At 42.2% G+C, this 144,179-nt stretch overlaps 2 protein-coding genes across 4 annotated transcripts; both read right to left on the bottom strand.

Annotated features, from left to right (window-relative positions):
* Positions 1 to 322: 322 nt before the first annotated feature.
* Positions 323 to 63,300, bottom strand: VOPP1 (VOPP1 WW domain binding protein). The gene is made up of 5 exons (XM_063158047.1): positions 62,866 to 63,300; positions 18,287 to 18,345; positions 5,060 to 5,137; positions 2,932 to 3,068; positions 323 to 672 (listed from the first exon to the last, which is right to left on the bottom strand). The coding sequence occupies exons 1-5, from the start codon at positions 62,914 to 62,916 to the stop codon at positions 491 to 493; spliced, it is 507 nt and encodes a 168-aa protein (XP_063014117.1). The 5' UTR covers positions 62,917 to 63,300; the 3' UTR covers positions 323 to 490.
* Positions 63,301 to 112,960: 49,660 nt separating this feature from the next.
* Positions 112,961 to 142,203, bottom strand: BLVRA (biliverdin reductase A). Of its 3 annotated transcripts, none has more exons than XM_063158061.1 (7): positions 142,066 to 142,203; positions 125,511 to 125,638; positions 123,805 to 123,924; positions 123,082 to 123,179; positions 121,549 to 121,656; positions 120,974 to 121,145; positions 112,961 to 116,159 (listed from the first exon to the last, which is right to left on the bottom strand). In XM_063158061.1, exons 2-7 carry the CDS (start codon positions 125,627 to 125,629, stop codon positions 115,886 to 115,888), a joined length of 891 nt encoding a protein of 296 aa, XP_063014131.1. In that variant the 5' UTR covers positions 125,630 to 125,638; positions 142,066 to 142,203; the 3' UTR covers positions 112,961 to 115,885. The 3 variants fall into 3 exon arrangements, with proteins under 3 accessions (XP_063014131.1, XP_063014139.1, XP_063014126.1); XM_063158069.1 differs by lacking the exon at positions 142,066 to 142,203 and adding an exon at positions 130,762 to 130,845 and having other exon boundaries at positions 125,511 to 125,639; XM_063158056.1 differs by lacking the exon at positions 142,066 to 142,203 and adding an exon at positions 127,752 to 127,885.
* Between the last annotated feature and the right edge of the window lie 1,976 nt (positions 142,204 to 144,179).

The raw sequence follows: 144,179 nt of genomic DNA on the forward strand, positions 1-144,179 counted from the left end.
TGGTAGGCACAATTTCTGGTAAAATCATTGCCCTGCTGCTTCTACTTTTATCTTCTTTGTCTGTCATTTCCCTTAGCTGAGGACATTTCTGCTGTGGGGTCTTAGGAGGCTGCACATCACTATGGGGTCACAAGAATTGCTATCGGTAACCTGCCACGACGCAATTAAAACCTTGATTGAAACAAACAATAAATAAAGAGAAAGACATACAGGTTTTAAATATAGGTTTCCATTAAAAGCATTACAAAGACAACTTCTCTCATTTTGAAGAAAAAGAAAAAATCCACTTCTACTTAAAAAAAAAAAAAAAGAAGAAAAAAAATTTAAAAATCACCCTTTTGCAAGTAACTTTAATGAGGAAAGGTGTAGGGAAGGGAAGGAGAGAGGACTTGGAGAATCAGCAAGTGTTCAAAAGGGCAGGTGCCCTCCATCTTGGTCATTTTGCAATTGCACCTTCTTCTCACACAGTCAGGTCAGAGAGCCAGAGTCCTCATGTGGAGGATTTCACCACCTGCTCATATGGGGGAGGTGGTGTGTTGCAGTAGGAAGGTGGGGGTGGGTAAACCGGGTTTCCTTGTGGGGAGTTGGGCTGGACGTGGAAAGCCATGGCCATGGGATTCATCCCAGGTCCGCCTGGGTCTGTGTAATACGGCACTCCAGGTTGTTGTGACCCTGAAAGAAAGGAAAGGAGAGAAAAGGTATCAGCAACAGCACAGGCATCAGCCTGTGCTCCCCCAGGGCCTGTGCTCTGCATACTCAGACAAGGTTTTCCAAAGTGTTCATCAGAGCAAAGACAAGGAGTCTTTCTCCCTTCCAGGAAAAAAACAGGCTGGCAGGACTGCATTCACCTTTTCAGATACTACCAAAAAGTTTCAGTTTTGATCCAATGGAAATCACTTAGTGAAGCAAAGGGCACCACTGCCCCCAAGCAACTAGCATTTCAAAGGGAAAACAGTGAGCCCTGTTCAATTGCTGTGACAGAAAAGCTTTTTGTCTGCAGAGAGGATAGGTGTGGGATCCCAGATGGACAAAGGAGTCTCTACTGTGGCCCTGACCCAGGTGTCAAGTCTTACAAAAGGACTTCAGAGATTATTTTGTGGTGTCCTGGATCTGCTGATAAGCCAGAGTGAAGCTCAGAGGGATAATTTCCCTCCCACAGTTTAGAGGTGAACCTTTGTATAAAGCAAAGAGCCAAGCTGCAGCCAGTCACTGCTGGCTAACACAATGGGACAAGATTGCTTTGCATAGATTCAATTTAGGAAATGATGTTGGAGCCTGCAGGGACAAGGAAAGGAAATATATGGCCACACACAAAATTCCTTGGCTATGACACATAAGGAGTAACAGAGATTGCTTCCATAATAACAAAGCTGGTGTGCAACCCTCCTCAGATATCACAGTGGGGGGTGGAAGATGACTTAATGCAACTGAAGTCACAGAATATCTCAAGATCTAAGTTAGCTTTTTTTTTTTTTTTTTTTTTTTTTTTCTTTCTCTCTGTCTGTTTAAATAAAGATGGACTGGGAAAAAAGTCATGGCTGAGCAACAGGTTTTCTTCTTTTGGTGCCAGTCTGTGTTTCCTATAATGACACAGCTTCTAAGAGATCTTCCCCTTCCATTCTCCCAGTCAGGCTCCCAGAAGAGCACTCCCAGCAGCTGCTGCTGGAATGGCAGAAGATGCTGCTGCTATCTCTGCAGGGAAGGAAGGACACAGGCAATGAGCCACATTTTGAGGGCTCCACCTCAACAGTGAATTGGCTACTGGTACCAAACCCAGAAGAGTAATTACTGGAAAATGGGAACTTGCTTGACTACTAATTCTCATTGCTTTTGCTGTTAAATATTTCTAGAACAGTGGAAAAAACTAAAAATAAAAAATAAAATAAATGTGGGGTTAGCTCAGAGCCCAAAGCTTTAAAATAACAGTAGTAACAGTCTGGAAGCAGGTGCCATAATCAGGTCATCAAAGAGCTTGTGCTTATTTTATATTTGCCCACAATTAATGTTCCATGAAGTGCCATGAAAGAGTAAAACTGTGCTCTAAATTTAAATCTGGTGTTTATCAGTTCAGCCAAAGACATTCCCTGTTCACATAAACTTCAGACTATTTTTCAGGCTTAAAAATATTAGTCTAGTTGGACTGGCTCTCCCCCAGCTGCAAAATACTCTCTGTTCAGTTAAGGAGAAAAATAGATGTGGAATGGGAGCCCTAAAACCCCTTAGAATTTAAACAAAGAAGTGTCAGTTTGTCTCTGTAACATCTTTTTAACCATTTAGGCCTAGGAGTGTTCCCAACCAGAACTAGCTACCAGAAAGGAAGAAATTACAATCTTAGAAAGCAATTTTGGCAGAGAAGCCCTCACTAGGGTAGGTCCTCCTGATGCTCACAGCAATTATTTACTGGAGAGACAGCAAGAAGACTAACAAGGGGAAAAAGACCACTTTGGCACAGAAAGACTCCAGCACAGAACACTGAAGGTAAATAAAAAAAACCTGCAAGATGGCCAGATTGTGGAAGAAAATGCTAAGCTTCCTTCAGCTCTGCCAGATATTGTCAATTGTATTTAAAACTCTTTATTCCTGTGACTGTTGAATTTGGACACCTATCATTTTGTCTACACTCTAAAGGGAGAGCTTGCTAGCCTCCTTCCATGCATGGACACACACCTGCAAAGGTATTAGGAACTGAAAGAGAGCTGAAAGTTCTCTCATCCCATGTGTTTCAAAACCCCTTCTGTACACTGCAGCTGAATTATGCTGTTGGAAATGCTGAAGACATCACTCACTCAGGAGATGGATGCATGTCTGAGTGCAGTGCAATCCCTTGTACAAATCACACAGTGTCCAAAAACCAGTGAAACAACAGCTCAAAACCCACCCTTTTTTAGTGCCTTGGCCAAAGTAAGAAACTTGTTATGAGCAGTGTCTGACCTGATGCAGTGTTGACTGGTTGTCTGGTGTAAGACACATTAAAAGTAGGTTCTTCTACTAATGGAGGAGGGTACATCCGCCTTCGGATAAAGAAACCAGCTCCACAACAGAACAAAACTCCCATCATCAAAAGGAACCTAGGCAAAAAGAAGAAGGAAGTCAAAACCTGTATATTTAGGCAGCATTTAAATCCAGATTTTTCACTGAGAATACATCAGCCTACAACTTTTAACAGGATTTCTTGAGAGCAGGTCTGTCATTTGGGATAGCACTCATGGATGTATTCTGGACATCTTCAGTGATCAGTACTGCTGTCAGTGTTCTCTGGCATGTAACCCAAAAGTAAAACACACTTGCACGTTTTTCAAAAGTTCAGGTTCACACATGACCTAGGCTGCTGGGATGCTAAACTGAAATTCCAGGTTTGTAGTGCAGTTTCAAACTGCACCTCTTGGATGCAGGCCCCAGGCTCACAGCATCTAGGCTGCTCAGGATGTTCGTGGAGTACAGAGAGGAATACTGTTCTGCATTTGCCATTTAAAGAAGAATCTTAGATATTCTTAAATTAACTCAACATTTTAATTTCAACTCCCATGGGAAATACAGTAGCTGGCACTTAAGCTCAAGCCAGAAGACTGAAGCATTCAGTAGTGAAGGCGACAGATTTTGCTTTGTGCTTCCTACATGGGATATTACATTCTCCATGAAAAAAGACATTATTTAGCCACAATTCTCCTTCTCTCAGCATCCTTTCCATCCTAATTAAACTGTCCTCACCATTTCCTTGCCCTGGTGTGGCAGAAACAGGAACATGCAGCAAGGGCACACAGATTTTGCTCTTTAGACAGCGGCTTTCACTGTGTTTTCCTTGATCAGTTACCAGACACTCCAGTGACTCATAAAAGCTCTTGTAAATTGGAATGGTTCTTCTGTCTGTAATTGCCATCTTGTTTCATGGCCTTTTACTGGAAGACAATGACAACTGTGCTTTTTTGGAAGGCAAGGAAGTTGGCCAGAGGCAAGCCTACACACCACGCTTATCTCTAGAAAATTCCCAGGTGGCTGAGAGGAAGATTGTGGCACAGAATGGCAGCAAGAGCTGCTTCATGCAAAGGCTCAAACTCTGTTCTTGTTTCTACATTAGAAACGAGAGCAGAAGGAGGTTCTTTTTCCCTGACCAATATTTATACATTCCCCTTTGGCAGTGTTCCTGCAAAGGATTTTTTTCTGAGCAGAAAAACAGAGATTTATGACGTCACCCCAGGGATTGAGATAGAGAGCTCTTCACTTATATCAGTAAGGATTGTACACTGAAATCCCACAGTCAGCTTTGGGAAATCTCTGTATTATAGTATACATCAGGCTTCTGTTTCTCACTGTTTATTTGTTTCAGTTTTGAAGGCTTTTTTAAAAATCAATCTTCAAATTCCACATTAAATGCCTGAAAAAAGGTTTTCTAGGGAGCCTTTCCTATCTCTCAACTGTAATGAGAAGGTTTTATTCAGGTGCTTTCTTAATTTCCACTCCAAAAGGAATTTACCTTATTTTTTCATTATGCATATAACAGTGATTAGTTTAAGCTTTATCCAGATTACTGCTGCTGGTTTCACAAGCTCAGTCCTTCTGCCTTCTTTTCCTTTGCTGTCATCTCCAGTGAAATCCTCATAGCCATAAATGTACCTCTCTTCCTTTTTAATTGAAGGCTCAATTCAGCTGGCAGGAATATATTAAATCCTGCCTAAAAGCACAAGCCTGCTTACAGGATCCATTTTTAAAACCGAGTGCCCAAAAAACCCAGGAAGAATGCTGCTGTTTGGTAGTAGCTGGGACAGGCAGAAAGAATTCAGCAATTGTGGATAAAAGTGGAACTGCTGCTTGTATAAAGCCGCAGGATGCAGAAGCAGGAAAGGTCAGCCTGACATGACTAACCTCCTTTTTCAGTGTTTTCTTACCACATCAGGAGAATTTAATAAGAGAGAAACAAAATCAGTGCATTTCTATGTACACACATACCTTCCTACATACTTGCACCTTCTGTACTTTAAAATACCAGGGCTGGCAATATCCTGATTTAAGTCTGACCAACAAGACGAGGACAAACACAAAATTCCAAGTGCCCTGCACCTACCAAAAATACCATAGTCGCTGGATAGAGAGAGCTCTTACACAGCATCTTGAGCCACAGCAATCCTCATAGGAGCGACATCTGGGGAGAAATAAAGACACAGGGATGTTGAGTGGCTGTCAGATTGAAATGGCATCCCCAACCCTGACACCACTCACACCCCCAACCAAAGCATTATTTTAAGAACAGACTACCCTTGGCTGGATAAAGCTGTCAATCATTTGCATGGCACAGCTCTATCCCTATTCAGGAACTTTTCTTATGTTATTGAAACTAACTACCTATATACTTAATCTCAAACCACCTCTAAAAGACCAAACATGGTGTTCAATTCTATATAAAAAAAGGACAAGTTATAAAGAAAAGCAGTATCATTGTGTTTTCTTTAACATTAAATGAATACTGCAGACCCCCAACAGAAGTTTGGAGTTTTATTCACAGAACAGACAAGAACTGCCAGAATGAAACTGCCAGATCACCCTTTCTTTGAAATCAGCTCCTTCCAAGCAGAGAAACCACTGAGTGCAGAGAAAATTCCAATTGTACCATCATTTGCAAATTTTATGCCCTTTTTTCTGCTCAGAAGTTGCACTGGACTACAACTGCCAGCAAGTCCCATTATTAAAGCAGCCTTCTCTCTAAAAAACCTGCACACTTCAAATTAATATTTTGTATGCACAGAACATTTTCAAAGGTATTACATCCTCAGTCATTGTGGGCACGAGGTACCACTGCACGAAAAGCAGGCACACGCATTAAGGGCAACCTCTGAACAATTCCAATGGTAACTCCTACTCCCACACCAGTGAAACTTAGTAGGGAAAAGGACCAAGTTAACAGAGAATCTGTGGTATGTTACAGACTTGAATAAAAATAAGCATATAGCAATAAGATTACCATATCCACACACAAAACGAAAAGAGGAGGTGACCACAACTGGATTGATCTTTTTAAGGGTGTTCACATCTGTGTGCAGAATGCAAATATTTATTTAAGCATCTGATCTTGGACAGTTTGCTCAACTGCATGACTGTGCTCCCATATTTGTATGCAAACTAAAACCATGTCAACTGAATAATTGTACAGACAATTACACATTTACATGCTCAATTAACAAGGCTTCACTCAGAAAATACATTGTCACATAGGCTTCAGCCTCTAACTGGGGCCAGAGGAGAATGCTCTATGGATACATAATCAGTTGTTTTGCAAGTGAAAACAGTTACATGCTCTTCTGATGACAAATAAGTAGGATTTATTGAGGCAAGCCGGAGGATCTGACATGATCATCACGGCAAAGTTCATTAAGACACTCAGGCACCCAGTTTGAGACTCAGGCCAAGGAAGCTGCTCATGCCAAAAGAGAAAACACCCACTTTGCTGCCATTGAACATGAAAGTGACCCATCTGCAATTTTCCTTCTTTAAAGCTTCCCAAGACCCTGACAACTGCTCATACTCAAAACTACCAAACCTCACATAACTACCAACAAGACTTAGCAAGTCAGCATTAACTTCAGTCCTCTTGGGACCAAGAAATTAAGTATTCTTCCATGTTTCCACAGTGGCTCAGCCCAACAGGAGCTGTCAAGACATATGTTGAAGTCAAGGACAGAGTCAGGTTCCTTACAAAATGGGCTGGGAGCTGCTGACTTCTGTTACACCAGTGCTCATGGCACCCACTTGCTCTTCAACATGCTTTGGTTGGAGCACTTAATCCATGGTGATGGGTACTTGCCCCCTTGGCTGATGCTGCACGGCAAGGATTTTGTTGGGCCAGAAAAGCAGAGAAGAAACTGAGCCCATAAACCTAGAAACCCTTCTTGAGTCCATCAGGATAAAAATAAAAAGAAGGATTTTAGGAATGTAAGCAGTCCTTATCTCTACCTCTACACACTGGCTCTGTCAGCCCAGACACCTACATCTGACCACACACAGGATGGGGAGTGGAGGCACCAATTCCCAGAGCCCCAAGAGCTTCACCTGTAATAAAACTTAGAGAGGTCACAGAGACTGCACACACACCTCCCCCATGGCCACCCTTGCCTTGCTTATTTTGCACCTGTTTTCTCCAGAGCCAGAAAATACGGGAAATAGCTATTTTAAAATACATAATTATGGGCACTCAAACCACCAAAATGAAAGGAGCATCTGTAGAGGAATGCAGTACCTCAATCTGTTTTTTATCGTTAAGTTATACAGGTTAAAAGTCAGCACCATTCTTAAAGTCTCAAAGGCTTAACTTTTATTCCTGCAAAGGAAGGCTAAAGCACCAGCTGGAAGGCAGAAAGGCTACACTGCTGAGTATTTATGAAGCTCCTGAGACCACTGACCGACAAACAAACAGGCCATCAAGAGAAGTTTCAGGTGACTGAACTTTCAAATGGTTGAAAACAGTGATGCAAAGGATGGAAGAGTCTCTCATGGCGGCTCCAATTCCTGGCAGTCAGTAAGCCAGTGAGCTCAGCCAGCTCATCCCAGGCTGACCACTGCATTTGCTGGGTGGATCTGCAAAAGGATACCAGTGCCACAACCCTCACAACCCTCTGAGATCTGACACTGGTAACCTTGTCACTTTTTACCCATAAAACCAAGCAAGTGCTTTATTCTGTGTGCCTGTGAGAGTGGACACATGTACCCATATGTAGGAGCATGGAATCAAGGCTGGAATCAAGGATGATGCCAACCTGCTGTCTGTACTCCCCACCACTTGACAGCAGCACCAAGAAGGACTGGAAAAGTGAATATTCCATTTGCTGATACTGCCATCAGGCTACAGCACAAGCTCTGCTGATCTCTTGTTCTTGATTCTATGCACTGTGGAAAAACAACACAAATCCTGACAATATTCATCCCAATTACAAGACAATTAACTTACTTACAAAAGCCATATTTATTAGCCTGCAAAAGTCAACAACAAAATCAGCTTATTAACGGAGTAACATGCAAGCTTAAGTATAATCAGTCTTTGATGTACTATCTCTCACTGCCTGATGGCAAATCACAGCAGAACTAAGACCCTAGTTCATTAAAAAAACATAATTAAGCACATGCACATATATTTATTGAATGGCATGCATTTTCTTTAAATTGAACCCATACTCTGGCTTTGCTTTACAAGGAAGGACCAGTGTGCCTAATGCCAGTTGAAGCAGAATGACCCTTACTAACAATCAGAACTGGACTGAATCCATCTCCAGAAGGCTTTTCTAAAGTCAATTTCCCTTTTTCACAGATCAGAGATGATCCCAAGAACTGCATTTCCCTGGGGCAATGTTCATTTCATTGATCTAAAGTTAACCTACGACACAGGAGAAGACATAATTAGTTGCTTTGCTAATCTGCAACTTCACCAAGAATACAATCTCTCTTTCAAAAACTGTGTGCAATGGGATTTATTATTTAGAAGGTACATATTTTCATTCATAATTCAGTGGAATAAAAGGACTGTATGTGCATGTCCAACATGTTGAACTGCTGGCACACCAAGGAAGGGCTGTGTCACAGATCAAAGTTACACACTGTGTCAGGTCACAGGGACATGGTTTTTCTCTGGGTTCACACTTAAATCATGGCACTGAACTTCCTTCCTTTAAGGACAAGCAAAGCATAGTTTCTCATAAAGGAATATGGTATGACCCAAACCTTACAAACTCTTTACTTGCATGTGTTCTGTGGATAATAGCTGCTCAATGATATGGTCCAATAGCTCTTCTCCAATATACCTGCATCTACACAGCTGAACAATTCCCTTCCTAGTAGAGCTGCTGCAGCAAAGAGCTGCATTCCCTACCACCACCACATCTTGGAATGGAAGCTGTAATATTCTTAGGTTTTTTCTCTACATGTTTTGCATCACATGGGCCAAAACCTGATTTAGCATTTAAGATGTTTGATTAGTAATGTATTTTGGAAGAGTGAAGAAACCATAAATTGTCAATCCACATGTAGTGGCAGAAACCTTACTGCAGACACAAAGACAGAGGATGAGTGGGTGAAATAAAACCACAGCTCCACATCAACAACCAAATACAGTGAACTGCATCATCTCTAACCTCATCTTGTTCTGAAGACAAGCCTGACATGAATTCCAAAAAAAGGTTGCATACCAGTCAAAGGTTAAATGATTGCTGCACATATCTGTAAATTCTATGATACAAATTGGGACCCACTGAAACACAAGAAGCACTGGCAGTTTTGGAGCAGGGGGCAAGAAAACTGAAGGGAGTCAGGGAATGGTGTAAATGAAAATACAGCAGTGGAGCAAAGCTAAGAACACAAAGGAAACATTTTGGGGGTTGGTAGTGGCATTAGATGAAGCTAAGGAAGTGCCAGATGTGGCCCTAATATTGGCACAGGCAAAAGACCAGAAGGATTCTTCATAAGGGCTGCAAGGGATGAACTGCTGAGGCTGGGTCATCTCCAGGCAGATTCAATGTTGAGCCCTGAAGTCAGAAGGTTCAGGTCTGCTCCTACAGAAAAGATGACAGCAGACATCTGAAGTGAACAACATTTACTTGTTCTAGGACATAGGAAGTTTTAAAAATAAAATTATCTAATCTGCTTGCAACTCAGCTGCCAGGAACAGAGAAAAAGCAAATAAGGCTTGAGACAAAAAGAAAAAGCAGGCAATCACCACAAAGTGACTATCAGAAACAATTCTGATGAAGTTCTGAGTCATGGCTGTGCTATCTGTGAGGAGTGATGTCACTGAGGTACACTGCCACAAGATTTAGACCTGACAGACAGAAAATGGGGAAGATAACTGAAGGTGCACCATGTAATTGAGAAAGAGTTCTTTTTCTACCAAGTTTACTGAAACTTTTATTCATTTCAGACATTTCGTAAGTGCATTGCCATCTTCCCATAAGAAGCAGACTTCAAAGCAAACCCATTGCCTGCACTGCTGTCTAAGGAAGGACACAGACTGTTGGCTGCAGACATGGGGAAAACCATCACACAATGGAGGGGTTATCCCAAGGAATCTGTTTTGCTACAGGAGCCCACAGAACATGGAAATAGAAACAGAGAGTCCAACTCTGCACTCAGGAGTCACACCTAAGCAACTATTTCTGAGTCCCAAAGTGTTTTAGTCTCTCTCCAGAAAGATGCTGCAACAAAAGGCCACATCCTTCCATAGCATTGACTCAAGTGCTTGAGGAGCAGTAAGACAGGCAAGGTCTTTGGCTTGTAGGGAACATCTGCATTCCAGCCTTGGTCTTAGGGTCATTTGTGTCTCCTTGGCCTAATTTTCAGCAGACACCTGCAGTTACAGGTTCTCAGCACCCAAAAGCATTTATCTTCTTATAAATAGCAAAGGCAATCTCTCAGCATATGCAATAACAGTGCCTTGTCAAACAGAGGTCTGATATGTATGAATAGATAAGTTTATTATAAAAAATACAGCTGCTTCATAGATTAATAGAGCTGTGACCTCAGTGCATATCTGTACTTAAGAGCAAAATCACTGCTACTGGTACTAAAGAGAGCACTAGAGAGGATAACTAGAGAGATAATTACCCAGGTACTTGGTAAATCACACAGCCCTTGAGAAGAAAATGTAAGCCAAAAACAAAGGAAAAGGGCTGTCAGGTGATTTTTTTTCTACAGAGTAGAAACAACTGAGACAGAACAGTATTTGCTCAGATTAGAGTCCTGTCTGCTTTGACACAACTAAAATCTCCTATAAGACAAGATACTTGGCTCCTGTCCTTCACACAAACATGAAAAACAAGAGCAGGCAACAGCTGAAAAAGAGCTCATCTCTCAATTACTCTTTAGGTGAAGAACCTATAAATACCATCTCTGTGCAAAAACTCAGCAGAATAAGTAAATCCTCCCCCACTTTTGATGGTATGAGAAGTATTTGCACAGGTGCTCCTATCAAACCAATCCTTCTCACGATCTTCTGCTACCCAAAGGTTTACCATAACCCCAGCCTCTCTTTCCAGATCCCAAGAAGAAAGCCACCCTGCAGAGAAACTCTCTTTGTTGTCTGTAAAGTACCTGTACATGGCTTTCTGGCCAGCACATATCCATCTAGAAATTTTCTCTGCTTCCCTTGTGGCAGAACCTAGCAAGAATTGCAGTGTCTTGGGCTTTGGCAGTGTATGGAGCCTTAAAGAGCTATTTTTCAACAGAGGCTGCAGGCTTTTCTTTCACAGAACAAAGCAGAGAAACAGGATTGCTTAAGGCTCTGACAAAAGTAAGCCACAGATAATGTATATGACAAGTCTGAATTTTCTGGAGGTGGAATTGTAAATTTCTTGGATCAACAGGAATGAGGAATCCTAGTTAACCATCAAGCCCCTTATAAAACAGTTTAGTTCTACGTATCTCAAGCTGCTCCCAGTGGGCAGGCAGTCCTACTGCATCTCATCCCTGCTTTGGGAAAGCGTAAGTCTGCTGGCAGGGGGCGATGGGTATCCAGGAATTTGCTGCCTGCCTCAATTTAAAATACTCAAGCATTGTAAACCTTTTTTTCCTGCACCAAGCCACTGCATGATCAAATGCAGAGAAGGACTGGGTAGTAATGGCCAGCTGTTAAGTGCCATCAAGTCTTTCAAAGCTTTAATTTGGGGTCTCCCTACTTAGAAAGGGTTAGAACTTCAAGATCACTTAGGCATCAGATGCACTCTGACACTGTCCACTGAAGCTCAAACCAGGTACAACCTTTTCCACTGACAGGAAGCCAGAAGAAACTGATTCTCAGTCTCTCATTAGGGTTCTTGCCTGGGACATGGAAGAATTAAGACCTGATGAGTATTTCAAGTGAAACATCTTCCATAGGAAAAAGTGAGGCTCACTCACAGTAAGTCACAGCTGTGGTTATCACACCCTCTGGAAATGAGAAGGGGATGGGTTCTCTGCTCCACCTCAGCCAGGGGAAGGTCTGGTCTCAGAGGAGTACCCCACTAGAAGGAGTATCCCTCTTTTCTTCTTTCCTCACTTCTCAGAATTAGCTGCCTACACCTGGTCAGCCTCCAACTCCAAAATCATCCTTTAAATCTGAAATTAGGTCCATCACCTGTCTGATGGCTTGTGAAGGTTGATATACTAAACCCCTCTCCAGGACCTGCTCCTAGCAAGTTGAGCTGGGTGTTAATTTGGCAGCCTAATTCACCCCAGATTGCTTTAGATAATTGATCCACTGAAGGAAATTCCAGTTTGTGGCAAGGCACCTACCTGCTGGGTAACCCTTATTTGGAGCAAGGAGTAAGCCCCTTCAAGGGCACTGACTTTTGAAGCTTTGACTTTTTGCATCACTATTGTTTAAGGCTGCAGAGGACTGAGCACTGGCGGTGGGATTCTGTTGCCTTTTCTACAGGTGGTCTGGTGATTACTGCTGTCTTTGTTGTCGACACAAACCATGTCCTTACATTCTTGCAATGAACCACATCCGCAATCAGGCCCTTCCTGGGGCTGCTCACTGCAAAAGTGAGCCCTGGAGGGAATCCAGGTCCCTGTGTCTGTACAGTGCCAGCCATTCAAGGCGCCTGCAAGCATGCAAAACTATTACATTGCCTCCCCTCTCCCTCCTCCCTGGTGGCTTCAAAGCAAATGGAAGGATAAATCAGCAGCTATATTACCTCCCTAAGCACACACCTGCTGACACTTCATGCAGCTGTAATTGCAGTGGAAAGCTAAGTGTACCATCAGAAAGCCAACTTAATTAACAGCAGTAAACACAACAGAATGTGGAGCACAGACAATAGCTACCATCATGCAACACTCCCAGTGGATTGGGGTGGTTTTCCAGCCTCTTGGACATACATTGATGGAAGAAGTGCCCTCTGAGCTATCTGAGCAACAGCAAGAGAAAAACACTTTTTAATGTTTTCACCTGGGACATTTTGCAGGTTCTTGATAATGCACAGAATTATTAGGGACTGATCACAAAGAATAAAAGGACTCACATTCAAAACCAGCCAGATGAGTATGGCTGTGTGACAAATACAACAAAACTTAACAACAGCAAAGTAAGAGAGGCATGTGAAAATGCACAACAAAATTACTTCAAAATCCCTGAAAAACCACAAATTTAATATATTCCTCATTCTTCTCTACAATAAGAAAAAAAAATTACTCTTCCCATGCAGGGTAGGAACATGTCTTAAACATGAAGAATAATACCTAACATTCATTTAGGTGTCTGTTAGTGTTCTTATACTAATTCTAAATGAAAAATTAAACAGATTTCATCAACACAAATGTGTACATGTGCAGTTGTCTGCTGTATGCAGTAAACTGGTTTTTATGGCCAAAATACACTGCCCTAAAAACATAGCACTTCCACCTGCTTTCAACTTTAATTCAGGTCCTGCTTTGGATAAGAAATAGAAGGTAATAAGAGATACCTGTCCTTTCTGTTCTGTTCTTCACATAATTACCAACAGCAATGGTTAACACTTCCTTCCAGAGAAAATGTTCATGTTTCTTTCCGGAGGTCTTTCACCTAGTAGCATACCTTTGAGAAGTGAAGAACTACCTAAGACAAGGAACCCAGGGCAGAACTCAGATGCAAAAACTCAGTATTTAGGAGGTAGATGATGATACAGGCTACCAAGGAGACATTTAGAAATCTTCACATACACAAGTAGGTGTGATGTTAGAAAAGCCAAATCTCACCTACACCTATTAGTTGGAAGGGACACCAAGTGCAGCAAGAAGAGCTTCCACTGCTACACTGGCAGTGGAAGCCATCTGTGGATAAACCAGAGAGTGGGAGATGTCCTTTACCCCAGCTTCAGCATGGCTTCCACACTGTCTCCCTCACCATTCTCATAACCAAGTGCACACCTTACAGCCTGGACAGGAAGGCAGCTAAATGTGTTTAAAAAAAACCCAAAAAACAAACAAACAGAAACACCACGGTGAGGCTCAGAGGGCAGGGGATAATGGGGGCCCCTCCCTGTGGGTGAGTCCTTCACTGACCCAGTGGCACCAGCCATGGCATATCTATTGCTGCGGACACATGCCTACTGCTCACACTCAAAAACATTCCTGCTGTTTTATAAATATGCCATGCAGCCTGGCAAGGAGAGGATTAGAAACATGCATCTGGAATTTATCACCTCATTAAAAGCCCCAGTATGATGGTAGCTAACAACTGAAGGAAAAATAAACGGAAAAGACCTACGGGACTGATCAGTCATACCAGGAAATACACTTGACTCTGCAGTGAGGGAGACATCCACAATCATTCCAATCAAACTACTACTCATCAGCAAAACATAAGGCAGCCTTCCCTCTCCTATTCATGCCCAACTTAGAAATGGAAAAACAACTGGAGTATCTTAAGTGCTGCTGGCATCTGCCTACAGGGAAGGTGGTTTTGCACTCTAATGCATTCTCTCTGTTACTATTCACATCATTGCCATGGAAGGAAAGTACCTTGACTGTTTCTTCTGCCAACCATCAGCACATCTGAGATAAGGCTGAGTTGGCTTACTTAAGTGAGAGTGGGATGAGGATGCTTGTAGAGCATCAGTCGAGTCTCTTGAGACAGCTTTAAATTCTGAATCATTTTCTGTGCATCCACACAAGGAGATGTATGATCTAATTCTTTAAGCAAACTCAGGAACAACTTGGCTCCCTGCTTTTCCAAAGGATAAGAATGAGACTCCATTGACTAATTCCTTTCTCTGCTTTATATTTGCTTACTTATTTTTCTAAGTCATATTAAAAAAAAACATGTTGCTGAAGTAGTAGAAAAGTATCTAACTGACAACAGTCTCTGGTGACTCAGGTAACAAGGACATGGAGAAATGGTTGGATGGGTTAAGGAAATAAGTTAAGAGCAGTCTTTGAAATTGTCTGTATTAAGGACAGAAGACCAGCATATGTCTCTCAAATTCTTGGTAAACTTTCCATGTTCACTACTGGTCTGAAATACGCTGTACCTTACTCCCATAGGAGAGGGAAAAGATTTTGGAAAATTATCAACTTCTCAGTCTAGCCTTAAGAAATGGAATTACATTTGGAAGAAACATGCTTGAATTAAACTAAAGCTTATTGATGATATATGAAGGATGGAGTAAGTATTTTTATTGGAAAAAAATTATTTTAAAAAAATACTAATACCATTAAATAATTGGACAGAAAGATGTATCATTAGTTCTGGAACTGTGATCTTCAACCTTTGCCCTAGCTGTTAAGATGGAAAGCATAAAAGACAAGTTTTAAGAAAGTTTTGAACAATATTGCTAAAAGATTTTTCTTTTTAAAATTATTATGCTGGAAGGCAGATTGAATAAAAAAACCACTGCAAAACATTAAGCTCCAAAAGAGAAACTGTCATATTACTGCAAGTTTTAGCCACCCAAATCTAGCTGAATTTCCAGAACACTTCTTTTGGCACACTGTTCCTCTGGCTTAGCAGACACATTCTTATCTGTCTTTGGATGGCTGAAGTAGAGCTTTTACAGGAAAGATTAACTCAGCTATCTTGCCTTTAAACTTCTGAGAAAAGCAAACCACCAAGTTATATGACAGTCCACCAGACTTCTATTGCTCTGGGTAATTAAAAGAGAGGCAGGCACCTTCCAGGAGGATGTGCCTACCCAGAAGTGATAAGGCTGTAGATAGGCCAGTTCAGGGATACCTCGGTCCCAGCATGCCACACTGCATTTGTGAAAAGACACAGCACTTGGCATTTCTGAGCTGACATGCCAACCTTTTCATTATAATACCAACTGTCTCTGTTGGAGATGTGACATAGTGCCAGCATGGGACTGAAATCACAGGAAAATCATTAAAAAGGATTGCATTGCTGGCTTTCGTAAGTCTCCAAAGATAGTCTCGAGACGAAAGGAGAGACTACATATATTAACTGGGGAGAAAAAAGTCTGTTCACAAAATCAGTGATAGAAACAAGTGGAATCTATGGCAACCTCCTTTAAATATAAATCTAAATATATCTGCTTGGTATGGACTGTTGCCACAGAAATGGTAAGATAAAATAAAACCCGTTTCACTAGAGCACATCCCAGATCTAGATTCGCACAGAGGAGGCACTCTCAGGACAAAGTTATGCATGATGCCTTTAGGTAATTTAAATGTAACCATATGCTGATGGAGACGATGCTATTCATGCCTCCTCCCCCACAATATGCAGAATACTCCCTTCCTCCCATTTCACCGGTGTTTGCCAAAAACTATACCAAGCTGATTCAACACCGACTCGAATGTGCTAAAATGAACAACTTTCTGTGGGATTAGCAAATTGAATTAATTCAGTGAAGGGTCAAACAAGTGCTGAAGCAATGGGACTTTGCCCTAAGATATTGAGATTGGAGTTGTGCCTCTGCTCCACCACAGAGGTGTGAAAAGACAGCACAGGTAGGAAGCAGCTGGGGACCCTGAACAACAGAAACTGACATTGCAGAAGCAACAAAGTAGAACAGCCCAGGCACCGCAGACATGCACGACCTTCCTACTGCTTTGATGCATCCCCCCTTTAACCCTGCTGGGCTGTGCACTCAAATACCCTCTCCCTGCTCCTTCACTTGTCACACATAGTATCTGTGCTCTGAGCTTTACCATCCCCAAATCCTTATCGTCTTTCCCCAGTGTTTCTTCTTGCCCACTTAAACTCATAATCACAACAACAACATTAGCATTAACAGGACACTCATCACCCCTGGGACAATTGCTGAGCACACACATCCTGCCCCTTTCCCCTTCCTTTTTCCATTGACTTCCACTATTCAGGAGAGTGCCAACCATGACACTTCCATGCCATGACTTGGATAACATGGTGCTGTAGTAACTACCACAAAACACACGATGACAAGTGACAGTCTTCTGATTGACTTGACAGTGTCAATATAGAACAGGATTTTTTTTTTTAGCCCTTTTTTTTTTGGAGGAATCTGTATGTACACAAAGGGTCTGAACCCAATCTCTGGATACCCAATCTCCAAGTAGCCACCCCTTTGTATTGCCCAGGGAGACAAACACTATCTGTAAAATCACGTGGGCAGAAACCTAAGCAAAACACCAAGGTGATGATGAATAACACACTCCTGAATGTCAAGGTACAGTGGGATTTTTGTAATTTTGTGACATCCCAGCTTCTTTCCCACACTGCAGAAAAGCAAACCAAAATGTAGGGGGAACCAAAGTCCCATTGTTATTAGCATGCAAAGAAAATGAACTTATTTAAATTCCCCCATCTGCTTTGGCCAACCATTTATGAGTAATTCTCCACATTTCAGTCACCTGAAAAAAGGACAGTTCTAGGCGCAAACACTTCCTAAGCAGTTAATATCCAGGATCACAGATGATTAAATCATGGTGTTTCATTCTTTCTGTGGGCTTTCTTTTGCAAGTGGCTTCCTGGCTGCTTTTTGTCTCTTCCATTTCGCTCCTGCTTCTGGCAGATGAAGTGGAGGTGGAAAAGAAAAGGGAGGGAAGTTCTTGGGTAGCATAAGGATTACAATAATTTCCAATCCTTCAGCAAGAAAGAGCTTGCTCAGGGAACAGATAACCTAATGCTTTTCCACCCTGCTTTTTTTTTTTTCTAACTTATGTTTACAGTTGTTTGCAATTATAAAGTTATACAACCAGGTAGAAAGTTTACTACATTTATCTCCTTTCTGCCCCCAAACCCACACTGAATGTACCTCCCATCCACATATTTCCTCCACTTTTTTTGCCATTGCTGTGGGCAATATGAAACAGAAAACTGCAATTAGAGAGATCCTCAGTCACATACCTACAGGTCACTGACATTTGGTTCATACCCAAGTGAATGCAGATGCCACTCATCAAAAGGACAGTTATGCCATGGATAACAAATGATCTCAACTCCCTAAATTAAACAACAGTACTAGCACAGGGACAAAGTTACTTTCAAAGCATTCAAGGTATTCTGTCTGATTACCTGTCCTTGTTCAAAACAAAGGGAGAACTGTCTTCACATTGGTCTACTTATGTTTCCTTTCAGTGCTCTGAAATAAGAGCTGTTCAAGTACTTGAGTTTTGTTTTCAGTTGGAAAGGTCATCTGGGGTGTGTGGCAAAATGAATCTGTACACTTTTTTCAATAAGGAAAAAAGGAGAGAGATGGGTTTACAGGGAAGGAGGGAAATGAAAGTTTACTGCATCTTCATTTTTGAATTTGCAAAAGTCTCAGATGAGTTATAGAAAAAGTATAATTAGTAAAAGAGCAACAGTCTAAGACTACAGAATCTAATTCTCTTTTGCAAAAGAAAAGCAATGACTACTTACATATAATATGTAGGATATAATCCTTCAAAGTACCAGCAATGCTTTTTGGCCTCTGTACACTGCAAAGAAAGAAAAATATGCTATTAATATTTACATAGGATGATTAATAGCTATAAACACAAGCTCAGAGTATTTATTTATAAATACTGTGACTCTGAGCAGTTAGGAGAGGTTTATATTCCCAAAGATTTCCCAATCCAGATACGCACAGCAAGCGGGAAGTCAGTTCACGTAAATGGCAGCGTGTCCTGCCAGGATTCAGATGCCTCACACAGGGCTTTGTCTGCGGGGCCCCACCAGCTTCCCACAGCTCCCAAACAAGTCAGTACATTTGGCACAGACCCAGGATCCAGCTGCATGTGTTCCCTGGCAGAGCTGCTGCCTTAAAACCACGGACAACTTTAGAGTCCATGGCAGTCATAGCCCCTTACGTGACATCCAAGGCACAAGCAATGTGATGATACCACATGTATGACTGCACAGTAAATTCAAGTTACAGGGAATTATTCATCTTTCGGGATGTGTGTGGCATGCAGAGCCAGGCTCAGGAAGGAGCAGAATGGAGAACTATCTACCCCATCTCCTCTTCCTAGAGCTTGGAAATGCCTCAAGTGTTCATTAAAGTAGTGGGGAACTGCTTTCTGCAGCTCAGGGGTATTGTTCTCTTTTGCAGACTGCCGTGTATCCCTGTGAAAGGCCTGGACAGGCATTTCCTCAGCACGTGTGTGCCAGCAACGTGAGAAGCGCTCATCCTTACGGGCACTGCCCGAGCACAGGCGGCAGCTCAGAACAATAGCGGCCCCAGTAAAGAAAACCAGATGTCAAGCTCCAACTCTGCACAATGCACCAAATATTTCTGTGTATCCCACTGACATCACTAGCACAAAATGCCATCTCCACTGCAGACACGGCTCCAGCAACTCCCCTGCAAGCTGGATCATCCCATCAGTCATGGGCAGGGCATTGTGGGACACCCACTGCAGAGCTGTGAGGAATATCTGGGGTTTTAGCCACAATTCCCTCTGCTGCTCACACCTGACACCTGACCACAGAGAGCCATTGGCACACTGCCAGCGTTTGGATCATTCTTCATGTTCACTTGGCAGCTCACCTTTAAATAATAACTCGTTTAAGTTTATTAGCCTTCCCAAATCCCAGAATACTAAATGAATCCAGTTAAGACAAAGACAAAGTGGTTTTAGATCCTTGAGTCTCACTCTTCATGAATAAAAAAAGGCTGCAAACTCTTTAATGAGTGTCTGATGAGCTAAATCACAGACAGATCAATTACAGCCTGTGAAGACAAACTGCTATGGATTAAATTGTTAAGAGTGGTACACGAGGTTGGGGGAGGAGGAGGAGGAGAAGATGCTTTTGAAGCATGTGTTGAGGCCTTTTTCCAGTAACACAACAGGCTCACACCAGTCTTTGAGAAGCACAAGCTTTAGCTTATGCTGGAAGGACCAGTCCTCTTTCCCTGGGATAAACAGCAGAAACCTTGTTCCCCTCTCAAACTGATGCCACGGCCCAGGCAGTATATTCAGGAGGACTCTTTAGCTTCTGCTGAGGCAAGTGGTGTTCAAAGATCCATCTCTACATTCACTCTATTCCCTCTTTGTCCTCCTTCAATGTTTCCAACTTTTTAACCCTTCCTTCCAAACATTTTCACCACCTAGCTGTTTCCTCTGACTCTAAAATTAGAAATATGTCAAGTTTCTCTCCATAACACCATGCAAACCTACATGCATCGAAAAACCCAGGAGGCATGCTGCCAAATTCACTGAAAAATACTTTGGCTCTTCACCTTTGATGGCTGTAGATCAGCAGACATTGGCTAAAATCCAGTGTCTGCAGGTCAGCCCCCTGGGAAGCCTCATTTCAGAGTACAGCTTGGGGTGGCGCAGCCATTAAATGTGTTTCCTTCCTGCTTCTCAGCCAGTATGAGTCACCATTTACCTCAACAGCCTGGAAGCCTTTTGTCAGTCTCAAACATTTTAATTGATGCTTTCCCAGAAATGTTTCTGAGCACGTGGAGCCTGCACACCCTTTTGTAAGTGTAAAGCAGACATTTATATTCAGCACTCTCCCCCCATATTTTAATCTGCTTTACAAGTTCTAAAATTAATTGGGAAGATTCCACCTTCCAACACCTCCCTAACTGTAGGATTTCTGTTTTTGCCTCTAAATAATTCTCTTTTTAGACAGCCAATATGCTTACTGCTGTCACAAGAAAGGCTCCAGCCTGGGAAAGTTCCTTCCATCTTACAGGGCTTAGATACCTGCTCTAAACATCCTTTGGTGTCCAGATTTAGTTTTAAATTGGCCCTGGAAGAGCAGGCACCAATCCCAGTCCTGCCTTTTTTTAATATCACAGCGCTATGAATACTGCATGGCAGTTATTCAGCTCTCCTACAAGGGAATCGGGCAAGAAAATCCAGTGGACCTCAAATGTGAGCAGCAGAGCCAAATGTGATGCACATGACATGTCAGACAGATTTACACGCACAAGGGCAAAGCGCCGAGCTCCCTGCTCCGCTAAACTCCCACCCATCTCCATGGCAACTCCACTCCAGGAAAGCCTGACACAAAGCAGGCGGCTACTAACCACCCTCTCCCCTGCTGGTTAGCAGACTTTGCAGAACTGCTGCTGAGAGCAAGTGGAGAATGTCACAGCTGCTGAGGATTTGAGTGCCTGTAGCACTCAGGCCCAGAGAGATGAACGGGGGTCAGCGCACAGATTAGCTTTTCCCACCCCATATCCATCCTCTGGAGAAGGCTATGATAATCTGCCGCTTGCCAAGGCCCAATTTATTCTTCTGAGTGGTATTGGCCTCAAGAGCTAAGCTGGTGGAGAGCCACACAAGAGTAAGAGGAGACATGTGCCATCAGCATCAGGCTCTCATGTCCTTGTAGCTGCTGGAGACGATTAAATCCTCAAGAAGGCACAGCTGGCAGGAACTCGCTGCAGCCCACAAACCAGAGGCAAAGGGAGGATTAGTCATATTGCTGCCATACAATAGGACCTCACACATCAGGAGGGGTGCCCACTCTGCCAGCTCCCATATGAAGACAGGCTGTATCTCAGGCTTTCTAACAAGCATTCATTCATGTATTTAAAAAGCCATTTACCCATTCACTAGTAGCCAAAACAGTGTGTCTACGGTTTTGTAACTAAGATTAGGTACAGCCCTACTGATACTTCCAGCTTTTCTAGGGAAAGGACTACTGCACATTTCTCTTATAAAATTTTCCCTTCTATGCCCTTTAAGGATTTGGCACAGCTATAAAATATAAATATGAGAGTACATTCATTTTTAAAACAAATTATGCAGGTCTAATTAGGTGTGCATATGTAATCTTTAGAGAATTAATGGTATGTGAATTAGCCAGATGCTTGAATACATTCCTTAAGTTTGCAAAGAAAATGAGAGAAAGAAAAAACACAAGACTTGTTTTTTTGTTTGTCTGATTTTAAATAAATCAGCATCTGTCTTGTAGCCTGTTTTCTCTGCAGGACTGTTGCAATGTGAATTGCAAGCTGTCCTTTTCTGTGGCCTCTAAATTATTTCAGATTTCCTTTTAAAAAGGACACCTGCTTCCTGCCACAGACTGATATTGCAAACGTTACGGCTGCTAGTAAGAACAATGAGAAATAGGAGTTACTAAAACATTATCCAAAGACTGATTTCGATCACACCATAAAATACAGAACACAAAATACATATGTATGCACATGCTGTGGGGGATGCTAGAGCAGGCAGCCTGCTCACTGAATGTCAGGTAGTACTCCACTGATAGGATTTGCAGAAATACTATCTCTAGCAGGAACATCCCTCACATTGCACAGCATTATCTCTCAGCCCACAGGACAACAAAAAGAAAATAGATCTGATCAATTAATTACTCTGTAACCAAGGGATTCACAGCCTGGGCCTTCAGTGGAGGTTTGGAAATTAGTAAAAAAAAAGTAAAAGCAAATAAAGCCCCATGTGCATATTCCAGCATGAATACAATACAGTCCAGCACGAGTAAAGTCCATTTCTGCTATGGGTACCAATGGAAAAAGCAGCCTGCTGTGGACAGCCATGCCTGTGGAGGGCAGATGGAGGGTGACTGCTATCTGTATGCTGAAGGGACATGCAGAGAGAACTGGTGACATCTGCTCAAAGCCAGATTCTGCAGGCGGCTGTTATCTGCCACAAGGCCAATGAAAACCTATAGGTTACCAGCAACTGAGGGTGAGCCTTTCTCTTCCATTATGTGTTACACTTACAAGGATCCAAGGTAGATTCAGAAGAACAAAACCAGGTATTTAACAGTGACCTGGTATTCTGGGGTGACCTGCTTAGTGGCTGTAACCTGCCACTGAGCTGGGTACATGTCATACCTTATTAGGGTTCAAAATGATCCACCCACATGCCAGTCCTGTGGCTGCAGCCTCTGAGGCTCTGCTCGGATTAATACACAGATGAACAGGAAGAAAGAGCTAGAAGTATCTTTGACAAGTATAATGTTAGAAGTATCTTATTGTTTCTGAGCATCACACAATCTTATTCCAACAGCCAGAACTCTGTCTTCCATACTGCTGGATCAAACTAAAATCTGAGAAAATGGGAAGGAAAACACCTTTCTCACCATAGGCCCTCACAGCATCTGAGAAACAACTATCTATTCCTGCTGCCTCTCTCTTACAGAAGGCCAATTGCAAAATTCAGCTCTTCCCTGGTTTTATTGGTCACTGCATGCAGCAAATACTTGATGAAGCCCAGACAAAATGAAGATAAAGTCCACGGTGCAACTCCAGACTAAATAAGCAGTTTCAGAAGGCACATTATTGGCTACGAATCACAATGTTTTATGGGATCTGACCTTTAAAACTGCATCAGTTTTCAGAACACTATCCCTTTCAGTGCCTAGACAAGAGCTGGAAGCATTATGAGATATAAGCTGGGCTGTATCAGAAGAAACTTGTGTGCTGAAAGTTTGAAAGACTGTTTGTGCAGACACAAGAATACGAGGCATCCTGTTCTTCTATTGCCAAGAAAAGGGCTATCCAAAAAAACTATCCATTAAAGTACGAGACAGCATATCCTGAATCTGGAAAGTGCAGCCTAAGGGTGAAAACAGTTTGCTAGAGAAAACACATTTTGTTTTAGCCTTGCTTGAATCCATCAAAATTCATCCCTACTTCTTCCCTGGTGATGCTAACAGCTGAGGGTGAAAGTTGTCCATCTGAAAAACTATTCCAAGACACTGAGCTAGCAAGCCATGCTACCAGTGATTTCAACATATACCCTTGTTGTGAAAGACAGGAGCAAATTTTACTAAAACTCAGGATTATGTTAAGGTATTCTTATTTAATGAAGTAATGAGAACACATCAGGAAGCTCTTGTATAAAAGGATGCCAATCCTTTATCAAGCTTACCCTCCCATTTAACAGTAAACAGAACAAATACTATTTCAGCTATACATCTCTTTCACCAACGCCAAAATTACAAAGTCATATAACTCAAAGTATAAATAATGATTTTCATATATTTCATAAGGAAATTAAATGGCTTTGGTTAAAACAACTGCTTTTAGTTAGACTTTTTGTCTGTTCTCTAAGAAAGAAGAGAATATTTCTGATAATAGGATTCATAAAAGAAACAACTTTTCCACCTTGAATTAATCAGTGTGTGTTTTGCAACAGCAAAAAATTTCAGCACAAGCACCTAATTCTTACTACTTCTTGTGCTGTTCAGAGCACACGTATTAATTATCATATTTTTTTTTAGAATTAATGTGAATTTAGCATTAGATAGCTTCCCATCACAAAGCATTATTTTACATTTAGATCTATTAACCTTTCCCAGAGAGGAAATACAAATATCCCTTGTGTTCCATTCTACCATTTCATTTCAGAAACCTGACTCATTTATTTGTTTAATTTCCTTTTTTTTTTTTTTTTTTGGCCATTATGCAGCAAATTGCAGATGCGCTTCAGTCCCAGAACAATGCAGTTTCAGTCGAATATAATTCCTCCATCCATATACCAGGGAAAAAGGAAGACATAACAGGCAGAGCAAGGCACCCGTGTTGATATTTTTCAGAGCGCACGCAGGGAGGGCGCGGGGCGGGCGCTCAGCACCGCGGACAGCGCCCTCCCTCCCTCCCGCAGCGCCCTCCCGCAGCCCGGCCGGGCAAGGATCGCCTGAATGATCAATCACCGGTACCACCCTCACCCACACACGCCGCCTCTCACAGCTCTCAGCTCCGTCCTCACCTACACCTGCTTAGCAGCAGCCACACCTACCAATTATCTCTTGGCACGTGGGAGCACTTCTATGAGAAATTAATAAGCACAATACCATAGAATCACGGAACATCGCAGCTTGGAAGGGCCCCGTGAAAATCATTCAGTCCAGGTCCCTGTTCCTCACAGGAATATCTGACATTACACCATATGGCTGAGAGCATCATGCAGATGCTCCTTGAACTCTGACAGGCTTGGTGCCACAACCACTTCCCTGGATAGGCTGTTCCAGCAATCTTCCCAGCGAGGAACCTTTTCCTAACGTCCAGTCTGAACTCCTGCCAATGCAACTTCATTCTATCCCCTCACATCTTACTGCTGGTCACCAGAGAGACATTAGTACCTCCCACTCACTACCCCTCCTGAGGAAGTTACAGACTTCCATAAGATCACCCCTCAGCCTTCTTTTCTCCACGCTCCACCAAACCAGTGATCCCAGTTGCTTCTCATTATGTCTTGCCCTCAAGGTCTTTCACCACCTCAGGCACCTCCTCTTGATGCTCTCCAATAATTTTATGTTCTTCTAATATTGTGGCACCCAGAACTGCACACAGGACTCCGGGTGGAGCCACCACACCTTTCAATGCAGTGTAGAGCAGGATATTGGACCAGCCAGCAATGCTGTGCTTGATGCATCCAGGACACAGCTGGCTCTTTTGGCTTCCAGGGCATACTGCTGCTGACTCATATCCAACTTCACATCTCAGCCCAAACCACCATCAGATTGCCTTGGATGGAACAGCTGTACTCAGTCTTTTTCAGACTGTTTGGAAAGCATAGTTATGACAGTTGTCATAGTTGTGTGAAATAGCCAGCTGAGTTCTACATCAGAATATCAAAATACATCAGATGCTTACAAAAGTGCAAAGAGAGCCTTAATATCAGAGAAGTTTAGGACTTGCTTTACCCTCTTCCTTTCATTTCTACACTCATGAATGCAGCAATAATTGCACAAACATAAAAGGTGGGAAGTGGGAGCATTTAAACCTTCCTGGTGGAACTGACCTTGCACTGAAAGTTCTAATGTTAGATCTGCAAGGAAGCGTGAGCCATTCCACATACTGAACATTTTCACCCAAGGAAAGCAAAACAGACTCAGCATTCCACTGGAGTCTCTGCAGCTTCCAGGGGGTAGTGGCAGACTTTTTTGTTGCAACTGCAAGTAAACAGATGTAACATTTTCCCAACTCCACTTGCAGAGGTTGATCCATTCCAAATGGTACTGGACAGGTTCCACAGCTCCAAAATTGAATTTAGCTTCTGCAATTATTCTTTTTCCTTTTATACATGCATGAGAAATAAAACCAAGGGTACTATTATTTGCATTCTTTAACTACAGAACAAGTCACATCATAAAACAACCCACAAAGTAGGGTGCGTGGAAGGAAGGGATCGTTTGTCAGGAACTGAAAGGAAGACCATGCCAAGAGTGAGGACATCACTATTTCCACCCTCGTCTCTTTAAAAATTATACAAACCTAAATTAATTTTTTCATGTAAAATGATTTGGTGATACAATGTTTTTTACTTTTATGCCTCTAATGAGCACCATGAACACAGAAACCAAGCCAGCTTTCCTTTGCCTAAGAACTGGAAGCTTGGTTCATCTCCAGCCTCAACACTGAATGGGCACTTCCTGCTGGAGGGAACTGATGCTATTTAGGGCACTACTAAGAGAAAAGTCTAGTTTTAGGTTTCCCCAGTTTTTATCTAAAACGATGCCAGTCCATGCTGAACTGGCAAATTTGCCTGTTTCCTACATGCATTTCGTTCTCACACTTTACCACCCCAAGAATGAAAACATCCTAAATTACCTAGTACTTAAATCCTCAGGGGTTGTCTTTCATCTACCAAACTAATACAATAAAAGCAAAGAAACACTGAGCAAAAGAAGATGAATTCAGACTCAATTTTCTTAGTCATCTGCAGTGCAGACAAGATCTAGGCACTTAAAAGCACTGCACTACAGATGCTGGTTAGCTAAGTTATGACAGCCCTTCAAAGGATGCAGGAAAATGGATTTCTTGGATGGTCCCTAGGACACAGGACAGCTGCTTTGGGAGCTCCCAGGCTCTGTTCTGTTGATGTTATGCAGCTCCCACGTGCTCATTTGTCCCACAGAGAGAGACAGCATGAGCTGAGAGGACAGAGTGCAGCTGCATAATCAAGGCAACTCTTGCTCCCCACCCTAATACCCTTATTTTTCATTCTTGATATTTAATCCGGGGATGCACACCTTCCTCAGATCCTTCTTATGAGGAGTTATTGGAAAACAAAACTTTTTTTTTTTATTCAACTAAGACTCTTTTCTTTTCAGTTTTCTGAGGTATTTATTCCAAAACTGCAAATACTGGATCAAGAAATGCTTTGTGCTTAGAAGTCCTGAAAACATCTGTAACACTGAAGACATCAAATCCCCAGCCTCAAAAAAAAAAAGAAAAAAAAAGATGCAGAGTCCATGAGCAATCACACACCCAGTGGTGCAGAGAACAAAAGAAATCAATAATAATGAAATAATGAAATATTAGCTAAGTACTGTTCCCATAACCTGGAAGGTAAGAAATGCCAAGGCAAGTTCTCACCTTGAAGAGGTTATTCTAGAACCTCATAATGTTTAGTGTTGGATTGTTTTTAGGAGCATCTGTTAATTTTAAATCAGATTACACACGTCATGTGTATATTAAATTAGTAAGCATTTGAACACAGTGAAGATTAAAGAGGTTACCTTGGAAACACTCTGATATTTGAACAGCAGTTTCTAAAAAACCCTGGCAAGTGAGAATCCAGGTACTTCTTTAAGAAGAAGCATCTACTTGAATGCTTTGTTGGGGGAAGCTTCATACTGGGGCAACTCCCACCAGCTTAGCAGTGAAGTCTATTACCTACACACTTACAAGAATAGCCATCATTACTGCGTCCTTCACGTCCTCACAAGGCCACTCAGTCTCTCAAGGGGAAAGCAACGATGTATAATTGATTGTACAGGTCCAATCTGGTTTGATGACCATACTGGGACTGGAGAAACAGTTCTAAAGGAAACTTTAGTTCATTTGTTCCAGCTACATTAGACTAACCACCTTGCAGTAAATGCTGATACTCAGATAGCAACACAGCAAAGGCAGCCATGGTCTGGTCTGCAAGGCTGGCTCACCAAACAGGGCTGTCATACAATCATCTCCCTGTCACAGTCCAGAAACACATTTGCTCTGGAACACTGGAGGAGTTACTGGAACACTGGGAGGAGTTTATGGGCTTGGGTTCATCCAGGCTAATAATCATATTTTTCTATTCTTGCACACAGTCTCTTAAAGTTCCTACTGATCAGCAGCAAACACATCTGTCTCAAGGCAAAACCCTCCTCACAGGAAGAAACAGCAGAAGAGTTAACTCAATGTAATTTGTACTTGTTTAACAAGTCAATTCAAGCTTTTTGGGAGATGCTGACTTGTGGCTTTTAGGCAGACACTCACCAGGTAGACTGAAACATCAATGCCTTTTAATTTAAAAAAAGAACCTAAATGGACTCCTATTCAGACAGTCCAATATACACTACCATAGCAATAGCATATGATTACTAAACTCCAGTGAGACAAATCTAACAGCTGTACCCCAGAACTACTTATTTGAGCAGGAAGAAACACTAAGCATTTGTCCTTGAACTATTTCCTGTTAAAGGACTAAAATAGCAAATAAAGAGATAATCCTTTCAGGCAAGTAACAATGACTACTGATGGTAAAGCATTCTTTCAAATGAAGTAACTTCCTACATAAGACCTCAATATTTGCTTTTCTTTTATTAGGAGCCTGAATGTACCTAAACAAAAATCTACAATGTCCCAGACTGTCCAATCTCAACATAAACCACTAAGAATGTGACAAAGCTCTTCATTTAAACCAAAAGTACACAAGCTTCGGCATTCTTCTAAATGGATCATTTCCTTGCTTTGAGTTTTCACCCGAGTTTTATCAGACTCAAAATAGCTTCCTGGAAGAAGAAAAAATATATATATATTCTTAAGATGACTATTTAGAAAGAGATACTGGATATACATAACCAGACAAATTTGCACAACCTCTTTGGTTAGGTATAGAAGCCACAACTTGGCTCACCCTTCCTTTCACCCCTCAAGCCACTCCCTTCACAACCTGATGAAGGACATGCAGGATGTGGGTAGCTTGTTGCACGCCTCCTCTCACTGGTAATCAGAGCATGCCCCTCCTTCAAACATCTGTCCATACACACCGGGTTTTTCTGGGACACCATCAGGCTTGCAGCTTCCATTAATAACAGTTAAAATGCAAATGCCCTAGTTAGCACTGCTGGACGTCTTGCTACCACCCTTGTGGTCTGTGGTCTCACCTTGTGTGATGCTTTTCTTTTTTCCAGCTTGCAGATGATAGATCATATTTGTGTGTTGGGAAGTTACTTGAAAATACATAATAAAATTTGGGATGCTGCAGTGAACTCTGCTCTTTCCTTTGACACAGACAACACAGACATCAAAAATCTTCTTACTAAGGTTATTTCCTCCCAAGAAATATCTGAGGTTACCTCAGGGATGTTCTGCAACTGAGAAGTGCAAGAGTAAGATGAGACATAAATGAAACATTCGCCCTTCTTTAACACATGGCCTGCACTCCAAAAAAGCTCAAGATCCTTGCCTGGAGGTATTGCTATGGATGGATAATAGCATGAGATGGCCATAAATGTTTAATTTATAAACCTAGCAGCTAGAAAATTATTCAACTAGACTGAAAGTGCTGAGGATTTTAATAGTGCCTGCCCACACTAAGAGATGGAAATAGCACCAAGAGCTCAGAGATGAGCACAGACACACTTGCATATTTTGGTTAGTGTTGATAATGTTGCATAAACTGAACTTTCGGAGAAAATTTAATCCCTGTGCATGTAGTGGGCAATTCCAGAGATTTCAAGGGCATTGCTTCTGCTTTCACAGGATATGGCTTGGCTTGCTGCCCTTCTCTTCACAGGCCTGCCAGCTGCTTTTCCAAGTGCTGGGTTCATCTCAGTGGGGAAACAGCACTGCAGTACAAAGGCATTAATGCTCCCACATTTCTCCAGGGCAATTCTGCTCAGGCAAAGGAGCCTTTATACTGTAGCTACAAATGCAAGCTCGTGGATGAGAGAGAGAAAGAAAGAATGGAGCAGCAGGGCAGAGAAGCAAGGAAGACAATGACGTGCCCATGAAAACCAGAAAAATATGAAGTGGAATAAAACCTAGGGCTAACTGGAATAAATGGCACTGACTGAGCCACAGCCAAGCCTTCTTCCCAGCATGTTTCCCAACAGGCTTCGGAGGACGGAAACCAACAGGGTGGTAGCCAAAGAAATCACAGAGGTAGTCCCTGAATTACTGGCTGCTATATAGGAATGACAGCATCTTGCAAAGGTACTGATGAAGGGACAACTCCACTGGCTTTGTCATTTTTATACTACAGACAGATACCTGTCTCCTCCATGCAAGGCAGCAGTTCCAATTTTTCACCTACAACCAAGTTTTGTGCCTTAAGCCCTTTCCAACACAAAAGCATGACACCATGAATTAGCTACAGCTCCCCGTGCAAGCCCAGGGCAGAAATCTTTTTATGATCTTCCCACAGTGCAAGGCAAAAAAAAAAAAATCTGTTTTTGTGTAGTGTGCTTAGTCTCTAATTTGGGAAAGGAAAAGCCTAGCACCTCACCGTTGAGAGGTTGCTTGCCTTTGGCTCATGCTTGCCGTTGTTTTTTTTCAATGAGAAGATGAAAACTTCTAATAGCTTAGATGCAAGGGCACTAACCCATGTCAATAAAGCCACTTTCATCTAAAACAGCAGAAATTTTCACCAGTTTAGAGACTCCCAAATCAGACCCCAGATACTGAATAAAGGCTGAGGCTAAATATGTCAATAGGGCTCCATATACAAAGAAGACTTCTCTTACTATTCACAGTGGACCCATGCAGGGGAAACAGGTTTAGCTCTCCCCTAAAATTTTAAATTACTGAATATGAGCAGCACACCATCACCTTTCTTAATTTCCACTCAAATCCAGAAATATACCAACCCATATTCAACACTTTCAAAGGAATGCCTAGGATCCCCATAGTGGTATGCAGTTTTCTAAAATGATGTCCAGCCCAATGAAAAGATCTCTGGCCATGAGTTAGGTCACATAACCAGAGCAAAGAACTGGACCACCTCTCTCTTCAGTTAAAGGGAAAAAATACATTCTTGCTAAATTGCTTTTCAAATAAAGAAACAATGCACTCATGCCTGGTTCCTACAGTTGCTCTAAGGAGCATTTTCTTGAACTTTTAGAAAGGCTAAGGCTCTGCCTTGTCATTTCTGACACATGATCATGAGACTTATGGGAAGAAATTCAAGCCACTGGACTCTTAAAGGATACTTAAGAAATCCTGTTTAACAATCATTCTCTAAAGCTTTCCTAGCTTGACTTCAGGGCCTCATCCAAGACCACCAAATGGAGTGGCTTTTGGGGACTGAGGCTTATATCTCTGACTAGGAGCACAAAACATAAATTAAATGGAAAATTGCTGGCAGCGATCTTTTCTAAAGCCTAAGACAGATGCTATTAGTAGCAGGACTTCTAAAGCAGAGAGCTGACTGTGGAAAGTGCCAATTACCTCACCAGGCACTAAGGTGCCACTAAAGTCCTCAGAAATTCATACCAGCAACCCCACTAAGGGGCCCACAGAACACTGAGAAAACTGCTAGGCAACCCTTGGTACTATTTGTTTTATGGATGCTTTTGTTAAGCACTGCCCTTTTTTTAATTAAAAACAAAAAATCAGCCTCTTGGGGGATCTATTTTCCTTTCCTCTTCTGACTTCAGCACAAACACACTAGAAAAATTAGAGCCACAGTACAAATAAAAATAGCTGAAGAACTTGCAGCTGTTGTTAATTTCCAAAGTATTCAACATTGCCTGTTTAATGATGGAACAATATGCTCCAGTTTCAGTCCTGGCACAAGGCTATCTGAGCAGCAGGCAGATATTTTAGCTGATGTGAATGCCAAAGGCAAGTCAACGACTACAGCAAGTAGAGAAATGGAAGGAGGACCCAATGTAAACCACTGCATGTCCACACCAAACATTTTCTCCAGCTTTTTGTTTCTCGTTTAATGCTATTAGTTGACTCCCCAGATGGATAGACCAGGCTTGCAGACTTACTAGCATGCTTAGCGGGAAAAAAATGTGCCTAATAAAAATTCATGAAGTGGAGAACATTTTTACAGCTGAAGAGCTGATTTTTCTATTTTAAGTATAGGGTGTTTCTGGTGTGAAATGATTTACACAGGGAAGCTTTGCTCACTTATCTCCCTGAATAAACCAACTTGTGTATGGTCTGGATGAGTGGATTTCCCGAATTTCATACAGAACAAAGCAATAAAGCACTTGGTATTTGTAGAAGAAAAGAAATTAAACAAAACATGCCTCTTAAGCTTGGCAAGGAGAATCTAAATACTAAAACCACTGAAGTCAGATGCAGCAGAAATGCTTTCTTAGTTACACCTCTTGAAGCTCTGCCTTCAGTTGCTAAGCATCTTCTCATGCATACCCACTCACAAAGCAGGCTGAGCAGAGTTAGCAAAGAGACAATGCCTATAAATTCACACACAACAGCAATCAAGTGCAAAAGAAAAATTAAGACTTTATGTACAGGATTAACATTCAAAGGCTCAGAAGTGACAAGGAAATTGGGAAACAGCTGATTATTTCTGGAAATACAGAGCTTCCATCTTGTTGGGCTTCATTTGCCTCATTCCCATGCCAAAAGGCACAGTTAGAGGTCACAAAGCCAGAGCATTTAGGAGTTAATATCTAGTGGAAAAAAAGAAATTATTCCCCTCTTATTAAGGGCTCACTGACAGAGAAAAATTTAAAACGTGGTAAGTTACAGTTTTAAAAGAGGGGGAAAATAGAAATTTTAAGTAAGTCAAAGCTTGTAACATTGCCAAGAGCCCTCTATTATGCTCAGATATGGTTTTAATTTACTCAAGGGAGGGAATAAAAAGGCTCAAACAATTCACCCTTGGCCCAACAATTGTGAAAGCAAAGGCTCAATCCAATACTCAACAGAGCAGAGAATTGGGTTCAGGTACTTCTATATAAATAAACTGCCCAGCGAATGTGAAGGAAGTGGGGAAGAAAATGGCCTGGTTGGGTTGAAAAGCAGACATAAACAATAGTTTCACACATAGCCCCATGCCTTCCTGCAGGTAAAGAATGGGAGTAGCTTAAATCCCATTTAAAAAGGCAATTGACAGTGCTGATGTGGCAAAGACATCATTGCTGAGCACTGTGGTGGTTTGCAGGGGTCCCAGGATGAGGGAAGAGATGAGAATCTGACTCCATGTTTTAGAAGGCTGATCTATTATTTTATGATATATATTATATTAAAACTATACTAAAAGAATAGAAGAAAGGATTTCATCAGAAGGCTAGCAAGGAAAGAAGTGGAATCAAAACAAAAGCTTGTGACTCTCAGAGAGTCTGAGACAGCTAGACTGTGATTGGCCATTAATTAGAAACAACCAACATGGGCCAATCACAGATCCACCTGTTGCATTCCACAGCAGCAGACAATCACTGTTTACATTTTGTTCCTGAGGCTTCTCAGGAGAAAAAGCCCAACAAAAGGATTTTTCATAAAAGATGCCTGTGACAGAGCAGCTGAAGGCAGGCGGAGCAGCACCCAGGGCCAGCAGCACTGTGCTCCCGCCCTCAGCCCAGGGGGCAGAGGAGCAAGCAGCTGGACTTGGTGCAGTCTTCTGCAAAGGGACAAAGCAATGGTGAGAGCTACGGAGAACCTGTTGGAGAGAGCTTGGTGTCAGCTGTTCCCCAGGCTTCTGAGCTCTCCCTGACTCCATCCTGCACATAGAAAGTGTCCTTCCTGCTCCCCTCCTCCTGCTGTTTAACAGAGCAAAGCCACATCCCTGTGGTGCCCACAGAGACAGCAGTGACACGGCTGAACTCGTTATTCATGTTTGATACTTGCTCTGGCTGTCCACAGCTCAGTCCCTGCACGTATGGCTGCTCCCATGACAGATGATATTTGCACATAATAGGTCACATCACAGGACAGTAAATGCATCAAGGCATACAGGCACCTATTCAGCCAGGTACAGACCTGCCAGGATATAGTCCCCAGCCATAAAAAACAGAGCCTTCATTGTTTGAAGTGGGAGTGGCTGCTACTCAGAGGTCCCTGATAGGGATCATTCACTGTATATTCTCTGAGAAGGTATCAGCTTCCTAACATATTTCATTTTCTCTATAAAGAAAGAAACTAGATCACAGAAGTGATTTTATTCAGCTTTTAAATCTAGTCTTAAAGCTACCAGCAGAGTGAGCAACTACCTGGCCACAGAGAAATTGCAAAACTAGATAAAATTAGGGAAACAGGAAATCTCCAGAAACAGAGAATCACACACCTGGCACCGCAGCAACGCTCATGCACACACTGCAACATGAAGGTGATGTGTGGAATGGGTGAAACAAGACCCTGTTCATCACTGACAAACCACTTAAAACAGAGGGTTTGGAAGTAGAACTTAGCTGGCATTACACCAATATGAACATGCACAAGTAGTGCTTGTATGACAGCTTGGAAACCTAGGGACCACAGCATGTGCTTCACACTTCAAGCCTCGTCCAGCCAGAAGCTTCCAGTGAGATTTCAGGGCTTGCCATTACATCACCAGGTAACTACTAAAGGGCTAACTGTGTTTTCTTTTGATTAGCAGGAGAAGTGGTAGGGAAAAAAACAGGAAAGAAAACAAGCCTCACTGCAGGGGAAAAGCCAAAATGAAACCCTACATCCAGAATGACTAGATCTGTGAGATGATTCGATGACTTATTCCAGGCACATCCATATGGACTGCTCTTAGAACAGTACAATGTCCATTTAAACAAGAAGAAAAGAAAGAAAACATCATCAGTTGAAATCTTTCACTTTCAAACTGAAATCAGCAGGGCTTTGCAGTGATATACTGTTGAAATCCTTTACATGTTTTTGTGTTGACTTTCCATAACTCTCTTCAAAGAGAATGAAATATCAAGCTTTTTCATCTGTACCCATGAGACTACAAAGCTCCCTGCTCATTTGTTAGAGCAATCATAACCCCTTGACTCTAGCAGCTGATCTTGGCAGTGGAAAGGAATATCACCAATGTGAGACTGACAAATAAATGGCAAAGATTACTAAAAATAACAAACCCACAATGCACCAAGACACTAAAAATGATCATTTGGAAATTCTTGTTCTATTTCAGATTAGCTCTTCAAATTTAAGTCCAGCTATCACAGTAAAGGCATTCTTAATGGGTTAGAAACATCTGCTTTAAACCAGAACCGATATCAGGAGACTGGAAACAACAAGACAAACATTCTTCAGAGTATAACAGAAGAAATACAAAGATCCATCAAAGGAAGCAAGAAGAGAAGCACACGATGTCAGGACACCAGACTGTGAACTCTAAGATTGCCGCCAATGACACTGATGAACACAAATGAATCAAAGCATAATTAAATTTTAAAAATATATACATACAACCACGTCCATCTAGATGACTGGGAGATGGCTACAGGGATAATGAAACAAATCCTAAGAGAGAAATAATATCTGGACAAGCAAGAAAGGTGATGATGCTGTGCTGTTCACCCACTTCTGCAAAAGCAGAGGGATGGAAAGGAAAAGTCCATATGAACTTAATAAGTGCTCCTCTGGCTTACAGGGGCAGAGAAAGAAGCCTCAGTTCCTTTATTAGACTTAATGCACAACTACCAGAAGACAGCACGTAACAGAGAGAGATTAATCTTTTCTGAGCTCTGTTGTAGGAAAATTTAATCCTCTCTCCTGTCCTTTTACTGTCCCTGAGGTCATCTACATCCCTCTTCCAGCATCTGTCTTGTTCTAGCTGGTACTACATAACATGTAGCATTGTTTCAGTTGACCAGAGGATGTGGGGAGCACCCATACTCAGTGTACATCTTAGAAAAGTTTGAAGTGCTGAGAGTTCCTCCTGGAAAAGAATGATCATGACATCTTTAGATTCAGCAAGTAAAATTAAAACGGCAGAATTTTTGTTTTCAGCTTTAAAGAAGGAAAACAAAGGAAGATACTGCAAAGAAGAGACCAAAGCTCTCAGAATCTTGTACTCCTTTCGCAGAGATCTCAGGCAAAGCCCAAACACAAAGCACCCAGAAAAAGTGTGTCAGCAGAGCAGAGGTCTTCTGACCTGCCCATCTGTGAGGTTTACCACTCAATGCAAAGTGCCAGGGTGCAGCCACCCTCACAGGCAGCTGTGTCTGAAACCAGACCACAGTCTGCCCATTCAGGTACCCAAACCTGTGAGCAGTGAGCAGTGCTTTTGTTTATCTGGCACAGCAAAACACCAGAGGATAATATATAAGCAGATGGTACTAGTTTCTATCTGTAGAGGGTTGGTAGGTAGTTTTACAGATTCTGTATACCTTGAAATACACAGTATAACCAGTGCATAGGCATCCTTCAAGGCTGTCAATAGAAGGCTTACAGGATTTTTGCTGTTGATGCTGTTGCTCAGTACCAAAAGCTCCATGTGTTGGGTCCCATGAGATGCTCCTTTTCCCAACTCTCACAACCAGTGAGATAATCAGAGAGGCATTCTAGCAGAGACATCCTGAGGCTCCTTTGGGCCTGTGGAGAAGACTCCTGCTTTTCAAAGCCAACATACCATACCTGGCATATGAGGCATAGTGCTGCAAACACATAGTCTGCTAACATTGCAGGGAGAGAGCTTAGGAGGCGGCCAGATGAGCCAGTCTCATGCATAAAATGCAAAACTCATCAGAACTCTGTGCTTGCAAGCTAACTGGGAAAGCTCCTCTGGTGCCTAGGCAGCTGCCAGCATTGCTGGAAACACTGCAAAGGATATTTACAGAAGACAAAGCCAGAATGTAAAACAAATTATGAGAAAGTGCCGACTCCTCAACCTCAAACAAAGAGCTCACAGCAGCCAGTGTGCATATGAGTGGCTCTCTGGATCCACTGGCACTTGGTTGACTTCTTTTCAGAGCAAATTCTTGGATTTGTCACTGCCGTTTTCTTTTGTCAAGAGCCAGTAATACTGTTTTGCTAATGGTTTATGCAGGAGTACTGGAGCCAGCAGCTTGCACACTGGTTGCTTTTATTGGTCTATTAAAATGAAATGAAGCTGATACTAAAGCTTTTATAATCATTTAGGTTACTTCATTATGAGTTCAGGGCAGAAAGCAACCAATGGTGTGTTACACAACTGAGCAGGCAAAGTACATCTGCCCCTCACTCTAAAGGAGAAATCCATATGGACTGAAGGAAAAATCAGCAGTGGGAAAGTTGGTTCTCCAGAGTTTCTGCTGGTAGACAGCTGCTTGCTGTACTTAGCACCACAGAAAAAAAAATTGAAGGGAAATAAATTCACCAGAAGTAGAGTTTGACAGAAAGTATGCCAGGATGATTGCTAGTGCACACTTACATTGGCTGCATCCAGAAGCCCACATCAGGAACCAGGACATGGCTGCACAATCACTACACAGAAAAGGAATAGGGACTATCAAAGTGTAAAACAAAAGACATAACAGAAAGCAAGATGCAAAGAGAGGGTAAAAGCAAACAATGAAGCAATATTTCTTGTCCTGACAGCGACTGGTCTCGATACAGCCCCTTAACTGCTGCCATGTTTTGCATTCATGGCAGGGAGTCCATGGCAGGAGCTGCAGATAAACAAGGGAGGAAACTGCAGGTGTTTACTGAAAGCCTCCCCCAGTGTTTGGGAAAAAGGCAGGATGAAGGAGGCTTATCAAGAATTTCACAGATTTATTTGAAGGCTAAGTTGGATTTAGGAAGAAAACACTAGGAACAGGACGATAGTACAGGAATGCAAAAAGTCTTATTCTGACCATCTATTTATGTTTTCATCCCAGCAGGAGCAAAGCAAGACCATCTTGCAACATCATGAACATCAAGGAAACCATCAGATGTATCAAGGAATCTCACACCAGTTTCTTTTGCCAACAACCAAACTAAACACTACTATTCACGTTCCTGTGTTTCTGCAAGTCTTCCTTGAACTGTAGAGTCAAGAAATACTATGTACCCACAGTAATCACATTAGCCTTGCAAGCCTACAAATATTTTTATTTGGGATTTCATTCTCAACAAGTCACTGCTCATATTCCTACAAGAATAGCAAATTATATTTTTTAATTTTTTATTTTTTTACATTCCATCTACACTGAAAGGTTTGCAACTTGATTTTTTGGCCCCACACAAACAGAACATTATTTTAGCATCAGGCTGTCACATAATAGTTTCTCCTCATCTTTTTTTTAAGCTCTATTAAGTGACATTCCTGAATTTGTAGAACAATTTTGAAGAAACCTAGGAACTAAGAAGAGAGTTAGTGGTATAATACTATTTTCCATTCATAGCAAAACAAAAAGAGTACGTGTACCAATGGTTCAAATTCTCAGAAGAATTTAGAGCTGTAACTGAACCAAGATTACTGTGCTTGAATTTCATATGCCATTCATTCAACTAGCTCAGGTCTAAGGAACAGCATTAGGCCACTCTTCATTGATATGACATCGAAAGTACAGATCACCAACTCCAAGTATCAGATGTGCTTAAAACTGCCCTTCTCAAAAAAAATTACTAGTCATACATCAGCAAAATATAGTAACACTAAAATGTACAAAGACCTATGTGAACCAGGCTGCATGCATTCGAATTAAAAAAGAAAGGGCAAATCAGAGAAGCAACATGTTTCTGAGAAAGCAGCACCCAAAGTCCTTGTGGTTTTCCATGAGGAACATTAATATCATGTGCATATGATTTATCAAAAAACCTCTGTGCTGATAAACAAACTTACAGTTACTACAGGCCCACACCTGGAGCTAAAAAAAAAAGCAACTAGGTAAGATCCACAGCAGCTGAACTTTGACTTGCAGTATTTAATGTAAAACACACTCTAGCATCAGCTGTTAACAGCCCAACTGTGTAATCTCATTGCTACAACACAGAACAAAGCATACAATCCAGTTCCTTCACCAGCAGTTTGAGTCCAGACAAGCAAATTAATGTTCAAAAGGATCAGTGAATTTTCTTTATTTACAGCCATACTAGAATGGATGAAAATGACCAGGATATGAATGTTAAGAACCTGCAGAATTTTCAGTTCCCCCTGCATCTCACCACTCTGACCACAGTGGCACTACTGGGATGACAGGGTTAGATAAGGAAGGCAAAATGCAGAGTAGAATGTGTTTTGAGGATCTTCCATTAATCTCTGACTCTCAATACACATCCCCAAGTGGTCAAATTTGCCTACCATCTCAAGGGCAGAGCACAATTAAGAGACACCAACAGCTTGGAGGTCCCAACTTCACCTCGTGGCCTATGTCTTGGCATGGGTGCCTTTGCCATCTTTCAGTCCAGCTGTGGCACTAACAGATGGTTGTGATATACCATAAAGGCACCAGTGGCTCCAAAAATCCAACAGGCACCAAGCATCAAATTGTACTCCTTCAAGAACACAGGCTAAAAGCTAGAAAAGATGACCAACACCTCATCCTGAGTCCCCCCCAAACTCCCACACTCACTCCCCACCTCAAACATAACAAAACAAGTACAACTTTCTCTCCTTTGTCTACAAAAAAGTTTCATAGGATACAAAACAGCCTCTTTTATGAAAAACTACTCAGCTCACTGGAAGAGGACGCAGAACAGATATTGGCAATGCTGTTTGTTACACAAGAAGACACCACCACAGCAATGGCAGGACAGCTATATGGAATAAAATTTAATCCTAAATAGTATCTACAAACCACATAATAAAACTTCCATTATGTAACACAGCTCTAAAGAGCCAGCTGTGATGATGAGCAGCCTTTATGCCCGTGCTGCAGAAGGGAGCTGAGCGTTGGCTGCAGAAGCAGGACGTGTATTCCAACTGGCTTCTGACAGCTGCACTTACCCACACTCCTTCAGGCTAAAATCTGTCCATCTCCTCCTACAGGTACACTCCAGCAAGCCTCTGAGCACTGACTTTTGAAAATGCAACTAGACTAGTTTCTCTCAGAGGAGGTGGGCACATGATAATTTCCCCCTCAGCCAGCCCCATCAAAAGCAGTGAGGCTCCAGGAGGCACGAGTCAATTCGTGCTTTTCTGGTGGGTTTCGTGCTCTTTGGCTCTCTGTGATGAAAAGTCCTTTACTCCACTAATAACTCCTTGCAGAATAAGGGCAACCAAAAGTCAGTAACACTACTGAAATCCAACTCAAACCAATGAGTAACTTTATTACAGTTGTTTAAAAGCTTAGAAATTAAAATCAGCTGTATTTTAAAGATCAGTTTGATCTCTTTTTCCATACAGGAGATGAATCCCAAATTTTCAGAAGATCCTAGTCACCAATTTCTCCCCTATTTTCAAGTGCATCACTTAGTTCTTATTTTTGCTTTCCAAGAAGTGCTTGTAGCTAGAAATCAGACGAACAGGGAGGGAAAACTACAATGAATAATCAAATGGAGCAGCTGCCTTTCCAGAAGGGTTTAAAAGGTTTGGGAGCCTTCAACTTGGAACACAGATGCCTGGGTGATGAGGAAAAGCAAGGTTGAATGCACAGCTAAATGAGGCCAAGTACAGAACTATTATTTGCCAAGCCCTGTAACAATAGTTTCAATGAGTGTCCCTTTTCCTAGCAGGAAATTCATTTAAAAAGTACTTTTTTACACAGCACACAGACAAAATCTGAAATCTGCTGCTGCAGGAAACTGCAGAAGATGACAGATTCAAAAGGAACTAGACAAATACAAGGAAGGCAGATCCAAACCAGTAATTAAACCCAATAAAATGGGAGCTCCACCCTAATGTCTCTGATCCAAGTGGTCCATATGTTGGGGAGGCATGAGAGGAATGCACCTCAGACAGTGGGCAGTCTTGTGGCCCTTCCTGGCACAGCACCTGCCACCATCCAAGACAGAGTACAGACACAGACAGACACCTGTCTCACCCATCTGATTACTTTCAGTCTTGCAGACACTTGCATTTCTCACTATACAATTAACAAGAGCTCAATTAATAAATGGTGTGAACAGAACAATATTTTGGTCTGTAACTGAAGGTGAACAAGGCAAAATCTTTTATAAAGGTGCAAGAAGAAATATCCTTACAAAGGAGGACAACAGAATCCATTTCTCAAATAAATTCAGGACACCAATGAGATTTTCAATCTTGCTAATCTTGACAAAGGTTTTTGAAATAAAACCAGCATGGCAGCAATATAACTTTTTTCCTATTTCATATTAAATAAATGAAATATTCATCATTCTGTATAATCACCACTTAATTGAGTTTTAACCACTACCACATATCTGGAGGCAAGCATGAAATATTAATTACCTCAAACCTACACAAGATCTATAAAACATTTCAGACACATGATCTCTGACCCTACAGAGTTTAAGCAGCAAACCAATCAATCCATCAAAACACCTCCTCCAAGTTCATACATGGAAAAGTTATGCAGCATTCAACACTCCATTAAATATTCAGACTTCCTCTGTATAGCTGCAGCCAAAGAATGCAAACTCCATGATTCTGCAGATTTATAAACCATAAACAACCACTAAGATCATCTTATGCCTCCAAGACACAGACCATGCAATCAAACACAAAACCATGGCAAGTAGGAAGAGCATCTCCTCTCACCCCTGCAAATGTCCCACTTTATGGCCTGAGAGCTGGCTACATGAGGATTCAGGAAGGTGCTCCATTTTGACCAACACCTCCCAAAGAGCAACATAACACATGGATGGGTCTGTATGGTAGTTTACTGAGGGTGCTTTCCCTGAAAGCATCATCAAAAAATGTGCTGAGTTTGGATGGGGTAGAGTTAATTTTCTTCACAGTAGCTAGTTTGGATTTGTGTTGGAAACAGTGTTGATACCATAGGGATGTTTTTAGTTATTGCTGAGCTGTGCTTACACTGCCTCAAAAGGCCTTTTCTGCTTCTTGTACCACCATGCCCGTGAAGAAGGCTGGGGGTGCACAAAAAGTTGGGAAGATACAGTCAGGACTGTCTAAAGGGATATTCCATGTCATACAGAGTCATGATGAGCATACAAAGCTGGGGGAAGGAGGAGAGGGGGGTGTTCAGAGTGATGACTGTTATCTCCCCACGTAAACACTCTGTGTGATGGAGCCCTGACTGCCTGGGGATGGCTGAACACCTGCCAGCCCACAGGAAGCCGTGCATGTACTCCTCATTTTGATCTGTTTGTGTGCACAACCTTTGGTTCAACAGCTTTTACCTCAACCCATGCTTTTTTCTGACTCCTACCACTGATTCCTTCCCCATTCTGCTGGGTGAGAGTGAGGAAGAGACTGTGTGATGCCTTGCTGCTGGCTGGAGTTAAACCACAGCCAGTTTTGGTGGGCAGCCTGGGGTTTGAACATTTGGAGACAGCAACAGGTTAGACTGAAAGGCGCTAGATGGAATTCTAGATAAAATTATTGCTGTTTGGCCATTAATCAGCAGGCCCCTGTGCCTGCACGGCTTGCTTGCCTTACTGTATGCCAGGGTCTGGTGCTCATTACTGGCTGCTCCTTGCTCTCACTGCTTCCTGTACTGCTGTGCTCTTATCATCTCACCCTGCTGTGCCTGGAACATCCTGATAACAGCCTGGGCTGGCCGATGACCAGAGCGTCGCTGCTGTGCTGGACAGGCTGGAATCCCAGTGTGACCCCAGTCACAGGGATTGTCACCTGTGGATGAGTCCACACCAGAGCAGAACTCTCCAGAGCGCCTGTGGTTGCAGATAAGCCCATGCCAGAGCAGGTACTGGGCTGTGCTTATGTCTGGGCTGCAGCAGGTGTACCTCCACAGGGATTGTGGCCAATGGATAAAAGGCCATGCTGGGACAGGCACAGCTCAAAGCAACTCTGCCCATGTCCCTGCCACAGCAGGCACACCCTGGCTCGTGGATAAGGCTCCACCTGGAGCAAGTACAACCCTAAGGAATTGCAGTTTGTGGATAAATCCAAGCTGTAGCAGGGTCAAGTTCATTGCACTTTTAAACCCAAGGTCTGGCCCAAAAGGACCAGAATTATGTTTATGGGAATTACAACAGCAGAAGCCCCCTGAACCAACAGAGGGCAAACCTTACATGAACCAGTGCAAATGCAGCAGTGACCTGAGCTGGTTGTGGTGCCCAGTAATTCCATGCAAGCAACTCCACACCATCTCTCCAGTCCTGAGTGCTCCCTATAAGAGACGGAACCCCTTAGCCATGGACTAAATGAACCCAAAGTTCACTGACTAAGGGAATGATATCTACATATTATACCAAAGGATGTGAGGGAAGGGTGGTGGGGGTTAATGAGGATGTATTGGATAGTGTGGGACCTAAGCATGATGTAAATGGGATGGAATCAGCAGTACAGAATGTGCTGGTTTTGGCTGGGGTACTGTTATTTGAGTCACAGTAGCTACTATGGGGCTGTGTTTGGGATTTGGGCTGAAAACACTGTTGATAACACAGGAATATTTCAGTTACTGCTGAGCAGTGCTTGCATGGAGCCAAGGCCTTTTCTGTGCCTCACACTGCCTCAGCAAGGAGCACACTGGGGATGCACAGGAAGCTGGGAGAGGACAGAGCCAGAACAAGTGTCTTCAAGTGACCAAAGACATATTCCATACTATATTGTGTCATGCTCAGAATATCAGGTGTGGGAAGAAGGATGAAGGGAAGATATTCAGAGTGATGGCATTTGTCTTCCCAAGTAACTGTTATGTGTGATGGAGCCAGGGAATGGCTAAACACCTGCCTTGTCTAGGGGAAGCAGTGAATAAATTCCTCACTTTGCTTTCCCCACAAAGCTGTCTTTATCCCAACCAGGAGTTTACCAGCTTTGACCTTTCTGATTCTCTTCCCCATCCCACCAGGACAGGGTGAGCAAGTAGCTGTGTGGTTAGCTGCCAGCTAGGGCTGAACCATGGCATCAAACACAAAACACTTTTTGTGCTTTTAGACAAATAAAAACCGCTGGAAGATATTTCTCCTTTATAACATTTTCTGACAAACTTAGGCAAACATCTGGAGAACCATGATGAATCCATAATTTCTAGACAACATTGTGATAACATTTCTAGGTAACTTTGCTTGGAGTTACAATTCATTTGAAGAGAAATCTCAGATCAAAACTGCATGGATTTAAATAGAACTTACTTACTCATTGCAAAATTGTGTACCCAGGTTCCAGAATCAAGGTGCAGGAGGAACAGGATAGCCCAGCTCTGGCAAATAATGGATGAAAGTTTAACAGTACACAATGGCAATGTCTGTGGCTCCTTAAGGTACAATGCCAACTGTATCACAAGTCAAGCACTGCCCAAGGCTTTTCAGGCCAAGAGGAACGTAGATGCAATCAAGGCCATTAAACAAAGCAGAAAAAAGAATCCCAGAGGTTAACCTTTCTCAATAGAGGGAGTGAAACTGATACCCAGATCTTTTTCTACTTTTTTAAAAACAAGGTTTTAATAAAGGCCTTAAGTTCACTAGCTAAAAAAACCCTCCTGACTATGAAACAGTACAGACTGAAAGAGGGCCCCCAGCCAATAGTCAGAGTAAGCATTGCTTGATGTGAAACAACATGTTGATGAGAAACAACATGTTATCTGGCAAGAGATAATTCTGTGGTACTTGGTTATGACCCTTAGTACTCAGTAAAAGGATACCAGGGATCTCTCTTCCTCATCTCTGTGAACAGTAGGATCTGCCCAATTCAATCTACTGAAACCTATCTGTCTTTCCTATGGCTTTTAATCCATGGCTTTATTCCACAGCTTCCAAGACTAGCTATGAATAGAAGTTATAATTCCTTAAACTAAAAGAAGAATATGGGACAAAAATCACAAAGAAATGTGCCCATGCCTGTCAGCAGATCCAACAGCAGAACCCCACTTTCCTAAGTGACACTGCCTTTAGCCACGAGGCCATACTTTTAAACTGCATCCTACAGAGTAAAGTAGATCACAAAAACACACTGGATGGAAAAATATCTTCAAATACATCAAGCCACGAATGAGGAAACTGAGTATTTCTAACATAAGACAAACTCTAAAGAAGTAAGGGTTTTTTTTCTAACAACACTTAAAACTGGGTTCTTCTGCATCAAACACAGAAAGTCATCCTCATCACCAGGATTCATAATCAACTTTGCCAACAGCCTTATCTGAGGGGCAGAGCTCTGAGGAGGTGGGGAGCTTGGGCTGTGCATCCACCCACAGATGTATTCCCTCCAGGTCAGGTTTGAGGCTTATTTGCAAGGCACACATGTAGGCAGCTTGTTTTGAGACTGCCTGGTAGCAGAACAGAGAATTCTTGTGGGACACTAAAATCCAGCACTATTTATGCACATAAAATTGTGATCAGAGGCTCAAGATGCAGGGTTTCCTCCAAGCTTAAATCCACAGTGTGCAACAAGAAACACAGAGTGCCAATTCCACACACTGGTACAAAGAACTGCAGGACTGATGCTGCTGATATGCATGCTTTTATTTGAAAACTCTTCACCTTTTTTCTTTTTTCACTGCACAGATCACTTGGATGGTCTCTCTTGCCAAAAGAGGTGGCAAGTGTTAAATCAATCCTGATTTACCAGCCCTGTCACCAGCCACAGAAATACAAAATTGGAAAATTGGACTATGCAGAAAAAATTATAAATCATTGGATTATTTAAAAATATTCAGGGGAAAAAAACCAAGCAAATAAAGCCAATTAGAGCAGCAGACCCAAGACAGACTTAGGAATGTATAAACTCACCACTTAATGTAGCACACATCCAGTTCCACGGACATTTCATCAGTTCACATAAATAAAATTTGAAATAAGTACCTAAGACTGCTTTAAGATGTTCACTAAAGGAAAAGGACAGCAGCAAAACCAGCCTCAGCATGAATTCCCTGACCTAGTCCCTATCAGCCAGGAAGCAGCTGAGGAAGGTACCATGAACTGGCACAGCAATGGCAGGAATACAACAACCCTGCAAAAAATCTTGTGCTTATAAAAGATACTACCAATACTCTCAGCCTAAATATTGTGTGGCTCTGTTTTAGAACAGTCTGCAAGGCTGGAAAAGCTTTACCAGGCATTGCCCTCTCTGTATTCTCCACTGTACCACCTGCCCATCTCCCTAGCCACTGGAGAGGAATGGTGATTATTTGTAATATATCTCTCCAGTATTGCCACAGTCCTTGCCTGGGTGTTCAACATTCAGGACATTGCCATGAGGTGCTCTCAATACAAAAAGGAGGGAAGACAGATTTTTATAAGCTGTTTATTAAATATAAATATTTCATGTCACCATATGAATTACATATGTAGCAGCAGGTAAACTACAGATAGTGCCAGCTTAATATGAAACTTTTAGAGAAATCTTTGGAGAACCCTCTCATATTTGGGGGCTGGCCACATAACTGTATTTTTCAGATCCTGCAACTGTGCTTCCTGCATTCCTAAAGCAAAAACAAAACAAAAATGTTCCTTTGGGGTTTTTTGCATCTGTTAGGTGTCCAAAGGGACAGATCTCCAGACCAGAAAGGTATAAGGGGAAGGGCGCAGTAGCAATTGCAGTCCAGATCCACCCAGCCCAGCTAATGTGTTCTGCCAGGATATGCAAGTCTGTTTTCTAATCTCCCACCCATAAGGACTCAAGCCTCTCTTGCTCTCCTGGAAGTGAACAAAATTGAACTTCAGGCAATTGGAGGAGACAGAACCTCAAACTTTCATGCTGGCAGCGTTTCTTTTCAACACTGAAACAGAGTGCATATATTTATGCACTCTCTGCATTTGCATGAAATGCATAAATATAGGTACAAAGACCTATTTTCACCAGCATCCTATCTCTATCAAGAGATAGCAGCAAAATTTTTGGGATACTGTGTAAAAAAGCAGCAAGGACAGAATTATCTCTTTCTCCAACACACACAAGCAGATGCCTCAAATTCCCCATGTAAGCACTCCCCAAAACAAGGCCACGCTGTGTTACTGCAACCAACAGACCTAATGTCTCACCCTTTTCTGTCTTCCAGTTTCTACGTTCAGTCTCTGAAGGGGTGTAATCAGAATAAATGCTGCAAACACAGGTGTCTCTCTTCAAAGAGTGTCTAAACCACTGAGCAATGGTGAAGCTTCCCACCTAGCTTAGCACATATTTCCTTTGTAAGTGGAAAAGAGAGATAATGTCAACAACTGACATATAGCGATTCTAGTACACCCCATCTAGGGTAGGAACTCTTTCAAGGACTCATCCAGAGGACACAAGGGAGACAAAACTGGCCTCCCACACCCTGGGTGAATGCCAAGCTTTTCTGAGAAGTTCCACTCTCATCACACATTGCAAACCTGGACTTTCAATTCCCTAGGTTTTGGAAGTGCTTAAACAAAAACAGCCTTTGGAAGTTTGATACTGTTTTGATGTGTTTTTATTTCTATTTTAACCTAATCTACTCAGCAGCATTGACCCAAGTTTGTAAAATATTAGAGTGTCTTAGGACTGCATTGTCAATGAACGGTTAAAAAGAAAAAAAAAGTGAAAACAAAGAACCCCACACAAGCTTTAGTTTCTGTGGTATTTCAGAGTGCAGCACTATGAAGACAACAATAAGTTAAACAGATTTAGTCAGCTATCCAAAGAGGTGAGATGCAGGCGGACACTTCCATTAATTCATTTTCTACACAAATAAATACTGGCATCACTAACAGGCTGAGGTTAATTAGATCATCAGAAAGTCATTAAGTCTGGAAGACAATCCCAATACAAGTACAGCTGAGTGGTAAATGTGCAAATGCATAAAACAAAAGACTAAGGGTAAGAATCTGGAGCTATCTATTGATCTCAGATTCACTACTAACAGGACACACTGAATAAAAACAATGGTTGCAATTTGTTAATTCCTCATGGAGAAGAGTCTAATCCAGGAACTTTTCCTCCAGACCACTCACATGCCTGTAGAGATTCATGCCATTGACAAGATGCCTTGCTTGGAACTTCCAAAAAAATTCCCATGTCTATAACTTCATGAAAAAGAAGGGCATGTTGCAAAGTCTTTATAGTAAAGTCAAACCAGTTGTCTTATACTGAACTGGGTTGGGAAACCAGGAATCAGAAACCTTAAGTTTCTAATTCTGCTACAAACACCCTGCACAACATTTTCAATACTTTCTGCCCACTTACTTATCTGTACAAAGCTACACATCTGGACTGGAGGTGACTGGAACATGCTATGACAAATTTAATATTGCTTAAGTACTATGAAATCCTTTTGTGAGAGATGGTAGACAAGCACATTTTTGCCATTACAATCAACTGCAAAATTCTGTCTTCCCATAAAAATCTAACTACTGGCAAGGACTTCTGAAGCATAACAGCATGAATTGTTCTTTATTTGATTACTCGTGTTTGAATAAAGCATGAAGAAATACCATAAATGTACAAATAGATTTAATCTAATTTGGAAGACGGATAGCTGAAGAAGCTGTTACCATGAATACAGAACATATATGAGTATAGGACATCATTAAGAAAGAATTTCTCCTCCAGAACAACACAAAGAGAAAAGAATAGTGATTTTTTTTCAGCAGCTGAAGAGCCAGGTATTAAAGTCAGGCACACAATGCAGTTTTGCCACCTTCAGCCCATGTTCTAGGAATGAGCATCTGAGTGTGAACACCTCTGTCCCTGCAGGTGCAGGCAGAGCAGGCAGGAGCTGCACCCAGCCCAGCAGAAGGATGCCAGCCCTGCCAGTTGCCACCAGCACACCAGTGCCACAGGCACAAAGGTGGTACATCCCTGCCATCAAATGGCTGCAAAAACATCTGTCAGGCTGAGGGAGAGTCAGATCTGGACACATCTGGCACAGACATGAGATCAATTCCCTTGGAATAGTCATTTGTTCCTGCAGATGGCTTCAGAGCCAGACCTCAGTCCTTCCTCAAGATCAGGGTGTTCATAACCCTCATACAGGAGGAGGCAGTCGCCTTCAGAGAGATGTCCAGGGAGTCACCAGCAGGGCTAGAGTAACACTTGCAAATACTGACACTGAGATTACAAGTGTATTCCCAAGTGTATCCCTACCACAGGAAAAAGGCTGCCAAGCTTTCTCTAGGGAGTACCAGGAAACCCAGTACTAATTGTCCCTTCATAACCTTGCTTCATGTCATGTCAAAATGTTCTTGCTTGAAGGAAAGACCTTTTACAAAGGGTTCCTGCTTTCAAGCCTCTCTAGAGCTTTTTAAAAGCTTGCTGCAGGAACATTTCAAAGGGGAACTTCTTAAAAGTTATTAATTTGTCTCCATCAGGCACTTCCTGACAGCGGGATATTTGCAGACACTACTCATTTTTTTTCCTCCATTGGACTTGCTTTTGGAAATATCTTAACTGAAGCTATTTAACTGAACTCAAACCTCCATAAGAAATTTAGTATCTTCACAGTCTATTTTCTTCAAAGGGAACAGATGACCAATTAGGATTGGAGTTCAAACTCCAAATCATGGAGCCCATTCTGCTCCTTCCTACCAGTGAGAGTTCTGCCTTCACACCCAGTACAACTGGTATGCCCCAGAGGAACCCCAGGGGTCTGTCACACACTAACAACCCACATGGTGAAAACCTGCACCTGGGGGTTCCAGAACGAGGAAGGTAACATTACTACTAAAGTCAATCAGATTATACATGCTGCATGTGACACTGGCAAAGCAGACAAAAGTAAAGCAAAATCTTGTATGGTGTCTCTGCACCAAATGTAAAAACTGCCTTCATATCTTTTTATACAATATTTACACACCTTGAACTGTCTTATCCACGTGAAACTAAGAATTAATGGTTTTCTTTGATCCTAGGCAGGAGTTTACATACATACCTTTTATCAAAATTGATGCAAATGTGATTCCATTTCAGTTTCACTGGTTTTAAAAAGTTAAGGAAACCAAAATTCATGTACTGTGTTATCTTTTCACTACTTCACACTTGCCTATCAGTCCAGATAGCATTATTCTTAATGTATCTGTACAGTTACAAATTAAACACTTCTCACTTTACAAAAGCTCCTGTAACAGCTCTAACACATCCTTACATGCTTTTGCACAAAACCACTCAACTCTAGTCAAATCTTTTTCCAGATGTGTGATTTGAGACTGAAAAATTAAGTCCATTAAGCATCCATGGCATAAATAATTTCATATTATCCATAGTCTGTGCCTGCCCCTTGTCCCCTACAGTTCACAGGATGCTGCACAGAGTCTCCTCTGCCTACTTTCCATCTACACTAAGCAACAGCCATATGTTTATTAAGAATATTCCCCTAACACTCTTTTGTCCTGACAACAACAGCAGCATATTCCAGGGCTGATACTCTGCTAAAAGGAGAAGGCATAAACACCAAGGAGAAGGGTTCTGTACAAGACAGCCAACTGCAACGAGGAATCACCCACTCCACGAAGGGAATTCTGGGGTGAAGCTGCAAACTGAACTCTCAAATCTCCAGCCTAAAATGAGAAAAAACATGCCAGGAAACAGATATTCAGGCAAAAGGGACAGGATGGAAATCTGTATTTCTTTCAAGGGAAAAGGAATTTTTTTTTTTAAATCTGCATCCAACACCTGACTGCAATATGTGGGAAATGGATTTATAAGGCACTTTTAAGGGCAGATGGTACAGCCTTTCCTTCTGCAAGTAGGGAAAAGTAAAGAAATGACAGGAGAGGCAAAACCCATGTGGGAAGTGGTTGTGCCAGGGCTGAATCATAGATGGAACTAAAGAAAGCCTAGAAAAGAAATAAAAAAGGAAAGCACAGAAAAAAAAAATTTAAAACAGGAATGCAGCAGCCAGGGAACTGGAAACTATTGCAAATCATGAAATCAATAACACAGAAAAGAGAGAGGAAAGCCATCCTAAGCCAAGAAGGGTGGAACAGCAGTCCAGAGCAAGGATGGGAAGAGGAGGAAACCAGGTCAGAGCTGTAGGTGGAGAGAAGATTATGTGGCAGCTTGAAGATAAGGTTAAAGAGCTTGAGCTTCAGGCAGCAAGAGATGAGGAGCTGAAAAAGCAATTCAAGGTAGAGAAGACATAGCTGTAGCAATGAGAAAAGGTGGCAAACTGTACCTTCAGGACAGTGAATGGGAAGGCAAATTGAAACCACACGTAAGAAAACTTAAAAATAACCCCAACCCACAACAAAAAGGCAGCAGCCACCCAGACTCCAGACGCTGATCTGAAAACTGCAGAACATTTTTGGAGCCAGGACTAGTGTTCCCAAATGAACCACTGGTGCTCAGAGAGTTTCTTTTGCTCACTTCATCCCCTGCCACAGCCTTTCATCCAGCTTCCTGCCTTCTCCCGAGCTCACCCGTGCACAGCCTTCTCATGACTAAGAGACCACAAGGAACAGCACCCATCTCCTTCACAGTTTCTCCCTTGACTGCAATTAGCATCAGAGAGCTCTCGCTGGTTTGGCACCATCTGATAATTTTTTCTTTTTTTATGAGTCACCTTCCTTTCTGCAAGAAAGGAATAAACCCATGAACAGAGATGCAAGTAAGAGTGGGGCTGAAGCACACATGTTCTTCTCAGTTGTCTCAAAGCAGGCAATGAGCCTTCTTGCTCCTCACCAGGATCCTGGAAATTGTCCAGCACCTCCCAGACACTTCTCAGGGTGGGGTGGGGGGAAGAGGTACTGGCAACTTCAGCATGAAAACCAGACAGCTCTGGGAAGCAAGAGAAAGCAAAAATGGCCCCAATCCATGGAGAAGCAACATGTGTTCCTTCCTCCATCATCTGTTCTGTCTATGCACTGCAGAGTCTTGTACAGATGCCACAGGCAGGTGGCACAGCCTTATCAAAAGCAGTTGGACACCTTCACCGCACCTGTGGAGCAGGTCACACCACAGTGTGGAGTAGGGGGACCTGCAGCTGCTGCGTCTCACCACAGCAGCACAGGAGCAACAGAGCTGCAAAGTCTCTGCAAACACACACAGCAGGCACAAGTGTTTCCCCCTGTGCCACTGCCCAGCACCCACCTTTCCCAGCCCTCCATCACTGTGGATGGCTATCACAGAAATAAATGCATATTCACAAGCTATTCTTAGCGTTCACCAGAGAGGCGATTACCAAATTACCCAGTTACATAATCTCTTTTATATAATCGCTACGATGCTCTCCTCCTTACGCAACGTGGACAGGGGCCGTGGCTGGCTGAAGCAGCTGCTGCTCCCCCAAGGAGAGCTACGGCGGCAGCTCCAGGGTGGGCACAGTGCTGCACGCTGCAGGTGCACAGAGGAGTGACACCAAGGGCTGCTTCAAGGCAAGCAAACTTGCCAGTGTGTGTGCCTTCAGCCCGGGGCAGACACCACCATCCCTGCCCACAGGGCTCCACAAGCTGCACAGAGCAAAGGTCACCTGCACCTCAGGCTGCTTCAGACAGCAAATCCTCCAGGCAGCCCGTCCCAGCACTCACTGGAAGCAAGTGGGAAGTCTCCATTGACTTTTAATGGCCTTTGGACAGAGCCCAGGATTAGGGCTTTAATAAAAATAGGAAGTCAAGATTACTACAGAATTAAAACAAGCTTAATCCAAATCCCCCTGGCTTTGTGCCACATGGTGTGCCCATGGTTTTTGTCCGCAAGGAAAACCAGGTGAAGCTGCAACCTAAATGTGTTCCCACAGGATGCCTTGTGACAGGTATACATGCACACAGAGCTGGCAGTGTGGGTCAGCACAGCCACGCCAGGAAGTTTCACCAGCCAGGTTTTGGGCATATTTGAATGTGTCTCTTACAACATTTTCAGGATCCCATGTAATGCCTTCTAGGAACACTGAGATACCTGTTCAAATGATTGCCACATACATGGTATAGGGAGACCCAACTTGCTAATATCCACCCTGGGCTTTAAGGAGTCAGAGTCAGAAGTATTACCTACAGCACATGAAAAAACAAATCTAAGACCTGGATTTCAGAAAACAGAAGCCTCAAGATCTACAGATCACCTACAGATTCTGAAACACTTTTCTATCACCATACTGCAAGTTCAGCACTAAGTTCAGCTGGTTGCATGGTGCTGGCATTATGCGAAAGCCCCAAACTGCCTGAGGTTTTCCTCAACATTATGCAACTTGTAGTAGCTCGCTATTATTAGGCACTTATGCCTCTCCTGCTCCCCAGCTTCCCTAGAAATACAGGTCATGCTAAGAAATATGCAGGCAAACACATGCAGCCTTAGAGTAGCACTGTAACATACTTTATGCAGGGACACATGCTACGCAAGTTTAGGAACAGAGACCGCTATAGTTTCAGCTACAGAAAAAAAAATAAAAATGAAGCAGCCTAACGTCTAGCGTTATCTTATGCTATCTCAAAATGCAGGATGACCCAGTTCTGAAGAGTTTAAACCTAATCCCATATGCTATTAGTATTTCTGTATCACAGCCAAGAGATGTGAATTGCTTTAGTCAAGAAGCAGATGAGAGCAGAACTGGGGCCCCTGATGCAAAACCCCACTGCACACGGTGCAGCCCATCATGGCAGTAGGCATAATTTGGGATCAGCAGGCATCCTCTGCACCACTGCTGCTCAAAACACTGAAAATCACGCTTATCTTTACTGATAAATGTTTAGATAGGCAAGACAGCACTCAAGATAGTACCATCTTATGTCAGCCTGAAAAAGAAAAGCAGACCTCGAAAAAGTAGATTTAAAACTTCCCACACACCCATCCTCCCCCACTTTTTTTTTAGGTTAGACAATTGTCTGACCATTTGAAAGCAGCATGTTCAGAGATCATGTGTTCTCTCTTTTGGACTGAGATTCTGCCAAACTTAATAGCACTTGAACAACAGAAGGTGGACTTTTACACCCATTACCCTTCCTGCAATAGGTTAAACCCCTGGCTCCAATTGCAGCAGGGAAATAAGGCCCTGAGCTGGGAACTCACACTGTAAGAGGGCCAGCAGCAAATTCCTGGATCTCACTCACACCAGTATTGAGGGAATTATCTGTAGCAATGAGCAATGTATTTTTCCCCCCAAGGAGCAGAAATGAAAGAAAACACGCTTGACTCATCCTTGCCTGGCTTTTGCATCAAAAGCTGAAGCACTTACAGTCACCCACCAACCAGACTGAGAAACACCACATTTACAGACATAATTTACATTTACAGATATAATGAGGAAATCAGAAAAGAATTCACTAAGTTAACAGGTTTTCTATCCACTTTAGTGAAGAGATTTAACAAAACTGGGAGAAACAAAACACTGAGCAACACCTGAGCAATTCCCCAGGTACAGACCCTTACACTGTCTGTTGTTGCATCACCATGTCTAAACAGTGCTGCACAGTTGGATATCAATCTCTTGTGTTGACACTGAAGGGACTGTGCAAAAACCAGCAAGGTATAAACACCTGGTTATAAACACCTAGTTAGACAAGGATCTCCTGTCCAGAAAGGGAGAAAAACTGACTCAGACCAGGATACACAGAAGAATTTTGTTGGTGTACCTACAACCATCAGACATGCATGTAGCAAGACACAACAGTGCCAGCCAAAATACCCAAAGTCTGCAGCCATTCAAAAGAAGCCCATCTTTGCTACTACACTCATTGATTTTATTTTTCTTTGCTAGTATATGTTCCCTGACAGAGCTCCTAATTTATTTGCAACCAAGCCCTCTGGATCACAGGCACACGACCTGCTCTTAACCCCGCAGCAGCACAAGCCTGTCACTATAAGCACACTGCTGGCAACACCAAGCTAAGCAGAGTAGGCCTACAAGAGCATCATGCTCCCTTGGGTGCCAGTGCCACTGGCTGAGGCCCAAAAAGATGAACATGCACAAGAAAATGCTCCTCTCACATCAAGTATAACATGTGCTACTCATCACCTTGAGCCTGCTATCTGTGAGATCCCTAACACCTTCCCAACATGCTCATGTTCCTCTCATACTAATTTCATTTCAGGGTTCTCCACTTCTTCATACTCCCAGGGAAGATCCAGACTGGAATGCATGTAACTAGAAAGGCATAAGAAAACATAAAATGTAATTACCTTAGAAGGACAAGTCTTGAGAGGTATTGGCTACATTCCTGGAGTCCGCAGCCCTCACATCTTATTCCAGCAGCAAGACCTTGGAAGGAAGGATCCATCCCCAATACTATTGCCAGCTCTTTAGCTGCCTGATGCCTATCAATGTCAGAGGTGGGAGACCAGGCCAGCTGGCACAGCATCTTTCCTACTCCAGCTGGAAACAGTGAGCTGCTTCCAGAGGGCTCGTGTGCAGCCAGGACTGGAGTCTAGGTATGCTCCCATCACCCTGCTTCATCACCCTTCACAAATGGCCACTTTCCACTCCTTTGGAAACTTCCTCTGAACTTGGAAACTAAGGCCCAGATCACTTCACAGTCACTTTCAATGAAAGGCCAAGGCTTTGGGGGTTTTTTTTAGACCTCCAAATGAGAGAGGTGGTGTCCGGAGTTTAGTTCAAGCATGGCTTAAAGAAAAAGGCCATGAAGCCATGCAATTGAGAGAACAATAAAAGGTAGTTGCAAAGCAGTTCCAAAGCAGTTCCCAGCCTGACTTCTATAAACAATTAGACTCTCTCAGGCATCATTGTATAAACAATAAGGTTCTCAGGCAGTCTTCCCATAACAAGTGTAACACCCTCTCTGGGAACAGATGACACCCTGAGAACAGATGTGGAAGTTTTGGGAACCGTTCATATCACAGTGGGAACACTGGTTTTATTTTGTGTAAACAATCAACGGTGTAGTAAAACAAAAGGTGTGGTTAGAGTTTTCTCTGTTAGCCTATCATAAACCTGGATTTTGGGATATGCACGAAGTTCGTTAACACTATTATTTAAGCTGGCTGATCGATCAATAAATGGAGTTCGATGCATCAAAGGATTGGTCGTTCTCCCCTCACTTCAACAAGGTGGAGTGAAGGGCGCAGCAGAGGAGTGCTGTGTTTGTAATTACCCTCGGCTGGACTTGAGGACAACAGTCCCTCCCATATTGCAAATGATGCTGGAGCTTCCCCAGAAGTAGTGTCCATACATGACCCTCTCCTGGCTCACAGAGGGAGAAGACTGGGGAGGCCATCAGCTCCTGGTTGAGCACTTCTGCTCTAAGAGACATGTGGCAGGTGATTTGGGAAAATGATAAGACTAACTTTTCCAGAATAGTATCTAATGGCATCTTTCAGGCAAAGATAAAAAAAAAAAAAAAAAACAAAAAAACACACTCTGCTAGTTTTCCCTTCTAGCAGAGCACAGAAAAGGTTTCCATGATTGCCTTCCACTCCAGTAGAAATGCAGCATCATCTAGGGACACAGTTTATCAGTGGATGTGGCTGTGTTAAGTTTACCATTGGACTCAATGACCTTAAAGGTCTTTTCCAACCAAAAGGATTTTATGATTCCCATTAGGAGATACCTAATGTTTTGAAACAAGAAGTGTGCTACCAAAATGAGCAGTCCTGCTCCAAGCCATACATTCTGTCTCCTCCCTTGCAGCAAGTTCCATGATGCTATACCAAGGCACAAACCTCTGCTGAGCCAATGGAAAACGATTCCCTCTCACTTTTCTCCCCCAGACCCTTTTTTTGTGGCTTAGTCATTCACAGCATCAGTGGGCTGATATGATCCTTTAGTGGTCCCAGGGTCACTACAGCTGCAGGAGCTGCCAAAAGCAGGGATTAGAGACCACCAGCAACAACTCACACCTCTACTGCATGAGATACAGATGAGAAACCTCTTCTTGCTAGTTCCTGTCCTTTAAAAAATTTACCAGACTGAAAGCTGAGTCATTGAGAAAGAAGGAAGAGATTTTTAGTTGAGCTATTTAAAATACAGGTGTAGCTAACACCCATTTAGCATGAAGCTGAAGACACACTTCTGAAGAAAGACATTTTTAACACAGCAGCGATAACTCTTCCATTTAATATGTGAGAAACCTGTCAAGATATATTGTTCTCAAAAAGGAAAAAAGCATTCAAAAAACCCAGATTGTCCTCTCATGGCCTTCTGAAATATTAGGCACAGCATTTCATCTCATATCTTACTGTTCTGGTATCAGGAAAGTGATAATATCCACCATTTAAGACCTTAGCTTTCTTATCTTTAAACGCTATTTAATGCCCAAGATCCCAGGCTGTGTCCCCAGACTTCAGACAGACCTAAGATTCATTTCCCAAAAAACACTATTCAAGCAAATTTTAAAAAAAAGCTTTTAGAAAGGCTTTGCCTCTTGCTAGTCCAAAGAGAGTTTATATTTGCCATAACAAACTCTAACAGGATTTCAACAAAACCTTCAGCAAAACAAACTCAGCTGCATTGCTGAGCATACAAAGCAACACAGTGCTGTCAAAAATTAGACAAAAAAAGTAAAATATGCTAGCTTTATGTAGTGGTTTTTCATATGGATTTTACTTTTTATATCACAACAAATTTGAAGTAAATTTGTAGCCATCTTGCCCCAGTAAGATATATTTTTAAAATTTTTTTATTTATTTCTTTTAAATTCTGTAGCATAAGCTTAAGCACTAATCTCTTTCTGTCTGTAATTCAGCGTACACTGATGACCAGAGCAAGCCTCTATATGGGCATACTCATTGCAGTTTTTCTAAGCCTCTTCTTACTGGAGAAAACCAAAATGAATTTATATTAAACCAAAGAGTTTCAACTGACCCCCTTTTTTTTTACTGATTTTAGTTAAATCCATTTTAAAAGAGCACCTGAAGTCTAAGGGCTTGCTTTGGCCAAGTTTAACCTTCCAGCCACCTGCATTAGCTGAGTGGAAAGTGGGAAGAGGAAAAAGAGTCAGACAACTTCCCTTTTATGAAGAAAGCACAACAGAAAGTGCTAAATATTTTCGACTGCCATAAGAAAATATAAACAGGTTTTACAGATGCTTCTTCTAATTTAAACAAAAAAACCCCACACCAACCAAGCCCAAAAGACCCCACTTGCAGCTACTCTTAGAGGATGCAAATGGCAGTCGGCCGCCCATTCCCTACCCACCACCAACACGAATCTGTCTCCTCCTCAGCAGGAGCAAAGTGAGAAAAGTGTGTGAGCTCAGTCCTGCCGCCTGGAAATCACAGCCCATCTCGCTGCTGTCAAGAGGCAGCAGAGCCTTGCCAGCACCACTTGGATCTCCAAGCTATAAATCCTAAGAAAGCTCTTTCCTGCCTTCGCTCTGCAATGCAATAGCTGCTTTGCAACCAGCTGCAGGAGGGTAAGGGAAAAAAACCCACCAGAAATTGTTTAAGCTGTTAAACCTGTTATGTAACCAAAACCAAAAAGGAGGAGAGGGTTAGTGGCCACATCTGCACTAGCAACTCTGTAGCAGAATTTTTGGGATAGATTTTTCCCTTTATTCCCCCCAGCCCCCACGGTGTGGTATTTGCTGGGGTCCCTAGGACAAAGGAGGAATTCATGAATCTGACTCCATGTTCTTAGAAGGCTAATTGATTATTTTATGATACTATTATTATATTAAAGAAATGCTATACTAAAACTATACTAAAGAATACAGTTAGATCTCACAGAAGGGGTAACAAGAATAATGAAAACTCATGACTGCTTCCAGAGTGCCAACACAGCTGGATGTGATTGGTCATTAAGTTAAAACAATTCACATGAAACCAATCAAACAATGACCAGGTGGTAAACAACCTCCAGACCACATTCCAAAGCAGCAAACACAGGAGAAGCAACCAGATAATTATTGTTTTCATTTCTCTCTGAGGCTTCTCAGCTTGCCAGGAGAAGAAATCCCGGTGAAGGGATTTTTCAGAAAACATGACAGTGACATCACTGAAAGAACATGAGTTAAAACATCAACAGGGCAGCATCCACAGTATTCCACAGAGAGGGACAGCTCAGAGACAGGAACACTGGTGTGCATGCACATTTGCACTTTCAAGGGTACATACACTCTTACAGTCCTTTATATAAAGGAAAACCTGACCAACTAATGGATAGAAAAAAATATCTGAAACAGGGAGGAAGGGAGGATGTAGTGATCCCCATAATCCTCACAAATTCTTGAACTCCACCTGTGCCTACCATGATTAAAATGTGTAGGTTTTTTCTTTAAGACTGGTGGCTTTCCTCATACTAATGTTCTTGTTCCTACAAGGATTAAAAAAAACAAACCCCAAAAAAAAAACCAAAAAAAAAAAACCAAAAAAAAAAAACAAAAACAAAAACAAAACAAAACAAAAAAATCAAAACACAAACAATCAAACTAAAACTAGAAAAAAACCTCTTCAGGAAGGACAGAAATTTTTGGTTTCTCTGATTTGATAAAATCTCTCCTGTTGAAGCCCACTTACAAAAAAGAATACTAAAAAGCTCAACCCAGCAGATAACCAACTGAGGAGCACCAGCCAACTTTGCTTTTACTTAAACAAATCCTGTATGACAGACTGTCGGGAGTATTTGAATTTTCTTTCAAGATAACACATTTTGCTGTTCCTATGACACGTCCATTTTCTTGTTCTTTTTAATAAAGGCACTTGACTCTTGCATAGTATCTTCCATCTGACAAATTAACAAGAAGACTGTACTGATCACTAGATTCTCCTGGATACAATATAGTGGCCAATCAGAGGTTTAGGCATCTAAAATTACTCGACAGTTTTGAAAGTTGAGGCTGCCCAGCAAGCTTCTCTGCAGCAGCAACAATAAAACACCATTATTACCACTGCAGCACAGACAGGGTCCTCTGTCAGCCTGCAACAGCTCTGTTCAGCTTCCCCATCCTTGAGCTGAGCTTCAGCTACCGAGCTCTCCTCCATCCAGCACTTCTACAGCTTGTGAGAGAAAGCAAGCACTCAGTCTGAGAAGTAAGCCCCACAGAGACACTGGTGCCCTCATTCAGGCTGAAAATAAGCTTGCTTCATCAGGGGGTGGGGGGACTGCCTGTTCAGTTTTATTTTTTCCCCATTCCAAAGACATCACTATTCATTAAAGTCACATTTAAGCTCAGACAACCAAAGCCCTTGGGATCACCGATAAAAGAGAAGCAGAAAATCTTGATATACATGCTCCAAACAGTCATCACTTCAAGGACCTCTTCAAATCTTTTTGCAAAACTGAGAGCCAAAACTGAGACGAAATACAGTCCTGTTGTCAGAACCACGAGCCAAGCCAGCAAGCAAGACTCGTGGTTATTTGTGAGTGCAGAAATCATACAGCCCAGCACTGTGGGTATCCCAGTCATCCAGGCTCCTGGTGAAAAGGGGCACTTCAAGCAACTGCAGTTAATGACACACTGCTAGCTCCAAGTGGCCAAATTAATTTGAAAAAGACAGATAACGATTCAACAGTCTTCACTTCTTCCTACGAGAACCAAAATTACCTGTCAAATTGTCCACCTCATTTTACCTTACTTGCTGAACTGCTCAACTGCAATTAAGTCATGAGCAAAACACATGACATCTTTAGCTTTTCTCCCCCAGTAATGTCTTCTCAGAGCAGAGCTTTCTGGGTCCTGGGCTTGGAGATTTTTCTTCCACCATGGTCTTTGTGGTTGCAGTGAAAAAACCCTCGTCACACAAGAAAACTCAAAATTAACTCCCCTCTCCCACCATCACAATGTTTCTGTAATTAGCACATCTCAAGCTTGTCTAGAACAAGGAGAGGCATTTCACCACCAAGAGACAGCAACTTCTTATGTGTAAATCCTGCTTTGGTGGTGATGCCTTTTGTCACCTTGGTCATGAAACCAGCGACCAGCACATGGAAACTCCTTCCCCTGGCCCCTCAAGCCCCTCTTCTGCATCTTCTGCCTCTACATCAGGAACAGCAGACCCTCACCTGCTCGTGGGAGACTGCCAGAGCCAGCTACTGACGAGGCTCCAGCCTGAAAGCCACCAACACACACAGTGCCCACACCCAAACTCACACCCACCACAAACCTGATGTATACTTAACTGTGAAGGAGTTCATGCCTTTCATCAACATAACCAGAAATAGTGGTTTTGCAATACACAAACATTTTACAACAAGTATTTTGGGTCATCTACCCAAGGAAAACCCAGCTAGAACCAGCAAACCACTGCACAGTGCTCTGACAGACTAAATGGGTTCCTCCCCACAGCACCTGGGTAATAGTCAGAGCCTTTTGCAAAATGATGAATGAAAACCACACTTCTCAGCTCATGCTCTGTCCAATAATAACTAAGACCATGTTGAAGCTGCAAACAGATTTAAAACAACTGCAACAATGTTATTTCAGATAATAACCAGCACAGAACTTTGTGGAGAAGACAGCGAAAGTTTCATGCACCAAAAACCTTCAAAACAACCAGATGTCTCCAATTAAGTTATTTAAACACCCAGCATTCTGTTTCTGGGCATGTAGAATACAGCCTTATTTACAAAGCCATCTCATTTTAATAGGCAACCTAAGAGCTTCCAAGACAGAAAAAAAAAAAATCCACAAAACCAGATGGCAAAACAAGCATTCAAGATTAAAGGAAAAGGGGGTGGGGGGAACCCCACAATTAAAACTAGTAGAAAAGCTTAAATAACAGCACCACTGGCTAGATCCAATGAGGATTTATGCAAATTACTTTTTTCGGGCACGAATGATCTTTTTCAGCAGAATACACGTTAGGAGAGCAGACACATCTAATCAAAGAGATCCTGGAGGGGTGAAACCTTTCAGCGTCTCAGATGAACACAATCCCTCAGGGAAATGGTGGTGTTTGTTTCATTTAATCGACATTCTGCTATTCCTGCTTTCTGAAGAGCTGCTGTGGAGTCAAGAGCAGTTGAGGGCTAGAACCAAGGCCAGGTTTACAGCCAGGGAAAAGAGATGCAAATCAATTAGCCTGTAAAGAGTTACACTTATTTACATTAAGCAATGATTTTGATCTGAGTGTTTTAATGGCATGATGCTGGATGGCACAGTGGGCAACACACCAGAAACCATTCATCTACGTAGGTGGCATAAACATGTAGTAAACATCATTTGCATGAATTACATCCATTACCAAAAGCAGTAACTACACAGCCAGCACTCCGGTTTCCATGTATGGGTTTGGTGGTATGCCGTTTAAAAAAAAAAAATAAATTAATTTCCTGTCTAAACTGCTCTATCACAGAGGCAGCACAGCCCTTTCACCTCTCTGACACTTTCAGCCACGCTGCCTCTGGGCTTTAAGAGCGCGGAGATGTACCTAAGACAAGCCCAGGTGTTTCCGAAGCCAGCCCGGCACGGTGCCGGCGGTGACCCCGCACGGGAGCGGCACACGGCAGCACGGCTCTGTCCCGGGGGACACTGCTGTCCCCTGCCCGCCCCCAGTCCCGAGGGTAAACCACACACCGACACCCAACTCGCCCCACAAAACATCTGCCCATCCGCCCGCTGGAATAAAGAGCTGCTTCCCCAGCCCCCGATCCAGTGTCATCCCAGCCCACCGGAGGGAGGTTTAAACTAGGCGATCTTTAAGGCGTCTTCCAACCCAAACTATTCTAGAACTGCGTGGCACAAATCCCCCCTCCAATTAATGAAAGCTCCTAATTCACTGTTTGTTTGGTTGTTTTAAGTACGAAAGCTGCGCTATCCAGGTTTTCCCAGAAGTTTAAGCACCCTGCACGGTGCCGCCACGGCTCCCCGTAAGCTGATGCCGCCGCACCGACCTCGCAATGGACACTTTGCTCAGGAAATGAAAATAAGAGGATAATGAAAATAAGAGATGAGCCTTCCGTCTAACCCTTACTGACAGGCTTTACGTCCCCTGGACAATCTGCCAGTGTGCCGGGAATGGGCAGCTCCCAGCAGCTCGTGCCCCTGCGTACAGGTCCCGTGTTACTCTGCTCCATCACACCGCGGATAATCCTGCTGTGCTCCAGCAGCGTGACCCCGGACCCCCGGCGAGCGCGGCCGCCGCGACCGCCCGTGAGCACCGCGCCCGCAGCCGCGCCGCGTCTCGCCCGGCCCGGCCCGGCCCGCAGCTCCCCCGCACCCCTGACCGCGCACCGCCTGTGGAGCCGAGCCCATAGGCAAAGGCATTAACCCCGAAACAGATCACCCCGGCCGGTGCGGGCTGCAGCTCCCCTCGCCAGCCGCGCAGCTCCAGGTCGCGACCGAGGGCGGAACCCCGCGGGTGAACCCGGGGCTGCCGCAGACGCCGCTGGGCAGGGCAGGGCAGCGCTCCCCTCACGGCCCACCTCACCTCCCACAGCAGCGAGAGCAGCAGCGCGACCCCAGGGTGGAAGCGCTTCATCTCTCCTCCTCCTCCTCCTCCTGTTCCTCCTCCTCCCGCGGCGGCGGCGGGCTCGCCCCTTCGCCTCAGGCGCGCACGGGCGCTGCCAGCCGCGCCATCCCCGACGGCGGGGAGGGAGCTCCGGCGGCAGCGCGCACGGCGGGCTCGCAGCAGCCGGGGGAGGCGGCCGCGAGTAGCCGGCACCGGGGGCAGAGGGACGAGGCGGGGTAGAGCGGCGGCGGGGCGGGGAGGGAGGCGGGGAAGCCCCGCAGCAGGGCGAGGGCGGGCTGACCCGCCGATCCCCTCAGCGACAGCGGCGGCGGCCGGAGCCCAGCGAAGCAGGGTCGGGGTGAGGCGAGGCGGAGACCAGGGGCGCTGGGGCAGGCGGCACAAAGAGGCCGAACGCCGCCGCCACCGCCACTGAGGGCGGGCAGAGGAGCGGCCCGCCCAGACCCCGGCCCCGCCCCGCGGCCCTGCCCGGCCGGGAGGGGGCGGTGGTGGCGGATCCGTGACCCCGCGTTTGCCCCCGCGTTTGCCCCCGCATCTCCCCCTGCCCCTGTCACCGCCCCCGCACCTGCCCCCGGCCCCAGGGGACAGTACCGGGTTCTTCCCTGGTGCCGCGCGGGTCGCCCGTCAGCACGACACCCCTTCCCGAAAGAGCGATCTTCTGGATTGAATCCAGAGGAGGCAACAAAGATGCCCAGAGGGCTGGAGAATCTCTCCTACGAACATCAAAAGAGTTGGAGCTCTTCAGCCCGGAGAAGAGAAGGTTCTGGGGACACTTTAAAGCAGCCATTTATAAACCTAACTAAAGAGGGGTTATAAGAAAGATAAGGAAGGATTTTTTACCTGTAGCAATAGACCAATGGCAATGATTTGAAACTGAAGGAGAGTCGATTTACGTTGGACATGGGAGAAATTTTTTGCCATGAGTTTGGTGAGACACTGGAACCAGGTTGCCCAGGAAGTTGTAGATGCCCTGTCTCTGGAAATGCTCAAAGCTGGGTTGGATGAGGCTTTGAGTAACCTGATCTTGTGGAAGGTGTCCCTCCCCATGGAATAATCTTTGAGAGTCCTTTCCAACTCACATAATTCTGTGGTTCTGTGATTCTATAAGGTGCTCCCTCTGCCAGCCTGGTGAGTGGGAACATGAGCTGTGTGCCCATGCGGTAACCTTTGGCATTTCAGAGAAGAGTTCTGGTCCTTCATTTCCTCAGCACACTTGGTAACAGCCCTGGGATATCTACCTGTTAAGGTCTCATGACAAATCCTAAACTGGAGTGGAGGTACTCTCCAACTCCAGCACTGATCTCTCCAGCTGCAGGTGCCCGGTGTAGTCATGCCTTGGGTGTTTCCTTCACCATGACCAACTTGTCCTGGTGCTTTGAGCCTCCTTTTCCAAGCCCTATGCACCCTTACCACAGCTGGACACTGTGTACAGTTGGAGGAAGGCACAGATCTTCTCTGAGTTTAGGAGGATTTGAGGTCTCTCGCTCTTTATTTGTAGGCAAGCTAGCAACTTACTCCTCAGGGGAAAATCAAAATAGATAAAGGGGAGAACTGCCCCATTTCCCTTTGAATGGCAGACCTTTCCCAGTAGCATTTCTGAAGGATATACACCTCCCACTGTCCTTTTGTGGGTTACCTATTAAAAAACTACTAGCACATCCTCACAACTCACAACTCACAACTTTATTCACCACTTCCCTGTCATCGTAGTATTCAAGCAGGAAACTTGCCCTCTCCATTGCAGCAAAACATCATCAGCTGGTTGTTTTTTCCATACAGTGAACTTTGGGTGAGTTTACAAGTGTCTTCCAGCTGGCATCATTAATCATACGTGCTCTCAGGCCTGGGTCATGTGCTGTAAGTAAGGAGTAACTGTGTACAGGTTCCTGCACACTGTATGACATTGTGTACTCACAGGCAGCCTGCACAAGAGGCCACTCATTTTGATACTTATTTTTGTCTCTGTTGGATGCCAACCAATCAGAAGCTGTGAGATGGCTTTTTCAGATGAATGCTTACGTCTCTAGTTCAATTTGCTGGAAGGTCCCTAAGGAAATGTCATGACCATCGCTTTGTCCAACAGTGAAGTCTGAATAAGGCAATTATACACACAGGTGTCTATATAATCTCAGTTGAAAAGTTACACTTTCTTACATCTGGCATATTGAGAAAGACACATTCTACACTGGGTATTGCCTCAGAGGGATCAGCTTATATTGTCTCAACATAACCATTCAAAGTCAGGCATCACTTCAAAAAGGCTGCAATGTATAGAAGTTTGAAAAGGATGGCTTTCAGAGCTCTGTGCTGATGTGTGGCTAACCCTAAACTCCCTTCCCATTCCTAATTTCTGTGTTGCATGACCTAGGAGACAGTGTTTTGGAGACATTCAATGACTATTCATAGAAAAGATGAAGAGAGCATAAAGATGTTTAGGGACATCAAATGAATCTGAATGTCAGTGCTGAGCATGAGTGCTCTGTGCTGCTGTTGTGTGTCCAAAGGTGCTCTGGCAGCCTGCAGACAGGCAGAAATCCTGACAGCACAAATTCTGGGAGAGCTGAGAAAGTACTAAGGCATACATAAAACTTAGGAAAGAAGTCTGGAGTCTTGCAGCCTAAGGCACTACTACCCTTGAAGGCTGACCCTGCCAAAATTTTCAGCTGATGGCCCACTATCAAATGTGCCCAGGGAAGAGCAAGCTCTAAAATGCATTTCAGTTAATTATTAATACACAGATAACTACTGACTTTAGTTTGAGAACTAATAAAGGGTTAGAATTTTTTTTTTTTTAAAGATTTCAGCTAAGGCAAGAAAGGCTGAAATCAATAGACAGATTAGCAAGAGTGAGATTGAAGAAGCAGTGGGCTGGAGGAAGAGGAAGCTGCCCAGTGTGGAAGCATGTGCCTCCCAGTGCATAGTTTATTATCCAGCCTAGATAAAGGTATGGATGTTCCATGCTATAAAATTCTTTCCAGGCCAACATAAGCTGAAAAAGGAAAAACATCTCCTGACCTCAAAATAAACAGTTTCGTGTTCTGTTTCAGCTCCCCTTCGTGATGTCTTCTTTCATTTTTATACCTAGCTTCAAGAAGCCATCTTCATCCCCAGGGAAAGCCCATTAGCTTCAGTGGAGTCCAAATACAAATGAGCTCGGCTCAGCATGTGGCATTTTCTCAGCAGAAGTGTGAGCTGCAGCAGAGCCCCTTGGAGCTTGTCTAGGCGAGAAATGAACACTTTCCCTCCACCCTGCTGCAGCTTGATGGCGAAGCAGCTTGACACAACAGAGAAACAAGATAAGGCTTTTGTGGGAGGCAAGGTGCCTAGCTAAAAAAACAGCCCTTTCTTTCACATCCTGATTCTAGTGTCTCTTCTGTTACTGTGTTCAAAAAGCTTAAAACTCCAGAGCTTCAAGAATCTCTGTATAGAAACAAATATATATACTTTAAAACGAAATAAAACCATTTCAGGAGCAGTAACAGTAACAAAGCTTTATTTTACCTGATTGAAGCTTGTAGTGCAGCTGAAATATTCATAATATACTGCTTCTCTGTAGAATCTTAGGTGTTCCTCAATAATATTGCCTGAATTCTCTCACCAGCGGTTGCCAATATTAACATATTTCTTTTACACAGCTACCTCTCTTTCCTGAAATGTAAGACCATACGTTACTTTTTGAGACTGCCACTCTTTTGTCAATTTTTCTTTTTCAAACTGAGTAACAGGTATAAAAATTCCTAGGGGGCACTCATAGTGCACATGGATGTGTGTATTTTGTAGACCTTATTTATTTTGAACATTTGAATATTTTTAAATAAGTAAAAAATAAACTGGTTATATTGAACACTTCCTTGTTTCTGTTGAAACAGTTGTGTTGTTTCTAATACTATTGAGAAATACTCATTTCCACAAGGGCTGTGTGTGAAGCAGGTAACCACTTTATTATGAACAAACAAATACCTTATTTTCATTTGCTTCCCTGCATGAACTGTAAATAATTATGTACCACCACAATTTTGTATTTAAAATATTTCACTACCTTCTTCACAGGTGCTGTTAAAAATTAGCCAAACCCTTAATTGCTTTCCAAACTCTCTATTCTAAGTGTAAGATCACCTTAAATATATTTTGAGAGTTTGGAGATTTTTTTTATGATTATGTAAATGGCAATAGCCTTTATCAGTAAGTTAAAGAAATCCCTTTTAAAGTGCATAAAATATTCAGTAAATGTCTAAAGCCTTTGAAAATCATCACTGGTATCTTTTAAGAACCTACACTAGCATTATTCATTTTAAAAAAAGGTAGGAAAAATATTCATGAACGCAGCAATAGCCTGCCAAGACAAACACAGCATTATATTTCTGCAGTTTCCGTATCTTGTTCAAAGCAATTTGTTTATCCAGGGTGTGTTTAAAGAAAAAAAAAAAAAGCCAAAAACACCATTGTTTTCTAACTATCAAGCAGCTTACACAAAGGTGTAGTTTCTTGGCTGAATAATAGTTAAATTATAGTCCAATTTCCCAGAATAAAGGCTAGGGTTTTTTTTTTCATCACTTGCACCAGTAATTAATCATTGTGATTGACTTTAAATGAAACTTTAAAGGGAATATGACTCAGGACTTGTTGAAGTTTCAACAACCTACTCCAAATGCAGTAGCATATTGATACCAGTGCCTCTATCTTCAATAATTATATTTCAGTAAGAGTTTGTGGAGCTTTAGAGAGATGGTCCAGATGTAATAGCCCTCTTACCAGTGCTAATGTAAGAGTTTATACCTCCTACAACTTATTTTTTGTGTGGATGGCTATTGCTGAGCTGTACGGCACTGATTAAAAAAAATGTGCCTGATTCATATTTTAGGATTCTATTACACCCATTGATCTTCATTAGTATCTGAAAACTGCATGTAGAAGTCACTTTTCCATAACTAATGACATTAAGTACACTCACTGAACTGAAACAGAATGGCTGCTTACTGGATTATGCTTTGAGACCTCCAAATAGCCATATTTGGAGGTCTCAAAGTCCACGATAGCCATAGTCTCTACTCCACTGGAAGTCTATGTCCACTTGAAAGAAAATATAACACATTTAACAGATATGCTGAGAAATGAAGGTGGAGTGGTTCTCTGTAAGCTGTTCTACCTGGGCTCCCAAAGAGCAGCCCCACTGTCACACACTGTGACTTTCAGGCTTTCTTGATGGAGTCGGATATTTGTCCATCATATTAAAAAAATAATTCTATAGCAAACAGTATTTTGAGAAGCAGCAACTACAAGATAAACATGAGTACTCTGAAGGGCAAAGTTTATTGATTAAACATACTACCAATTCAACCAGAATAGCTGTGTCAATCAGATAAAATGCGTTTTTGTTCAGTTTTCTCAATAAAGAATGGAATTTTATCCCCTCAGCAAAGATACTAATGCTTGTGTTAGAGAACTCAGGAGCCGAGAGGGATTATGTTTTTCCTGGAAGATGGATCATTTGTAAATGCAAACTGTTTGCAGTCCATGGTGAGATGACAAATATGCTTGCTGGAAGGATTAAGGAAGGTTAAGTTCATTCAGAGTATCATTACAGCACCAAAGCCCATTGCCAATGAAACATTTAGGCCTTGAATTCCTATTTGGGCTCCTGTTATTGATTTCAGTGGATAGTTGGAAGTCTGAACACATGCTGTTGAATCTGGGTGTAGTGTGCACTGCCTCAGACCTGAGCATGGTGAGTACCAAACACTGTTAAATTAGAGCAGTAGCTTTCCAACCTGCCTGCAGTTTGTAACAAGACTGAAGAAAAAGATCTGGGCAGGTGATCAGACCAGCCAGGAGGGGAGGACAGGGCTGAACTGCACGTATAGGAGACGGGGAGATCAGATGAAGAAACCTGCCTTTGGCCAGGCAGAATCAGAGACAGAAAACAAGTAAAATTTTGTCAGGAGGATCTGAAAGCTGTGAGAGGATGAGACAGAGCAGGGTGGGACTGTGAAGCGGAATACATGGCACAAGAGAGCACAGTGAACATAAGCAGGGTGGTGGTGCACAAGGATGGAAAAGGACTGAGACAGAGATTCCAAGTGGTAATATGTGCACCACTGAGGGCCTCTAAGCCCTGGAGAAACAGTGGTGTGGAGCAGATAAATGCACTTTATCTTCCCTTGGGAATGTGAGAGCCTGCTCTGGAGGCAGAGCAGGGGAAGAGCAGGTAGTGCTTTCCCATTATGGGCAAGGGCAGAGCCAAGAGCCACTGCCTGCCATCACTGAGGTGGAATAGCTAGCTATAATTTATATGAAAATATGTAATATACCAAGCTGCTTTTTGTTCCAGAGTGTTTATCAGGCTGCACAGTAAACTGCAAATGGAAAAAAGGATGGCCTGGCTGAATGTCTGTATGTCCCCATCATTGCTTGCTGGCTTCCTGCATTGCTCACCACTTATTTCTTCTGCAGAGAAGCCACTTGATTTAAAAACATGGTTATTCTCCCTGAATGTTAAAATAAAAGGGATGAGGAGAGGAAAGGGATGTTGGCAGAGACTAAGAGCAAGAAGTGATCACTGTCAGGAGTATGTTGTGCATCTGGACTCTGGCAGTGAGTTCTTTTAGCACTCTGGAGAAAATGCCTGGGAAATGCAGTTCCAAGAATGTGGTGGCTTAATGGAAATGTAAAGCCATCCCCTGTGGCCCATGAGGACAAGACCCCTTGAATGAGATAGTCTGAAGCACTTTATTTTTGCTTTGTCTTATCTTCCTGTCTATGCAACAAACAACCTCTCAACTCTTACAGCATCCCTCTAGCTAGAAAATTAAAAGCTCTACGAGGTCATTGGTTACAGTCTGGAATAGTGAAACCTCAGCAATCCAATTTTTCTCACACCAGTGTAAATTAGTATTAATTCCACTGAAGTCAATGAGACAAATATAAAACTAGTGCAAGTGAAGAATCAGGTTTTAGATTTCAGCTTTAAGTCAAACAAGAGATGAAGTTGCCTAATAAGGATTTTCTTTCTTTATTTAAAATAATAACCATTTCTGGATGGATTTTTTTCCCTTCAGTGTGAAATTTATCTGTAGCATTTCTTCACTGCTAGAGCCTGGATATTTTAATGTGAAAACAAGCATCCCATTAAATAAAGATGGAAAAATGCATCAACGGTCTGGGAATTACAGGCAACGGGTTTATTAACTAATGTCCTCCAAGCAATCTCAATTTTCTCATATAGTAATGAGATAGCAAGAGGATTAAGCTGTTGCTGTACCGAAAAAAAAAAAAAAAATGAACACTAAATATATTCTAGAAATCACAAGGGATAAAATGCAGTTGATGTCAGAATGACAAGAAATCCTAATACTAATAGGGCATCTGACCTGTAAAACAAATAATTTTCAGTGATGGAAAATACAAGGGTTGTTAAAAGAACTGTGCAATGATGTTGTTCACCTAGTCTGGTGTAGTAACTGTAGAGAGCCTCACGAGGACCATTATTAAAAGAAAGATTATTTAACCTTTCATCAGCCTTCTTGGAGATGTGCTGTCTCCATGTACAGTCCCCCACACACACACACTTACCATGGCAAGGCAGGAAATACTTGTCTTACTGGTACCCCAGTGCCATCTCCATGCCCATATGCTCCCATGTTTTACTACTTCTATCAGCTCCACTACACTACCACAGTTGCATACAAATCCAAATGAGGAGATCAGGCATATCTCCTGTCCTCCTGAAAATTCCTCAGGGACTAAAATAGAAGACAGAAAGTTGCTGGTGGTAGGTGAGTAACCTTTCCTTCTCACTTGAGTGATGGTCTGCAAGTGTGCCCATGGGGTGACCCTGAGCCCTTCAATAACACAAAATCTAACTACCAACCAAAGTTGTAAAGCAGTCTTGATGGCATAGCTTAAATAAAAATTTAGGGCAGACAGATCTGCAAAGCTGGCTGACATAGACAGCATGAGGTACAGCAGAGTCATGACTCATGTTCTTTAAACTCTGTACAGGGTTATCCACCATATGCTTGTGTGAGGTAATAAACTGACAGGCAAGGAAATTTTCAGGAGAGACGATGAGTCAAGGAAGGCAAATGTGGAATGCAGGAGGTTGAATGTAGGCTTTGTCCCCTGGGCAGAGTTTTCAAGTGCTTGTCTCAGAGTGAAGTTTCATAGTGCTAAACCATTCAAGCACAAAATGCAGTACTGATATGAGTGCTGGCATTAGTCTCACTGTCTAAATGGATCCTGAGAGGCTGTGGACAAGAAGGTTTTGGGTTTTCTGGAATCTGAACAGTGAGGTGATTTCTGTGTCAAGAGGGAAGAAAGAAGCCCTAAGGATTATAGATTCAGTAAGTGTAAGATCTCTTCAGTGGAAATACTAGATTGTACGATTTTTTCACCCTTAAAAGGAATAAATAACTCCAACCCATCTGTTATAACTTCTTCAAGAAACTTGAGGACCAGAGCCAAGAATTCCTCCCTGGCAAAAGTGCAAAAGGGAGCATGTGTGCAGGCACTGAACCTTGTAAGGCCCTGCATGAGGAAACTACCTTGGTTTTCTTTAGGAGTGCATACTGCTTATCACATAAATCAAGATAATTCCTTCAGCTGAGGAGCACCAGCTCACTAACTCAAGATGCACTCTGGCAGTCTGGTTCACTGTGTAAATCTAAATGTAAGGACTTAGTAAACAGTAAAGTCTGTTGAAGTCAGTGATTTATTTTTTGCTTGGCCTTAACAAGCTGCTAATGCTATTCAGCACGGACAAACATCTCACACCTACCTAAACTCCACTACAGCATTTATTATCTCAGACACTCCTTCCTGGCTGTTCTGAACCGCTGCAGTGTGCTCTGCATTGTTAAATAACTTTCAAGCTGTTCTATTTTCACCTATGTTAGATTTTTCAACTGCACAACTTGCCTTGTGCTAGCACACATTTGCCTGACCCTCAGTCACTTTCAAGTCCTCTCATTGAAATCTGTATTTGTGCTCCCATACTCATCTCTTGTAATGCTTCCTTTCCCAGCTAGCCCAGCTTGAGAAACCCCTCTGTGAGCATGCTTCAGGGTATCTTTATGTTTTAGGGAAGAAAACTTGGATTTTCTAGGCTTGCTGTATTGAAGAAGAGGAAATTTGTGTTCATCTCTAGAAACCAGGCTCTGGAGCATAGGGGACAGAACATGGTGAGGATAAATAGCACTGCTAGGATAGGGGCTAGATGAAAACAAAATGGTCCTTCCAAAAGCCAAGGGAAGCTGATAATCTTACCAGGCACTCGGTAGCAACCGCTCTTACACAATGCCAGATGCTAAGAGGGATGAGTAGCTCATTAGTGCTTTTCTCTGATAGAAAGAACTACATGGCATTCACACAGAGATCACCCAGGAGCACAAATTCATGGAACATTGAGGCAGAAACTAAAGATGATACATACATAATGCACAGAGAAGCAGGAACTTTCTTCTGCAGCCATATAGAAATGGTACAAACACAAGATTGGTTGCTTTAAAACTTCAAAAGAAAAAGCAAGAAAAACTACTTCCCTGTTCATTGTCACAAGACTTTCCATCCTCACTTATCCCATCCCTTTCTCCCTACTCTCTTTTCAAAAGAGCAGCTGACCATACACCAGGAAGGAACAAAATAACAGATCTGAAGTGTCCCAATACACCTTTAAGATGCAGCCATAGCCCCCAAAATAACAAAACCATCCCACAATCAATGCAAAAACCATTCTGAGGTGCATTTTTGAGCAATAGATTGAATTCTTAGCAACAAAGAGCAAAGCATGCAAAAGAGCAGAAAATAGGTTTAAAACAATAGCAGTTTACACATTGAAAAATAGATCCAAAGAGTCTCTTCAGGCTGCAGCTGTGTAAAAAATTGACTTGATAAGAAAGAGTTATGGTCTGATACGGAGTTGTGGGGAATTGCTCCCACATATCAGAGGAGTGTTGGCATTCTGAGCTCAGCACAACAATCACTACACACCCATCCATTAGATATTGGAGTGACAGACAGCTGGATAGCAACAGGCCAAAGAGCAATGCAGCTTTTACCAGAGGAGCCAACCATTCAGCTGCCATACACACAGCAAAGCCATGCACAGCATCAAATGGCAATGTCAACATCAATTATTTACTAATTATTACCTATGCATTATTGTTAATAGTACTGGCTTTGACATTTGCAGGGATTCTGCCTGCAGAGTGATGCAGCTCCCAGGGTGAAGTGCTTCTGGGCTCCATTCAGGGTGAATATCCATTATCCTCTTGTCCTTTTTTTAGTAGTGATGAGAGGTATTTACAGGAACAATAGGACTGACAGGAGACAATATCCTTCTTAGGGAGACATTAGTCTGCTTTTCACTGTACAAGAAATTCCCCACAGGTCTAAGGGCAAGCATAAGAAGTCTGAGCCAGATGGTATTCCAGAAGCAGCTCAGCATCAAAGTCTTTGCACTGTGCCTAGAAAGAGTCAGACTTAAGATGTTTTTGGGAGATGAGGCTGGTAACATTAATCACTCTTTGATGTCTGCTGTATTCACAGCACATTGACAGAGACCTTGGGCCTGTGCTAAGATATGGTGAGCAAGTTATCCACTTCTTGCTATCTCCAAAGCTTGGGATAAGATTTTTTTTTATCTTAGGCTTGAGTGTTTCCAGTATAAAAAGTCATAAGAAGGTAGAAATATTCTTGCTGCCAGTAAGCAATATTACTTTACAACTAGATTCTAACTAGTTTACTAACAATATTACTTTACTAACTAGATTCATACGCATTTCAAATGAAATGTGAAATCTGATAGCTAAAAATAAAACCAAATTATTATATTTCTAGTTGAAATAGCTGATAATTTGGTCTTGTTACATCCTAGTAAGATATCATCAGACTTGCAATTTTAGCAGTGTAAACCAAGCACCTCTAATAACTCTTTTCAGCCAGCTATTCTTTCTGATGGAAATGAAGACAAGCACAACATGTTACAGCACTTTTTCCGACCGCTAGACCATCCTAATCTAATTTATGCTGGCAACCTTTAATTTTAACTAGGTCAGTTCACTCTCTGAAACCATAAAGTATCCTGACAATATAAAATTATTAAGCATTGGAAGCAATAATAATCTGAACTTGTAAGTAAGAGAAGAGCAGTGTTTGAATAAAGCTAGCCACAATGGAAATATTGTGCGAAGCTACCACAGGAGAAAGAAACTCACTTTAGAAAGAAAAAGGGAATTACTTGCATTGGGTGAGATCCAGCAAGCTATTGAACTCAGCGGGGGATCTTTGTCTTGGTTTCAGCAGGCTTGGCTTGGAGCGGCTGTTTCTCGCAGTTCGGAGAATCAGTTTGGTTCTTTGACTCCTGAGGCTGAATTGAACAAGTAAAACTTACTCTGATAATCTGGAAAGCCTGCTTGACTGACTCAAGGATGCTTAGAAAAACTGTGTGCAGCCCACCTCTAATGGTGGCTTCACTGATCTTTACTGAGTTGGGCTCCCCAAGAACTCCTGGCTCCTTCTTCTACTCCCTGCTCTCTGAGAAGCTCATGGAAGGTACCTGATGCTGCTTCTTCCCGAGACTCTCTGGAGCTAATACTTATTGCAATATTCCTAACTTTCAGATTTTAATTAAATCAAATGTCAGTGGAATCATATTATTTTTGGATGGTTAGATTTTAATGATGTTTTAAGCTGATCCTTCACTTTAATGAAATAATTATATAATGTAGAGATGTGTGGTGCTATTCATCTGAATTAATAACATGATCACTTTTTGTGCTGTCATTTGTTGCTGAGGAGGGAGAATATCAAGCAGCTTTCTCAGTCTGCAGATAGATGAGGCAAAATTCTCCCTGTTTGTGTTTACTGAAATGCCCTCTCCCTTACAGACCGTGTCTTACTGTGGCTATTCTTCACACTTCTTACACCCAAAACTCATGGAGCCTGTTTTGTTTCTGGCTGAAGATGCCAATTTAGCATTGTCAGGGCAGGTGATCATTGCCTGACTGCTTGAAGCAATACAAGCAGAGTACAGAAAGCTTACTTAGTTATAAGGAATGAAACATTAAAGCTTTCTGCTGCAGACAGTCAACAAAAATGAATTTCAAGAAGCTTTGTGAATTATGAGAGAAAAAAGCTGTTTAAAGGAAGTGGGCATTTAATGCTGAGATGAAAGGACAGGTCAACAGGAAAAGGAGATGGCAGCAGTGTTTTACCTGGTGGCATTTTTTCAAATGCCTCTGTACTTCATTTAGGCTTTCATTCTTCTTTTCAATAATTATTGTGTATGCAGTGAAGTAATTAGAAAGATGTTTGGTGCTCTGCTGAGGCTTCATAAGGTATTCAGCTCCTGCAATTTGTCTCTGTGAGAGACACACTCTCCCAAGAAATTATCTGGAAACCACACAAGGGGCACCACAGGGAAAATTTCTCCTTGTCCTGGCAGCCACACACAGTATGTATCACACTTTTTAGATATTCATCTCTAACAAAGAAACAGAGTCATCAAAAAAGATATAGTTTTGTAGTCTGGGTACACATGGAAAGCACTTTTGCCTCATTTCACCTGAACGTGGTTAACCCCTCCATATGGGTGTCATGGGGATGTACCTGAAGGAACAGATTTATATCTGGCAGAACTATTCTCAATCTAGTCTTATTGCAACCCAGCTAGCAGAGATTGCTTCCCAGAGCAAAGCAAAGTTGCCTCCTCTAGTGTGCCTGCTCTCACAACTGATTATCACTCCATCAGTGCTGAGACCAAGAAATTCTCCCTGCTCCCTCTCGAGGTCACACCTTCCTTGCCCTTTGTTCTCCATCACACTCACCTGCACCCAGCCATCCTCAGCCCCAGGCAGCTTTGGTCAGGCCAGCTCTGAGCCGGTATTCTCCCAGCCCCTGCTGTTTTTACTGTGCAAAGGGATTTGTTTAGCCTGAAAGAGCAACAATTTGGCCTCTGGATCTAAGGTCTCCATTGCCACCTCTACATACAGCACCCCACATTAGCCCCAGATGAGGCAAAGAAGCTGCAGCTCTTACACTTTAAACGTCAGCAGACCCACTGTCCACCCTTCAGGTCTTCAGGGTGCATCATCCACCCAAACGAAGGAGCTCTCAAGACAACTCACGGTCAGGTTTAGCATGGCTCCATACAGAAGTCATTTATCTATTTAAATGCCATGGTTTACCGATATGTATGGGCTACAACCATTAATCTAAAAGGGATCTCCTGAGTCACCAAACCTAATTTCTTGCTTTTTCAAGACTCTCACTCAGTTCAACCATAAATTTAGCAAAATACGTCTTTCCTCTAATCAAATTATGTTGAAAAACAGGGAAGAAATTTAATTTAAAAACCTTGTACAAACTCATCACTTGATGTTTGTCTGTTAGGAAAGCTACCTCAAATCTTGATAATCTTTCAAAACTAATATCCTGCAACTTTTTGCTATTTTACCAACCTGTGTTTCAGCCAAGGTGGGGATAAGTGGGCTGTAGTCCACAGTCCAGAACATACCTGTGTTTGCAGTACCCAGTAGGTTACAGCAGTTATATGTAACCTTGCTTCAGATAACCGAGAGGAGATGCCTTTCGGGGTTCTTAATCCACATCCACTATTTTCAGGGTTTCTTTCAAGATTTCTTTCAGGATTCACTGAAAGAATTCCTTATTATCATACACTTCCAATCTGAGCTGCCATCATTGCGTTATCAGTTTTCATTTTCAGGAAGTCGAAATATTTTCCATTTTCTGGAAATGTTTGAGGTCTTGCACTGAGATTTCCTACAGTCTGTTAAGTTTTTTTTTCTAGAATCTTCACCCAGTAGTCTTCACTGTGGGTAAGTTAAAATAAAAACTTTCTCAAGAGGCTTTTTTTCACTGTGGTAAATTCGAGGTTCCCCTTTTTTTGTAACCCGTTACAATGTTCTTTGTAATGCTGGCAAAGGTCTTGTGATAGGATGTGAGCCCTGTGTGTATATGCTGTGAGTGTCTGGGGAGTTGGTGAAATTCATGCATTTTTGCATTTTTTTCTAGTGGTGGAAAGTCTCTCTTTACTGATCATGGATGACATGCAATATTTACTGTCCCAGCTCTCACATGTCTTATCTCATTTTCAGAAGAACTCTATTACTTTTTTCATCACCATTTGTAAATATATCTATTCCTACTCCCAACCATAGCATGAGCTAGGATATAGGTAGAAAGAAAGCACTTTGATTCTGCTGTGGAGCTGTTGGCAACGTCCCCTTAAGGACCATTCTTGTATTTTTAGCAGCATCTCCAAGTGTTGAGTTTGGAAGGAAGGACAAAAAGCTTTTCAGGATGCTGGAAAGAAGCAGAGACCCAAGTGCAGTGGTAAAGCATGGGTGAATCAGGATATGGCAGAGGGAAGTGGAGGAACTTGCAAAAGTTTCCTAGGAGGATGGAGAAAAGTGGTTGAGCAATGAAGCAGGAGGAGGCCATGTTCCAGAGAGCCAAGAGCAGCCCTTGTAAGTGTACTTTCAATGTACTTATTTTGTGGTTCCAGGTGCCTATAACCATCAAACTCTTGGAGTAGAGGAAAGTAATTACCAAGAATCCTCATTATCTTTATTTCAACTCCTTATTTCACACTGAGAATCATTTACTGTCTACTTCTCAGTTGTTCTCTCTCCCACATTTTTCCAGCAATGGTGTAAAAGGAGCACAATCAGCCTAAGCCATTTTTATGAACTGACTTGTTCCGTCATTTTCCTTTGGCTAACCAACAAGAAATACTTGCAAATCCATCTGGTAAGAGTCTGCAACTGAATTGCATGACACCTGGGTGGGAAGCTTAGAGGCTTAATAAAGTACTTTGCAATTGCATAAATTTCGAGAAGTTCTAACATCAGTCAAAGTCTCTAAAATTAAATCCCATTCTTCCTCTTTCAGTTCCTGATGGCCAAAACTTGTGAGTAGCTACACAGATAATCCAGACATCTTTCTGACACACTTTTGACTGAGCAGCGTTTTTGTTAGTTTAGCAAGTTTATGCTCTTAGATTTGAGAAAAGGAGAAAGAGAGGAAAAAGCATGACTTTAATGATTCACTAAGAACCAGTGATAGAACTGGTATGATACATTTCTGTCCTTAGCTGAGCATTTTGAAGTTCCACTCCAATTTATATTCTGCAGTTAGACTAAAATGGCCTCTTGATGGTGGCTTTCCCCCTTTTAAATGCTGCAGTATTCTCCTTCCTCCTAATGCCCTGCCTCTGGTTGCATGAAGACAGAAATTCATCATGCGGACAACTGGATACTATATCCCCTGTGGTATTAAAAATTAATAGTTTGAGGGTGCTAGGGGGCTTGGCTCTGCTTGATTAATTTTTGGAGTGACCCCACAAGTTAGTTCTTAAGCAATTAAATGCCATTGTCCATCATACCTGGGAAATAATCCATAGCTGATCTGGACAGAGGAGCAAAGGAGAAAGATCAAGAGTCGCCTGTCCATGTCAAAATCATATCGTAACAACTTTCTTGTGTTTGAATTCATAGCAAATTTCAGCTATAATTCATCTGAGACACCTGCAACATACTTTGGTCTTCTATTGCTGTTGGAGAAGATGATTAATGAATCTCCGCTTGTTATGTAAAAGTGAATAAAGCATTTGTTTCCTGATTTGTGTAAGGATCAGGGGAGCTATCATAACTTGCCACAAACCATATGGTTCTCAAGTGCATTTCTATCTTGTACATTTTTCACTTTTAATGAAGTCCAGATCGACTGTTTGTCTGTCAAGTGTTCTTTCTGACTTGACTCAGCCCTACAGTCCTAGCTCAATTTCCTTTTTCTAAGCAGACTCGAAATCCCCACTCACTCTTTCCCCTTGCAGATAAATAGGTTGTTTGTTTCTAGTTCTCCTAGTATTGTCACAACAATCTATGTGTATAAAACTCCAAAACTCCTGTGCATTTCATGGCTCCAAGTTTTAGCTGGGTTGCTATCAAGTTTGTTAGCTGCTTCAGCTTAAGCAAGACCTTACTTTCTGTCTCTGTCCCATTTTCCACATTATTTTGAAGGACTTTTCCCTAATTGCTTGGGATGCTTATTCCAGGATTACTTTATATTTCAAGCAATCCTCCTGACTGGCTAATTTTGTCACAGTAGAAGCATTTATCTCAATTTCTTATTACTGCTTTTTCTGAGTGCCAGCTTCCTGGTTTTAACCAATTTTAACACTTCTTTCTAGCCTCCTCAGGCACCATAAAACAAACGAGAATCCCTCTTTTCCACCCAGCTTGGCACAGCCCTGTGCTTACAGCATTGACTGTAATAGGGTCGCATACTCCGTACTTTTACAGGAGTTTCCTCTCCTCTTGCCAGTGAAAATACTGTGATGAATATCCCAGGCTTCTAAAACCAAACTTGTCACGACTCCCACACTGAGCTTCACAGCCTGTCCCCAGCTACATTTGCCTGTGAAACTGCATGCAATCCCTCTGTCACTGCCTAGGCTGGTCTGAACCTGCCCCACTCATCCCTGTACAGTAAGAACCAGCCATGTCCCACTGTAAGATGGACTTCTAAAGGCACAGCCAAAGACTCAAACAGGTCTCCTCAGAGGCCAAGTCCCCAGGGAATCCCTCCCTGACTGTGTACTTGGTGCTGCTGGACACATGCACTGCTGTTCAATGAAGCCTTGTAAACAGTGCAAAACACCAAACCTGAGCTGACTCCTCATGGATCAGAAAAACATGCTGCTGATGCTCAAATCCATCTGAGCACTTCTCAGCTGGCCCAGTCTGAGATGCCCAGTATGGACAATGTGTATTTAGGGGCACATGAAGGGTGCAGGACTGCTCACACCTGCTGCTGTTACCAGGGGGTCACTTCTCTCTGCTCTTCTGCTCTAGCACACTGAAGTTGCTCAGCATTGCAGGGACATAACCAGCCTACCCATCTTTGATGTTCAGCCTGAACAGATGCAAATAAGCAAACCTTTTCAAAGAGTGAAAAGGAAGTGGCTTTGATTTTCTAATCGAGCTTCGATTGCCTAATGTCACTAACATTGAATACGAGGGTGCTTTTTCAGCCTTAGAGTGTTCTTTCATTTTTCAAGCAGGCAGCTCTAGTCAAAAGATGAACAAACAAGCAATGACAAGTTTTTGCCAGGAACAAAATAAAAGACCGTATCATGCATAGTCTGCTAAAAACTACGTTAATTTTTCCTCCATGAGTGGGAATTCTACTTGAAAAATATTTCAGAATTTACGTCTGTATGAATTAGAATTGACTTATTTACCCACAGAGCCCTTTCCACACGGGGTCAAATAACTAGCAACATAATTTGTCTTTTCTTTGATCAAAGTTTAATCAAACAGTAACCATGGGGATGTGAGGATGTAAAGGCAGAAAAATCAAACACCGTGAATAATACCTCTTAATAGAGGTTCAGCAAGCATAAAGAAATAAATAGACTGTCACTGTTTCTAAGTTCCTTGATCCAAACAGAAGAAAACACAAGATTTTACTTGCATTGCTAATGCCACAGGATTGCAACTAGAGGAATACCTGGACATGTGACGTTCTATAGGAATTATTATTTTTGTCTAATTGCTGTGTTTTTCTGGAAGAGTGAAAGGTGATTTCCATTTTTTTATTTCCTGCCCAAGGTCTGTCAAAAATAAATACAATCCTGTATTAGAGATGGAGAGGTTTGAGTTACACACTCAAAGGCCAAACCCTGCAGTTCTTATTCAAAGGAAAATATTTCCTTATTGCATTGGGAGAAGAATCTAATAAGCTGGTCTCACTTTTGCCACACACACACGTGTAGAAACACAGAAATCCTCAAGCTTTGTCCTGAAAACAGAACCGCAGACTCAGCAAACAAACAGCACATAATTATTTGCTCAATTACTCTCGGAACACAACATCCCATTACCCTTGAGCTGGCAGGGGAAGGACAGCACTCAGTTCTGATTTTTTAAAATGCTTTTTTCCATAGTTTTTTTTAATATTTTTTCCATATTGCCATATTTGGCAGATCACCATAGGACAGGAAATATTACCTTCCCACTTCAACACATTTTAAAATTTTAAATTTTAGCATGGACAAAAGAATGCATGTTCCCCAGGTAATGCCTCAAAAAAAAAAAAAAAGGACAAAAACCCCATAAACCACAATGTCTTGGAAATATTCCAAACCTACTTGGTTTGAGCCAAGTATCTGGTGTGGAAAATTACAATCCAAATGGTTAAGAATTGCTAGAAGCAATTGCAAACAGATTTTCCCAAAGGAAAATGTTGGGCAACCTTACTGATAAGCGACCTTAAAAGTTCTGCATAAAATAATAATAAAAAAAGGAATACCAAGTAAATAATGCTTCTGTTTACATTGGTCCTGTCTCCTCCTGAAATGATGAGTGTTAACTGTTTAATGCCTTGCTACAGTCAGTCAAGTAATAAATAAGAACTGATGGCTTTCCCTTAGAGTCAGTTGTGAGATTTTGAGATTTTTGTTTTCCATGTGGATGCACCCCCCTCTCTCACTTCACCCTCCTCCAGCACAGCAGAGGGGACACTGTGCAGCTCTGTCTCATTAGCAGCCACGTCCTGGCAGCAATTTGTACCCTGGCTTTTTGAGGCAGGGGGGAGGATGAGAGAGCCAGGCAATTTAGTTTAATTGCAGCAGGCAGGCAGAGGAGCTGCACCCTCCTGCCCCGCTGCAGAAAGGGACCGCTCTGCCCTGTGCCACCCCTGCCAGCTCTTTGCCTGTACTTCTGCAAAAATCAGTTCCTAAGTCTGTTTATTAACTGATACCTGCAGATAATTCCAATCTACTCTGGCCTCATTATGAGAAGGCAGACTCTCAGCTCAGTAATCTCACAGGGATAAAAGAAAACAAGGAAAGAAGAGGAGAAAGTAATTTATGTACTTTAGGAGCTGCGGAAAGGCTTGAGAAACAGGGACTGCTTTCTCAGCTCCTACAAAAAGACATCCATGGGCAGGAGGATGACTGGCCTTGGTCAGGATGTGCCTCAGCCTGCCTTGGTTAGTGCCTTTGTGGTAGCAAATCCATCGTTTTCATTGTTTCCTTCCAAGCTGGGCACTTGGTCATCCCACTGCTACAAGGAGTTGGTGTAGCACAATGGTGACACCCTAAGTTATAAAGAAACGTGGTAATTATTGATTTTAAAGGCAGGATTTTACTTTTGCATGATCTTTCTGCTGTTCATCCTATAAGCCTTGAGCCCAGCCTACCCCAGGCAGCTGTGAGAGGGTCAGAATGCAGAAAGCCATTACCTTCTACTCCTACAAGGGAAGGGAAGGGAAGGGAAGGGAAGGGAAGGGAAGGGAAGGGAAGGGAAGGGAAGGGAAGGGAAGGGAAGGGAAGGGAAGGGAAGGGAAGGGAAGGGAAGGGAAGGGAAGGGAAGGGAAGGGAAGGGAAGGGAAGGGAAGGGAAGGGAAGGGAAGGGAAGGGAAGGGAAGGGAAGGGAAGGGAAGGGAAGGGAAGGGAAGGGAAGGGAAGGGAAGGGAAGGGAAGGGAAGGGAAGGGAAGGGAAGGGAAGGGAAGGGAAGGGAAGGGAAGGGAAGAATTTTTCTTAAAAAAAAAAGAGGCAGTACTTTTCCTGGGAAAGCAGCAGCTTTAAACAGTTGCCTTTTCCAGTTCAAATCCAGAACAATGAGTTGTAAAACCAAAAGCCCTGGAGCAGAGTGAAGCCTGCCCTGTTTGCAGAGGCTGAGCTCCCAGCAGAGGCTGAATCCCAGAGCCCCACCTGGAGCAGCTGAGGCCATGCCCTGCTCTGCAGTGTGCTTCCTGCCTGCATGTGCCTTCCTGACTTGGTAAAGCTCTCCTGTTAAGCATGAATAATGAACCGATTTGGGTTAAAAATAACTTTCTTTTCCCCCTCAGCTATTTTTTTTTTAAACCAGATCATCCTCACAAATCCAGTCCACAAAGCTGCTCTGCAAATCATTCATCTAGCAGAAAGGCTGCTGCCAAAATGCAAGGGCATAGCAAGCACTCTAGGGCTTAACACAGCATTTGCTGGTGATCATCTCTCAAGAAAACATTACTGTCTGCAAAACCCCACAGGTTAGCTGTACAGAACTACTGTGGGGCACTTGGTCAGAGGAGAAACTGCTCTTTCAACTGCTTATTATTGCTTTTTTATTGAGGCCACCACTTTCAAGTATCGTTCTCTTCATCTAGTTCTGCATCTAAAATGAAAAATATACTCGCAAGGTCTGCATTCAAGTCCTCCTTGCATCCATATGATGTGAAAAGACCTGCAGCTTTTGGGGAATGCCAGGCCCCACAGCCACCCTTAGGAAGGACCCAAGCTCATCCCTTTCTGCATGGCACTGGCTGGCTGAGGAGCTGGCCATATTTCCCCTTTCAAGACACACATCCACATCCACCTGCTCTTCCATACACTGTAGGGCCTTCTCTGGGAAGGCAGAGGGGATGTATTCCCAACCCAAGCCCTGCCTGCCCAGTGTGCCTGTGCTAAGCACAGAAATCTGTGGAGATGTGCTGGGAGAGGTGATAAGCATGAGGCTGCTTTCCCTGGCTCCCACGATGATTGCAAACATGCCTTCTCATCTCTTCATGCTTATTACTTCCCAGGGACACATCCTTGTTCCCTCTTGCAGCTTATGAAAGCTGTGACCATTTTTCAATAATGTCAGTGTGCATATTCCGTAACTATCCTCTGGTTTTATCTGCAGGCAGTTATTAAACTGCCTCTTTCTTATCTCTCCTTTCCTACATTTCTAAATATGTCACCCATCCCAGTATCTGCTCTGCCATACTGGCTTACTACCTCTCTCTCCCTCCTTTCAGTCATGTATCAGCACTATCTCCTCTATGCAGCAAAACGAGGTCCAGACTATGAGTGAGACTTTTTTTTTCCTTCTTTTCCATTTGCCATTTTCACCTTGAATTCTTTGCTAAGTCTACTTGAGGGAAATCAAACCCTTTCCCACTGTATAAGCATCTCTTTGCTGGAATAGTCTCTGGGACTGATGGATTCCTATTGCCTTTGTATAATGCCCTTCTCAGAGCATGTACAAAGTACTTTGTTATCCAACATGAGGCCAATTTCAATATCCCATGCTGTATAAATATCTGTCACACTTCAAAGGTGTTTTGTAGACCTTCAAGCAAAAGCAACTGTGCTGGCAACTAATAACTGATACTGCTTCAGCTAATTTTACAGGAAAACTTCCTTTAGAATATGTGCCATTTCTGGCCAGAAAGAATATCCAACATCCATCACCTGGTACAATTGCTTATTCTTCCCTGGAACAGCACTTCTTCTTCAAGAATTGTATTTCCCTTTTCTATCCACACACACTTAATATTTTCCTGAGGTGAGGCAAAATGCAGGACTTCCATCTCAATTTTATAAAAGCCAGACTCCTTTACTCCCGTGCCATAAAACCAGGCATGTTATACTGGAAGTCCTGAATCCATTACTCTTAGATATGAGGAAATGCACTGACTGTGCTATAGGGTAATTGCTCACACTGAAATAGTCTCTCATGTACATTCACTCTTAGAAATGTATTCAGTCCTAGTTCCAGTTCTCACTCTGAAGGCACACAAAGTGAGCACAGTTTAGTAAGCTCAGCCCAGCCACCAGGTTCTGCAAATGAATGGATTTAGGAAGAAGATATTGATCCATTTCAGCTGGGATTTACAGTGGTTTTATTGCATCCACAGCACATGAAGCTGCCATCTCTCTTTGGAGTGCATGCAATCAGTGCAGCCCTTTTCATAAATGCCACAGATGCAATTATGCTCCCCTTTTACAATTTATCCAAATACTTTTTGCCAGACATTTGCGGCACATATACCTCAAACTCAGATTTGAGGAATTCAAAAATTAGTTTATCTGTATGTGGCTGCACTAAATACAGCTCAACATTTTCCTTTTCAGTGTTCCTCATGCCCAGCATATTTGTTTGAATCCAATTTCTATCTCATTACCTTTACCTGTAAATACCCTTGGATAAGTTACCCTAACAGAAAGGCTGCTTAAGCTTTGCTTTTTGCTCTGGTGCTGAAAATTATTATTAAAGTAAATTATCATTTACTTTAAGCTTGACCTAGGGCTTTTATCCACTCCCTTCTGGATCCTTAAAAGCCAAGAGCTTTGCTGCTCCTGCATCTGCCTCCATTTTGAGCACCATACTGTGAATCCTCATGTTTATGACACACAGGCATATAGTAATGCTGCATCTCCTTAGCCAACAAACATTCTTCTGCCCAGCATCTCTGCTTTCATGCCTTGGCTGAGCAATAAACAGGGTCAATCCCAAACTTGAGCTAACTGCTCTACACTGCAGCTTTTCCTGAAAGTGCTTTCAAAGCTCTTCAGTGCAAAGCTCCGACTCCTAAACAGCATGGTTTCTTCCATTCTTCTGGAGCTGTTAGAATATCTTGACCCATATCCTAACCAACTATTTTTTTGTGTTTGAAATCCTCTTTCAGAGCCCTTCATGAAGCCTGTGACATTCCAGTGTTGAAGCCTTCTGTGTGCAGCCTCAGCCAGAGCTCTCTCCCCACCTTCTGCCAGTGACAGCTTCCTTTTCTATACAGGACACTTAATGGTCTCGCAATTCCAAGTATTTTTGTCCAAACTCCAAATGTCATCATAGTGAAAAAAAACCCAATTAAATAATTTTTAAAAATCCCACCTGGCTGCTGGCAGGCAGTTTGGTAAGCTTGTCAGAGCTAATTCAAATTTTATGTTGTTTGAGACATTAATCTTGGGCTGCTATGCAAAAACCTGTAGCAGGCACATCAAATATTATACTTCATTATTATACTTTGTTCCACTCCAAACTCACTGTTGTTGACAAAAACATGTCTGTAGCTTGAGAAACCTACATTTTCCAGTCCAAATAACAGCTCTTTCTTTGTCTGCATCTTTCATAAGAAGGTTTTCCTCCATATGCATGCCAGATCCCTACTCACAGCTTTTAATCAATCAGTTATAATCACACCACATTCAATCAATAGATATCTGCCTGTCTCTAACCCCAAATACAAAATATTCCCATCTCACCTCCTATTCTTCCAGCTTCTCCCACTGTGAAACAAGCCCTACCTATATTGCATATATATTTTATCCTCTTTATTCTCCTTGTCTTCTTATTGAAAATTTCATGAGTGTTTGTATAAGATGCTAAAAGAATTTGACAGGTGTTTTGCTTGCATTAAAAGAGAAAGTATTTCTGGTAACCAATCCTATTATTACATTATGCCTAGTGGGATAATAATATAAGCATTTCAACCTTTTAAGCAATTTTTTTCATATTTTTTTCTTTTAATCATCTTTTTTACTCAATAAAAGCAGGTGGAGTAAAACCCTCTCTTTCTATAGTAACAATATGTGAAGACAGATGGACTTTCCAAAACTCTGCTCTCTCCCCATCCTGCCAGATTTAACTTCAAAAGGATCAATGCCAATCAATCCAAATGCTTGGAAGATCTCTTCTGTAGGACTTCTACCTACAGTGTCTAATACAAAATGTTGTGTTTTCTTTTAGGAACCATAAGGAACAAACAACTTTAGATAAATAATTTCATAAATGGTGACACAAAATTCCATATTTATTATGTTAGCAGTTTCTCAGGTAAGATCTCCATTTACAACTAACATCATTCCTTTGGCTGCAAGCATAACAAATGCACTCTGCAATCTGAGAGGAGCCTGACTCTTGGCAATTCTTTTGTCAATAAGATAAAAATGTAGCAGATCAGTCTCTGCTTCCAAATGAACTTGTGCATGAGGGAGCTTACTTTCATCCTGCAGTTGGCTGTTAATTAGGTATGTTATACTAAGGAGACCATAAGGCTGAAAGGAAATCTTACAGAATTTTTGTAATTAATTAAAAAGTATATTTAATTCCACAGCTTGAATTAAAATATACACAAGAGAAGGAAAACCTTTCTTTGATAAATTTCACACTACTAATTTAAGTATTTGAATGATTAAGATCCGGGTTTACATTTGGGAGCATAGATCCACCATTATTGTAACCTTTGGTAGTTTCTAGATGGTTGAAAACCATTTTTGCCACTATTACATAGTGCAATGAGAAGAACCTGAAATTATTTCAAAATAGCATGCTGCTGCCAAGTGAGAATACCATAGAAAATTAAATATCTTCAGAGAACATGGCAAGTATCTCCAGCACAGTAACACAACTTGGTCATGAGCTCTAAACAGTACCTTCCCTGTGGGCTGAGTAGCTTCTCATTGCTGCTTTCTACAGCAGGTCTCAAATGGAAACACTTTGTGAAATATGATTTAGTTTTTTTATCCTCTAAAACAGAGAAAGGGGAATGATACCGGTGAAATCTGTTCTGGAAGTTGTGACGGAAAGTACACTAGAAAGAAGGTGCCTGCAAAGTATGGAGAGGCAAAAATAAAGCAAGAATTAAAGAAAATGGATAAGACAGAGAAGGAAGCAGCACGGGGAATCAAGATCCTTAAAATAAAAAGCATTGATATATTTTTAGCATGCAAATAAGTTCAACTCACAGCCACAATTCAGTTGTAGTTCCATTGTAAAACAGTGGAGCGTTATGGTTTCTGTCAGGGTCTTCATAGTGCAGGCAGGGAGCCCTGCTTGTTTACATGGGCCAGCTGAGCAGATGCAAGCGCAATGTCCTGTATCCCTCCCATGTGAGGCTCCCCACCAGTGAGGTTCCCTCTGCCATTGCTGAGATGCACTCACTGGCTTGAGCGTGCTTGCACAGAGGCACACGTGATGCCACAGCAACAGCAGACCCCACCCCTCCAGCACAAACTTGCCCCTGGTCTGAACCACTATTTTCAAGGTTAGAATAAAATCTTTAAAGCAGGTTATTTTTGAGGAAAAATTCTGATTGGTGTAGCATCTTGGTAGCATACATAGTAGAAAGTAATTTCAATAATCCAAAAGTTTCTATTTGTAAACACGATAGCCCCTCACCAACACAACAAAATACTGTATAGAGTTCAATCTTCAGGATATTGATTACTGCACACATTGTTGCTTTCTTCATGGTGGTCTTCAGAGCACTATTTTCCAGGGTGGCACTGAAGACTTAGCTGGCATGCTTACACAATCTATAACCCCATGGTTTACCTGTCATATGTGTGGCTCAGAGTTAACTGTCCAAGGGAGAGGTTTACCAAAGGTTATTTTCCTCACACAGGGCTCTGATGCTCGGCAGAAGTCAGGCCTGACCTGGTAATTTTCTGTTTGTGAACATTTTACATTGCTCACCCCTTCAAGCACCAGCAAAGCTCAGTTTCCGTGCTTTTCTGTCTGCCTCTGCAGCCTCCTCACCCCTGGCAGCTGCTCCCTCCTGACTGCTGGGAAGATCTGGGATTTATTCCCAGACAGGAAAGCCAAGCTAGTGACTGCAGAATTAAGTATTTCCTTTTATTCTAACTTTAGAAGAAATGTTTGGATTTCTGCATCCTGTAAACCTATCATTTCTATTTGCCTAATATCTCTGCCTGTCTTGTGTTTATCACCTGGTCAATGCACCTCAAACCTCTTCTCAGGTGGCCTCCAACAGAACAAATTGTAGACATTGACCCTCCAAGTCCCAGGAGACTTACAGGCACTCTTGTTCATAAAAGGCACTATCAATCATTTTTAAAAAAATATTTTCTGCTTCAGTCAAATCATATGAAGGCCACCACCTTCTGTCTCAGGCTCTTTAAGCAGAATTTCTCCTCTGGTTTTGAGTGAGTTCGCTGTATATCAGCAGCATATAAGTGATGTGGCCAAATTCCCTTCTCCTTTACTGCAGCTGCTAGGGAAGCCAGGACTGCATCAGGCTGCTGTTTAAAACCTCAGCCCCTGTTCACAGCTGGATCCTGAAGCTCAGCCTGAAGCAGCTGAGCACCACAGGGCCTTTGCTGTGCTGTCAGAGCAATGCAGTCCCTTCCTCCCGCTCCAAAATCTGCAGGTGTTCCTTGTGCCTGAGGCCACGGAAGGACCCAGCAGCTCTGTCACCTACCATGGCACTGGCAGCTGCAGAGTTTCTCCAAGTAACCCTTCAATATTCACAAATAGAAGAAATAAAAGGGCAACTGCTTGTTCTTTCCCAAATGAAGAGCTCCTGGCAAGTCTTCCTAAAAGCATCAAAACCCAGAAAAAGAAATTCAAAACATGTTAATTCTCTCTAACTTGAAAAACCCTAGACCCTAAATTACCCAGGAGATTCATTTTTTCTTCCCATTTTTCTTATATGCAGTCAGCTGGTATTTTTCCCAAATTAACGTATTGTTCATGTTTTTAGACAAATCTAAAACTTGGCTCTTCTTAATACAGAAACTCCCATCTGCTAAAATCATGAGAGCAGCTTTAACACTGCATATACCTTTAATTTTGTATTAGGAAAAAAAAAAAAAAAGTGAATCTGAGTTAACAAGTATGTCATCCTTGCTGATGCGAGAGAAAATTCACATAGTTATGCAGGATATAAATAATTGGCCATCAGGCCAATATCAGGGCACACCCAGCTCTCTGCCTAAGCAGAATGCATCTCAGGTGGTGCCAGGAGAGCACTTTGCACCAACAGTGGTGCTAATTTGATAAGGAACATGCTAGTCTGGGGATGATGTCTGCGGATGAGCCTCTGCCTAGTGCTTCCTGGCAACCCCAATGTTTCAGACATCTTTTCATTCAAATCCTTTCATTAGGATTTTTCCTGCTGAAGCTGAGAAGTTTCAGCAACAAAGTGTAAACAATGGTTATCTGCAACAGGTGGATCCGTGATAGGTCTCCTGGATGTTTGGATTTACTGACCACTCACAGCAGAGCTGGGTCTCACTCTCTGCTGAGAGACAGATCTTTGTTATCATTCTTTTTCTATCCTTAGCTTAGCTAGCCTTCTGAGAACTTTCCCTCCTATTCCTTTTAGTATAGTTATAATGTAATATATATATCATAAAATAATAAATCAAGCCTTCTGATCATGAGGTCAACATTCTTGTCTGTCTCATCCTGAAAACCCCTGTGAACACCATCACACCCCAATGCCTTTGTAGGCCATTGAGTCATTTCAGCCACATTTGAGAAGGAGAGGAAATCACTTCATACCCATCTGGAGTCCTACAAGTTTTGGAGAAAAGCAGTGGGCTAAAGAAACTGAAGAGCACAGCACACTTGGCCTCTCCTGTGGGAAGCATTTCACAATGAACTTTGCATGCATAAGAGGGAATTAAGGAACAAAAGGCACAAAGATTGTGGTAAAGCAGGCTTTATTAGCTCTGCTGCTCATAGAACAACTTGTATTTGACACTGGGCAATTATCCAGCCAATAATGACACCTTCAACAAAAAGTGTAAGATGAAGACAGAGGAGGCTGTTCAGTTACACATTATCTGACACATAAAGCCATGCTCTACAACAATTTTTAATATTGGGATATTTTTATCTTGCTGTTAATAAAAGAATCCAAAAGATAGCTTAGGTAAGGAAATCAACTGTGAAAGTGAACAAAATAATTGCCTTTCCAAGGGGCTGAAAGGGAAAAATAGGGTAGTTTAAACAGTTTGTATTGATCAGGTGAGTTGATACCTTATTTTCTCTCTTTTTTTTCCCTGTAAAGAATACTTGCAGAATATGCAATACAGTAAGTGCCATTTCTCACAACTTTCCTCATTTTAGGTCTCAACACTATTTTGTTTGCTGGCTTGTTTTTCAAACTGATGGAAATAATTAGGGAGACCCTTAAAAGACTTCTGTTGCTTTTGGCTGATTTCATCCTTATGTTTGTGTCGATAGAAAACAAAACCAATTCTTGTTAAAACCTAATAAAGGCATTAGGGTTTTTTTCCAAAAATCTTATAAAAGAACACCTAGTGAACCAACTTTTGTGATGGTTCTTGGAGGCAGTGGAAATCTTGCATGAGTGCTGCTACATGAATTGCCAGGCTGCTCTGCAGCATGGTCCTCATCTTGCTAAGGGCACACACACTCCTCTGTCGACCCTCTTAACATAAAACAGTGAAAAGCCAGGTGCAAGCAAGAGGAACTTCCACACATGAGCTCTGGCAGACAAACTGTTTACAATGGATTTGTGTGTTGAATCGATGTGGAGCTGTCCCAATGCCCTGAAGCAAGAAATGCCATTTATATTCATATCCCAGAAAAGTGGAGAAAATTATTCTAAAAGAATTAAAGGCTGCTGAGCATGGAAGAATGCCAGGCTTTCAGAAAAAATCTACACTGCTGAGCGTAGGCACAAGACAGGTATTGTTCCTCTTCTCAAAGCCACTTGTTTCCATGTGGATTCTGTTTGTCATCAATACCATCAGGGCTCTGGAAGCTGCACATCCACAATATTATAGCATTTTCCTGTAGGATAAGCAATTACAATGAAGTGCTGCAGTGCATGAGAGGAAGTAAAAGAATTGGTGTGCTACAGGCTTTTCCTCACTACATCCCTTAGCAGTGGCCACTGGATTGTCCTGGGCCATCAGGTGTATCTCTTGGATGGTGCAGCCACCAGTTCTCCCCAGCTGCCTGCAGCTGTGGCAGAGTGTCCTGGAGAGATCTGAAGCAGAGCTAGGTCAGGCCTCAGCAAGCCTGCTGCCCTTTCAACCCTCCTGTGGTCTCAATAGAAGTCTCCTTATGTGTTCTTCAAAGATTACCACACCAGATTTGTTCTTTTGACCTAAAATATTTATTATTTGCATTATGCATGTCACTCCCTCCTCTGACTTCTGCTCTTTTCCTGCAGAATCCTGAATAGCTGAGAGTATATCCTGCTTATAGGGTCAAGAATATTTTGTTTAAAACCTGCAGAAATGCATCTCACCACTCTAAGGGGTACAGAATTGCCTTAACTAACACCAGGAAAGGGCACAGTTTGAGACAGACAGAAGCAAATCTCCAGCCGCACAGACTAATGGAGGCTTCACATGCTGACCTGAGATTGTCCAAATGACACTTTACTCAGCTGAGAGTTCAAGACTGAGATCAGCCCTACCCTGCTTGGCATCTTTGGAGGTGCAAAGCAAGCTATGGACCCTTACACAACTCCCTGGCATTCAGGATGTTGCTCTGATCCTCTCATCAGCCCACTATCAGCCTTACAGATTTTCTAGACCACTGCTGATGTCAAAACACTTTGCCACACTTTGAAATACAACATTACATAGGTGAAAGCAGGGAAGTACCTCAGCATTTCTTTGCATACACTTGGCTTTTCAAAAATGTTTTCTTGTTTCTGATTCTGATTTCTGTACTTTGGAGACTCAGCTATGGAACACATTCAGAGGAGAAAAAATGCACCTGTGAAATGTTGCATGTGTTAGGAAAGAGAAACAGCTGCTGGTTTTCCTGCGTTGTGCAGTTTCCCTGATTCCCCTTCCCTTCTCCCCAGGAAAAAAATGAAAAGGAAAAGAGAATCAATCTGGGACAAGAAGGTAATTTAAGTAGCATCTGAAGTCAGCAGCAATCCAAGGAGCAGTCTGCTCTGTGTGTACACACAATTTCTGACTGGAACAACTAGCAGAGAAGCACCAGTTTTTAGTAGCAATGAAAGCATTTCCATTAATCTCAGTTATAAATTGCAGTGAGATGGAGCCAGCTGGGCTTCCACAAGGCAGCACCTTTGTTTTCTACATGCCAATTCAATAATTGTCGTCTGCCAACCCTAAAATTGTTTTTTTTTTTAATGGGTTTTTATGCATGAGGATCTGAACTCCCGCAGGCTTAAGAGGAGATTCAGGGCCATGCTGGCCCACAGTCTGAAACGAGGATGCAAAGCATAAGGCAGTGAGGGCTGATCTGTGGCTGAGGCCTGCTTGTACACTTAGCCTTGAATGCCAAAATTCTACTGCTCTACAGGCCAAAATTTTGGGGGCTGGTAAAATGTTTGTTGGTGCTCTTTGCAAAGTCAAGTTACTGGTTTAGTCATTGGCCCAGGATCTGTGCTCCATGGGATCTGTTAGGTACCATGCTCCTGATTAATCATTTTCTTTCTACAGTGGTACAAAGCTGGTAAATTGGGCCCCAAGGGGAGCAAAACATCAAAAATTTCCAGGTTTGCCTTTCATCTGATTTTTACCCATAAATGCAGCCTCTGTGTTGTCCTTCCTTCCCTATTCCCTATCCCTTCAGTGTCCCCTGACTCTGGGCCTTTACCCCTCTGGCTCATTTTAAACCTCACTGATGCAGAATACCAGTCAGAAGGGGGAGGGTTGGTTGCCTGGGGAAAAAAAGAGCCAAAGAGGACATTTCCATCTTTTTCACAGGGTCTGATGAGTGGAAGGGTGAGTTCACAGTGGCTCTTGCAGCAATGTTCCTTTATTCTACATTTCCTAAAACAGGCATTAAGAAATAAATGTCATAATTTGAATCACTTGCCTATCTAAATCTTTCTCCACCTACTTCAAGCCCCTTTCTCACAGACAACAAAGTCAAATTTGCACCCATTGTGCAAAAACTGCCCCTGATAAATTTTTTACTCTTCTGCGTTTTTCTATATTTTTTGGATAGATGCACAAGAGCAGTAGTTTCTTGAGATCAAAAAAGAAACAGGGCACTGACATAGAACAAAAGTGCTGTTTTATTCAAAGGGATTTCTGTGGGAAAAAGAAACTGGCTACTGGAGCTACTTCTAAGCAACCAGATCATCATGAGATTCAGAAATACATATCTGGGGAAAATATGTATCCCAAGCACAGCTGAATAGGAGAGGTCCAGATGTCATTCTGTTTCCATTCCAGGAAAAGGGGAAAAGGTTTCCTACAAAAACATATTTTTTCCCTGTCTCAGGAAAAGCTGTATTAATAAATAAGCATCACAGTATGGATCTCTGCCCTGGCTCCATCTGTTAAGCTAATACAAGACTCCAGAGAGAGTCTTCACACAAATAGCATTAAATAGAAATGAAGAGTGGCCTGAAATTTATTTCTCAGAGCCATAGACCCAGGAAAAGAAGCTAAGTCCATGCTGCCGGGGTGAAAAACATACTCTGAATTGTTACATTTGCTTTGGTTCCTTCACTGGTCACTGCTAGTGTACAAACAGAAATTACTGAGCTTTGCTCAGATTTTTGATTGACGAGATCAAGTTTTTTTCATGTTTTTTCCATTAATGGGCGAACCACCAAGGAGTCCCAAAGCAGTTTCTGCCTCTCCCAGAGGAACAAAGAGGTTATCCTGAGGCACTCTTTCCCCTTGGAGCACGTGGGACAGACAGCATGGAGGAGAGAGACAGCATGGAGGAGACCCAAGGCTGATGAAGCCTCTCTACGTAAACTTCTCTCCAGCAGTGTTTTCTGTAACTCTGCCCTGATGCACTGAGGTGTGGATGCTGCACTTACAGGTCAGGATGGTGCTGAGCCACAATGAGTGGACACTACCCAGCTGAGCTTCTTTGGAGGTGGAACAGCCAGCTGCAGCTGGAGGACAAACTTGGGTGAACTTGGCCTGCAAAAAGAAGCTGTGCTTTGGCAAGCCTGCAGGTTGCTATTTCAAGAGCAGGAGGGACAGTTTTTGGAATAAAGTTCACTCTGAAAATGAGTTATGTGTAACATTTTAATTGATTAGGTAAAGAAACCCTAAAGTACAAGCTGACAGTAGGAGCACAGTCCTCTGGGATCAGTCCCAAGGATTCCCTCTGTAATTGATACCTCCTTAACATGACAGCCCTTCTTTATGCCTCCTTTCTTTAAATCCCTTATTTCCCTACTTTTACTGTTCTTTTTTGTTAATTAGAAGTCCTTCCTAGTTTGCGTCAGTCTTCAGCTAATTTTCTAAATGTTCTTCCTGGGTCTTCCATCTTTTCCTCATCCCCACCTCTATGACCCACTTTCTCTCTGTACATCAGTCTTCTGAAACCTTGCTAATATTCATTTCTGTATCTTCATAACTGTCTAACAAGCTCTTGTAATAATGCTCAGTGTCTTGGAACTTCCAAATCCCTTCAGGGGATTCAAGATCTCTGCTTTCCATGCATTCCTTCAAGTTTTTTTCTAAGCCTTCGGCTTTCTGCATGAGAATGACCAACAATATTATAACATCATTTAATTAGAAAAAGCTCACTGAGTGACTGCACACGGTAGATACTCTGAGCACGTGTGGGGTAGCTCTAACCAAGCAGAATTTCCTAGCAAATCCGCACACTGGACACACTCTGAACCCCAGGTTGCCCTGTTCTTGCCTTCTTCAGCCCTTGTAGCCCAGGCATCACCCTTCATCCAGGAGATGCCTCTGGGGCCTCTTCAGCAAGGTAAAACACTTGCCAGCAATGCACTCTCCAGCACCTTAGAGCTCCATGTCCAGGCACCACCACTCTGTGAATACAAGGCATGCAGAGCTGCCCAAACTCCAGGGTGTGCTTCTGCTCTTATCTGTGGTGGAGGACATAACCTGTACTGTGGTCACCATTTGTTGTGGTGTTGCGAGGGTCCCCAGGACAGGGTGAGAGATGAGAATAGACTCCAAGTTCTCAGAAGGTTATATTATATTATATTATATTATATTATATTATATTATATTATATTATATTATATTATATTATATTATATTATATTATATTATATTATATTATATTATATTATATTATATTATATTATATTATATTATATTATAATTATATACTAAAACTATACTAAAGAAAGAAAGAAAGGAGACATCAGAAGGCTAGAAAGGAATGATAATAAAAACTCGTGACAGACTCAGAGAGCCCGACACAGCCAGCTGTGATTGGTCATTAATTAAAAACAATTCACATGAAACCAGTCAAAGATGCCTCTGTTGGTAAACGACCTCCAGACCACATTCCAAGCAATCAGATAATTATTGTTTACATTTCCTTTCTTAGGCTTCTCAGCTTCTCAGGAGAAAAATCCCAATGAAGGGATTTTTCATAAAATATGACAGTGACACTGTAGAATGCAGCCTGGACATACTTGCACAGTATCTGCAAACATGCACAGCATCCAGCACTGCCATGGGCTTGGTGATGGGTCCTTGGGCCCACCTTCCTCCTGGCAAGGGTGGACCACCAAGCACTCCTTTTTCCTCCCTCAATTCATGTTAATTGTTTTGCCTGGTCTCAGCCCCTTGTGGTTTATGGACCCAAATGCTTTCCTCCCTCCCCATCCCCATGCTGGGCTTCTCTATATCCTGCTTGTAACCATGGGACTCAGTTATGTGCTGCATAATGTGCAGGAACCTGTTCACATGAATTGGCCTGCCACACCATGCTCCTAGAAGCTATTTAATGCTTCCTGACTGGATGCCTTGCTACTTGCATTCTGAACAGCTTTTAACATTCTTCTGTGTCCTCCCACTGAGAACTATTAATGTCCACCCATGACCTCTGCTTCTGGGCCCTTGCTTGCTGCTTCTCCTCCCACCAGTCCCTCCAGCACAGAGGCTGCAGGCTGAACACTCTCTCCAGCATCCCAAATCTCTCTTTCCCTCCATTTTGTAACATTTTCCCTTTTGGTTGCCAAAATGTCTCCCCGTCCCCAGTGCCATCTCATCTACTGATTACTTCAAACTCACACATCACTTCTGTCACCATTTCCATATGAAAGTGTACAGTTTCTATGACAAAGCTGTCATGGCAACTTGAAATTTGTCAGATTTTTCACATTATACACAACCTGCAAAACTGCATATTATTAAACATGTTCTGATGCTCCCAGTTACTTAAAAATTATTCCATTGCCAAATCCCCCTGCTCTATTCAGTCAACATTTGTCATCTGGAAGAAAACTTCCACATCGAGTTGCTGTTGCCTCAGGGCATTGATGAAGGAGGGTGCTCTTCTGTCATGCTTGCAGCTGACTTGAACTAGATCAAAGCCTCTAATACTTTTCTTGCTCAGCTGGTGGATGAACTCAAGAGCTGCAGTAGGATGGGCTACAAAGGAACACAATCGCTTCTGCACACATCTTAAAAAATACCTTAAAAATGTCATACAGTAGCTGTTGTCAACATTTTTGAAGGACATTCCTTGTTAACATTCACATTTTGTTCAGCTACAGTAAATAAATGCATGCTGATGGTAGACCTAGACACAAATCAGTCCATAACACCAACACGAAACTCAGGTGGGTACCAACAATCCTGCTTTCCCCTCCTTGGAGCACAGAGAGGTGCTGTGTAAGCCTGGCAGAGCCAGGCATTTTGTACACATCTGTGTTGCTTTAGTGACATTTCATTCACCAATTTTATCTCCCATTTCATTTGACTTACAAACACCTATTCTGAATCTGGCTCAACCCCCCATTGGTGGCAGATGGATTTTCCTTATTTTTTATTAGGCAATGAGGCTTAGGTGTGGGGAGAACATTTTATTTCCTTTCTGATTTTAACTTCAAGTGTAAGCACACACAAGTATTTTTCCATCTGTTACCTGATTTTCTTCTTCATAAGCTTCAGACATTACTGGAACTTCTTCATCTTGAAAAAAAAATCTTGCTGTAAGAAAGAATAGTGAGGCTGCTGAGGCTTTTCCTATGGAAAGATAAGATAAAAGGTTTAATCAGGTATAATGCATCAACTGACTTCCAATTTTTAAATTCCCCAAATTTTAACTGCCAAGAAACCTTTTTATTGTACAAAACCTATATTAATGAATTAATAGTTCATGAATCAATTTTCAAGAATTAAAATTAAAATTTGCCTAATAAATAGTTTAATAAAGTGATACATCAGCTTGTTTTTTCTCCTCTATATGTAGGGTGACTTCTGGTTTATTCCTTTTTTTGATGAAAAATCACATTTGCTCTGCATTTTCTGGACAACTTTAGCCATTGTATTTTGTAATTGAACCTACTGGGACATTCTGGGACAAAATGCCCATAAGAAGGAAAAAAATGTGTTCAAAGTTTTGTACCTATTTCTAGATTTGGGTTGGGCAGTACAACATGCATTGCTTTCCCTCAGCCATTCAATCTCCACCAAGCTCAGCAGCATCCTTAGGTTCTTCTTTGGCATTATCAAGGAGACATTATTACAGTTTTCTCCATCATTTCTCAGGAGCTGTCATTATTTTGGAGTATCTGCAGGATACCCACTGTGATGCGATACGAATCCATTCCTGTGTTAGTAGATTCTGAATGCAAGAGTGGCTGTGGGTAGGTTATTTTCCAGACAGGATTATCTGACCTGAATCCTACCCCTCTAATGAAGTCAGAAAGTCAGTTTTTTCTCTGCACTGTGTTTAAGCCCTCCACAACAAACTCCATGGCCTCATCCCAGTGACAGCACCCATGCCTTCCCTATATACTTGCATTTGTTTCTCTCTGATTTCACCAAGCGAGCAGGAAAATAGTGATGGCAGCTCTGACTGACCACTAAAGGAATTATTGCTTGACAAACATCACTTTCCTGGGTGAATGCCTTTACTTTCTAGGACTTCTACCTTGTAACAACTTCTGTGAACTTTCCACCCTCCACATACTCTCCAGCAGCCCCAAACTACCACCTCCTTCCTTGATAAGTCCCAGTGTTTCTCAGCTTTTCCTGCCAGGATATCAGAAGCTGTATCATCTATCAGCTTTCATTTCTGTGATCTTTGGCTTGAGTTTCTGATTTTCACCTTTGTCTCTTGATCTTTATGGTGAACATTTCTCATCTTTTTCAAGGCCTCCTTTGGCCCTGCTATAGCATCTGTCAAACCCTGAACAGTTGAAGCTGCAGTCTTTTCTTGTCAATGTTCTGTTTTTAAAAAAGGAAAACAACCAAAAAAAGCCCCAAACTGCCAACCCACACTCAAACATACACACACAAGCACGCGCTCATATGCAAAAGATGTAGGGATTTCCAAACCCCTTTCAAATCCTTCTGATTCATTTATATAATAATTTTGCACAAGGATTCAATGCCTGGTGCTGCCAAATACTTACCCATGTATTTTTTCAGAAAACCTAGTATCCTACATCTCTTACCTCCTGCTCCCAGTATCTCTAGTTCATATTTTTGAGATCAGTAAGAGGCCGGTCTGAACACTGGATACAAATAGCACTGTGTGTGTCCCTCTGGGATCATCAGAGTCTTGATCTCCTTGTTTGTTGCTATCTTTACACACTCTTGCAAAATCCATTCCTACATCAACAATAGTCGTGTCTAACCCTTTCAGTGCCAGATTAGGTCCCATTAACTTTGGTCAGTTATGATAACTTTGCACTGCAAAGGCTTTTCTAGCAAAAGATGTAGTAGGGTTTTCCAGTGTAAGTGGCATTCTCACTCAGTGGTTTTCTCCAGCCTTTCCCCCTTCTTTCATGACACACAGTTTCCTCTCACTTACCACAATTGCATTCAGATCTATTGATCGTTGTACACAAGTGGTCTCTTTTTATTGAACCTGCTAGTGACTGATGCGGCTTCCCCCAGCACAGAAGGACTTTGGCTCTTTGTAAATGTTGTAAAGAGATGCTGGGAAAAAAAATTCAAGAATCCAGTGTTGTTTGGAAGAGAAGCACCTGTCTCAAATGAAGAGGCAAAGACATTTCCCAGGAAGTAAACAAAACACTGTGATAATAGTGATAATAGGAAAGCAGAGAGCTCCATCTACAACTTATCAGAAGTCAAAATATCTGCTAAATTCAACCTGAGGGCAACATTACACAGGGAAGGCGCCTTCTGAACTTCTTCCTCATGAGTGAGGATGGTGGTATGGAGCAAATGGCAAAAATAGAAACATGGATAGACAATGAAGATAACAAGAAAACAGGTATCAATAGGATGGTGGAAGAGAATAGCAGTTCTATTGAGAATGAGTATATCCTGTTCTTTCTCCTAAAAACTCATCCTCCTCTAAATTCTGCTACTTTGCTCTTCATTTTATGTCTTTGCTCCTTTCTACTCCTTGGATGATCCTGTCCTGCTGCAACATTTATATCTGGTCCTTGTATTCTGCAAGCCCATTTTGCCTCTGAGATGAAATTCCTTTCTTCCTTTCCCTGTATTGTTTTAATTCCCTAAAACTCCATCTCTCATCAATACTTCCAAGCCCATTATATTTCCTATTCTTCCCACAAGACACTCTCTTCCTTTGTCTGTAAAAGTTTCTTCTTTTGAGGATGGCAGATTTGCTTTTTCCCAATTCCCATCAAAACACATATCCTTTCCTTTTTTTACCTGATTGTTATTTTTATGCAAATCATTCCAACTTCAGTTTTTCCATCTTAAAATTGTTTGCTTCATCTCTTTCCTGGGTAGAATCACAGAACAATTTGGATTGGAAGGGATCATAAATATTATCTAGTTCTAATTCCCCACCACAGGCAGGGACATCTTCCATTAAGTGAGGTTACTCAAAGACCCATCCAGCCTGGCCTTGAACAATTCCAGAGACTGGGTATCTACAACTTCTCTCTGCAACCTGTTCCAGTGTTTCACCACAGAAAATAGTCACAGAAAAGAATTTCTTCCTTATGTCTCATCTAAAGCCATTCCCCCTTGTCCTGCCACTACAGGCCCTTGTAGAAAGTCTCTCTCCAGCTCTCTTTAGGTACAGGAAGGCTGATCCAAGGCCTCCTTGGAGCCTTCACTTTTTCAGGATGAGCAATCAGCTCTCTCAGCCTGTGCTCAGAGGAGAGAGGTTTCAGCCCTCTGGGAGTTTTGTGGCCCTACTTTGGATGTGCTCCAGCAGGTCCATGTCCTTCTCATGTTGGGGGTCCTAGAGCTGGATGCAGCACTCAGGGTGGGGTTCCTCTCGCAAGAGTAGAGGAACAAAATCCCCTCCCTGGCCACACTGCTGTGGATGCAGCCCAGGACACAGCTGGATTTCTGGGCTGCAAGTTCACATTGGGTCATGTCAAGCTTTTTGTCAACCAACTCCCCCAACTCCTTCTCCCCAGGGCTGCTCTCAATCCATTTTCTGCCCAGCTTATTTGTGCTTGGGATTGCCCAAGCCAGGTGTAGGACCTAGCACTTGGGCCTGTAGCCCATGAAGTTCATTCAGGTCCATCTCTCAGGTCCAGGTCCCTCTGGATGGCATTATTCCCTCCCTCCAGTGTGCTGACTGCACCACACAGCTCAGTGTCATCAGCAAACTTGCTGAGGGTGTGCTTGATCCCGTTGTACACGTCACTGACAAAGGTGTTATACAGTCCCAGTATTTGGCCCCTGAGGAACAGCACTCATCACTGCTCTCCACACAATATTTCACTCTCCTGCCCAACCATGTCACCCATACTTTCCCTCTCTCAGGCTCCCTCTCCTCTTCCAAACCCAGCTCTAGATTCTCTGAAAGGAGAACACACCCCATTCTCCTTTCTTCTCTGAGATGCCCACTGAGGCTTGCTTTCACCAGCTTTCCCCACAGATGTTTTTCTCCCTGTAAAAATCCCTAAATCCACCTGCAACTTAGTTCACTGAGCCCTTTCCTCACTCATGCTCTTTTCAAGCCTTTTGGGGCTGCAAGGCCAGCCAGGACATTCAGTACCTCATATGCAGAAGCATCCACTTCACCAGTCTCAAAAAGATGTTGAGTATAGTTTCTCAAAGGCTGAGTCACTGTTCCACTGACACTATTTTACCCCTGCCCACTCTTGGACAGCTCATTTAACAAACAAGTGACCATTTTGCTCTACTGACACCAACAGAGAGCTATAGGGCACAACCATCAGAAGAAGAAGGTATTCTGATGGCAATATCAGCTCAGTACAGCATTTTGCAGCTCTTTTGATTTAGAAACCCCACATGTTCTAATAGCACTGAATGTTTCATGTGCTTTGTGGGTCTTGTTTCATCTCTAAGTCCCTTCTGCAAACTTTAACTTTGTGCTTCAACAAACAGCACTAAGAGGGATATTAAAAGTCAGTCCAACTTGAACTTATATATTGCTACAGCAATTACAAAGGAACTTGCACAAACCGAGTAAACAGACTCTGAATTTATTGTAAGACAAAGATAACAAGAAAAATGATGCCAGCAAGAGCAGGCAGTATGCCAGTTTAAGATATGAATGATGTTTGGAGGATATGCCATCTATATTCAAAAGAAACTGGATTCACAAGTTAAAAAAAAAATCTGTAAAAACAAACCCAATTCAGTGGATTAAACCAGACATTCCATTCTACTAGCATTCCTGGGTTGTTTCCATTCAACAAAGAGGTTTAATCCAGTTGTATTTGTTGAATGTGTTTCCATTCAACAAAGAAGTTTAATCCAGGTGTAAAATATACAGGTATTACCTGTTTGAAGTGTCAGAGCAGAATATGGTGCTCTTAACACTAGCATTTGCTATTCCAAACCCAGGATGGTTCCTGGAATTGCATGTAACTTGAAATAGGATCAATAATTTCAGACTTACACACTGCAGGGGAAGCGTGCTGGACTGCAAGAAAAACTTTCTTTTCATGTGACAAGTGCAAAAAATTGAGTTTGCCAATCCATGATGTTCTTGTTTTGCATGGAGCTTTGAGATGTCACCTTTACAGCCAGTCAGGGTCAGGATGAACCATGACTGTGTCTCTGAGGATGGAAGTTCAGCCTGTGGGCTGCATTCCCAATAAGGCTGGTACAGTGAACTCAAATTAAGTCAGCAGGCAGGAAACACGGCTATCATACCTTAATTCTGACATTGCCTAAGGCTGAAATAGCACAGCTCAGGAGGTGAGGAGGTTTAAGTAGCATTGGACACATCTCTTCTCCCAGGAAAAGTAACTTAGCACCATCCAGGTTTACCTAGCTTTGGAATGGCTCTTCTTGGTCAGGATTTCTAGTGGCATGCTGGTAATATCAGTCACAAAACCCATGCTTCAAGGGGAGATTAGTTCCCCTCTGCCCTTTGCTGCTGAAGATTGCATTGTCCCTAAGGCACCATCAAGTTGCTTCTTGCTATTCTAATCTCTCCCCAGCCACATGCTCTTCCAGTTTCTCCAAAACTCTGCTGATTCAGAGTAGCAATGCAGATGGAGGAATACTTCCCTGGGGAGAAGAGTCTGCTCCCAGCTTGGAAGCAGCTAATTTTCAGATGGCCTTTTTCCCACACAAAGAAGGAGCATCCATTCTGCCCCTTCCTCCCCCCTGGCTTCTGTATAACAAAATAAGAATTAATAAATAAAGATAATGGATATAATCCTTGTCCTGGCTGAACCCTCTTGTAAAACACAGTGAACTGTTGCACTCAGGGAGTGAAATCAACGGCAGATTTGTATTTCAAGCAATATTACAGATGTTAATTCTCCTATTTTTTCCCTTTGTTTTACAAATGTTACATATGCTTGTTTTAAACAAAACAGCTTTCACATTTAGGAGAATTTTAACATTTTTTTTGATTTCCATTTTCAGAAACCACTTTTTCACAGAAATCCACCTGAGTGCCACAGCTACCTAGGAAGTTTATAGTATTTAGGTGATTCTTCAGGTTTCCTGTCCTTCTACTCCTATTCCTGAGGGAAACTGTACCCATAAATGAACATCCCAAAGATCCTAATGTGAGCCCCCACACTGAGTCTTCAAAACTAGGGACTCCTCCCAGACAAAATAACTATAGCTGAGGCTTCTTTACTTAACCCAACACAAAAAACCACAAGTATGAGGAACTACAGGTAAGCACCACTCCTACATCTAACACATTATGAGCCATTTGGAAGGTATTGCATAGCTCCAGCCAGCCCCAGTCTGCAGAGGAAATATTTTTCTCACAAGTCTCAGAGGATTTGCTTTCTGTCCTTCCCTTCAGTGCAGCTTTGGCACAAGAAATGCTCCTTCACTAAACAAGGGTTCAGAGGAGAGCTCCCAAACCTGTCCTGGGCTCGACCTGGCTGACTGAAGAGATGGAAAACCTTTCCTTCCTCTCCCAAGTTCTCTGCTGGCTGCTGGGTGTTAGGATGGAAAGGAGCCTGTGGCAGCTGGCCCATGTTAGCCCCAGGGGGGGGCACAGCTGGACACGACCCATGGGGTGATGCCAAGCAGTGACAGGCCAGGAGGGAAGCACTTGTCAAACATCTGAATGAAAGAAGTCAGCTTGATCTCAGAGAAACAGAAGGGCAGGAGAGTTAGAAATCCTTGATGCCACAGTCACTTAACAGAATATAAACATATGGTTAAGAGGATATTTATCTTTAGTCATGAATGAATACATAGGTTGCATATATATTTAAAAGCAGGTACTGCCAGTTTCCAAAGCAAGATAAATTGTCCCCCTGCTTTCCACTTTTGCTTAGCCTGGGTGACAAAGGCAGGAAACATTTTTACATCCCTTCCCTCTGCCAAATTCTAGCTACCATTTCTCTTGATTACCATCAGAACCAGAAAGAGTCTGTGAAGGCTTTTAGGAACCCATGCCTTCCCCACCTTCTGGCCACGCTCACTGCTTGGCTCCTCCTCTCCTCCATCAGGTGAGCACCAGGAAAATTGTCATACTTCAAGAACAGCAACTCCTTCAGAAAAAGAATATTAACTGCAGTTTCCCAGTCTACGAAATTAAACCCTTCACTTACTCTATACATTTTCTCACTGGATAAACCTGGACCATGACTGCAGTCAAAGCCAGCCACGTAAACATCTCACTGCCCAGCTCCACACTCAGCTCCTCACCTGTCACAGCAATGGTCCCCAAAGTGGTAATAAGTTACCTAAACTCCATGATTCACAGAAGGCAAATCAATAATCTTAATCAAGAAACCCATTGCTCTTTTATATCCTAGTTTGCTACAGGTGGACTTAACTGGTCCTCCAATCCAAACACCATCACCATTAGCTAATTAAGAAACCACCCTTTGGTAAATAAATCTCCATAACACATTCCACATGTTCACAATGCAGCAAGTTAAGAATTGTTTCTCATTCTTTTCTCTGATCTTCTCACAGACTTTTCCAGCACAATACCTGGGAAAGTTGTCTGTTGCTCTCTGTGACCAGAGAGCTGCTGCCACACTCACCAGTGCCAGATTAATTGTCATGCCCTAGATCTGGTTTCCATCAAGATGACTTCCCTGTGTGGCTGAAGGAACCTTGAAGTAATTGCCAGTTGTGGTTAAGAGGGAATAGACCAAAGTTATGTTTCATCTGTGATAGTGCCTTTCTTTCCTACCATGCAGGATACATTCATTTTCTCCAGATAAGTATTTCCATGTGTTGGCTGTGTGGACATCTTGCACAGAACCTCTAAAAGCTCTACAACTTCTCTGGAAGCAGTGGAAATATCCCAAATACACCAAGACTCCAGTATCTCACTTTGAGGTTAGGGACACAGGGCAAAATATGATGGGGCCAAAATTCAGAGTTTGGGCTATCACTGAGGTGACTCTTCTGAATTTTCCATCTCTTTGCATAGCTGGAAACCAACAAATTTCAGTTTAATACTAGACACATGACAGGCTACTCCCATATAATGGTTTGAGTTGTCAGGGAACTTAAAAGATTATCTAATTTATATATATATTGATTAAGCTACAAATTAATAATATATTGATATTTTAAAATTGATATCAATATTGATATCTGAAAGTATCAAATATTGATATCTGAAAATTTGGATTTAATTAAGTAAGACAAATCACTTCAATGTAAATAGCAGGTTTTAAATCTGTTGAATATGTAGTTGTACCTACTTTTGAGACCAGAATTGAACTGCATCAATGGAGAACTACTGACAAAAACACAAATAACTTCTGTGTAAAACTTACATTTCACTTTTACTTATTGCCTGTTACTCTGCAAGATAGAATACAAGGAATGTTCATATACCTACAGTGTATGTGATAGCATTTTATTCTTTTAGAACAAATGACATTTTTTATTTACTGAGCTATCAATATTTCACTTGTGATTTGCTTTGGATGGCACGTGGACTATTCTAATTTATAACAGCAGTAACATAAAACTGTATTTGTAAGCCCAGACCTGAAGAACCAAGCAAGTATTTCTGCTTTTTAAACTTCATTTGTTAGTTACTGCTTAGTCATTGTTTGGAGGAAACTGTATTGAAATAAATACAGTAAAATGAAAAAAGCATTCTGTGAGAAGTTAGAGCTATAGAAACCTATTTTACTAATTCAAAAATTCTGGCCCTAGTTATTTTGCCAAGAGCTTTCCCCAGTTTCAGCAACTTTATCTTAAACTTAGATGGAAAATATGCATTGCTTTATTGGTTGGTTTTATCACATTATTTTACTTTACTTCCATAAACTACAGGCATTGCATTTTAATTTCAAATGCAATTTTAGCCAAATTTAAATTCTACATCTTTTTTATGTTTGGGTTTTGTTTTCAATTTAAAATCTGACTTTAGTACTATTGTATTGTAGTATTTTTGTCTGCCACCCCTGAAACTCTTACAATGAGCTGCCTTGAAAAAATGACATCTCACATGGTGTTGCTCAATCCCGGAAATGCACTTTTCAATTTCCAAATAGAGCTTTTATTTTATTTTTTGTTTCATTTAATAGGAATATTTCCTGACAGTCATAAAGTCTGCATTGAAAGGCAAAAACCTGTCCTGCGAGATGTTTGTTCTGCCTGACTCAGAGTGATCTGAGGAAAAGAAGAAAAACCCAGATCAGTTGTAAATGAGGCAAAGTGTTACTTTGCAGTTTAGAGACCTCAATCACTATTCAAACTCACTTTCCAAGCCTGCAAAAATTGGTCAGAAATTCTGTTTTCTCCCAGTCTGGGAAAAAATCCATTCTGGAGCCACAAAATGGAATTACACTCTTGCCAGCTCTGCCCCAGACGTGCTCAGGTTGGCCTTTATTCGCTGTGTGTTTATTCTGTGACAGCCAGACAAATGACATGGTTCCACTGCTGCATCCACACGCCACCACTGAACACCTCCCTTGAATAAATCCCACTCCTGGATGCTGCTGGGACCAATTTTGTTGCACCTCCCCTGGATGCTGCTGGGACCAATTTTGTTGCACCTCCAATCAACAGATGTCCCTCCAGCTTTGCTTTTCTTTTTTGCTGTGACAGGTTAATGGCACAGCTTCTCTGAGAGGGTCTTAGAAGGAGCTCAGATAGACAAGTATCAACTCAAGAGGATCTCTGTTTTGCATTTAGAAGAAAGTGGGTGAGATGTAGTACATTTTGATGTTGTTACCCTTTGTATTCTTTTTGCACAGTTAAGGATTCCTATGTGAGGCTTTTGCTATGTGAAAACTGTTTGCTTTAGTCTGAATAAACTGAACAGTCAAAAAGAAAATAGCTGCAAGACATCGTTTAAAACAAATCTGTTCCCTGACATGAATAGCCAAAATCAGACAGGCAGATTAAACTGTGATTATTTAATGCATTAAGAATCAGTGGGATATGTTCACAGGACTGAGTCTGAGTTGTTGATATAAATTAGTTTGTGTCCTGAATTTCCAAGAGATCAGAGCTGCATTAATAGCAAGATATTACACCGGCAGTAATAGCTGCCTGACTATGATTTACTGCAGTTTTCTGCCTAATAAGCAAGCCTGAACATACTCAGGGACCAGAGCATTGTGAGTGACATCTTCTTATAAGCTGTTGCAAACTGGATATGAATGCAGAAAAAAATCCTTTCAGCGGCATATGCAGAGGATAGATGAACCCTGTGGAGTATCTTACTGAGGCAACTAAGAGTGGAGGTAAAATTCCTCTACCTTTTCTTTATTGGAATTATTTAGTTTTCACTTTTTTTATCCTTTTCCCATACATCTCTATTGTAGCAACTCATCACTTTCCAGAAGCACTGGTTTCACCTTTGTTCTGGGGCTGGCAACTCGAATGTACAAAATACTCATGAAGAGAGAGAGAGGTCTACATACAATGGAGTAAGAAAATAGTGAGGTTTGCATTGTGATGCTACAGATCAAATTCCAATGCTTCCCCAAGGGAGCTGGTAGATTGTTGGACTTTCCTGAGGCAGCAGCACGGCTGTCCAGTCCCATGCAGCCAGTCAAGGCATCGCTGCCTCCTTCAGAAGGTGACTTTTGAACAGCTATGAGAAAGAAAATGTACAAATCCTGCTGTTCAAAGGGTGACAAGAAGAAGCCAAACTGACTGTGACCAGCCCAATCCTATACTGTGTCCAGAGCTTCACTCCATGTGGAAATTTCTGTTCTCCACTCCAGGATTTCCAAAGCCATGGGACAAGCCCTTACTACTACAGATCACACGATAGGAACTGAACAGGCAGGAAAAGAGAGCACAGTGTCCAGGTGAAACCCTGCTCCCAGGTGGGTTTCCTCCATCACTCTCCATACTCCCACAGTGAGGCACAGCTCCCACACAGAGCACCAAAAGGCAGGCATGGTGCTGAACCTTACCTTGTGCTGCACTCCCATCTCACCTCCTTTCCAAAACCCAGATGGTGCTGTGGGCTGGCAAGAAGGAGCCTCTTGAAATAGATGCTAAAAGGAATGTGGCTCTTTGCTACAATTCAAAAGAAGGCAAGCTATGTTTGAGGAAGGTGTGTACAAGGTAAGAGACAAAGGGAGCCTTCCTCTACCAGATTTCCCTTTGTGACTGGTGTCAACCACCTTCAGGGACACTTGACCCCTTTGAAACCACTTCTGTGGGACATCAAGGGGAAGATCAAGAGCTTGGAATGTGAGTCCACCTTTCTACCTTGTTGAGGGGGTGCTGGTGAAGTGGTGACTGAGACTGACTGCTCAGCCTTCTCTCTCCTCCCTCCACAACAGGCTCCATCCCTCCCACTGTTGGCCAGATTTTGGGTGGAGAATTACTGCTGCCTGTTCCTTTCTTCACAGCCCTCTGTTGATCCTCTTGCTAATCATCTCAGGGCCACACCTTCAAATGCTGGAAAAGGGCAAATACTGCAGCAGCACAGCACGCCTGGAGGAACCTCAACAGTTAAAGCAGCAGAAGATGAAAGCACCACAGTTGCATAGAGGCAGCCTGGCCGGAACAAGCAGTGGGTGCTTGATGGTCCTGCCCAAATAAATGTGTGCCATGTTGCACCCTAAAATACCACAGCCACACTCTGCCATGCACAGGGCTGAATTTCTGAGAGCATTGAATTTCTGAGAGCATCCTGCAAAAGGATTTGGAAGCAACAAAATGAAGGCATAGAATGGAAAAAAAAAGGTTGAGTCCACTTGGGCTATACTCTGATAAGTGAAATCAAGGACATTCCAAAATGATTCATGAGCATGTAACCTGGCTACAGCTGACAATGCCTGTGCCTTGGCAGGCTGGGATGACAGACTGAAAGATGAGCTCCTAATAAAATCAAGCTCAAAAGCAAATGTAGAGAAAGCTGTAATGGCTGATAATTTAATACAGAGAAACAAGATACAAACAGAGAAACAAGATACACAGGAGTGCACTGGTGTGCAGTTATGACCTACATGGTCATGTAATAAAACAGGTACCTGTAATAAAGCAGATATGAGCAACAGTCTCATGGGCCCAGAGAGGTGAGGGTACAACAGCAGGGTGTGCTATTACAAGAGAAGCAAACCTTAGAACACAGCAGGTTTGCAGCAGAGGTGGGTTGCGCTGTGCAGAGCAAAAAGCACGCCTGGTGAGAGGCAAGCTGTGCACAAAGACCCACAGATAAACCCATTCTGCCTGAGTTCAATGCAGCTGGAATAGCAGGCAAGATCAGCCATACAGGTAGAAACAGGAACACAGATAGTTTGGATTTTACCATAGGTCAAAATAAGATAAAGATGATGATAGTTCATTTGTAACTCTACACCTTAACAGTTCTTAAAGAAATTTCTATAACATTTGAAGTCTGGAGACAAATAGGTTTCAGCATAGTAAAAGAAAAGGTCTAAAGATGAACACTGTCTATGTGAACAAAATTAGTAATTAAAACAGTCCCCATATGCAAAAAATGCAATATTAATGACAGGATAATGTCAGCATCCAGGACTTTTCTATAATAAATGTGCATTTTGTTTCAGTACTAGAAAGAAAAGGCTTAAAACTGCTGAACTCAATAACAAATCCACCAGTGGTGGAATTCATAAAATGAAAACTCACATCAGAGGGAACTGAGAGAAGGGATACTGATTCATTTGAAAACTCACCAAGTCTTTGCAAAGCCATGTTATCTACAAGTACTGCTTATAATAAGGGCCAGAATAAAGGAGAGATGACAACTAAAAAGGGAATTGCATAGTTTCTAAAAGGTGGAGGAGCCCTTGATGTAGGTGAGAGGAAGAGAGAGACAGGAGATATAAACAGCCCCTTGAAGTGTCACACAGGAGGAGGATACTGCTGCCTACTCAGACTGGGACACCAGCAATAAATCCTGGCATCAAATAAAAAACCCAAATGCTGCCAGAGCACTGCTTTCCAAATTGTTGGAAGACACTATTTTAATTAGAACTATATTTGAATTGCAGACAACATTTGAATTATGTAAGAAAAAAGAGCTAATCGTTCACTCACAGCTTTCTACTAATACAGAGATTTATCCTATCTGTTTCTGGGGTGTTTTAGAACTCCCAAAAGACAGAATATTCACAAAGGGACATTATTTCAGACAATATTATTGGTATTGTTATTATTATCATTATTATTGTTGTTGTTACTGTTACTATTATTGTTAATCTGTCAAGTTTGTCTGGAATTTCTGCTAATGATTAATTTAGCATTTTAAAATTACTTTAACTTATTTGTTACTCAAATAACACCCATGCACAGAACATCAGAAAGCCATAATTTGTTAATTACTTATTCACTGTCTTGAGGCAATCTAGCTGTTTTAGAGTCATGTTCCTGGATTCTTTGTAGGTTGACTTTTATCAGGGAAAAAGGTTGACTCACTGGAGGTCAGGCAGGATGGCACAGTACACCAGGTGTGGTAAACAGGAACTCCAGAAGGCAGGTTGTACCAGCAGCAGCAGCTAAATCAGAAAGGCGGCTCACACACAACATGATCTAACATTCCCTGAGTAAGAAGTTTTAGAAAAGCTTTTTGAAGTAGTAACCTAGATGAAGTGATTTTTATTAGATCAGGATACAGTTATTTTTATAAGTTTTAGCATGCATTTCTGCAGGCTACTATTCAGATCTTCTGATGATGGTAATTTTATTTAAATTGTTAGTTTTAAATTTCTCTGCTTATTGACCTGCATATAGCTGGGCTCCAGTAAGGTGTGTTTATTGCCAAGATGTGGAAGCCAAGCACAAACCTGGGGCTTTGTAACTGGTAACACCACAATGGTCCCTGCAGCTTTGTTGCCATCACAATGCAGCAGCCCTGTCACTTATGTCATGTTCAAGGGTGAGAGAAAAGCTGTCTGTTTTACTCAGGTTGGCTCAGTAAGAAAGCACGAAAGCACAGGTTGGGAGCTGTGTTTCAGTTCCCTTTGCAGCCCAGAAGTGTAAACTGGAGGAAGTTACTGCTGATGCTGCTAAGGCCAGGAGCCAAAGGAGTGCTTCAGGTGAGCTGTGGGTGTGTTTCCCTGGCCTGGTGAGTTAGCCCAGTGCTGCACCTGGGCCACTCAGCTCTGCTGAGAAGCTGTGCACATCTGGTCAGATGAAATTACATTGCAAGCCAGCCCTTGTGCTAACAGAGGTAGCTCAGCCAGAGTGGCTCCAGTGTTTTGTATTGATCCAAATTGTACTGCATGGACATCTTCTGTTTGCCCATCTCAGGGCTTGGTTCTTCTGGATTGGGGATGAAGTCTGCTACTGATAATACCTCTGCTACATCCCTTCTTTAAACAAAAATTCTCATGGGTTTCCCAACAGAGTCCTGTAACTTTATTTAATTCAGCCTCTACAAATAGCAGCTTACAGCACTTAAAGCTAACCAAATATCTCTCTATCTCTGTCAAAAACTGGGGTTATCATCTTACTGGAGATCCTTAGCTTCCTGGTGTTGTGTTTTATTACTGTTGCACAGAGCACATCACATGCCTCAGGGAGCAGTAAGTGCTGCTGCATGAATTACATCAGCACAGAGCGCTGCCAGTTTCCCTTTGGTGCATCACTCACCTGCAAACTGGGAGGATGTCCAAGGCCCTGGATCATACTGCACACCTGAAGGAGTCCAACATCTTGAATGACAGCTGAAAATAGATGTACACTTCAGTCTTTACCACCTTGACCCCTCTGCAAACTGCTGGAGGAGCTGCAATCCAAGCTCAGCCCTGCAGTTTCACTCAGATGCCATTCTGAACACGCTATTCCTTTTAAAAAGCTGGTTTTGATGCAGCAGGACCATTTGAAAAGCAACCCCAGTCTGCACAGCTGCCAGCCCTGGCCTTCCCCTTTCCTTGTCCCTCTGATCTGCTCAGGGTAAGGTTCCAATGATGTCCTCCTCATAAATAATCCCAGCTCAAGCAGCTCCTGTGGAGTCCCCTGGTATTCTTTGCCCTCCCCCTGATCCCACCTCCCATGTTCCCATACTGTTCCTGATAACCCTAAGTAATCACAAAGTTAAATCAGACCCTGTTCCCAGGACCCACAGAACAAGCTCTCAGGTTGATCCCAGAATGATACTCATCTCTCCATCTCAGCCAGAACTTTTTGCACAGCTTTCCAGCTCCTCATACCAATATCTAGTTTCTTTGTTTTTTGGAAATTTTCCATCCCCATGACCTCTAGCCCTCTGAGAAGGGCTTTGGGTCAAACCACTGTTTCCAGGTTTCAGCTAGCTTGCTGCAGTTAGTGATTCCACACCTCTCCTCTGCCAGAGTCAGTCTCCAGCCTCTGTCACGAAAGGAACATCTCCACGTGGGAGCATTGTGCATCATAGCACTTTCCAGGAAAACTCACAGCACCAGGCAGTAAACAAGGTTCCTGCAAAGGAATCCTAGTGTTCCACAGGAGTAGGGTGATTTCCAGCAGAATGAGTAGAAAATCAGCTGTATCTAAAGAATGGAATATAACTGCTCATGTCATATCTTATACTTGCCTTTCCATACCTCTGTGTCTCTGAAACTGTCTGGGTTCAGGAATTTTGTGGGAGAGCTCATAAGGTGAGGTAAGGTCACAAATCCTACCACACCTGTATGCAGAACTTTGAAATAGGAGAAGGAGGCAAATGAGGTCTTTGGGATGTTATCACAGCCTGTAGACCCTGGCAGGATTTCACAGGCCTTGAGGAGTGAAAAGGGAAAAGGGCCAGTTGCAACAGAGCCACTTTCAGCACAGGCAATGGGAACTGCTAATGAAGGACAAAGGGAACAAAAAAAGAATTATTACCAGCTCCAGTATTTTATTGGTGAGTTAAACATCTGGTTAAACAATACATACATTTGGAACTAGACATCCAGTAGCTCCCACATACAAACAACCACGGTACCTTGGCAAATTCACGGGGCAGAAGGAAAAGCCATTTAAAGGATGCAGGCTCCCAGGAGCAGGACAGGCAGCAGTAGGTAAGCAGGTCAGCTGGAAGGAATGGGAGGGGAATGAAGGAGTGTGGGATATCCAAGCTCGAGGCATCTGCCTTCCCTAGCTCAAATTAACCAGCTGATTTCCCCAGGTGCTCTCTACAGAAGCAAGCTTCTCCAGAGGACAATTCACTGCACAATTTTATACTGCTGCTCTACACAGCTCCCATGAATTTGTTTCCTAGGGAAATACTGCTCTCACCAGCAATTGCAGAGCATGCTCAGGGAGATGTGCTGACTAATTCTGATGCCTAGAGATGTGTGAATCTCCTTTCCCTTTTCCCTCTCTCCCCAGCTACCCATTATGAGTTAGCATGTAAACAAGTGGCATTCACCCCATATTCACAGATCAGGAGTTTGTCAAGGAACAGGAACTTTCACTGGCTGTCATACCTAGCAGACACACACAGAAGATTCTAATTCATTCCAGTCCCAATTTTTGTTTGTGTTTTGCCAAAAATCCACTTTTCTCCCTTGTAGAGCATCAGATCTGCCCATGCCATATCCAACACAGCAGCACCCTGTGAATGCTCAGTAAGGTATCCATTTGGGTGGACAAGCACAGATCTGCCTGCAGAAATCAGCTGCCAGCTCACACGGGTCTCAATCCACTGAAGGCAACACAAGAATTTTCATTGATTGTAACAGATAGGGTAGATTTAAACAAATGTCACATGCAGAATTCATTCACACATCAAGCTCCAGTCATTGCTAAAATCTGACTGATTTGGGAGAAAATTGTACAGATTTTTCTTTCTTGTTTCCAGCAGACTGAATTGTATCCAACTCCTGAATGAACATTTACCCAAACGAAGACTTAATTGTCAATATTGACTAGCTGCAATCATGTATACATTCACAACATATAAGCTCCCTTATTAAAAAATTGCCCAAATGATAAAATAGAAAAAAAATACTATTTTGGTTTGAAAGAACAATTGCACAGACTGAAGTTGGCTTCTCTATTAATACAGCACCAGCAGATGCTCTAATTAGAAAGTAGAAGGCAACCAGAGGAATTGTTAATAGCACTGTGCAGTGCTTAGGCTTCTAAAACTAAAATGCTTCTTTAGGGAAGCGATAATGTTTTCATATGTGATCCTGTGACTACACTAAAAATGCTAAAGACCCATTCCCACAGGTGTCATATGCAATAACCTGGGCTGGTTTTGGCTGGGGTAGAGCTAATTTGATTCAGAGCAGCTGACATGGGGCTGTGCTTTGGATTCTGCTGGAAACAGTGTTGATAACACAGGGATGGTTTCGTTATTGCTGTGTTTGCACAGCCTCAAGGCCTTTCCTGCTTCTCACCCCACCCTACAAACAAGAAGGCTGGGGGTGCACAAGAATTTGGGAGTGGGCACAGCCAGGACAGCTGACCACAAAGCAATATTCCATACCTTTTGGCATATAAAACTGGGGAAGGAGAATGAAGGGGGGACATTCAGAGTGATGATGCTTGTTTTCCCAAGTAGCTGTGGTGTGTGATGTAGCTCTGATTTCCTGGGAGTGGCTGAACACCTGCCTGCACTGAATGAATTCCCTGTTTTGCTGTGCTTGCACGTGTAGCTTTTGCTTTATCTGTTAAAGTGTCATTATCTCAACCCACCTTTTTTCCCCCCTCACTATTACCTTGCTGATTTTCTCCCCCACCCCACTGAAGTACAACAAGCAAGCAGCTGCCTGGTGCTTAGCTGCCAGCTGGGGTTAAACCACGACATAAACACACGGATGTATTTGCAAATTGCTGTTTTCTACAATGCTATTCTAAATTCATCACTATTCCCAATTAATTTCTCTGTTTCCAGGACTGCATTAGTGATTTTCTTTTCTTAAATGCAAAATATTTATTATTTTTTGCTATGATCCACTCCCATGCTGAATTAGAACACAAAGGAAGGAGAATAATATGCTGCTTCCAGTACAAAACCAAAAATATTTAGGTTCAATAGAGAGCAGGCAGGCAATGCATTAGTTCAATGCATGTTTCTCATCTCTGCTGGGAAAAGATTTCTACATCAGCACAGGGCACCAGAGAAACTGAATGAAATCAACATCTCTCTACCAAGAGACAAGATTCTTCTTCTATTCTGGTTTGATAGCAATACAGATTTCATTTGACCATAGTTGACCTCTAGTGTGAAAACCAGGCACCCCAAAAAACACACAAACCACCCCCTCCCAATACCTAACAGGCAAGACTAGTAATTAGAGCAAACACACAGAACTATTCAGGGCAATTGGAAGAAAGGTCAAGACTGTGGTGGCACAAGTTCTGTATTTCAAGTAAAGAGGTGGAAAACTGAACTGGAACTTCATTCTCAAAAATAGTACATGAATACTGTTGAGACATTTCATTTCCAGATATATCTGGAATGGGGGGACGGACCTTGGGAGAGAGAATTATATATATATAGTATTTACAGTCCTGCAGGATCTACTGTCAGGGATATTCCCAGCTGAATCACAGCAAAGCTTGCTGTTGCTATGTTCCTAACTACCTGAAAGGACAGGGATGCATCAGAGCAGAGGAATTGCTTTGCTCTGGTGCAAACCAGAAGGCACAGGGTATTGCCCAGACTCTCCCAGAACACCTGGAAAGCCCAGGAATCACAAGTACTCAAAAAGAAGGTAATGAAACAGAAATAGCAACTGCTTGATGACAACTGTGAGTTCTAGCCCTACAGCTTTTCTGTCTGCCATGTTCTTCCTTCCCTAAGAGCAGTCTCAGGAATAGATTTTCTCTGGCTCCTCACAGTACTGCTGGATCACCTCGGCAAGGTCAAGACACCGCAAAATTCGCCATTTCTCAGCAGCCAGCTCCTCCTTGGAGACCTGGCCCAGCAGTTTCTTGGCAAAGAGGTTCTGATCCTGCATGAAAAGGCCCACGGAAGACCTTGGGGCTTCAGGAAAGTTCTCCAGGCAACCACTTGTGAAGCAGAAGTTGATTTTCTTTTCACGTCTCATCCCTGGTCCTCTTTCTTCAATCCAAGTCAAGGGTCTAGTGGGAAGGAGCAGAGAAAAACTATTAATTAAGAAATTGAATCAACAATTCTAATTCATTTGTGTTGTTTTCTTAGTATTTACAGAAAATACTCTGATAAATGCAACATTTTTGAATATCAATTATTGCATACTTAGGCAATGTGTCCTGACCAACATGCCTTGTGGTTATAGAGCTCAACAGCAGGTAACAGTCTTAACTCTGCCACTGTTTCACGCCATGACTTTCAGCACGCCGTCTAGGCTCTGTCCAGCTTGGTTTTCCCTATGCACAAAGTGAAGCAAGCAACATCAAGCCAAATCGTAAGGAAGAGGGAAGTCTGTGGGCTGTTTGTTTGTGGACTTGGATGAAAAGTACAGTTAAATGTCCAAATATTTTGTACATCATTCAGTCACAACTAAACTCAAAAGGCCCTCAAAGTCTAGTTATGCCTCCAGCAAGAACAGATTTAAGTCGCACGGGTACATAATGATGACCCAGGTGCTACTATGTGAGCTGAGCCCCAGTGAACAAATTCACTGACATAGACACATGTGTCCATGCTCTCTGAACTTTTAAAATTTTTCATTCTCATCACTGGGAGCATTGTGCTGATCCTAAAATTATACCTACACAGACTCTCAAGCAGGCCTTTCTTAATCAGAGCAGAGTCCTGTCTTACACCAACACAATAGCACAGTTTCCAAACCAAGCCTGGTGGTATTGGCTATTGACTTGCATAGCTCACACCTTCCTTCCCAAATTCCTCTCTTGTCTGAGAGAAAGGAGCCATGGGACATGCTGTGCCACTTCAGGGGTCTTAACAGACTCCTAGACCCAACACTGCAATGCCTTTGAGGAATGGCCCTCAACATCAGCCACAGTCACAATGCTCCCTCTCTGGTCTTTTGTCAGCTGCCTGAGCCGTACCACTGCCTTTCTGCAGCTCATTCATCAGCACTCACTACTGCCTGTGTTTAGAGGATGCACATTATTTTTCTTACTTGGTTATTGATGGCCCTTCCAAAGTCCTTTATGGCCTACTTTAGTCTGCCACTCACAAATTATGAAGGCATCAATAGCCTGGAAGAATAAATTCTGTCTCCAAGTCCTGCCCATTAAATCTTCGGTATCATTAGAACTGGAAACAAAGTCCTTGTCAATCTGCCCTGAACACATTCTGCAGAATGCTCAGCTTAATGTTTCTGCACCTCTCATCTTTTATGCTCTTGGATTCAGTTTCTATATTTAAATCATATCAATTATTCTTTGCTCACCTGTACTTCCACATCTCCACCACCTCCCCTACAAATTAAGCATGGTCAGATGAACCTGACTGAACAGAATAAAACAAGTGGGGGGGGAAAAAAATACCAAAATCACAGCCTGCAAAAATGCCCCCCAAAAAAATCTCAGAAGACTAATAAATGCAAAGGCACCATGTGTTTTAGGAAGGCCCAGGACTGCATGTCACTGCAAGCCAGAAGGGTGTTTGTGTTTGGGGGGCATATTGCTCAGTGTTTGCTGTGTTCCCATCCTACTTCCCCGAGGTTGATCTGGGTCAGGGGCAGGCAGCTGAGCAAGCTGGGCTTTGCTCTGACTTGACAGAGCTGGTTTTATATTCCTATGATAGTAAAGAGTCACAGAGGGTTCAGGCCACTGTTACTCAAAGCTGCTTTATCTCAGGTGGGTAGACATGAAGAAACCCCTGGGCAGGCACAGGCAAAGATTTCCATCATGTAATAGCAAAGAGCTCTTGATATGATCCAAAACAGGCCCTGTCAGTGCAGGATCACCTCCCTGGGGTGATCCAGAGTAGATGCACACCAGTGATCAGGCTCAAGTGTATGCCTTCTACTCTAGCTTGGGAAGCCACTGAACCAGAAGCACAAGCATGCAGAGCAGGCAGAATTTATTCCAAGTGATTAGAATGACTGATTTAGATCAGTGAGGAGGAAAATGTTGGATTTACTAATAGATCTATCTTCCTCTGCAATTGGATTTTTAGCCACATTCCCAAAGAGAGGTTAATTCTACTTGATTGGTAAGCAAAATGTATCCATTTTTAAATAGCAACAACTTCTACTCTGAAATAAGCCTCCTGTTTTTCTATAAAGATAAGTATGTTGCAAGCCCACACATTATTTAAGCAATTTTGTAGCTTAAGAAACAGATTTGTATTTTTTATCAGAAAATTGTGAAGGGCTGTCGCTTTTTTCATAGACAATTTATCCACTTTCATTAAAGATTTGTATCAAAGTATTATCTGGCTACAGATACATTTAGTTATTTAGAAGCATTAGTAGAGCTACTTACAGGCAACAAATCCAACGTTTTTGATATAAGAATAAAGCTGGGTTACATACGTTGGGTAGTTGAAGAAAAAGAACATTTAATCAAGCACTAACAAACCACCTTTATACTGACTGCAAAGCAAACGGTCTGCAGCAAAGAAAACTCCCTGATTTTCTATGGCCATTTTGTATTTCCAAAATGTAAACTGGTAACATTTTCTCAGCTACACTGATAGCATTTTGTCAGCTACACTGAAAAAGTGGAAAACTTTTTTTGCTTTTCTAACTCCTTTTTCCTCAAATAATGAGTGAACCTCGCTGGACTGCAACAGCTCAACAAACCAATATGAAGACAACACTCTTTGTACTGCCAGAGGAATTAAGCTGGTTTCATGCTTGAAAGAATTCTGGGTCCACTCAACTTAAAATTTTATACAGGGACTTCTGCAGAAAGCATCTGTGACATCATTTTCTATGAACGTTCAATTTGAAGATATTTTATTAGACTCTGTAAGCTTAGCTCTCCATAAAAACATAACTTCAAATGTTTCTTGTCAGTATATGTTTAGGAAATGTCTTCAACTTCTTTTAAACATTTTCCTTTTAACTCTTTGAAAATGCCAATATTTTTAATTCATTGTTAAATCAATGAGAGGCTCCCTTAGCTTGGATAAGAATTTGACAATTGGACCCTATCCCTAGTTAACATTAAAAGAAATGCTGCCCAAATCATTATCTCTCCAGCTTGCACTAAAAATTGATTTCTGACATTTGCTGAATCCAAGCTTTGTAATGCTGGGACAGGAACTGCAGTCCCAGACCAGACGCGCTGTCAGTAGAGGCTTGGCTCTTCCTGGATTGCTCAATGCTGTACCACAGAGAGGCTGTCAGCTCAGCTGTCTTGGACACACAACAGAGGCAGAGGTCATTTCTCAAATAGCTGGGTGCAGGCATTAACACACACCTCCAAAATCCACCCAGAGCCAGACAGGCAGCGAGGGTGGGCTGTGCACTTGAGACAGACTATACCCTTTATACAAATCCCTGCTTAACAAGCAGAACACAGGCTCCTGCATTCTGCACCTGCTGTATTTTCCAAGGCGGAAAATAGGATGAATTAACCTGATTTCTCAAGGTTACTGTATTATGTCTTTCAAAAAAGGATGGGATAGCTCTCATGAAAGGTACAGACCTTTCCCATCCTTCAGCAAAATAAAGGTTGGGAAAATTAGATCTGCAACACCACCACCATTACTGCTGGGCTATAACTTCACTTGACAGAGAGTGGGCCAAATTCTCCACTGCAGTAACTCCCCTGACGTCAGTGGGGGAAGGTCAGCAGGAAATATGGCCCCAGCACTGAACACAATACAGGAACGCTATGTAATTTTCCACCCACCCTAAATTATCCCAGGGGCATAAAACTGACTGTCCCTGAAGTTATTAAAACACTTATGGTGAGAAAACATTGGTCCATACAAATAGTAGTGGCCAAGAGAAGCAAATATTGGTTAGTGCAGAGGAGCAGGGAAAAAAAAAACATCCAGAACCTGCTCTGTATGCAGCAAATATCATACATAGCAGCTAAGGACTACCCAGGAGACAGGACAGCCAGGGAAATGTTTAAACCACCCGCTAGTTCCATCTGCTGGATTTAGTTCAAAATCTCACCCTATCTAGATCTTCACAGCTACTTATGTTACTAGCAAATTGCTAAGAGGGTAAACAGAGCTTGTATACAGAGTTCTGTTCTCTCACAAGTGCATTTCAAAAGGAATTGGAAATGCTGTTTTATTTAAAGAGAGAGGAAGATTGCTTAGACAAGATGATAATCCCAAGATAAACTGCAATGGGTTTGTAGAGTGGCTGATGAAATGCTTAATGTGGTGAAGTTGAGAGTTTAAAGGAGTCCTGATTATTCACTCCTCAAATAGCTAGTCCTTCAGGTTACTACTTTAACTACATATTTATCTAAAATGCTGGGCTAGGTTTGGGTTTCTTAAGAGGTCTATCAGCATATCTGCAATCAAAAAAGAAAGAAAAAAAAAAAAAAGAACAAGGAGTTCCATCACCACTGGATAATTTCTCTCTACCTTTTCATATCAGATAATTCTCAAATTGTATCTGGTTGCTTTAAACTGATGTTGTAAGTAACTTCAACTTATTTGAAAGGACATGAACTTTGCACAGATGGCCCAGAATGACCAAACCTGAGAGTTTCTACCACTCTCTGGACCCAGCTGAGTAGTCATGCAACAGAATGAAATACTGGGGACTTACTTCATAGTTATAATATACAACTTTTTAGCAAGGCTATTAAAAATATCCTAGTTGACAGGAAGGATATTGTCACCACATAATAAAAGGGAGATCAAACTCACTATTATAAAATGCATCTTTAAAAGATATGTACACTTTCACGCCAGCCTCCACCCATTCTGCTTCCACAAGAGGAGAAGGTAATGCAGAATTCCTGCAGGCAGAAGTCCTGCAGATGATGAGGAGCCTGGCTCACGTGCTGCCACAGACATTACTCACTTCTTGTTTGCTGTCTGAAAGTGAACAGTCATTCTGGAATAATTCTTATCCTTCTGCTTCTCTCTGGTGGCAGAGGTAACAGTGAGGTCTCCAAAGAGGTCAATTAGCCATGTCAGACGGGCAATTCCACTGAAAGCTGGGAATCCTGATTTGTTTTCATCAAGGACACTGCCTGGTGGAATAGAAACTCTTGAGGAACAGGAAACAAAATAATGTCTTCTGCATAGGAAAGGATGAAGAAACTGCAGTGTTGCAGGCTTAAAGATCAGGGTGTAGAAAGGTCAGTGGATGGACTGAGTAGGAAAGTCAATAAACACATTTAATGTCGAAATGGGTCAGATGACAAGCTGTGGCAGAGAAGGCTGCACAAAGTACATATACAACAAACCCTTCAGGACATGTTGAGGACAGAAGTGTGTATGTGGATTCAACAAGGGAATTATCCAAAACCAGCACCTGTGTCTCTACTCAGTTTATAAACAGTCCTGTGTGAAAGGACTGAATGAAGTCTGGCAGCACTGGTATCCCTGGGGAGCAAATCCAGATGGACTTTTGATTTGTTCAGAGCTACTGACCTGTGAAATGCAATGTTCCCTTCACCAGGTCTTTCCCAGCCACCTCTTTTTTCAGCTGCTTGTATTCTTCAGTAAGAAGTTCAATATGCTCCACATGGAGTACTTTACCTGCCATTGAAATAACAAAACAAGACAAAAACCACAAAAAAAAAAAAAATCAGGACAGATTAAATAAAAGTTTTCTGTGTGAATCAAAGTCATGTCTGAACAGTAAAGGCTTCACTAGCCACCAGCAGGAACTTACACAGAAATAATCATGCATGGCTCACAAAGTGATGTCAGGAAGAAAATCAAACATGGAAACATGGGCCCTGAGCTGAAGCATCAATTTGGGTTAAGGATTTTCAGGAGACAACCAATACAGAGACTGCAGGAACAGCAGCCACTATGTTTAACAGAAACTCTGTAATGAAAGCCAGCACCCAGCTAAGGCTGAAACTTGAGCCTTCAGAGTAAAGGATGGATTAATTCTTGGCCTCTTTCCCCTCACATTTCCTTGTTCTACATTTTTCCTCCCAGGCCAGTAGGAAAGAAAAAGAAAGGGGAAAAATAGCATAATGCTCAGACCCAGATTGGAACAATATGTTAAGGAATACCTCCCTCCAACTGCAATGAATTGGGCTACTTTGAAATAGAGGTTATCCACTACAAGTTAAATGTGTCCTTCATTCAGTATGTGTTTTTCTGGAAGATTTCCAGGAGAATCATTGTAGATTGCTGGCAGTAACTGCTGCTGCTTCAAAAAAAAAATAAAAAGCCATAAATTCTGCTCAATGGGAAACCATTTGGTGAGCAACAAGGCAGTAACTGGTGTTGGTACAGGGAAACAGCAAAGCAGAAATCCTACACCTCCACTGTTTCAGGACAAAAGTCACAAAGGAGATCTTTAAAAAGCAGTGGTATAAAAAGTGCAGTTTGTCCAAATGATTTGCACTCCACTTCTGCCCAGCACTGCTCTTCCCCTTGCAGCCCCATTTATCCCCACTGGCCCCAGCTGAACGGCCAGCTTCTGACCCTTTGCACCATTGGGATGGGACCACACACTTTCTGGAAATAAAGAGATTTTCCTTATAGACAAGCTGTCTTTCAGACAGGAATGCCTTGCTAGCCTACAGCAGCATGAGCAGCTGTGTGAGCCAGCACATCACAAATGCTGGAAGCTGGGAGAGCTGTCTGCAGTTTCATTTCCAGGGAGAGAGAGGACAGGGAATTGCACAAGTTCAATAGCTGCACTCATGAAGTGCTTTACTATCACAGTGACAGAAGTTTTCCTCTTTAACTCTATTCTAAATGTCACAAATAGAGGCTAGAGTTTTTGTGAGGGCAAACATACCCTACTCCTAGCATTGAAGTTTGTCTGTTTGTTCCTCTGTTGACACAAGTCTTACATCCTAGACTGGCACATCTCTGAGACAGTCATACTACCTTACATGTGATGACTAAAAGTAGGCTGGAGACTTGCCTTTGAGTTCAGTGGCTTTGGTGCTACCCAACAGGTAAAACTGCTTACATGCTTGAGAACAAACGTGTTACCTTTCTGCTCAGCCATCTCCCAGAGCTCATGGGCTGCCTTAGCAGACAAAGCCATGGGGTACTCAACAAGGACATGTTTCCCAGCTTCTAAGAACATTCTGAAAGGGATAAAAGATCAGCCATTAAAAAGAATATTATCCTAATCCTCTCTCACCATGCAAGCTGCTTCTCATTCCCACAGCCAGCTTCACATGGAGACGTGCACAACATGGAGTAACAGAAATAAATGGCAACTTTCCTAGGAATGATGGTGTGGTGGATATATCATGCACTTAAACAGCAGGGGAGTGGGGTTTTAATTCTTCTTTTGGCACAGAATTCCCTCACTCACCTACATCAAGTTGCTAAAATGCTACAGCATTTAGCACTGCAATTTCTGACTTACCGACATGTAAGCAGTTGGAGTGGGGCACTGGACTACTCTTCCACAATATAATCTGTAAGGAAAGGCTTTAAATCCTGTTTTAAGCTGCCTGTCCATCAAACACAGGCCTAGAGGTGCAGAAATGGAATTACTTGGGAAATTAATGCATCTTAAATCCTACTCTCTTCCAGGGCTTACTGGTGCTCTAGGGAACTCACTATCATTCACTTCAGGCTTCTAGTCTGGCAGTCTTTCCTCAGTGTTCATATCTTCTCCTGCAACAGCTTTACACAGCTCCTGTGTGCTTCTAAAATAGAGGGGAAAGGGGAAAAAGAGCAGGGGGAAAACCCCCAAAATACCTGATGGTTTCTTCATGGCTTTTATTCTCTGTGCTGATGAAGGCTGCATGGATGTCTTTGTTTTTCAGAGCATCTTCCAGGCTAATCTGCTTAGCCTCATTAATATTGCCAAAACTTCTCCTGTACATTTAGCATAAATACAACCAGAGCATAACTGTCACAGTCCATTCTTCCCAAGCACATGTTGCATAGCAGTACTTAAAAATTGTTCCCATGGACCACTGTCTCACTGAGTTCAATCAGGGTATAACAACCAATTTTTATCCAGGATGGGCATGAGCACTTACAGACAAAAGTGAAGAGAAGAGAACCAAAAAAAATGGACCACTGTGCAGGTGGTGGTATCAGTCCAGAAACTGGCCTGCTATTGAACTGTCACGTCCTTTTTGGTTCTGGTGTGATGGTTTTGAATAACCATTGTTACCAAAGAGATGTAAAAGAGTGACTTGAAAGAGGACAGTGCTCCTAAGGGAGAACTCCCCACCATCCTGGACAAAGTGGACAAAAGCAATGGAGATGGCAGGGATGCACACAAACTGCAAGCACAGACAAGCAGGAGAGGGACAAAGCAGATGCTTGGCTGTGATGGCTTACCTTGCAACACACACAGCATGCCAGTGCTAAGGGGAAAGCTCTCTTGGGCAGTAAGCTGAGCACAGCTCCAGCTGAAAATGAAAAACACAATCCTTCCAAAAGCCCTTTGCATTACTACTGGCTGGAACAGTGTTAGGACAGGTGACAGAGGGCAGGAAGGCAGGCTACAAGCAGGACTTGAAAGCAAAGACAGGTGGTGATTGTGTGTGATGGGGATGCAAGGAAGATTTCTGTGAATCGTGCATTTTAACAGCATTGTTTCCCACAAAAAACCAGTGGTAGAAACCCTATCTTCAGTGCTCTTCAAGGTTACCTGTAGCACTGACAGAGGCATCAGAGAACCAAAAATGTATTTGGCAGGAAAATAAAGTGGGTGACCTGATCAGTCCTTTCTGTCTCAAACAATGCTGCACAATTTAGATATAGCTGGAAAAATACATTCACAAGGTGAGATCCATTAAAGGTAATGCCTAACTGTTTCAAACTTTTATGCTCCACTGTAGTGGATCAGACAGTCCAGCAGGAACGCTCAGAGGAAGGTCCACACTAAATTTCCACCATTCCAAACTAGTGAGAAAAACTCTTGCTCTTAAGAAGCATAAGAGGGATAAAAAGCAACCTTACTGCATGTAGCAAATAATGGCATTTTCTTCAAATAATTACAGGTTCAATACCTGGTTTAAAAAAAATACTAGATTTTTTTATGAAATTGGAGTATTGGGGGCATTAAAACACGTTTTTGCAAAAGAACTTTTTAAAACTCTGCAAAAATTACTTTTTTAACATTTCTAGAAGTGCCATGCAGACATGAGATCATTAGTGCACTTATTGTCTGCACAACCTTAAATCTACAGGAAATTCCAGTCAGACAATTTCTTGTTATCACACAGATTCTACAGCAAAAACGTCTCTCAGTTTTTATTTTAGTAATTTCTGAAAGATCTCTCACTAGGGTAACCTATTTGTTCCCTCCTGCAAATCTTTCTGCGCTCACTTCTGAGCTGCCACTCAGAATGACAGGCATATTTGCACAAATTTTCCCTTCTTGGCTTGAAAAAGAAGAAAAAACATTGCAATATAGATATTAGACATGGTAAGATGAAATTTCTAACCTGGATACAAATCCAATGAGTTTCAGGTGCTCAGAAGGGCTGGAAGGCATCGGATTCATCAAGTCCCGAATTCGTGCTAAGCCAGCAATTCCAACTCCAACCACCACTGTCCCAAACATTTTGCTAATCTGCCCAAAAGGAAAAAAAAGGCAACTTTTTTTTTTTTCTTGTAACAGGGACAAGTGCAACTGGGAAGGAAGGTGTGAGAACGGATACTCTTGAACTCTGCTGTCATAGCAGCGAACCTTATTCAGGTGTCAACAACCAACTAACAGATGTGATGCTATAGGCTACTGAGCTCACTCACATCCCATTGAAATGGGATCCAGCAGTTCAGCCTGTCATAGGACTGGTCTTGAGATTTGTATTTCACAGCTATTAAATCACAGCTCTAGCAAAGTTCTTCCTTTCCGTGAATAGAAGGCAGACTTCAAAAGTGAGACATTCTTCTATTTATAGCACCACTTCCAAGCTGGAAAGGAGCCAAAAGGTTCTGCAAACCCAGCAGAGCTTTATATAAACCCTGCTGACTTCCTGAATGTCTGCAGCACGGTGCCACACACACAGTCCCAGTGATTCTCAGCAGCATGGCTGGAATACTTTGGGACAGGAAGCAGGGAGCATCTTTGCGTTCCCCACGTAACCACCAGCACAGCCTACAATGCCAAGCTGTAACCAGCCACCAAATCTGATCGAGATGCTTGCTTGACATTTCCATGCCCAAAGAAAGCTCTGCCATCTCTTTAATGACAAGCAGGCATCTCTTTAAGATTTACATCTCCCAAATGCAATTGTTGACACAAGCGCATGGTATGGAGGGTGAGACAGGTACTGCACTCACTGGCTGGGCTCTGGGCCTCTGGCAATGAATTCTTCTGTGGGTCTTATGATTTGCTGTTGATCTGCAGAAGCACTTGACAACTGATGAAACCTTTCAAACCTGCACTGTTCCAGCACCCTGAGGACTACAAACACTTTGTAAATTAATCGAAGATTTACAGGAAAATGATCTAAAATGAGTCAGATCAGACCCTCTTCATTTTTTGTTCCTTCCATCTCATGAAAGCATCACTTCAATCTCTGTTTCTTGTTTCAGTCTTCTTCCTGCCACTGCCAATCCCTTCACTTGAGTGAACTCTTCAGATTGCTTACACTACTTGGCTACAGCCCTTCACATCTTTCAGAGATTGAGATGGGCAAATGGACAACCCCACTTAATTCCTCCTTGTGCCTCTTGTCTGACAAGATCACAATGCAGCAACCAAGCCAGAAAGGACTGTTTTGGCAGTGCAAGAGGTTGACAGCTGCTGGCACAAAGGAAAAAAGAACCCCCCTCCAATCACATGCCATGTCTGTCTTTTGTTTTCCTTTAAGCTCCTGCCTACAGTGCTGAATGCCAGTCATTTTACATATGCCAAAAAGATACCAAGGTAAAACACAGAGCAGCATGTTTAGTGTAAGAAAATAAATTAGTGATGTATCAAAGAGTTCTCTAGGGGAATTACAGTGACATTTTATTACCAAGTGTTTGAGGTACAGCATGATGACACTATTCACCAGGGAAGAGAAGTGTGTAGGGCTGAGGTGCAGGGGGAGGGGGGGGTGTGGTAAAGGAGGACAATGTAAACACAAAACTCATTTTCAGTACCACCCACAGGCAAAGTCCTGGTATGGGCTCTCCATCACAATTGCTTTTCTCTGTGGCCAAAGAGAAAAAAGAGACAGGCTTGCAGAATGACCTCAGCTGGAAGGAGCCCCAGAAGATCACCCAGTCCAAACCCCACTCAGTATGGCTCTCCATGCTGAGTTCTGACTTCCCCCATGGCTGGCAACCCTTTAACCTCCCATGCCCCTGCCACAGTGTTTGGCCTCTATCACAGCAAGAAGTTCTTTTAGTATTTTAAGGCTCCAAACAACCATGATCATTGAGACTTTAAAAGGGCTTATGGTCGTTCATGTACTCTGAGTTAGATGCACAGGAGAAATACCAAGATACTCTCAAGACGTCAAAACAACAAAAAACATTTTACTGGCAACTTAAGAAGATCAGACAAATTTGGCAAGTTTAGTGTAACACTCAATCAACAGATAATACTTTTTAAAGCATTAACTTGGCTCATTCAACTTTCAAACTCAAAGACAGTTCAATTTTAAGTTACTCAAAAGTCCAAGAAGAGGGAATTAGGAGAGCAAGAAAGAAAGAAAACCAGAAAAGATATAGAAAAAACCAAACATAGCTACCAGCTCCTGGGTTCCAGCAGTGCACAGACACACATTCCAAGAGGCAGTACAGCCAAGATATCCGACTGCCTTGTGGTGGGCCTTAAATACCCCTTGGCCTTCCTGGGCCCTTCCCCCAGGTGGGACTTCTGGTCATGTGGCCACTCAGGAGCCGAGCTGGGGGCTCCAGAGGTGGCGTGAAGCATTGCCTGTGCTGTGCCAGGGATTGGCAGCCACTGCCAGGCTGGGATACAGGCTCAAGGGTGGGGGTGAACAGGGCAGGGCACTGCCCCTTCCTCCACACACATGCAGCCCATAACATCTCAAGACATCAATCTTTCCAGTCTCTCACAAGTCCAGTTTGAAAAGAGCTGATCAGGAGCTTACTTTAAGTTCAGAAATTCTCAAGGTTAGTGGAGTGTTAAGCTGTTAATATTTTCCCATTGCCTTCAGCAGGATTGGGAGTTGGAGTTGTAGAGCAAACAAACCGAACCTCCTACAGTCATGTTGCTTCCAAAAACTACTTTTTTTTTTCTTTTTTTTTTTTTTTTTGCTGGTGAGCTGCTGACCTCTGCTTCAACAAAGAGGGGAAAGACTACCTTCTTCAGGGAACAAAGAATGCCTCTCTGCAGATGCTCAGGTAGCTGAACATTAATATTATTGCCTCTCCTTTGAAAAAAAAAATTTCCTAGTTTCTTCTGATCTCCTCAAAATGAACATTTAAGAGAAGCAAGATGATTTCAACCTAAGAACAAAACCTGTTACTGTGGAGCCTGCTGCCATAGCAACCAGCCATTTGGTCCAGGTCAAGGGTTCAGTGGCTAATACACCAAAAGAAACAGCCATTAAATGTATGCTCTGGAACCTCTGCTTACACACGTAGCTAACAGAAAAATTGCTGTGTTTGCATCCCTGCTGTGGCTTTTTATTACCCTTATTTTGCTCACACACCAAAATCTGCAGCTGCTCAGGGAGAAAAGTAAATTAGGTGTTTTTCAGAACTGTTACAAACCAGATAAGAGCAGAATAGAGAATTCTCCTCTGAGAGCCCAGATGAATATATAAAAGTTTACTTCTTCTTTCAAACCTTTACAAGAAGATAACAGCCACAATAATCTTTCAAGCACAAAAACGATGAAGTAGGAAACCCAAACCACAAACTGCTCTGCATGCCTTTCAAACCTTTTTCTTAAAATCAGTGAGTTAAAGCTTTAATAAAAAAGATTTCAGATGCATTTTCAAGGCTTTTCAGGAACTTTGGTTCTTGTCATACTGAAAAAAGTCATATTGTAAGTGATGCAACAGTATCCAAAAGCATTTTCTCCACTTTTTCCTAATTGGCTGTGTGAAAGCAAAGAGAGCTGATGAGAAGTTTAGGAGATGTCTTTCATGCTCACATGCTGTTTCTAAGGAATGCCTCTCACATCACAGCAGCACCCACCCTGGCCCCCTCTGAACTGGGACAAGGGGGATGGTGGCTGCCACTGACTGCTAGAAGCTCTTCCCCACTGACAGCCAGCACAAGTGGCTCCTTTTATCAAGGGAGATGAGCCCTGCATGGCACACAAAAAGAGCTGAGAAAGGCAAATAGCTGAAGAGGATTATTTATTCTATACCAATATATCATCGTACCATCGCCTCTCTGCTCTTGAACTTTCTGTGCTTCTGCTGCAGATTTCCTGCATTAGCAATTAACAAAAAAAACCCAAACAAAACAAAACAAAAAAGAAGAATACCCAAACATTCTTGCAAAATTTAGCAGCAAAACAAACAACGGAGTAAGTCCAAAGAAATCCATCAACCAGCACCGGTGTTCCTCCCCAGTGCAATGACAAGTGGGACCCAACATCGCAAAACTGTAAACACTCACTGAGATAAGCCTGAGGGAAGTGAGGCTTACCACTGTCTTGTGCAACATGACTAAGGCCATGCAAAGTAGCACAGAAGCAAGCTAAAAGGCAGAACTTAGGAATTCTCTCTCCTTCAAGAAAATTTCTCATGGCATGTCTAGACATTACAGAATGAGTACAAGCACCTTCTCCCATGATATACAAAGAATTTCAGTAAGCCTCCTGCATTTTCCCTGAAACTTACACACTCTGGTTCCCACAAATATGAAGGAATCACATCAGAAATCAAAATATTTTATAGTTAATGTCACAGGTAATAGCATAACACTGATGCAGGAGGCTTTCCTGAAGCAATCTCAGCCTGGTGTTTTAAAGTGTACTGCTTCAAGTGACACATTCATCTTAAGAGTAGCAGAAACATCACAAATAAGTATTTAATCTCAAAATACTGTTGTCAAGGACCACCAAGGAGACCCCAGGACAAAAGAACACATGTAAAGGAGAGGGAAAATATGTTAATGATTTCTGGGAAATTACTATCATATGTATGTTTATTCTGGGAAAATCAATGAATATATATGTAAAATACAGAATATAAACAGGATCTCTTCTGTATTGAGCATGCATGAGTTTTGGAGGAGATATTCCATCGTGCATCTGGCCAAATACAGAATGCTGGCTTCATGATGCTACACTGGCATGAAGGAGTTTATTTTTACTGATTTTTGGTAACAGACTGAGGAAGTTTTCCAGAGCTCCCTTCGGATGAATTTATTGTTTAGACATCATGCAAAATATTTTCTCTCTTACTGCAGCAGAGCCCTGAGAGAAGGTTGCAGAACCTTCCTCAACAGAAGTTTACAGGGAAATACCAGATTGACTACAGCAGTCGCTGTAAAATCATCAAGATGAATATTTTAGGTTTCTCTCAGCTCTAAATTTCTGATTTCAAATACCTAGAGACCTAGCGGATGCTGTACTTGGGGCATTGGTACATGCTTACAACCTGTGCCACTACATCTTGCTCTCATTGTCTACCCTTACCATGAAACATCTGCGCAGAGCACTGAGAGCAGAAGCTGAACAGAGTGGATTGTGTTAGTGTTATTAGTGTTTCCTTTTACCAAGGAAAAGCTCTCAAATACTCAAATTTAGCAGCCTATTCAAAAGCATAAATACCTTTTTTTTTTCTGCAGGAAACCAGTTACACACTTTAACTTCTGTATATGCTGAAGTACCTCCTAGAAGGAGACGCTGCACAAGTTCCCTGTTGAAGATCTTAAATAAAAAGGCAAAAAAATTGTTTGAATTCAGTTAGCATGATGGATTATTTTTGCTCTGCTTTTACTGCAACCTAGAGAGAAAACTAAAGTCTTCTGCAAGAAAAGACAGCCAGAAAGGTAACCCCCAATGCTTTTCACCACTTCTCTTCAAAACATTAATTGAACATAAAATGAGAATCAGAAATTTTCTCAAAAACCTGCCAGGACCATTTACAGTCTCCACATTTCAGAGGAAACTGCAGCACCTGGAAATAACAGAGCAACCACGTAGATTTTCCTTGAGAGCTGTTTGTTATAGACTTAGATATCTACCCTTGCCAGCACCTCTTCATCTCTCCCATCCACGTCTCTGGCTACCATAACCCAGGCACAGCCTTCTGACAGGCACACCAGCTCTGCTGGGTGAGTTACAACTTCAAGGCACCAATGCTCACAGAGGCTTGCCAGCAGAAAACAATCTCTCATCCTAACTGGCACCATTGTACTTTGGAAACAGCCAGAGGAGACTTTCCTTCCTGGCTTTTAAATGCCCCTTGAATAATACACCTGCATTGTTTTACATTTATATGCAGGTTCACCAATTAAATTATGGTTTTCCAGCTGACTGCCAAAGTTGAAGTTGATATAGTTACATTGATATATGGACAGATGCTGTGTTAAGCTGCCAAACAAGCACCTTTACTCTATTCAGCAGATGGCTGATAATAAAGAACTGCAGTTGTAACAGATATGCTGTCTCCAGCATTAATACCTGAGCAGGATGAAAACTTTTATTTAAATACAGTTCTGCCAACCTCAGAGTCTGCAGTGATACTGACACCCATCACATGGCTGCTTTCCAGAGCCTGCAACTCCATATTTGAATCAAAATCATCCCACACAAGTAATATAAAATCATGAGAAGTACTGAAAAAAATCTGAAGATCTGGTTTTAATACGTGACATATTCCACACTGTGGAGGATTGAAACAGAAGTTCTGTGATGTACATGCATGCCTAAGAATGACCATTTTGTCCTGTTCCCTTGTCTACAGTCACCCTTTGTGATTCAGATTTGGTTGCTAGTCTGAAGGGAAAAAACACTTTAAAAATAGCTTCTCTACATATCCCTGGGACCAATCTTCAGTCAGACTCATTTTGTTTGAAACTCAAATTATATTTCAATATACCTGCACTGCTAAGTTTGAAACTATCCAGCAAAGTACTGAGCCTGCTTAGGGGCACCTGAAAAATTAATTAGAGACAGACATGAAGGACTCCAGTTTTTATTTTATAAAAATATCTCCTTAAAAAAAAAATTAAACTGTTACTTACAATAAGTTTCCAGGAACTGCTCTGGACTGAATTGTGAAATTGTGAAATTTCTAGTGGGTAAATAAACAATTGCATATAACTGCAGCCTCATCACAGCTATTTTTTAAGCAAAAGACTGCTTTTATGTGGCTAATTAGCATATGCCTAAAGCAAAGAAAGCCACAAAATGTCCTCAAAACTTCTTTCAGGCTTTACTGTTCTATAACAGTTTTTGAAAGTGAATTTGATGAGGAGAGGAGAGGGAGAGGGGAAGAGAATTTTAACAAGCAACAAGCAATTATTTTGCAGTAAAGTCCATTCAGGAAAATGGAGCGTTTTGGACCTATCAGTGATTCATAGATCCTAATTTTCCAGGTGACCAAACAACAGTATTGCTACACTACCAATCTGTGCCCGAGAAAATAACCCCGAATGAAGCTAAAAATGATACTAACTCAAAAAAAAAGAAAAAGAGCATGAAACATCCTTCACATTTTTGACTAACATCTGCAAAAGCACTGAAACTGTCATGAAGCTGAACTCTGCCAGGTCCCTGGGGACTATGAACCATGTCCCCCAGCTTCCCCAAAGCAATGAAGCCCCAGAGTACTGCACAGCTAAGTGTCTGAACACTAATTACTGAGACTGCTTAAACACCTATTTCATACAAAGTTTTGTGCTTACTCTTACACTGTTTAAAATTGAGTGCTTTTCATGTTTTGGGATTTTTTTTAAATAAATTGGAGAACTACTTATCCATACCTTCACTTCTGCTCACAGCTAATCACAAGAGGTGCGGGTGACAGGACAGCCCATGAGACATGCCCAAGAATCCCACTCAGCCCATTCCCTTCCCTCACTTACACTGCTCATTTTGGTTTGGCTGTGCCACCTACAGAGAAGAGGCTTCTCCACCTCACTGATCTACTGACAAGTGCTTTGCAGATAAACTCTGATGTCAGAAGAGGCTTCCAACCTTTTGCTATAACACAACTGAAAGGGATGACGAACAAATACAGGAAAACGTTCTGAAATATTTTCTCACTTACTACATCTGCCCCTGCATTTTCCTGCCAATTACTGCAGTCCTTTCTAGAAGCTCCTTCTCCTTCAGAGGGCCTGAAGAATGCAGAGCTGGGCTGGGCAGAAGCAGGAAAGCTGTATTTCCAGGCTGTACCCTTACTTTCTCACAGAGGTTCACTGGTTGACCCAAGGCAAGCAAATCACACCCCCTTTCCCTATCAGTCCCCAGTTCCAGAACAGTGGGAACCTCTTTCTTCTGTAAAGCACTCTCAGATCTACTGACAATAAGTGCAAAGTAAGAAGTAGGTATTATTACAATCTCTCTTCTTCATGACAGGAAATCCCACACAGATCAGACATCTAGAAAATATGACTATAAATGAAGTTTGCACTGAAATGTCTACATAAAACAATGCCCTACAACAAACAACAAAACTATAGGTTTCTTTTCCTTCTCTTGTTGTTAAATTAATCTGAAAACCAAATCCAAAAAGGAATTATATGCTTGCCTAGCTTTAATCACAAGTAATCCCATTGATCTCAATGAGAATACTCCTACAAGCCCATTAAGAAAGATCTCTTGCTGTTGACTGTAGTATTAGGATGCACAAGAACAAAACACATATCCAGCTACAAGAATGTTCTTTTAATATCCTTATGGACTCAAGCCAATAGATAATACTATCTTCCGGTCCACTAAAGGTCACTGCATCCCAGATCTCTAACAGCTGAGCTATTTTGAGAGTTCCCCAAATGAAAAAAGGACTCCTACTACACACTGCAGTCACTACAAAGACACTGCTTACCATGGCTGATGAAACCCTCTGCCTGCATTGCTAGCATGATAGCAATTCATATCACTGAAGGCCTGCCTCATACTCTCTTCAAAGAAAACACTACACACACAGAATTTAGCTAGTCAGACAAGTGTACTTTTTTTAATGGACTTCCTCAAACCCTAACCCAGAGAAAAAAATTTAATGTTAACCCTTCTAAAATAGAGGGTGATGTAAAATTTTTTGCATTAATAACTAGATTGAAAAAACTTAGGAAATAGATAAACTTTCGCATAATGTTGTAATCTTAACTATGCCCTATCACCTCTGTCATTTTATCAGTCTACCACTCAGTAGGGTCTGCAAAATGCAATGGTTGCTCTCCATTCCCCTTATCTTTTGGAAATCTATCAATGTCATACATTTCTTGAGAGCAGGGAAAACCAGAAGGTTTTGAATGAAGACTAATGATTGCAGTTACTCCCTCCTAACTTTAGAGCTCGGTATTTTTCATCTCAATGGGCAACACAACAGTTAAGAATCACAAAGGCCAGCCTCTCCATCTTGAAGAGTTAGTCTACAATTCGATGTGCTTTAACAGTCAAGTAGTTGCAAAGTGCTATTTATCTGTTAAATTTGTCCTGAGAAAGCAAACACTTTTTCCGAGGTTATCAGCCACTAGAGGGGGCATTTGTATCTTACCGAAAACCTGATAAAAAGCTAAAAAAAAAAAAATACATTAAGGTTACACAAAACCTCTAAAAGCATATTTCCCACAGTACTGCAACTGCACATTAGGATCCATGCAAAGTGTTTTAGGAAGAACAATGCTTTACTTGTGTATAACTATGCAAAAGCTAACCCCACATCTCCCAATTCCTAGGTCTACCCACACAATTTACTCTGTGATTCCTGCAAGAAGACATGTAGTTTTATATGCCAAGAAGATGGCTAAAACACCACTAGTTTTGCTTTGTACCGTCGGTGAGCTCAGAGCATGCCAGAACCTGTATCTTCAAGCATGACAAGGTAGAACCTGACATGCTCAGCGTTAATGAACAAGCAAAAGAAGAACGACCTACAAATTGGTTCCTATTTACAATATTCTGCCTCTTGACAGATTCACCATTACCAGATTTATTGTTCCATAAAGTCTCCAAAAGGACCCCAAAAAACTGTCATCAGATTGGTTCGACTTCAAGCAAAGCAGAAGACTCTACACAGCTAAAGCCACTCCAAAGCTACCTACATTTAAAACATGTCTAAAGGAAGATGAACATATATTTCAGTTCCTGAGCATGAATGCACAATGAATACAAAACTCATAAAAAATTATAAACTAACTTGATGATTGAGTTCACACAGTGCCACTAGCTGAAGAAGGGTACAGGATGGATTGTGCCAGGATATTAATGGCATCACAGCTTCTACATACTTTGTTAAACCTCATCAGTTCGGGACCAGTGAAGCTGCTGGCAACTTCAATGACCCACTCCAAAAATCTGAGTAAAAATAACTATAATTGGGTGATAGACTTAAATACCTCCCCTGCCTTCTTTATTTCCTTACAGTCTGCCTTCAAAGATGTGAGCCAGAAAGTTTAGTGAAGCTGTCTGTTCAGGAGTATTTTAAATACACAACTTACTCAGAATCAGCATGGCCATGTAACTGGGATAAGAGAACCCAGTATCACTCTTCTTTCCTCTGCCAAATCAATGTGGACTATTACTTTATAACAACTGTAATTGTTATAAAATGGATAATATCCTATCACAGGCAGGATCTGCACAAGCACCTAATTTTGAAATAGCTGAAACAGCTCTTGCGAAGGTTCAGGAGCAGACAATACTCTGGGCACTGGAAGAGGGAAATATATCTTTTAAAAGAGGCAGAGAAATAACTGGATCATGGAAGTAAAAGATTTCCAGGAATGAATGCTTCCATTTTAAATATAATGCAAACATTTATCTCTTTTCCCCTGATTTTACTAGACTGTACCCATCTCATTTTTTCTGCAATATTCTGGTGAAATGATTTAACAGTTACTCTTGTAAGAGAAGAGCTTTGTCCCCACCTCAAGTTCATGTCCTTAACTGCACCATTCCTTTAAACACCCAAAGAGGCCACTGAGTTCTGAAGAGAGTGGACATGAACTACCACCATCCTGCGCTGCCAATAGTAACATAAATGCAATTCTAAAATGTCACAGCAACCCTGTTCATTACTTTATTCAGCCTTGCTCCTTTTTAAAATGTCTGTCTAAATCCCTTCTTCCCTCCTTACCTTCTGCTAATTAAACTCAAGAAAGCATCTTGAGGTTCTGGGAAAGAAGACTGTGAGTTTAATATTTATTATTTAAGCCATCTCAGACATGACTGTGGCCCTTCCACAAAACCAGTTTTAAACACAAAGTTTCTTTATTTATCATTAGAAATGGAAAACCAAAGAACCTTACATTAATATGATAAACACAAACAGTGCAGGTGGGCATCTGTAAGCTGTCACTCTTTTTTAGAGGCCCATCTTGGACATTGGATACTAAATACCTGTTCTTTCTTCCCATGGTCAGACTTGAGTACATAAAGGCAAAAGCAGAACCTCAGCAGCTCAGAAAATGTGGATGAAAACTGTCTGCAATAATCCATCTCACTGGTTTTGTTTAGGATCAAACTGAGTTGGACAAAGAATATAATAGTGCGGCCAAATAACAGCTTGAGTCAAACTCAAGAGACCACAAGCCATTTGACTACACTTGCTATAAGGCTGGATAGCTTTTCCTCCTGATGGATTTGTTCTGCAGTCTGGAATAGGAAAGTTTATTCCAGATAGGCATATAAGCAAAAATAAGATCATGTAGGAGCCGGATAATAAAAATAATAATCATGAGCACATAGCAAAGGAATGTACTTTGCACTTCTTTTTCTTAGAACAGCAGAATGGTACGGGTTGAAAGGAACCTTTAAAGATCATCTAGTCCAACCCCTCTGATACGAGCGTGATGTTTCCCTTCTTCCAGTCACTGGGGCCTTCACCTGATTGCCATGACTTTCCAAATATGATGGAGAGTGACTTGGCAACTTCATCAGTTCTTCCTGCTCATAATGATTCTCTTGATGAAAAAGGCCATCTGTCAGTATGGCTGTATGAGATCTCATGGGCAAAAGATGAAGAGTTGCCATCTCATTTAGTAGTCATTTAACCAAAAGAAACTTGAACCCTGGAGTTATCCACACCTTCACACCTCCTTAGGAGTTGTTAACTTAAGAGCACCTAGGATAGGAGGAGTTTCCCTCCTGTGTTTAAAGAGAGGAAAATTTTGTTCCTGATATTACAGGCCATCCGATGGTGGGAAGGTCTGGCTATCCCAAGCAACAGGGATGGGTAACATGCAGCAGACCAGCAGTTGTTTCTGAAAGGTGCTCTCTCTGCCTGAGTACATGAACACAAAAAAAAAAAAAAAAAAAAAAATGGAACAAAGGTGCCTCATACATCTCCCTGGTGCAAAATTCAGCCCTCTTCAAAAGATACCAGGGAATTAAGGTTGTGTCCTTGAAAGCAGTATCCTTTCTGAGGAAACCTTATCAGAAAAACTGGGCTCGGAGCAGCCAGAGAATCACATGGCCACATCCCCTGCTTGTAGGGCAAGAGGAGAAAGGAAGCTCTTATCTACACTAAAACAAAGGACCAGACACTTTAAGCCCCCTTTATTTTATCATACAATACAGGTATTTTTATGGTTCTTTTGCTATATCTTCATTATATCTCTATTGTGAATATTACTAGGTCAGGCTGTCACCAGGACCTACTCAAGAAGGACTGGGTTGGAAACACATCACAGAAGACCATTCTTTTTGAACAGCAAGTAGAGTCAGGCAAATGACCTATTTATTTTGAAAATATTTATTCAAGAGCCCTCAGCCTTAAGGTCTCATTTCAGATGCCAGGCATATAAGAACAGGCAGTACATCCTAATTTGCAAATATTGGGTGAAATATATGGATAGCTATTTCACTTTTCTAAGCAAGTAAGTAAATGTAAAGTAGACTTAAAAAAAAATTCCAAATGAAAAACACATTTCCTAGGGCAAGCATGACTGCTGGGATTGGTTATCCTGACTTCTGGATGACAAACCTGAGACATCTCAGATGCCTTGGGACTGTTTTTAACAGATACTGCACTCCAGGACTTCAAATCCAAGTATTCTATACTTACCAAAAACCAGGCCTACCTCTGTCTTACTGAACAAGAATGAAAGCAGACTAAGCCCATGATGCCCTCCAATGCCAGAAGTGTACCATGCCTCAACACTTAACAGTGAATTATCAACAGTACAGAATTCCTCCTTATCCATGTTCCAATCTGAGTATCTGAGTTCTTCACAGATTTTTGCCACTAAAGAATCAAAGCTTTGGAGGAAGACAAAAACCAGGAATTAATCTGCCATCTCCATTCAAATGTTATGAATTTGATTTAATGGCAAAAACAAAACCAAAACAAATAAACAAACTACAATCCCCCCCACTTCAACCCTTCATACATTCGTATCTTCTGTCACCAAAACCAAACACTAAGCACAGAGAGATCTCTACCAACTTGCTGATCCCACTCCAGCCGCACATAATTGTCCTGTCTGAGAAAAATCAGCTAATTACTCCAAAGACAAGTACAAGCAAGCTACTCTGTGTTCATCACCAAATAACAGACTAACCAGTCTGCTGCTAATCCGTGTCAGAGCCTGCAAAAGACAGTAAATACGACTGAGGGCTGCTTTCCCTAGCAACAGAAAGGGTCACAAAGCTGCATCGCTGCCAGCACAGCAAAGAATCACCCATGACGTTGTCACTAGAATGACTGTGGTCTCAGCTTACCCCTCACACCCTGTACTACTACTTCCTTTCTGTTATTTGGGGATCATTCAATAATCCATGCTCTTTCTGATGGCTTTTCTCTCTTCTTATTCACAGAACAGAGGTAATGATTAGATGATAAAGATGACTTTGTATCTACACATTTCACTGAGAGGGAAAGTTAATAAACAGTAACATTACTTGAGCCATGAGAACCTCTCATTTTATTAGCCAGTGTTGTGCAGCTTTTAATTTAGTATTTAGGATAGTTACTAAAACAGGAGCATTAGCTGCCACAAACAGGCTCCTTTTAACTGGTTAATAAAACCATGATAAGGAAAAAAAAATTTCAAAAAGTAGAAATCTATTTTATGCTAATTGTTCAACTCATGTTGTTAAAGTGGTGGGTTGTACTCATCTGGAGGAACAGGATTAGCAAATGCATTTCATTATCTTTCCCAGTCAGGTGGGTTTTCTGCAATGTTTTCTAATTAGCACAGTAGATCTCCGAGTTGCAAACATTAGTCTAAGAAACACTTAAGTTCAGTTAGACAAGAAGCCAAAGCTCTTTTTGCTTAGACAGTAGAGAGGAAACAAGTCAAATGTAAATTTATCTTTTTATTATAGTTGCACTTATTTTATAAGGTTTAAGATCTAAGTCCCACACTTTGGCTTTACAGGCATGAGAACATTTGCCAAGGTTCAAGGCCAGCTCCAGAGTCGTGAGACAGCTCCTCAGCAACCTTTGTTCTGCTAAGTTACAACAGGGAACGGATTATCCAGAGTGGAGTTTTGTTGATTTTGGGCGGGTTTGTTTTTTTTTTTTTTTTTTACTATAGGATTAAACTGCAAGAGTGTCCTGGCCTTCAGACTGTTCTTCTTTCCTAAGCCCCACTGCTTCCCTACTCAGTGAAGAAACCTTTTTAATGCCTCACCTAATAAGGTGCACTATGAGCACAATGTATGTTATCTTAACACACTGAGCTCTACCTGCAAGTTTCAGAAAAATCTATGGTTGCCTGAAAATTCGAGGTGAAAGTTACCCATAATCCTGCATACATTGATGTTGCTGTACCACTGTGTAAAACACAGGAACTCCTTCCTCAGGGCATTATTGTCCTACTACCACATCCATCCAAACTCTGTTAGCTTCTCCACTTCCTCCTAACTTTATTCAGTTTTATCTCCTGTTGCCTGACTCTGCTTACCTAGCCAAGGATGGCAGTGCAGAGACAGCTTCAGTGGACCACAGTAGTGGTAATGGCAAACACCCTCTGAAGCTTCCTACAACTAATCCGCACAACACAGAGTACAATATTCCCTCTACAAAATGGATCAAACTCAGGTGACTCAGAATCATCGCTGAAAAGCAAAAATGCCAATGTGCGTTCTAGTTCTGCATCTTACTGAAGTCCTGACACCATGGTGTAAGACGGAAAATTATTCCCATTTTAATTTGAAAACTGGACCATTAATTTATCCATTTATCTTCACTTGTTTTGACGATGCCAGTTAACTTTTAGTCCAGAGAGCAAAGCAGTCCTGTTCTTCTGCTGAGCTTGATTTTCAGAGTCTGTGGATACAGCAGATATTCTTCATGACAAAAGAAAAACCAACAAGAAAACAAGTCTTCCCTTTGACATTTAAAATTAAGTTGCTTAGACCTAAATGCGGCTGTCTTTTTGGGTCATTGGGTTTGAGGAGTGAGGAGTGGGTGTTGAAACATCCAGTCAGCACAACTGGGAAAATAATGAGGGCACTAAGAAGTTGAAAATTACAAAGGCTGAGTCTCCTTTTTAGCTCTACAGAATAAGCACTGCCAGTACATCAAGAATAACACAAACCATACTTCATTGAATTAAACTCCTGCTCTTCACAAACAGTAACTCAGTTCACTCTTTGAAGAAACTAAGAGATTTCTATCAGTAAAAAAGTTTCTTGACCAGGAAGATGAGTCCCAAAAAATCAGCACTCCCAAATAAGGGAAGTTTCCTGATCCAACAGTAAGAAATTGTAAAGTATTTTACTACCAATTATTATAATATTAATAATATTTAGTTATAATTTAATTATTAATTACTTTCTAAGTGGTATGCACTGTTTGTGACAGTTTTTAGTAAGACTAACTAAGGCTTTCTTATATATTCTGAAAATATTAACCCATTGGTCTTTATATTATAAAGATTAAACTTCAAGTTGGATTTACATTATTTAAACAAATTTGTCTCCGTTTTCTCATTTATCAACACAAATGTCAGAAACATGTTCAAACACTATGCTATTGATTTTTGGCACAATGTCATTCTGTGTTCATATCTGTAACCATAGATCCAACAGCTGAAAGACTATCTTTATTCCACAAAAATTAATTTGGCAAATCAATGCAAGGAATTGGAAAAAAAATGGCTTCACACAAAATCAGTTCATTAAACTGTTGCCCAAATTAGCATTAGTTGTTTGGGGTTTTTTAACAAGCTCCAACACAAAAGTTCAGCAGGATGACAGGAGTTATATAAAGGCTGAGCTTGTCTTTTCACTGTGCACAGATTGAGCCCTTGATACACCTTTTTTGTTCTTTTTACCTAGAGATAAGTGATAACTGTGACTAGAACATAAAGTAATGAAGTGTCAACGTGTGTTATGCACGGATTCTGTACCATATCCGAGAACACAAGAATCACCTTTCTCCCACCAAAAGCTGTCTGAAATATGGCCCCACCACGCTCCTTTACGGAAGGAAAACATTCTCATTCTCACTTTACACATGGGTAAACAGAGGTACAGCCTACTTGATGGTCCGGTGTTTCAGAAGGGAGCATCAAATAGCTACAGTAAACGTGGATTTTCACAGGATTGGAAGGAAGCTCAGCACTCCTAAAAAGAAGTCCAATTTATAGGAAAGGTTTTACATGACCTCTCACACTCTCACCATGCAGTGCCCTGGACACTCGAAGATGCTACTTGGCTACTTCCACATCATTTACAGGCTTCATTGCCACCTGGACATTATTCCAAACCAAGGGCTTTTCCCTTTTTCCCTTTCTCGCTGCTTCCCCCTCCCCAGGTGGCGGCCCGTCCCCCTTGGTGCGGAGGGTGTCTTTGGAGCAGCCAGGACAACGTGACTCGCAGGACTCCCCCAATCCTCCACAATCGAGGGGGAAACGCCGCTGACGGGCAATCCCGGGGAGGCGAGGAACAGAAATCGAAAGGCCTGCTTCCAAATCCTAATTACAGCCAGCAGGGATTAAGTAGCAGCCACTAACCTCTCCAGCTCACACAGGAGAAACGTGGTCCCGTCTAATTCTCTTCCGCTCCCTGCAGCTCCTTCTTATACAACGCTCCGCAGCCGCGGCATATCAGCGCCCGCACGCCCGTCCCTGCCGCGGCAACACCCCCTCGGCCGGGAATCCAATAGGGATTGCAGGGGCGGGCTGAAGCCGGAGGCAGCTGGGGCAGGCGCTCAGCCTGGGAGCTTCCTCTCAGGAAACACCCAGAAAGCTGCACGGGGCTAGCCAGGGGCCAGCACCTCCATGGGGACTAACCCCCCGACCCCCGGTTAAGCGCAGCGGTCTCTGTGATGTTTGGTTTGCATACTGATAAACTACATATCAGTAAACCCTGCCTGTACACTTAATATGCCTCAGTAGCTGCAGCCGTTGAGAAAGAATGGGGAAAAAGGAATTTAGGATTATATATGTATTGAAGTCAGTCACAATGGAATACTGAAGTAACAGACCACAAGGGTGCTTGGCAGAACACCCAAGGTAGGGCCAAAAGGAGGAATAAACAGGGGCAACTCATCAGTCTAAAGTGCCAACTGGGTGAAAAGTGATTTTGGCAGGGGGAGAGTGAAAACACTGACTCACGGGCCACCAAGTCTCGAAACCCACTGACTCAAGAGGAGGAGGAGACTGAACATGTGGAATAATTAACATAAGTGAGAGAATCACCTAAGCACTAAAATTACAGAATATTCAGAACTGGAAGGGACCCACAAGGATCAAGAGGTCCAGTTCTGAAGTGAATGACCCATATGGGGATTGAACCTACAACCTTGGTGTTATTGGCACCATGCTCTGACCACACTGGGCTAAGAAGATATAACACTAATTAATGAGAGAACTGTGCAACTTCTAGCCAATGAATACTGATACTTTTGTTTGCTAAAACATATAAATAATGCAAAGTTTTGGTGATGAGGGAGCTAGTGTTTTGTGGGTTACCACCTAGCTCCTTACTTTGCACAAACTAGAATAAAGAAATAGAGATTCCTCTCCTCTGTGTGTGAATCGGCATTGCACACCAGGTAAGGAGTCCATGTTAGGGGCAACAACCCCAGCCAGACACTCCCAGAGCCCACTCCTGCGGTAATTTGCAGACACTGGTACTTCAGCAGTGCTGGTGTCTGCCCAGCTGCAGCCATAGGGTTTAAGTTGCAGGACGAATCTGTACTCAATAAATTGGGAATTTCAAGAGTGCCAAGTGGGAAAGAAATCACTCTGTGCTGGCTTTGCCCAAGCAGGACGCATGCAGAGAGCAGCTGCTAGGACAGCCCAGGCCAGGTGTTCAACAAGTTCTTACTCAAGACTATTTGCCTCCTTTTCTACTGGGCTTACTTCCTGGCAGGCAACATACTATGCATAAGCACTAGCTTTTCCTAGGAAAGACACCTTTTGCCAATCTCTTACTCCCAGCCTCTTTACTTGCCATTTCTTATCTACATGAAACAGGACTTTCAGCTGCTCCTTTTGGGACTTGGAAGATAAAAGCCAGTGAAAGTACAGATATTTCCCCCCAAGCCAGTAGTTCCTGCAATGAACAATGTATGAAATGAGGCGGGTCTGAATTCCACAGATCTTTCTACACCAAGATGATGGTCGGCATTCATATAGTAGAACCTAAAACTGTGTTACATTGGGACTACAGGTACAAAGGATAAAATTCTGTACCCTCTCATCTCAAACATACAGTAGAAATACCTCTGGAGAACCTTCTTTTATTTTTTGCACACAAGTGTGCTCAAGTCAACTTGTTTCTGGTAAATCTTACCAGAAACAAGTAGTGTGCTGTGTAAAGTAGTAACACCAAAAGAAGCCCATCTTCTTCCTACAGAAATTAAAAATCTAGTGCATCCCTGAATTCTTGAAAGTAATTATTCTAAAATTCTGCAGGTTGGGATGTTGAGTGACACACCCTTCTTTCCATATTTTCTCATTTCTGACCTGTGAACTTCCTCATCAGAAAAATTACAGGAACTCAGCCTCCTCCCAGCTACATTTTGTTTGCTAGAGTGACATTTTCTGAGCCAGTTATGAAGTTTTAACTAGTGCAAAACTTATATGGTCTAACATAACTTGAACTCCACAGAGAGTTTGTG

The sequence above is a fragment of the Melospiza melodia genome, chromosome 1 (genome assembly GCF_035770615.1).
Source record: "Melospiza melodia melodia isolate bMelMel2 chromosome 1, bMelMel2.pri, whole genome shotgun sequence".
NCBI lineage: Eukaryota > Metazoa > Chordata > Aves > Passeriformes > Passerellidae > Melospiza > Melospiza melodia.

Excerpts from the sequence above, each read along its gene's own strand:
- VOPP1 (XM_063158047.1), bottom strand. The coding sequence starts at position 62,916 with ATGAAGCGCTTCCACCCTGGGGTCGCGCTGCTGCTCTCGCTGCTGTGG. Across the intron at positions 18,346-62,865 it reads TGCTCTCGCTGCTGTGGGAG|TGTACAGAGGCCAAAAAGCA; the intron begins GTGAGGTGGGCC and ends CTTTCTTTGCAG. Across the intron at positions 5,138-18,286 it reads TTATATCCTACATATTATAT|ATGTCGCTCCTATGAGGATT; the intron begins GTAAGTAGTCAT and ends ATTTCTCCCCAG.
- BLVRA (XM_063158061.1), bottom strand. The coding sequence starts at position 125,629 with ATGTTTGGGACAGTGGTGGTTGGAGTTGGAATTGCTGGCTTAGCACGA. Across the intron at positions 123,925-125,510 it reads CTCATTGGATTTGTATCCAG|GAGAAGTTTTGGCAATATTA; the intron begins GTTAGAAATTTC and ends CTAAATGTACAG. Across the intron at positions 121,146-121,548 it reads GGGAACATTGCATTTCACAG|GCAGTGTCCTTGATGAAAAC; the intron begins GTCAGTAGCTCT and ends CTATTCCACCAG.